A 144,179-nucleotide genomic window follows, 5' to 3' on the forward strand; every position below is an offset into this window, starting at 1 on the left:
TCCATCAAAAGGGAAGCAACTTGGCCAAGGCAAAGGGACCTCATTTTTACTGTCATCAAAAAATAATAACAGCAGCATTTTTACCACAAAGAGCCTTCACTCATATTTTTCCAACCACAAACCCTTGGCAAATGCTAAAACCACACCATGCCATGTACTATGCAGCAGAATTGAGGCCATTCTTTCTGTCATGACAGTAGTAGCAAGGACAGTAGGACAAGACCTTTTTCTTTGGCCAAGGCAATTGGTGGAGACATGCTGATTTCAAGGAATCTTGCCTTGCCTTCACAATCCTGCCACCATACTGCAGCAGAAGGAAAAAGCATGGCCTTTTTGATAACACATCCATATTCATCATTGTGGAACAACATAGCAAAACCAACTATTCTCACATTTTCATTCAGCATTTTTTGAATCAACAACAGTAGCCTAACAACCTTCATCTGAAAAAGCATTGTCAAACCCTGCTGTGCAATTAAAAAAGGGACCATACCATGCCATGTACCAAGCAGCAGAACTCATGCTATTTTTCTGTCATGGGAGAGTAGCAGTTGCTGCAGGACAAAACCACTTGGCCTTGGCATTCTTAAAACTGGCTGTCAACAAAAGCTTGGCTAGGACCTAACATGAGGCCATGCCTAGTACTGCACATAGCAGCCATGCCCTCTTCCTGTCATGAGTAACAGCCAAGCCAACAGGACCAACACACACACCCTTAGCCATCCCTCAAGGAAAAAACCTGCTAACTGCCCTTGCACTCCCCTTTTCCTGTCCAAACATAACAAAACCTTACAGCAGCAGACCAAGAAAAAATCCCACCCGCTTGCAAGACTCACCATGAACCAAACATGACTTGGCCTTGGCATCTCATTTCTTCTGCAACCAACCAGCACCTAACACTGCAGCAGCAATTGGCATCACACAAAAACGGTTTGGCCAAAGCAAATCAAAAGGAGGGATTCTCATTTTTTAAGACAGGAAACACTGGTGGTAGCAGTAACAGCAAGGGGGCATCACAAGATTGTTGGCCAAGATAGAAAGAAGCTCATCCAAAAAAACCAACTCACTCACTTTGGCATGATCAAAATGGATTCTGCTCAGATCCATTCAAAAGGAACCTTGCTATTTTGCCTTTGAGATCTTCTGTCCAAAACAAAAGCTCCAAACCAAACCCAACCTTGCCTTGCACATTATTCTTCACCATTTCCCTGCCATGACAAACCAGTAGCATAGCCAACCCTGACCTTGCTATTTTACATCTCCTTCACTCTGTCCAAACTCAAGCATCTCAAAAAACCTGTCTGCAGCAGGAAAATCCATAGCAGCCACAAGCACAGAACTCCCTCTACTCTCAAACCATCATTTTTCACCAATTTGATTTCCTGCACAAGACCTTGAAGAAACTCGAGCAAACCTTCATTCCTTCATCATCCAAGCACCATTTCTTTCTGTTTCAGCTTCAAACCAAGTAAGTTTTTCGACCCTATATTTTCTCTTATCCATGCTATGACATGTGTACCATTACCATGTTGTTAATACCATGAAGATTCCATGGCCATGCTGAAACCCTAGTGTTTGTTCCAGCAAATCTGCCCTGCTCACATATTGCTAAGTGTTGCCTGCTATTGTTGTCTGTATTGGTTGCTATGCTGTTGGTCATGCTGTAGACTGACATTGAGTTTTATGCTGCTGCTGTGCAAATTTATGACCTGTCCAGAATTTCCATGAGTAATGTTGGTTTGGTCGTTGGTTAATGTTGTTTGATGCTCATTATGCCATGTTATTATGTGATTTTGCTTGAAGTTTGTTTACAATGTTGAACACACAATGCCATGTTGTTGCTGCTGTTTGTTTTTGATTGGTGCTGCATGATGAAGTTCTTGCTATACTGTTGTGAGGTTTGGTCGAATCATGTTTTGTTGGATATGGTTGAACATGAGCAAATGCCCTGCTATTAAACATTAGGAAACCATGCCTAGAGAATCCATGAGAATCATGTTTGAATGCTGTTTGATTGGTTGCTTGTTTGTTGGAATTTCAATTGATAATGATTGATGAATACATGATGCCATGCTAAGACCTTGCTGCAGTTTTGAAACTCTTTGATCATTTGTCCTAAAAATCCATGAGACCATGTGGTATGCTGTTGATTGCTCGATGAGTGAACATTGCCCAACTGCCATGCTTTTGTGTGGTTGATGATTGAACTTGTTTGGATGTTGATTTAAATGTGCATGAAGCTTGCCATGGCTGTTGTAAACCCTAAGGGTTCATGTGAAACTCAGAATTTTCAACTTGTTGGCCGTGTTACTGTTCCATTGGCTGGGAGCCAATAGGAACATTTTATTTGCCTTGCCAAAACGCAGTAGTTTTGATTAATGAGCCCAGAATTACACTTCTGCCATTCGTTGACTCATTGTTGACCATTTGCCATGCTATGTGTTTCATACTTTGTTCAATTATCCATCCAACTTCAACAATTCATTTTAAATTCATTTTAACCCCAAAAATTGTGGGACTTTTTGCATTAAACTCATGAATGTGTCCTTCATTTTATTGTGAATTTTAATTAATTTTTCAGTGGCTGGATTTTAAATGATAAATGATTTCCCAACATGTATGCTAAAATGATACATGGAGCCATTCCTTTTGTGAAATTGTCATGTTGTATCCAATGAGCTTGAAATTTTTTGTGGTGAAACTAGACACATTGACCTTCATTTCCATATAAAGTTTGTGCATTTATCATTTGTGGATTGAGAGTTATGATTTTTTGAAGTCATGTGTTACATTTGTTGCTACATGGATAACATACACTTTCACAATTTTTGTTCGCATACTTCCTTACATCCAAATGACCCCAAATTTTGCATGAGCCTACTCTTGTATGTCTATTTGACTTGTGAATTTTCTTGGATTTATTTGAACTATTTTCCATTTGTTTGAGATTTTTCCTCCCTGCCTAGTCAAATGTTGACTTTGTGTGACACATGTTCCCATTTCATTTGTGAAATTCTCATACTTTATTGGATGGACATGAAATTTTGCATGAGATAACTAGACATCCTCATCTTTTCCATGGTTTTGATCCCATTCATTTATCATATGCCATCTCTGATTTATGAATTTTCTAAGTTGATACATGTTTGGTTGACCTCATTGAGCATGTTCCAAAATTACTTTGACTTTCTGATTTTCATTGACTGCCTTCCACTTGTCCAAATGAGATGAAATTTGACATGCTTACCATGCTGTGGGTTATGATTGATCATGATTTATTTAGTGATTTTTGGAAATGTCTAAGTTTGCTTTTGATGCAAGTCTTGCTGTTGACTTCTATGAGCTTCTGTTTGCCATGTTTTGACCTAAATGGTTCATGAAATGATGATAGTGATTGATATGGATGTGAACCCAATTGGTTGTGTTTCTTAATGGCTTGAACATGATTTTGGATATTCATCCCTTGCTGTTTGGACTTTCTCATTCACTTTTGACCCTAGGCTTGCCCTAGTGGTCCTGTTACTCACCTTTGAGCTTGTGTTTTCAGGTTGACCATCAAATGGCCATTGAGACCAATTCTTTTGATTGAGCTTGCTTAAAAATCATTGTCTAACTTGTGTGTTTTGTAGGTGGCTTGGCTCACATGCCCTAAGCCTTGTGCCTTGCACATTCATTTACTCCTGATTGACTGGTTGACATCTGTTTCATTTTGATTTAACTTTGACTTGTATACTAACATCTGCTTGACTGTTTCAGGTGTTTTAGTTGCTTAGTTCCTTGTGAACTTTTTGCTTTGCTTTGCTTGTATAAGCAATTTGCATTGAGGTATGTCTCTTTGTCTTCATGTAGTCTGGAAGACCTGGCCTGTTACTTGGCCAGGCAACTGTCTGAAGTCCTCCTTAAGAGGCAATGTTTGTGATTGTTTACCTTTGTCCTTGCATAGAGTCAAAGTCCTCTTAAGTGAAGAGGCAATTGGTGGAAGGTAGGGATATGCAATCTATCCCCCACTATTCAGTGTGTCATCTGCTTTGCTCACACCACTGTGTTGATGCATTGCAGATACAAACCCAAGATCTTGTACAAACTGTACAGTTGAGTCAGTTTTAAATGTGTAGAAGGGTTCCCACTTTCTGAACCCACACATTCTTGTCTTGAGCTCTCCCAGGCCAGGGATAAGAGCTGTGAGGTCTCATCCTCACTTCATCCTTTCATCTGCTTCACCTTAGCCCCTCAATGGCAAGGTTAAGAGCACATTCACCCAGTTCCAGAGGTTTGTTTGTTGAGGTTGATATGACCCCTTGACTAAAACCTAACCCTTGTTTGAGCCACTTGTTTGTGTATAGCGTGTGCTATCTGTGCTTGTAGGATTGTTTGACTTGCTTCCCGTGCAAGTTAGGATAGTTTGACTTGCTTCCTGTGCAAGTTAGGATAGTTTGACTTGCTTCCTGTGCAAGTTAGGTTAGTTTGACTTGCTTCCTGTGCAAGTTAGGATAGTTTGACTTGCTCCCTGTGCAAGTTAAGTGTGTGTGGCTTGCTTCCTGTGTGAGCCATACTTAGGATAGGTTGGCCCTTGTGCCATTTAGCTAGAAACCTTTAACTTAGGGATGATTTGCATGATAACATCTAGGCTCGAGTCGTAGTCTCCCTAGTGTTGTGTCTCCCTCTGTTATCTGGTTAGGCTAGATCCTTTATCCCTGCGTAGGGGAACTACATCGCCCTGATCTTCATACCAGATGAAGTATGTAGGCAGGAGATTGAGCTGATCTCTCCGGGCGCCCTTTTCTTTTGTGTGTGTTGTTTGACCTTTGCTAGGCTCGAGTCCCCGTACTCCTTAGCATTTGCTGTCTGTTTGTGTGCGTTTGACAGTTATAGGCTGAGTCCCCGACTCCCTATCTATCTGTTGTGTTGTTTAGGTTCGGATGTCAATGTAAGTCCAGTGATTGGCATTTGGGCTCCACGTTCGCCTCTTTGCGTGTGTTTAGGTTCGGATGCTGACATAAGTCCAGCGATTGGCAGTCGGGCTCCACGTTTGCCTTTGTCTTGTTTTGTTTGTGTGCGTGTCAGTCGAGCTACGAATGCTCTGATTCTTCTCCCGTCCGAGAAGATACGTATGCATAGGATGCGACATCCTAGCGAGCATGTGTCGTTTCCCCAGTCCGAACTACTTCGACTCTGATGTCTATGCCTGATAGACTAAGTAGGCCCAGGATGCGACATCCTGCCGAGTTCAGTTTCAGTCAGTCTCCTTCGTTTCTTTCAGCCAGTGTGTGTGAATATTTGAGCAGTGTTTAGCAACCAATTTCCTTCCTTTTGTGCGTGGATCCCGTAGAGTACTACGGATGCGTAGGGGTGCTAATACCTTCCCTTCGCATAACCGACTCCCGAACCCATTCTCTTTGGTCGCGAGACCATGTTCTTTCCTAGGTTTACTCTGAGCGTTTCCTTTCCCTCTTTTGGGATAAATAACGCACGGTGGCGGCTCTGTTGTTCTTCTTTTCCCGCCGGTTTTTCGCGCGATGCGACAGCTGGCGACTCTGCTGGGGAAATAGAGAAGTTGACCTATGCTGGTCCATCTTCCCTGAGCGAGTCTCTCCTAGCGCTCTTTAGGTTAGGGTTTTGGTTGCTTTATGCTGTGTTTATTTATTGCATTCATTATTTACTGTTTGCATTCATTGTCTATTGTTTGCATTTATGTTTGCATTAATGTTTGCATTTATTCATCTGTTCACCTGGCTGGTTGTTTGTTTCTCTCTGTGTGGGGGGAAGAGTCAGTTGAGGTAAAAGGTCCAATACCCAGACCATGAGTGCAATCTAGGATACCTAGGAATAGAGTGATTCATGGGAAGCGGGTGGTATGGCGCCACTTAGCGGAACATTGATATCACGAGCAGTTCAGACCCTGGTGGGATGCTGTCGTTACATACTTCGGGTGTGTATATGACAGTATTCTGCGAAAGGTTATTTATGCTGCGTTTCTCTCAGCCTTACCCTGGCCTAGACTACACCCGTGAGTGGGGAGGGAATGATCATTATTACAGGTACCGTTGGTGACTCGGTTCTGTTGGTGACTTGATTCTGATGGTGACTTTGTGTTCAGACAGTGTTCAGTTAACCTTAAGTGGGATTTATGTTCCGATCTTGACTGAAGCTTCGACCTAGTGATCAGAGATTGCACAAACAGCCAGTCCAGTCTGCATCATTTGCATCATAGCATATTTATTTTTCAAAAGAAACGCATTGAGAAAAAAATATATATAAAAAAAAAATCAAAAGAAAAAAAAAAGAGGAAAAAAAACTAATCCCTGCATGCATATCATTTCTCAGGTACATTCCAGAGCTTGTTCACTGATAGAGATGGCAACAGTCCCAGAGCCAAAGCGAAAGACCTGTTCCTACAGTTTCCACCGTGAGCCGTTGACTCCGCTATTTGAGTTGGGTAGCCTCGTGACAGACGATCGACTGAAGAGTTTTGTTGGGCGGTACGGAGATATCTTGACAGTATTGAAGACAGTAGTGGATCCAGTGCCTCTGCAGACACTACTTCAGTTTTATGACCCAGAGCTCAGATGCTTCACTTTCCAAGATTACCAGTTAGCACCTACTCTCGAGGAGTATTCTATCCTGTTGAGTATCCCTATTCAGCATCAGACTCCCTTCTTGGACGTTCCAAAGGAGGTCGACTTCAGATTGATTGCCAGAGCTCTCCGTTTGAGTGTTGAGGAGGTTAGTAAGAGTTGGAAGTCCAGTGGGGAAGTTGTGGGTCTGCCATTGAAGTTCCTGTTGAGAGTAGCCAGAGTTGAAGCAGAAAAGGGGAATTGGGAAGTTTTTCACGCACAGTTAGCTGCCATGATCTATGGTATCATCCTATTTCCCAGTATGCCAAACTTTATTGACTTCACTGCTATCAGCATTTTCATCAGAGGGAATCCAATTCCTACTCTTCTAGCAGATACTTACTATGCCATTCACAGCAGGCATGGTAAGGGAGGAGCCATCAGGTGTTGCCTACCTCTTCTGTTCAAATGGTTCATGTCTCTTCTGCCAGCCAGTGGACCATTTGTGGATACCCAGAGCACTCTTAAGTGGACTCAGAGGGTCATGTCGCTTACTTCCTACGACATCAGGTGGCAGTCGTACCGGATGGATGTGAAGGATGTCATCATAAGTTGTGGTGAATTCCGGGGCGTGCCACTCATAGGGACCAAAGGTTGCATCAATTACAACCCAGTTCTTTCTCTTCGCCAGCTAGGATTTGTTATGAGCGAAAGACCGCTCGAAGCAGAGATAGCTGAGAGTTTTTGTTTTGAGAAGAAGGATGACCCTGTTAGGTTGGAGCGGATAGGGAGAGCCTGGAGAGATGTGGGAGTGAAGGATGGATCCGTCTTAGGGAAGAAGTTTGCCATTGCAATGCCCGATTACACCGATTGGGTAAAGAAGAGAGTAGAAATTTTGTTGTTACCCTATGATAGGATGGAGCCGTTGCAAGAGCAACCACCTTTGATCCTTGCTGAGAATGTGCCTGCTGAGCACTATAAGCAAGCTCTGATGGAGAGTCGTCGGTTGAGGGAGAAGGAGCAAGACACCCATATGGAGTTGTACAAGGCTAAAGCTGATAGGTTGCACATGGCCCATCAACTCAGGGAAGTGCAAGGGGAAGATGCTAGCAGAGCAAGGAGCAAGAAGAGATCATATGAGGAGATAGAGTCTATGTTGGATGAGGAGCATAGGGAGCGCTTGAGACTGCAGAGGGTCGAGGCCAGCTATCAGAAGAAAATCAGAGACTTGGAGAAGCAACTCAGAGATAAAGACATCCAGTTGAAGAAGGAAGTAGACTTGAGACAGGCATCAGAGGACCACCTTGGAGGAGAAGTCTTGGAGCTGAGAAGACAGTTGAAGGAGAAGATTACCCCTCTACCAGAATGCTCAGAATGCTCACTGTTGATCGACCAGTGTCATTACCTGAGGACCCTCATTCCGGAAGACCGTCTGTCTTAGTTTGTATCTCCGATTGTATTTTGTTGAGAATCACCTCCAGGCTTGTTGGATGGGATTCATTTGCGTGTAAGCCATCTCTTGGATCTTTTGTTGAGAATCACCTCCAGGCTTGTTGGATGGGATTCTTTTTCTTTGTACGTTGTTTATTCAGATATTCTGTTGACATTGGTTGTATGCCTTTTACCCTTATGTATGTATAAGGATGTCAGCATTCCCTTGTATCTGTTTTGCTCTCTTGTTGCTGCAAGTCGCCATCTTTTCAGAATGGGTCAGGCTCTTTGAATGCCTGAGAAATGAGCATATCATGTGCATCATGCATATCATTAGCATCATACTCATATCATTTTGCATAACAGGTGCTCTTGATCGTGACTTCTCACTCTTGGTTCCTGTTCAGGCAGGATAGCTGATCAACGTCCGCACCGCTACTCAACAAGACTGAATCAACAGAGAAGTATGGATCAATTTCAAGCTGAGTTGGCTGAGATGAAGGCTAGCATGGCCCAGTTTATGAATATGATGCAAGGGGTTGTGCAAGGTCAAGAAGAACTTCGAGCTATGGTTCAGAGACAAGAGGCTGCAAATCCACCGATCAACCATGGTCCGCCAGAGGGAGGCCCAGTCGATGATAATAATGTTGCTGCTGCTGTACCCGTCAACAACTATGCTGTAGGTGATGAGTTGGGGGGTATTCGAATCAACGGTCAACCTATTGTTCCAGATGCCGCTAATGCCAGAGTAGTCCGTGCTCCGGCCCGTAATCCTGTTCCGATTGTTGACAGACAAGAGGATTTGTTCTCTCTGCTCAGTGAAGACGAAGACGTTCTGGGAAGGGTTAATGAGAGAGACCGCAAAGTTGAGGCTCTTGCTGAAAAGATCCGTGCTATGGAAAGTCAGAATTCTCTTGGTTTTGATGTTACTAATATGGGATTGGTTGAAGGTTTGAGAATCCCTCACAAGTTCAAAGCACCGTCCTTCGACAAATACAACGGTACTTCTTGCCCTCGCACCCATGTGCAGGCTTATTATCGAAAGATCTCTGCGTATACTGATGATGAAAAGATGTGGATGTATTTTTTCCAAGACAGTCTATCTGGGGCTTCTTTGGACTGGTACATGGAATTAAAGAGAGATTCTATCCGCTGTTGGAGGGATCTGGGTGAGGCCTTCTTGAGGCAGTATAAACACAACATGGACATGGCACCGAGCCGGACTCAGCTGCAGAGTCTATGTCAGAAATCCAATGAAAGCTTCAAGGAGTACGCTCAGAGGTGGCGTGAACTGGCTGCTAGAGTTCAACCCCCTATGCTGGAGAGGGAGTTGACAGACATGTTTATTGGTACTCTTCAAGGTGTGTTTATGGACCGGATGGGGAGTTGCCCGTTCAGTAGTTTTTCTGATGTTGTCATTTGTGGAGAAAGGACTGAGAGTCTAATCAAAGCTGGTAGGATCCATGATGCTGGTTCCTCGTCTTCATTAAAGAAACCCTTCTCCGGGGCACCTCGCCGTAGAGAAGGAGAGACCAATGCTGTACAGCACAGAGGGGGTGTGTACAGAACAGATGCTAACAGAGATCAATATCGTCCAGTGGCCGCAGTAACCATTCCGGCACCTCAACCTCGTCAGCAACAACAACAAAGAGTTCAACAACCGCAACAACAACAACAACAGCAACGTCCTTATCAGCCCAGACAGAAATTGCAGGCTGATAGAAGATTTGATCCTCTGCCCATGTCTTACACAGAGTTATTACCCGAATTACTCAAGTTGGGGATGATTGAGTTGCGTACAATGGCTCCGCCTACAGTGCTGCCTCCTGGCTATGATGCTAATGTTAGATGTGACTTTCATTCTGGGGCACCAGGCCACCATACTGAGAAGTGTCGAGCTCTCCAGCACAAGGTTCAAGATTTGATTGATGCCAAGGCGATCAACTTCGCTCCTGTGCCTAACGTCGTAAACAACCCTATGCCTCAGCATGGTGGGCATAGAGTGAACAATATTGAAGAGAAAGAAGCTGAAGATCTGGTTGTTAATGTTGATGATGTTCAGACTTCTCTGCTAGTTGTGAAGGATCGTCTGCTGAAGGGGGGTGTCTACCCGGGCTGTGATGAAGATTGTTTGGGCTGTGCAGAATCTGAGAATGGCTGCGACCAGTTGAGGACCGGTATCCAGGGTATGATGGATGAGGGTTGTTTGCAATTCAGTAGGACTGTAAAAGATCGTGGAACAGCGTCAACTATCACCATTTACTTTAAACCGTCTGAAGAACGTGGGCAAAGGGTCGTCAGTGCACCTGCAACGAATGGTACCCCAGTTACCATTCCCGTGCCTGTAACCATCAGTGTTCCAACTACTATCGTTGCGCCTGGAAAAAGGAATGTTGAGAATAGTAGAGCTGTGCCATGGAAGTATGATAATGCTCACCGCAGTTACAGAAGGGCTGAAAGTCAGACAAGACCAGTGAATCAAACTCCAGTGACAATTGGTTTACCGAATAGAATTCCTGCAACAGTTGGTCCGGCTGTGGATAATGTGGGGGGTCCAGGAGGTTTTACCAGAAGCGGTCGTCTGTTCGCACCGCAACCTTTGAGGGACAATAATGCTGAAGCTCTCGCCAAAGCAAAGGGTAAGCAAGCTGTGGTTGAGGAAGAACCTGTTCAGAAAGAAGCGCCCGAGGGGTCATTTGAGAAGGACGTGGAGGAGTTTATGAAGATAATCAAGAAGAGTGACTACAAGATTGTAGACCAGTTGAATCAAACTCCGTCCAAGATTTCTATACTTTCACTGTTGATGTGCTCTGAAGCACACCGTAATGCCTTGCTGAAGATGTTGAATCTGGCTTACGTGCCTCAAGAGATTTCTGTCAATCAACTGGAGGGTGTGATGGCCAATGTGAGCACCAGGCATGGTGTAGGTTTCACCAACTTGGACTTACCGCCTGAAGGGAGAAACCATAACAAAGCCTTGCACATCACCATGGAGTGCAAGGGGGCAGTGTTGTCTCATGTATTGGTAGACACCGGGTCGTCGCTGAATGTGTTGCCTAAGCAGATTCTAAGGAAGATTGATGCGGAAGGGTTTGTGCTTAATCCCAGTGACCTGATTGTTCGTGCTTTCGACGGCTCCAAACGTTCTGTGTGTGGGGAAGTTACCTTGCCTGTGAAGATAGGTCCTGAGGTTTTTGATATCATCTTCTATGTTATGGACATCCAGCCCGCCTACAGTTGTCTATTGGGGCGTCCGTGGATTCATGCAGCAGGGGCAGTCTCGTCGACTCTCCATCAAAAGCTCAAGTATGTCTGGAACGGTCAGATTGTGACTGTGTGCGGTGAAGAAGAGATTCTGGTGAGTCATCTATCCTCGTTCAAATATGTTGAGGTGGATGGCGAGATCCACGAAACCTTATGCCAGGCGTTTGAGACTGTGGCACTTGAGAAAGTGGCGTACGCTGAGCAGAGGAAGCCGGGTGTTTCAATTACTTCTTACAAGCAGGCTAAGGAGGTTGTTGATTCTGGAAAAGCTGAAGGCTGGGGCAAGATGGTGGATTTGCCGGTTAAAGAAGACAAATTTGGTGTTGGTTATGAGCCTCTCCGAGCAGAGCAGAATGGTCAAGCGGGTCCGAGTACCTTTACCAGCGCTGGGCTGATGAATCATGGCGACGTCTCTGCAACCAGTGGTGAAGACTGTGACAGTGACTGTGATTTGGACAACTGGGTTCGCCCGTGTGCACCAGGGGGGTCTATCAACAACTGGACGGCTGAAGAAGTGGTTCAAGTTACTCTTCTGACAGAGTAATTTTCTGTTGTTTCGTCATTTTGCATGAAAATCCTACGTCCTGCCCAAGGCGTAGTGATTCATTTTTGTAGGGCCTCATCATGTTTGAATGATTATCATTAATGAAGGACATTTTTTGAACAAAACTTGTGATCCCTGTTTTTCTAAGTTTTCTGTTTTCACTTGTTTTTTCAGAACAATAAAAATGGCAATGTTTTTTGTTTTTGTGACTTTATTGAACTCTTTTTCTAAAACAAAGCATCAAACATGCAGAAGCGATCTTATGGCATTCACTATGAACAGTCCTGTTATGGCTCAGTATGATTTCGATAATCCCATCTACCAAGCTGAAGAAGAGAGTGAGGAAGACTGTGAACTCCCTGCAGGATTGGCCAGATTACTGAAGCAGGAGGAAAGGGTCATCCAACCTCATCAGGAGGAGTTGGAAACTATTAATTTGGGTACTGAGGACGACAAAAAGGAAATCAAGATTGGGGCTGCTTTAGAGGACTCTGTCAAGAGGAGGCTGATTGAGATGCTGAGAGAATATGTGGAAGTGTTCGCCTGGTCGTATCAAGATATGCCTGGTTTAGATACAGACATTGTGATGCATCGATTACCTCTTAGGGAAGGATGTCCTTCGGTCAAGCAGAAGCTTCGTAGAACGAGTCCTGACATGGCAACTAAGATCAAGGAAGAGGTTCAGAAGCAGTGGGATGCAGGTTTTCTGGCTGTTACCAGTTATCCACCGTGGGTGGCCAACATCGTTCCTGTGCCGAAGAAGGATGGTAAAGTCAGAATGTGTGTCGATTACCGGGATTTGAATAGAGCGAGTTCGAAAGATGATTTCCCATTACCTCACATTGATGTATTGGTTGATAATACGGCTCAATCCTCGGTATTCTCTTTCATGGATGGTTTCTCCGGATATAATCAGATCAAGATGGCGCCAGAGGACATGGAAAAGACGACATTCATCACACCTTGGGGCACGTTCTGCTATAAGGTGATGCCATTTGGGCTGAAGAATGCTGGTGCTACCTATCAGAGGGCAATGACGACTCTCTTTCATGACATGATGCACAAAGAAATTGAAGTGTACGTAGATGATATGATTGCGAAGTCGCAGACAGAAGAGGAGCACTTGGTTAATTTGCAGAAGCTGTTTGATCGGTTGAGAAAGTTCAAGCTGAGGTTGAATCCGAACAAGTGTACATTTGGGGTGAGATCAGGGAAGCTGTTAGGCTTCATTGTCAGTGAGAAAGGGATTGAGGTTGATCCAGCTAAAGTCAAAGCTATTCAAGAGATGCCTGAACCAAAAACGGAGAAGCAAGTCCGTGGGTTTTTAGGGAGGTTGAACTACATTGCAAGGTTCATATCTCACCTAACTGCCACATGTGAACCAATTTTCAAACTGCTCAGAAAGAATCAAGCAATCAAGTGGAACGATGACTGTCAGAAAGCTTTTGACAAAATCAAGGAGTACTTGCAGAAACCTCCAATCCTGATTCCTCCAGTTCCAGGGAGACCACTGATAATGTACCTTTCAGTCACCGAGACTTCGATGGGGTGTGTATTGGGACAGCATGACGAGTCTGGTCGAAAAGAGCATGCCATATACTACCTTAGCAAAAAGTTTACCGACTGTGAAACAAGATATTCACTGCTCGAGAAAACTTGCTGTGCTTTGGCCTGGGCTGCTCGCCGACTGAGACAGTATATGTTGAACCATACTACTCTATTGATTTCTAAGATGGATCCAGTAAAGTACATCTTTGAGAAACCAGCTCTCACCGGACGTGTTGCCCGTTGGCAGATGATTTTAACAGAATACGACATTCAGTACACGTCCCAGAAGGCCATCAAAGGTAGTATTCTGTCAGACTACCTCGCCGAGCAACCGATCGAAGATTATCAGCCTATGATGTTTGAATTTCCTGATGAAGACATCATGTATCTGAAGATGAAAGATTGCGAAGAGCCTCTTGTCGAGGAAGGACCGGATCCGGATGACAAGTGGACACTGATGTTTGATGGGGCTGTGAATATGAATGGTAACGGTGTTGGGGCAGTATTGATCAATCCTAAAGGTGCTCATATACCTTTTTCTGCCAGATTGACGTTTGACGTCACCAACAACGAAGCTGAGTATGAGGCTTGTATCATGGGGATAGAAGAAGCCATTGATCTGAGGATCAAAACACTTGACATTTATGGAGATTCCGCTCTAGTGGTCAATCAAGTCAATGGAGATTGGAATACGAATCAGCCGCATCTGATTCCGTATAGAGATTACACCAGAAGAATACTGACGTTCTTCAAGAAGGTGAAGTTGTATCATGTCCCCCGAGATGAGAATCAAATGGCCGATGCCTTGGCTACTTTGTCGTCTATGATCAAAGTTCATTGGTGGAATCATGTGCCACATGTTGCGGTGAATCGACTTGAGAGGCCTGCGTATGTGTTTGCAGCCGAGTCTGTTGAGATTGATGAGAAGCCGTGGTATTATGACATCAAGAATTTCCTCAAGACTCAAGAGTATCCTGAAGGTGCGTCGAAGAATGACAAGAAAACCCTGAGAAGGCTAGCTGGAAGCTTCTATTTGAATCAGGATGATGTGTTGTATAAGAGAAACTTTGACATGGTCTTGCTCAGATGCGTGGACAGACCCGAGGCAGACATGTTAATGCAGGAAGTTCATGAAGGTTCCTTCGGTACTCATGCCGGCGGACATGCAATGGCTAAGAAATTGTTGAGAGCGGGTTATTACTGGATGACTATGGAATCCGATTGTTTCAAGTATGCTCGGAAGTGCCATAAGTGTCAAATCTATGCTGATAAGGTGCATGTACCACCAAGCCCTCTGAATATCATGAATTCGCCGTGGCCGTTTGCTATGTGGGGCATTGATATGATTGGGAAGATTGAGCCTACTGCTTCAAATGGACATCGCTTCATCTTGGTTGCGATTGATTATTTCACCAAGTGGGTGGAAGCAGCGTCCTATGCTAACGTTACCAAACAAGTGGTTACCCGGTTCATCAAGAAAGAAATCATCTGTCGTTATGGAGTTCCTGAGAGAATCATCACTGACAATGGTTCGAATCTCAATAACAAGATGATGAAAGAGCTTTGTAAAGATTTCAAGATTGAACATCACAATTCTTCTCCTTACAGACCGAAGATGAATGGTGCTGTAGAAGCGGCGAACAAGAATATCAAGAAGATTGTGCAGAAGATGGTCGTTACGTACAAGGATTGGCATGAGATGCTGCCTTTCGCTTTGCATGGGTACCGTACCTCAGTACGTACGTCGACCGGGGCAACCCCTTACTCCCTTGTGTATGGTATGGAAGCTGTCCTACCTGTTGAAGTGGAGATTCCTTCTCTGAGAGTTTTATTGGATGTCAAGCTGGACGAAGCCGAGTGGATTCGAACAAGGTTTAACGAGTTGAGCCTTATTGAGGAGAGACGGTTAGCAGCTATATGCCATGGACAGTTGTATCAGAGAAGGATGAAGCGAGCCTTTGATCAGAAAGTGCGTCCTCGGACATTTCAGATCGGTGATTTAGTTTTGAAGAGGATCCTTCCTCCCGGTGCAGACAACAGGGGCAAGTGGACTCCTAACTATGAAGGTCCGTATGTTGTGAAGAAGGTCTTTTCCGGTGGAGCCTTGATGCTTACAACTATGGATGGTGAAGATTTCCCGTCTCCTGTCAACTCAGATGTAGTCAAAAAATACTTCGCATAAATCGACCCGCTGGACAAAAAGAATAAAAGAGTCCAGGCAAAAAAAGGGCATCCCGGCGAACCAAAAAACAGAAAGAAAAGGTTCGGGCAAAAATTAGGGATAAAAATGAAAAAATTCGTACACCCGGTAAGTCGAAAACCCGCAAGGGCGGCTTAGGCAAAAATGGGTATCCCGGTGGATTGAAAACCCGAAAGGGCGATCCAGGCAAAAGTTAGGGATTAAAGCGAAGACTACAGTCTGAGTTGTCTGTACTTCATCGAGCTTTGTCGTCTGCCATCTCGAAAGATGTGATCTGTCCAGTCATTCTTCTCAGAAAGCAAGGAGTTGGGAGGAAAACTGATGATCTGCGAGTTATAACAGAATTGGGAAATAGTGGATGCTGTGTTCACGTTGCCATTAGGATAGAATTTTCCTTTTGTACGCAATTACCTCTTTCTAGGAATTGCTTCCTAATGTATTTGCCTCTTCAGGCACATTTTCAATCAATAAAAGTCGTTATTCAGATAAATAGCTTTTCTGTTTTTGTTTTTACTGTTTTGTTTGCAAAAATGTCCGAATTTTTGATAAGCATTGCATATAAGAACATGAAGGCCACACAATAATGTGCAGAAAGATGAAACATTTGAAAATCATTTTGAATGTTGAGGACACTTGAGCGTATCTTGTCCATGTATCCCTTGGGGGCATTTTGTTGTGCTGTTTTTCAGATTAGCGTCTGTGAGGACGTTTCCTCAACAGATATTTCCCCCAAGCAAGTTTGGAAGCTATCATAGCTGTGTTCCCCCGCGAAGACGTCTGTGGATAGTATTTTCTATTCCCCAACAGATCTAAGGACTGCCTATCCCCAGCAGGCCTGTATTTGCCGATTTCCTCCCCGAGTGGGGCAGGCTCACTGAACTTTATCTCCAACATTTATTCTACCCGTGGACTGAAAGATATCCCCAGCGGCGTTTATCTTTTCCCAGCAGCAGTACTGTTCTTCAAACATGAGTGTGAAGTCACTTTACCATTCCTCAAGCAGAGTTCCCCGCAGAGTAGTTCCCCAAGAGGAGTCTCCCCACAGAGTCAGAGTATCTGATCATTTCGGCTCCCTAGCCAGGGTTCATTTGCATTTTGCATGTAGTAATCATTGCATCCTCAAAACTGCGTAGCATTTCCATTCATAAATGGAGCATTACGCCATAAAAAATTCAAACATATGCATTCGTGTGTTAATTTCACCAGACCGTATCCCCGGCAGAGGCGGATCATTTCATTCAACATCAGCACCAAGTCTGCTACAGTTGCTTCGACAGCATTCAGATTTGTTTATTCCCCACAGAGGTTTATTTCCTCACCCGATGGTGACAGAGGTTTATTTCCTCACCCGATAGTGACAGAAAGTTTGTTTCTCTCCAGTGAGACCCCCAGCAAGTGTTCAGCCTTGCCTTGACATATCTAAGATGTCGTTCTTGTGATACCAGTAAGTGTCATGCTAGCACCCGCGTGTGTTTCTTTGTTTGGTGTCGGTAAGCACCATTGTTTCGGTGTCTGTAAACATCGAGTTTTCTCTCCAGTCATCAGTAAATGTCTGGTCATCATTTTTGGTGTCGGTAAACACCATTGTTTCGGTGTCTGTAAGCATCGAGTATTTTCTCCAGTCATCGGTAAATGTCTGGTCATTTTTGATGTCGGTAAACATCATCTTTCGATGTCAGTAAACATCGAGTCTTTTCCTCAGTCATCGGTAAATGTCTGATAATCCCCAGCTAGAAATCCCCAGTAGAGTCATCTGTAAATGTCCTATCTGGTTTCCGGTTGCGAATATTTGTTTGTATCTCCCCAATTAATTTCTCATTCCCAGTCATCGGTAAATGTCTGGTCATTTCTTTTGATGTCGGTAAACATCATCTTTCGATGTCGGTAAACGTCGAGTCTCATCCCAGTCAGCGGTAAATGTCTGGTCAATGAAATCAAGATCCCCAGAAGTCGTCGGTAAACGTCTTGTCTGGTATCACCACAAAGAGTTTATTCCTCCCCAAGTGGAGATGCCATCGGTAAATGGCCCCGTTTTCTTCGATATCGGTAAATATTGGATCCCCAGTTACAGTAGCCATCGGTAAATGGCCAGTTTGAAGTTGACATCGGTAAATGTCAAGTTTCTTTGAAGCCACCATCGGTAAATGGTCTTGCTTCCTTATTACATCAATTCGTTTTTCCCAGCAGCCATCGGTAAATGGTCGTGCTGAAGTTGATATCGGTAAATATCAAGATCTAACCATCGGTAAATGGTTGTTGTTTTTCAGAAGTTTATTTTCCCCAGACGCCATCGGTAAATGGTCTTGCTGACGTTGATATCGGTAAATATCAAAGTTTCCAATTTTAACCATCGGTAAATGGTTTTGTTTTCCAGAAGTTTGTTTTCCCCAGCCGTCGTCGGTAAATGGTCGTGCTGAAGTTGATATCAGTAAATATCAAGTTCCAGTTCTTCAACCATCGGTAAATGGTTTCACTTTTCTGAAGTTGTCAATTGCAGTCGTCATCGGTAAATGACGTGGTTCTTCTTGTATTATATCCAGTTAGTGCAAATTCTACGGTTCTTTGGTATTCAATCCCTGTTTACCCTGAAAGTCTGACAGCCATCGCTATCATCCATTCGGGTTCCCAGCTGATTGAATAGGGGCAGCTGTAGCACCTCAAATTTGCACCTATCATTATACATACATTTTCATATTAGGTCATAGCATGTCATGATCCATTGCATAGCATTTGCATTGTTCCTCAGTTGCCTCAAGTGCAAGCAGTCAAGAATTAGGTCAAACTAATCTCCTGATCAGTCAACCAAGCAAGCAAAGGAATTTCTCATTGAATCAAGGCCTTGGGGTTTGTCCAACAAGTTCACATGACTTGGAGGTCTATTTGAAGAGTTCATGTCAAGGGTTGAAGGCTCAGAGGTCATCAGTTCATGCACAGACAGTCAAAAAACCTGAAAAAAGTCAACTGCCAGTCAAGGCAATGGTTGGTGGTCATTCTTGTGGAATTTAGGCACCATGGTCAATAATCAAGAGTTCAAACAACTTGGGACATCATTTGAAGTCAAGTTCTCAAGGAATCAGGGTTTGGAATTCATCAGTCAATGCATAATCAGACAGAAACCCTAAAAGTCAACTGTTGGTCAACTGTCCATTTAATCAGTGATTTGATGATGGGATTTGGTTTGTGAGAGTTCATTCATGTCCAAATAGTCATCATATATCATGCAAAACACCATCATGGAGGAATTTGAAGCCAGATCAGAAATTTCCCAAAACGGAAACTGGGCCTGTAACTGAAACTTGCCATAAATGGAAAGTTTTGATCCTCAAACTTACATCATGATACAAGCCTCAAATGAATTTTTGCCCAACATGAAAGTTGAAGATCTTGTTCTCCCATTTCCAAAAAGTCCTAGAACTCTCAATTCCCATGTGTGTTTGGCAAGTTATGATCGAATCGATTTCAGAAAATCTTGAACTTCAGAAGGCCATATCTCCCAAACCGTTTGGCCAATTTTGGTGGGGTTTTTTCCTACAAGTCACATTTGATCCCCTCTTTCCAAAAATATAAGTTTCATGAGCCAAAACTTCACCAATCAAAATGGCATATTTTGACCTTTTTCATTTAAATGAAAGTTTGACCAAGAGTTGACTTTTTGATTTAAACATTTTTTCAACATTTGGCCAATTGGGACAGCTCATAAATGTCATTTAGGAGGTGTTTGCAAAGTCAAAATATGCAGCACATGTGAATATTGCTTGGTTGCTTGGATTGTAAGAAAAGTACCATTTAACCATACTTGCACCATACTTGTCCATGCCTTGCCTTGTACCTCAAAAGGACAGCAATTATGCAGCATTTCTTCTGTCCTTAGAGCCTCATTATGCAGCAAAATAAACAATTGTACAAGAAGCCATTCCTTGCTTGCTTAAATTTTGAAAAGGACACTTCCGCTCCTTGCTTCCAACAATACCTTGTACTATCCAAGCAAAGCTTATGCAGGATTTTTTTCTGTCCTTTTGGACACAAATGCTGCAGCCAGCACAAATAGAAACCAATTCACTAATGCAAAAGGGCTGACCATCTCAATTGGCAAGAATAGCAAAATTCCATCAAAAGGGAAGCAACTTGGCCAAGGCAAAGGGACCTCATTTTTACTGTCATCAAAAAATAATAACAGCAGCATTTTTACCACAAAGAGCCTTCACTCATATTTTTCCAACCACAAACCCTTGGCAAATGCTAAAACCACACCATGCCATGTACTATGCAGCAGAATTGAGGCCATTCTTTCTGTCATGACAGTAGTAGCAAGGACAGTAGGACAAGACCTTTTTCTTTGGCCAAGGCAATTGGTGGAGACATGCTGATTTCAAGGAATCTTGCCTTGCCTTCACAATCCTGCCACCATACTGCAGCAGAAGGAAAAAGCATGGCCTTTTTGATAACACATCCATATTCATCATTGTGGAACAACATAGCAAAACCAACTATTCTCACATTTTCATTCAGCATTTTTTGAATCAACAACAGTAGCCTAACAACCTTCATCTGAAAAAGCATTGTCAAACCCTGCTGTGCAATTAAAAAAGGGACCATACCATGCCATGTACCAAGCAGCAGAACTCATGCTATTTTTCTGTCATGGGAGAGTAGCAGTTGCTGCAGGACAAAACCACTTGGCCTTGGCATTCTTAAAACTGGCTGTCAACAAAAGCTTGGCTAGGACCTAACATGAGGCCATGCCTAGTACTGCACATAGCAGCCATGCCCTCTTCCTGTCATGAGTAACAGCCAAGCCAACAGGACCAACACACACACCCTTAGCCATCCCTCAAGGAAAAAACCTGCTAACTGCCCTTGCACTCCCCTTTTCCTGTCCAAACATAACAAAACCTTACAACAGCAGACCAAGAAAAAATCCCACCCGCTTGCAAGACTCACCATGAACCAAACATGACTTGGCCTTGGCATCTCATTTCTTCTGCAACCAACCAGCACCTAACACTGCAGCAGCAATTGGCATCACACAAAAACGGTTTGGCCAAAGCAAATCAAAAGGAGGGATTCTCATTTTTTAAGACAGGAAACACTGGTGGTAGCAGTAACAGCAAGGGGGCATCACAAGATTGTTGGCCAAGATAGAAAGAAGCTCATCCAAAAAAACCAACTCACTCACTTTGGCATGATCAAAATGGATTCTGCTCAGATCCATTCAAAAGGAACCTTGCTATTTTGCCTTTGAGATCTTCTGTCCAAAACAAAAGCTCCAAACCAAACCCAACCTTGCCTTGCACATTATTCTTCACCATTTCCCTGCCATGACAAACCAGTAGCATAGCCAACCCTGACCTTGCTATTTTACATCTCCTTCACTCTGTCCAAACTCAAGCATCTCAAAAAACCTGTCTGCAGCAGGAAAATCCATAGCAGCCACAAGCACAGAACTCCCTCTACTCTCAAACCATCATTTTTCACCAATTTGATTTCCTGCACAAGACCTTGAAGAAACTCGAGCAAACCTTCATTCCTTCATCATCCAAGCACCATTTCTTTCTGTTTCAGCTTCAAACCAAGTAAGTTTTTCGACCCTATATTTTCTCTTATCCATGCTATGACATGTGTACCATTACCATGTTGTTAATACCATGAAGATTCCATGGCCATGCTGAAACCCTAGTGTTTGTTCCAGCAAATCTGCCCTGCTCACATATTGCTAAGTGTTGCCTGCTATTGTTGTCTGTATTGGTTGCTATGCTGTTGGTCATGCTGTAGACTGACATTGAGTTTTATGCTGCTGCTGTGCAAATTTATGACCTGTCCAGAATTTCCATGAGTAATGTTGGTTTGGTCGTTGGTTAATGTTGTTTGATGCTCATTATGCCATGTTATTATGTGATTTTGCTTGAAGTTTGTTTACAATGTTGAACACACAATGCCATGTTGTTGCTGCTGTTTGTTTTTGATTGGTGCTGCATGATGAAGTTCTTGCTATACTGTTGTGAGGTTTGGTCGAATCATGTTTTGTTGGATATGGTTGAACATGAGCAAATGCCCTGCTATTAAACATTAGGAAACCATGCCTAGAGAATCCATGAGAATCATGTTTGAATGCTGTTTGATTGGTTGCTTGTTTGTTGGAATTTCAATTGATAATGATTGATGAATACATGATGCCATGCTAAGACCTTGCTGCAGTTTTGAAACTCTTTGATCATTTGTCCTAAAAATCCATGAGACCATGTGGTATGCTGTTGATTGCTCGATGAGTGAACATTGCCCAACTGCCATGCTTTTGTGTGGTTGATGATTGAACTTGTTTGGATGTTGATTTAAATGTGCATGAAGCTTGCCATGGCTGTTGTAAACCCTAAGGGTTCATGTGAAACTCAGAATTTTCAACTTGTTGGCCGTGTTACTGTTCCATTGGCTGGGAGCCAATAGGAACATTTTATTTGCCTTGCCAAAACGCAGTAGTTTTGATTAATGAGCCCAGAATTACACTTCTGCCATTCGTTGACTCATTGTTGACCATTTGCCATGCTATGTGTTTCATACTTTGTTCAATTATCCATCCAACTTCAACAATTCATTTTAAATTCATTTTAACCCCAAAATTGTGGGACTTTTTGCATTAAACTCATGAATGTGTCCTTCATTTTATTGTGAATTTTAATTAATTTTTCAGTGGCTGGATTTTAAATGATAAATGATTTCCCAACATGTATGCTAAAATGATACATGGAGCCATTCCTTTTGTGAAATTGTCATGTTGTATCCAATGAGCTTGAAATTTTTTGTGGTGAAACTAGACACATTGACCTTCATTTCCATATAAAGTTTGTGCATTTATCATTTGTGGATTGAGAGTTATGATTTTTTGAAGTCATGTGTTACATTTGTTGCTACATGGATAACATACACTTTCACAATTTTTGTTCACATACTTCCTTACATCCAAATGACCCCAAATTTTGCATGAGCCTACTCTTGTATGTCTATTTGACTTGTGAATTTTCTTGGATTTATTTGAACTATTTTCCATTTGTTTGAGATTTTTCCTCCCTGCCTAGTCAAATGTTGACTTTGTGTGACACATGTTCCCATTTCATTTGTGAAATTCTCATACTTTATTGGATGGACATGAAATTTTGCATGAGATAACTAGACATCCTCATCTTTTCCATGGTTTTGATCCCATTCATTTATCATATGCCATCTCTGATTTATGAATTTTCTAAGTTGATACATGTTTGGTTGACCTCATTGAGCATGTTCCAAAATTACTTTGACTTTCTGATTTTCATTGACTGCCTTCCACTTGTCCAAATGAGATGAAATTTGACATGCTTACCATGCTGTGGGTTATGATTGATCATGATTTATTTAGTGATTTTTGGAAATGTCTAAGTTTGCTTTTGATGCAAGTCTTGCTGTTGACTTCTATGAGCTTCTGTTTGCCATGTTTTGACCTAAATGGTTCATGAAATGATGATAGTGATTGATATGGATGTGAACCCAATTGGTTGTGTTTCTTAATGGCTTGAACATGATTTTGGATATTCATCCCTTGCTGTTTGGACTTTCTCATTCACTTTTGACCCTAGGCTTGCCCTAGTGGTCCTGTTACTCACCTTTGAGCTTGTGTTTTCAGGTTGACCATCAAATGGCCATTGAGACCAATTCTTTTGATTGAGCTTGCTTAAAAATCATTGTCTAACTTGTGTGTTTTGTAGGTGGCTTGGCTCACATGCCCTAAGCCTTGTGCCTTGCACATTCATTTACTCCTGATTGACTGGTTGACATCTGTTTCATTTTGATTTAACTTTGACTTGTATACTAACATCTGCTTGACTGTTTCAGGTGTTTTAGTTGCTTAGTTCCTTGTGAACTTTTTGCTTTGCTTTGCTTGTATAAGCAATTTGCATTGAGGTATGTCTCTTTGTCTTCATGTAGTCTGGAAGACCTGGCCTGTTACTTGGCCAGGCAACTGTCTGAAGTCCTCCTTAAGAGGCAATGTTTGTGATTGTTTACCTTTGTCCTTGCATAGAGTCAAAGTCCTCTTAAGTGAAGAGGCAATTGGTGGAAGGTAGGGATATGCAATCTATCCCCCACTATTCAGTGTGTCATCTGCTTTGCTCACACCACTGTGTTGATGCATTGCAGATACAAACCCAAGATCTTGTACAAACTGTACAGTTGAGTCAGTTTTAAATGTGTAGAAGGGTTCCCACTTTCTGAACCCACACATTCTTGTCTTGAGCTCTCCCAGGCCAGGGATAAGAGCTGTGAGGTCTCATCCTCACTTCATCCTTTCATCTGCTTCACCTTAGCCCCTCAATGGCAAGGTTAAGAGCACATTCACCCAGTTCCAGAGGTTTGTTTGTTGAGGTTGATATGACCCCTTGACTAAAACCTAACCCTTGTTTGAGCCACTTGTTTGTGTATAGCGTGTGCTATCTGTGCTTGTAGGATTGTTTGACTTGCTTCCCGTGCAAGTTAGGATAGTTTGACTTGCTTCCTGTGCAAGTTAGGATAGTTTGACTTGCTTCCTGTGCAAGTTAGGTTAGTTTGACTTGCTTCCTGTGCAAGTTAGGATAGTTTGACTTGCTCCCTGTGCAAGTTAAGTGTGTGTGGCTTGCTTCCTGTGTGAGCCATACTTAGGATAGGTTGGCCCTTGTGCCATTTAGCTAGAAACCTTTAACTTAGGGATGATTTGCATGATAACATCTAGGCTCGAGTCGTAGTCTCCCTAGTGTTGTGTCTCCCTCTGTTATCTGGTTAGGCTAGATCCTTTATCCCTGCGTAGGGGAACTACATCGCCCTGATCTTCATACCAGATGAAGTATGTAGGCAGGAGATTGAGCTGATCTCTCCGGGCGCCCTTTTCTTTTGTGTGTGTTGTTTGACCATTGCTAGGCTCGAGTCCCCGTACTCCTTAGCATTTGCTGTCTGTTTGTGTGCGTTTGACAGTTATAGGCTGAGTCCCCGACTCCCTATCTATCTGTTGTGTTGTTTAGGTTCGGATGTCAATGTAAGTCCAGTGATTGGCATTTGGGCTCCACGTTCGCCTCTTTGCGTGTGTTTAGGTTCGGATGCTGACATAAGTCCAGCGATTGGCAGTCGGGCTCCACGTTTGCCTTTGTCTTGTTTTGTTTGTGTGCGTGTCAGTCGAGCTACGAATGCTCTGATTCTTCTCCCGTCCGAGAAGATACGTATGCATAGGATGCGACATCCTAGCGAGCATGTGTCGTTTCCCCAGTCCGAACTACTTCGACTCTGATGTCTATGCCTGATAGACTAAGTAGGCCCAGGATGCGACATCCTGCCGAGTTCAGTTTCAGTCAGTCTCCTTCGTTTCTTTCAGCCAGTGTGTGTGAATATTTGAGCAGTGTTTAGCAACCAATTTCCTTCCTTTTGTGCGTGGATCCCGTAGAGTACTACGGATGCGTAGGGGTGCTAATACCTTCCCTTCGCATAACCGACTCCCGAACCCATTCTCTTTGGTCGCGAGACCATGTTCTTTCCTAGGTTTACTCTGAGCGTTTCCTTTCCCTCTTTTGGGATAAATAACGCACGGTGGCGGCTCTGTTGTTCTTCTTTTCCCGCCGGTTTTTCGCGCGATGCGACACCATGATGCAGAAGTAGATAAATTAATTTCAATAACAAAAATACCTGAAGTTGGAGTCTCTACTCCATTCTTCCTATCTTCCAGGTACTTTGGGCAGTTCCTCTTCCAGTGTCCGGTCTTACAGCAATGGAAGGAGGTGCCTTCTTTTGCTATGCCTCCACTAGGCTTTAAAGCAGCAATAGTGGGTTTGTGTTTGGCAACTTCCTTGCCTTTCCCTTTATCATGTTTGAGGACAATCCTCAGGTTTCGGTGCCAATCTAGAAAATTTGTCCCAGATAATTTTTCCTTGTCAAGGATTGATCGCAAGATGTTGTTAGAGGTGTTTGTTGTCATGGTAATCTACATAAGGATTAATGAAAATATAAGTATCATTGACATATTTAATTAGGCCTTTAATTAAATATGCTCCCACTATTTTACTCAAAACAAATGACCCTCAACATTTGATTCGGAAAATCCCGTTGGAAGATTTTCTAGTGGGTCGAGATCCATATTTCACTTCGTTCTAAGTCCGCGTAGGCGGATTACACAAAACTAGGTTATTTAGGTAGGAACTCCTTCCAATTGTATCTCATACAACTCTCGAAAATTTCAGTTGGGTGAATAACTCCTTATTCCAATCCACCATATGGATCATTCCCAACTCTTGCTTCTAAACATATATAATATTATTATAATTATGTTTGACTCATCATTTTAGCAGTTGGATATTACAATTATCCCATCACACCTTAACTAATACACAGCATGCACCTCGCGTAGGCGAAACCTACATTATTCGATACTAGTCTTGATGAGTGCTAAAACTTGGAAAGCAAACATATATAATATCCTTATAATTTGTTTAGTTAAGTTTGACCCATTGTTTTAACAGTTGGATATTACAATTATCCCATAGCACCTTACTAATATAGAACATGCACCTCGCGTAGGCGAAACCTACATTATCTGATACTAGTCTTGATGAGTGTTAAAACTTGGAAAGCATAAACTTAATATTTAATTTGAGGGAATTGCAATTTTTCTGATCTCACCGGCTTGTTTATCATATAAACCGTCTCTCACATGCATCAACATACATTCACATGCATCAACATACATACATAATTTATGAAACAGTTATGGCCCCTAGCGCAATTGTTCTCCCAAGCCAATGAGAGAACCTAAGCTAACCTAATAACGATCTAAGCTTCTCCAAGCAAGATCTTCAAGGTTGTCCTCCTTTGGCATTGACTTCTTTGCTTTCTTCATATCATCACATTACATAAAAGAAACTCGTTTTACATACGAGGGAGTGAGATGAGAAAAGAAGTTACATTGAGAGATTAAAAGAGAGGCACCACACGTAGGTCGTATTTTAAAACCCAAAACAAAATAAAGGAAAACTAAGGCCATAACCGATCACCACAAGACAATAATAAACACATTATTATTATTATTATTATCAATTTTAATTCTTTTAATCAATTAAAACCAAATTAAATCTCGACGATCGATCACATTACGCAGAGTTAGCCGAACGGGTGAATTTTGCCTTGCGTTAACCGGTTAACCATATGCGTTAACCGGTTAACACTGTTTGAAATCTGTTCAAAATTTGCTTTCTGTCTTGCGTTAACCGGTTAACCAAATGCGTTAACCGGTTAACACTGTTTGAAAAACTTAAAAAAATTTATTTCGTATTGCGTTAACTGGTTAACCGTATGCGTTAATCGGTTAACACTGTTTGAAAACCAGTTAGAAAGTTGTATTCCGTTTCGCGTTAATCGGTTAACCATATGTGTTAACCGGTTAACACTGTTCGAAAAAGTGTTTAGAAAGCACAACTCTTATGCAGTCACAACCCCAATCGCATAACTCTCTGACAACACAACCCTTGTGTCGTCACTAACCCTGATGCACCAATTTCAGTCCGTCAAACACATCTCGATTGTTGATTCAGTATGATTGATCAACACGTCATTGCTTCACCATACTAATGTCGGATCAAGAAGCAAACGACCATTGATCGCTCAAAGGAAAACAACCATTGAGTGTTTGAATGAACGAAACAAGAACACTATATCATATATAATGTATTTTGCATCAGGATTACTTATATCATATATATAACTTGATCGATCTCAATTTAATATTTTATTCATTCTATCTTTAATCGTATTAATACAGAAAATAAACAATTATCAGATTCATGGTTTCGTAAGTGGCTCTGATACCACTGAAGGAGAATTGCCATCCAAGGCGCAACGGAATTTAAAAATTTCTCCATTTAGTGATCCTTACGAATGGGCATGATCAGTGATAGAATCGTTACCTCTTGTGGCGATCACGAACGTTGAACGATGACAACGTCTCTACTCAGTCCACACGAACAGATTCCTTCAATCTCAGTGCTAGCTGCTACGAATGAAGGCTTTGAGTGTGAGAGAGAGAAACGAAATTGCAAGCAAGAGTTGACAATGCTTCTACCCAAGGGTTCTATTTATAGAACCACTTGTGTGGGCTGCAAGCTAAAAAGCCCACTCAAGTGAATATGGTCCATATCTCATAATATGCCAAAATCACTTAAGTGTGTGGTACATTACCATATTTCATATTCTTCTTAAGTACACCGTACCTTACGATGTTCTATAATTCACTTAAGGAAACCATACATTACAGTATTCCTTAATTACTCTATCTCTCATCAATCCGTCCTTTGTGTGTGACCCTATAGGTTTTCGCGGCGTTGACAATTATATCAAATCACATATTTAATATAATAAATAGTGAGCGGTATCTAGAAACACATCACTGCTACCCAAGACAAAAAAATGTCATGTGATCTGACAAGTCCTCCTGTGATAATAATTATGTGTATAATTATCCTTTTGCCCTTATGTTTATATTGAACACAAGGCATAGACCGTGTCATCCTTGTCCAGTTCAATATTGGGCCCATAGACATTTATCCTGTTATGCAGGATGGGCAAATTCCATCTAGGTCACTCATGTCCCTCAACATGCTTCGTGGAGTACCCATCAACTGTCTTTATGGTTATCCAGTTACGGATAACGTTGGATCAACAATAAAGCACTCGACTCCACATCTAGGGTCCATAGTGGTTTCAGGTCGAAGAGTGGTATACACCATTATCACCATGAGAATAACTTATGACACTTTGCATAACTTTCTATATAGCATTCTCATAGCGGGTCAATCCGGTATAAATATTACTCTTAATATTCATACCTATGCTTAATACTTGATAACTCCTTATCCATGATCCATGAGATGCGATCATTAGTCTACAAACATAATAGTCTTCATGCTTTAATGTTATCCCACTTCACAATAAAGCTCGACTACGGATACTTTAAGAATAGTGTCCTTATGTTTAATGTGACCTCATGACCAAGTCACACTTGATACATTAAACGGACTAGCTATTCTAGGGGCTTTATTAAACAAACGTAATAAAGAAAAAGCCTTTTATTATTAATAAATAATTCGATACAAGTACCAAAAGTATTGGCCTCTAGGGCTTACACCAACAATAATGTCTATTTTTGCTATGGTACTGACGGTATGATTTTCTCTTTACATGCAAACAGTTAGAAATTAATGTCAGTAGTCACAAAGCATGCATTCAATTTTTCCATTTTTCCTAGGAAAAAATATGACTGTTGCATATTAGAAAAAAAAGTTTGTGCATGTGACGCTCGTCACATGAACGTCACGACCGTTACGCGTCTTACGACCGTAACAGGTACGTGACGCTTGTCATGCCTCCAGAATGCGTGTTCTCTGTTTTAATTAAAATAGAGGCGCACTGTCCTTTTCTTCTTCCTCATCTACTTATTTCTGTTTGCTTAACCGTCCACCCACACCATAACCGTCCCACTCACACCCATTTATTTCTCCATTAACCCCAAATTATTCACTCAATTACCCCTTCCATTACTTCCTATTTAAACAGAAACAAGTGAGTTTTCTATAACTCACGAAACCTAAATCTCAAACAAAATCCACTTCTTCTATTCCTAATCTCAATTTGCATACACCACGGCCCGTCAAGAGAGACCTTCTCCCGACCTTTCAACTATCATATTCAGAGAGGGAGAGGCCGATGAACGACAAAGAGACAACAACCTCGAGTACTATCAACGTTCAGTTCAACCCACGAGGTACGTTGATAATGATTGTCTGAAGGAGTTAGGGCTTTTAGATGGCGTGGGATGGATGCTGAACAACTCTGGTTTAACGCAGCTCTGCACCAACCCACAACCAACATATGAAGCTTTGACTCTGGAATTTTTGAGTTCATTCTCCTACATAACACCTCCCGGTGCAACTCAGTTTCTCACCGGGCTCGCCTGTAAGACCCTAATTTTGACCCAAAGATCCCTAATGGCATCATAACATTGCATTTACATTGCCTCAAGGATCATAAGCATCTTGGCTCCTTACCTTTGGGTGGGATCTCTTGTGAGTGGTTTGAGATCACCAAGCATGCTTGAATTATATATTATTGCCTTTCTCATTTTTATTTACTAACCAAAAGCACAAAAATATGTCATTAGCATCTTTTGTTTGTAGCTTGAGTAGTCACAAGGTCAAAGGCTTCAAGGAGATCCTATGTGCATTGATATGGCCAAGAGAAGATGAAAGCAAGCATGGCTATGGTTCCCTAAGATATCATACATCAAATATGTATCCCAAGTATCTTGATTCATCATTTTGATCAAATCAAACCAAGGGGCTTGAGGCTTGTTTCCCAAGGAAACCTTAATTCATCTGTTCATCAACTGTGCCTTGCTCATGAAGCAATCTCAACCCATGGTCAGATGCAATCAAGGGAAGTTCTTTAATTCATCATTTCATGCATATTTTAACTAATTTGAGTGCCTTCAATCATCAATTCATCAAGATATCAGGTATGGGCTTGGGAAGTTGATCGGTCAATTCATATGACTATTTGGAAATGCACTGAGACCTAACTTTTTATGTGTTTGTCAAATGGAGATGACCCCAAGATAAACCATGTTCTTAAGAACCATATGAACAACTTTCATGTTCATCAAAATTTTATTTGAAGCTTGGAAGGTCATCATCCATTCTAAGACATTATAGATCATTTTGACTGAAACCCTAATTTTGGGTCAACTTCCCAAGGACATAACTCCTTCATTTTTCATGATTTTTAGGTGAGACTTAATGAATTGGAAATATTAGGATGTCTAATTCAAATTTTATGTTTAGCAAAATTTAAAAATCTCAAAAAAAATACATGTGATAATGCAAAACATTATAGGTCACTTTGGACCAAATGCATTGAAATGTGAAAAAGTCTAACTTCAAGTGCCCATAACTTCTTCATCAAAAATTCAAATGATGCAACATCTAAGTCCAAATTGATTGTCTTGAAAATATATACAACTTTCATTTTGAATATTTTATCATTTGGAGCTTGCATCATTGAAACAGAAGGGCTTGAACTTTGGCTAATTTTGAAAATTCCACAAATGCATGTTTTGCACACTACACTTCAAGCTCAATTTTCATTAATTTACAAGGTCCAAATAGAGTTTTGATCAACATGACATTTGTTCCTTATGCAACAAGCTTTCCAACCATTACTCATAAGGTTGCATTTTGATTTTGGACATGGCATTTTCGAAGGCTTCAATGTAATAGTGCATTTTGTGAAAATCATTTCAATTGCCATGCATGATCTATTAATACACAATCTGCACGTCCAATTTGTACATGATGATGATCAGCTGCCAAAACCAAGTGGAATTGGGCCCTCCATGCGCCTGTACAGGCCCATGCATGGAGGCCCTTTCCATTCATGCAAGTTTGAGATCATGCATTCAACATTGCCTTGCCTATAAATACATTGCATATGAGCTTCATTTCACTAACCTGAAGGCGCCCTAAATGCTGTGCAATTGAATCCTCACCCTCACACCAAAGGAACTCACCAATTTTTCTCTCAATTTTCAGATCTAGAATCCAGTTTCCTCGACTGTTTTCTTAGATCTAAAGTTCCTTAGCCTCCTTCCCTCTGATCCAAGGAACAAACTACAAGCATCCATAGCAAGGAATTATGACTCCAAGCTCTGCAAATCAGAGGTTCACTTCACATTTTAATTTCTTCGAATCTGCTCATATATTGGTTGTTTCTTGCTGTTGTTGTGTGATATGAAGTCCTCTGTATAGAGGCAACATTCTTGAGCTTTTAATTTTCAAAATCCAACAAGTTTCAGTTGAATTCCATGAAATTCAACCTCGGATTTCTCTCTCAATATGAATCTAGAGTGGATTTGGTTGGTAAAGGGGTGATGTACATCACCCACCTTTCGTTTGACACCTGGGTCGTGCATTTTGGTTAACATTTTCTCCTCTGCAAATTTGGACATTCGCCGGAGCTAGCCGGAGAAGACGGTGGCGCTGGCCACCGCTCGTTTGCCAGTTTTGATCCAGGCCGTTGATGATGATTCCCAGATTGAATTAGGGCTCTTGGATCTTATGACTTTTTTTAAATGTTTATGTTGCTCAGTTGACTTAGGTCCATGATGCGTGCGCATGCCACAACCGTCTGATGCGCCAGCTCAATTAATGAGCTTGGATCCAACGCCTGTGGATTTTTCTGATTTTTATTTCTGATTTTTAATTTCCATTTTATTTCTTTTATTCTATTTCATTTCAAAAATTCATCTCTCTCTCATTATTGGTCCAAAAAATATGGGACCAATTGTATTATTTCTCTTTTAATTTCTATTTTCTAAAAATTATTTTTAATATTTTTTATTTTATCATTTGATTTTTTTCATGAATTTTCTCTTTTCTGGTTATTTTTAATTCATTTTAAATAGTTTTTAATATCCAAAAAATACAAAAATATTTTTCCAACCTCTTTGAATGATGATAGATCTATGAAAAATATTCTCATCAATTTATTAATTGATTTGAGATTTATTTGAGATTTTAGTTCAATTAGGCTACTTTTATGCATTTTTAATTGATTTAAAATAGTTTCTGACTTCTAAAAATGCTGAATTTTTTTGTCAAACTTTGTTTGTCCTTGTTGAACTTGGGATAATTCACTTGGACTTTTCAAAGTTGATTTGAAGTGAATTTGAAGTTTCACCTTTCTTTATTATTTTAATTCAAGTTTTATTTTAATATTAAAAAATGCCAAAAATATTTGACTTGTTTCTTGACTTCTAATCTTCATCTTGCTTTTGTTTTCTATTGTTTGACCTTGATCTTCCCTATCTTTGGTCAACATTTGTTGATTAATACATACCATTTCCATTAATGCACTTTAATTTCTTCATCTTCTTCTTCTCCTTCTTTTTCTTTTTTGATCTATGAGTTAAAGATTGGTGGTTAGTATTGATACATGGAGGTTTAATCTTCCTTGATTCAAATCTAATTCATCTTGATCATGGATCAAGTGAATGGCTTTGCATTAAGGATAGGTTGCTTCCTAAATCATGCAAAGAACCTAAATCAATACAAGATCATTTCTCACCTTCTTTTTGGCATGGCAAGTTGTTGGAGTTTGATTCACTAATCAAGACCTCTAACTTGTGTTGTTGCCTACATTATTATTGACCGACCTCAGATAGTTGTGACTTCTACATAAGTCCAATTACGATTGCTTAACATAGCACTAAATTTGTCTTATGGCACACTAACTATTAACATTAAACATTAACCATTAACATTTACCTCTTGTACTTTACATTTATGCAATTTACTATTCTTGTACATATTATTCATTTGCTTTTTCCTTTGCTCATTTGAGTACATGTTTATGTTAATGCAATTTGCCTTTTGCTCACTTGAGCACATAATTGTGTATATATCATTGTGCTTGTGTTTTGTTTTGATTGTTGTGGACCAAATACAAAAGAAATGGACAAATGGACTTAGACTTTAGGACTTTCCCTATGCAAATTTGGAGTCAAAGAGCAACTAGGAATTGAGCCTTTAGAGTGCTATAAAAGTCAAAGAGCAACTAGGCATTGGGCCTTTAGAATGCTATAAATGCTAAAGAGAACTTTGAAGAGACCACATTCTAAACTCCTTCTTGTTCATTCTTGATTTGTTTGATAGAACTTTTTAATGTGTGTGTTCTTGTGCTAGGGATTCCAACATTGAGCCTAAGTGAGGAACCATTGCCATGGGCTTCTAAGAGAGAGAGATCTAAGAGCCATTGAGGAACTTTCCAAGAGCTTTGTTGATTGATTGATTGCTTGAGTTTGTGCTTTTTGTGATTGCTTATTCCAAAGGATGAGAGCTACTTGGATCATCAATATGATCTCAAGAGAGGAACTCCATTTGTGGTCTTGTTTCTTATCCCTCATCTCTTGTATGTTTAGGAATTTAGCCATTCTTCTTCTTCCCTCCACTCTAACCCAAGCCAAAACTTTTCAAACATTAGAAACCTAAGCCTTATGCTTTTGATTTTTCAAACTCTTTTTCATAACACTTATTTTGAATTGAATCTTTAAATCAACTTTGACCATATTTTGTAAATACTTTTCATTGGTAAATATAACTCATTCAAATACTTTTGTGGTTTCAATGGCCACTTTATTAATCAAAACTTTTCATAACCTTTAGCTATTAGGTTTGAGTTATCCTTGAGGTAGATGTAATACTCACCTATATCCTTAGTGATGGACAATGAGTCTTCCATGCTTATTATAGGGTTAACCCCTCACTAGCATATTGAAGCTATCCTCACATGGTGGATTTGTGGTTTTAGGTTGGGTTTTCTCCCTTGGATAACAAAAGACCTTAAGGCTTTTGGACCAATCAATTCACCAACTCATTTTGAGATTTTTACCCCAAACTACGAGGTTTTGATCCTAATCTTTTTTTTAAGATGGTACGTAAGTAATGGGTTTATCCATCCAAACATAAATTGTAAATAACTTGTATATTCTCTTCTCATCTCTTCAATCATGTTTGCACAAACAAATTTTCACAAAATACCAACCTTACAACAAAAGTGAAAAGGGCTCCCTAGGAGTACCTAGGATGTTTTGGGTGCTTAAAACCTTCCCATTGCATAACCAACCCCCTTACCCCGATCTCTGACATTTTTACTAGATTTTGATTCGATAAAACTTTTAGGTTTTTATTCGCTTTCTAACCATTCCTTTGGATAAATAGAAGTGCGATGGAGACTCGACTTGTATGATTTACCTTAGATTTAGTCAATATCTCTAATGGTAACGAATACCCGCTACAGAATAGTGGCGACTCTACTAGGGAGATTTGCCTAGTGGATTTTGGCTACTTTTCATTTTTGTTGTATAGTATTGTATATTATTTTGTGACATATTTTTGTGCAATTTGGGATTACTGTATTGTATGTAATGATTGAATTTCTTGAATATTAATTCCTTGTATGCTTGGTGATCTTTGTGAGATGAGTTTTATACCCGAACTCGAGTTCACTTAGGATAGGAGAATGGCACAGTCTTGTTGACTTGTGTGGAGTTATTCCTTAGCAAGTTGACTTGCAAGTCCATTCACTTGGTGGAGGTCATGTTGGGATCAATAATGTCACACAAGTAGTTGTGGTTAGGCATTACTCTTTCAAATATAGACCTTAGAAGCCAAGGACCTTAGTTTACCAAGCCCATCCTGGCCTATTCTTAAGATGTGGTGCGAAATTCGTTCAAGTGTAAGATTTGATACGATTGTTACGCGATACTACACTCATAAGAGTCTCTCTTGAGAATATTTTTGGAATACGAGTAGTCGTTTATCCGATAATATCCGAAAGATGGGATGATGACTATGGGAACCTCTTGTAGAACATGTTTGGCATGTTTTAACCCTAGTACACTCCCTTTGGGTGGTTCTTAACCGAGACTCCATGCTCGTGACTTGCAACAAACCCTTGATTCATGGTTGATCTGTTCTTGTATCCTTTATATCAATGGAACTTGGGTGTTGATAAGGTGTAAACCATAATCCACCAAAATGGATGATTGATATTAAGGATGACATGATCCATCCTATGACCTTTGTTTGGTGTGCTTTGTTTGATCCTTGAGTGTGATTGTTGCATTCATGCATTCATGCACCCATTTGCATCCATATCATCAATAATGAGAAAATTTTCAAGGAACTTAAGAGGTCTATTTGCCAATTTTCAGACATGGAAAGACAAAGAAGGAATACAAAGAAGTATAGTTTCAGACAACCCGATTTGAAAGAGCTAAGGAATTTGACATCCTATGTATTAGATCCCTTGGGTTTCAAGGCTCGTTTTGGGAAGCTTCTATATGTTCTGACTACTCAAGTAGACGAAGGATTGATGAGTGTATTGGTGCAGTTCTATGATCCCTTGTACCGTTGCTTCACATTTCCGGATTTCCAGCTTTTGCCCATGCTTGAGGAGTATGCCTATCTTGTGGGTATACCTATTCTAGACCAGTTGCCGTTCAGTGGCTTGAAGAGTGTTCATACTTCTCAAGAGATAGCTGATATGTTGCATATAGATGAATCTCTGGTTGGTGCTCATATGACTACCAAAGGTGGAATTCAAGGTCTCCCTTCTGAGTTCCTCATTGCTCAAGCTACTATGTGTGGGAAGGCCATGAGTGAGGACGCCTTTGAGGCCGTATTTGTACTTCTCATCTATGGGCTAGTGTTATTCCCCAACATCGACAAGTTTGTGGATGTGAACGCCATTAGGATTTTCTCTACTCTTAATCCCGTTCCAACTATGTTGGGTGATACTTACTTTTCTTTGCATATGAGGAATGCAAAGGGTGGAGATACCATTGTGTGCTGTTTGCCTCTGTTGTACAAGTGGTTTATTTCACACTTGCCTCAGACGATCGCCTTCAAGGAGAACAAAGGATGTCTACGGTGGTCCACGAGACTCATGTCTCTCACCAATGATGATATCTTTTGGTACAACCGTGTGTATGATGGTGTGCAGATTATTGACTCTTGTGGTGAATTCTCCAATGTGCCTCTTCTTGGCACATGTGGTGGGATTAACTACAACCCTATTTTGGCACGTTGTCAGCTTGGGTTCTCCCTAAAGGATAAACCCAATAACATTCTGTTAGAGGGTGTGTTCTTTCAGGAGGGTAAGGATCCCCAAGGCTTGAAGGGCAGGATGGTCCACGCTTGGCGCAAGATTCATAGGAAAGGAAGAAAGGAGCTAGGTCCGAAGAACTGTATCGCTTTGGAACCCTATACCTCTTGGGTTAGGAGGACAGCTTCCGAGTACCTCATGCCGTACGAGTTTCTAAGACCTACACCTTTGGTTGTGGCTGGGCCTTCAACCCTCCCTGACCAAGGAGTAGAGGAGTTGAGAGACGAAGATTGTTCGCGTGCTTGGATCCGTGAACGAGAAGAGTTACTTCAGCAGATCAAGGAGAAGGATGCTTTGATAGAGTTCCTCGAGCACCAGGTTATAGATGATCCTGATGATGCATGGACTTCTCTACTTCCTCAGTCTTCCAAGTTTTAGAAGAGAAAGTACGATCGACTCGCCAAAGAGAAGGCAGACGTGGAGGCAACCTATGAGAGGGAAATGAAGAGGCTTCGTGCATCTTATCTTCCAGTCTCCAAAGCTTTATATGATTGTTTCTAGGGATCCATAGGATGATCATTTTCCTTCTCTCTTGTATTGTATTTGGTTACCAATACTGTACTTCTTTGGTGTAAAAATATTTCCAGATATTATTAATATAATACTTCCATATGTGATAAATGATTAATGTTTTCAAAATTTGCAAATAGGACTCTAAAGTTCCTCTGATAAATAAAAAACAAATCATATGCACAAGCATTGCATGCATCATGTGCATAAGCAGGTTTTGCTCCAGGCTTCTTGATTCTATGGTCTAACTCTATGTTCTTCATTTATTTTGAAGACAAGCTGACTCACCGGTACTACACCCGAGCCAACGTATCAAGACTGCTGGATCATTTGGAACAAGAGAACCGTGAGCTTAAGGAGGAAGTAGCCAGATTGTCTGCCCTGATGGAGTCATTCATGGTTGCCCAGAGCCAGTCGTCTCTGACGCCTTCAACTCCTCCCCAGAGGATAGTCATCTATGAGATTGTCTCTTCAACTGTGCCTGCGGCCAGCGCCCACTTCTCACCAACAGCCATGCCATCCGGGTTTCCATGTGGGATGCCTCCCAACTTCATGCCTGAGGATCCTGCACCCACCTTTGCTTCTCTGCCGGCATCTAGCCCGGTCCCCGTTGTTCCTCCTCACCATCTATAATTCTGAGCCGTCTGAGGGCCCAGATGTCTATGAAAAGATGGATGCTATGAACGATCAGTTTCTTGAGCTCCGCAAGGAAGTGAAGACTCTTCGAGGAAAAGATCTTTTCGGCAAGTCTGCTGCTAAACTCTGTTTGGTCCCTAATGTGAAGATTCCTGTAAAGTTCAAGGTACCTGACTTTAAAAAGTACAAAGGAAATACTTGCCCTCTCAGCCACCTGGTCATGTATGCCAGGAAAATGTCGACTCATACCGACAATGACCAACTTCTCATCCACTACTTCCAGGACAGTTTGTCCGGTGCTGCCCTAAGATGGTACATGGGCTTGGACAGTGCGAACATCCGATCCTTCAATGACCTTGGCGAGGCCTTCGTCAAGCAATACAAATACAACATGGATATGGCTCCCGATAGGGATCAATTGAGAGCCATGTCCCAGAAGGACAAGGAAACTTTCAAAGAGTACGCCCAGAGGTGGCGAGAGCTAGCAACGCAGATTGTGCCCCCGCTGGAGGAGAAAGAGATGACCAAGATCTTTCTGAAGACCTTGAGTTCTTTTTACTACGAGCGGATGATTGTCAGTGCTCCTTCTGACTTCACCGAGATGGTGAACATGGGGATGCGACTGGAAGAAGGAGTCAGGGAAGGGCGCCTGACCAGAGAAGAAGGCTCTTATACCAAACGGTACGAGACGTTTGGAAAGAAGAAAGATGGCGAGGCACATGCTGTAACCTCCCATGCTAAACCTAGAAGACCCTCAGTAAGGAGGAAGACCGTGCGTCCTGCCGGTAACCAGCATCAGGTGGCTCACATAACACCTGTTTTCAGAGATAATCAACAATTTCAGCATCACAACAATAATCAGCAACAACATCCTCAATATCAACAACAACAGCACCGTCCTCAACAGCAGGCCTACCAGCCTCAAAACAGTAATCAAGCCAGTACAAGCTATGAGAGGAAGAGGGTCACCTTCGATCCTATTCCTATGACATATGCAGAATTATATCCCTCTTTGATAGAGAGGAAATTGATTACTGCACGAGACCCACTGGCTATACCTACCAACCCTCAGTGGTGCTATAAGCCCGAGTTACATTGTGTTTATCATTACGGTGCTCCCGGACATGACGTGGAAAATTGCTACCCACTAAAGACCAAGGTTCAAGACCTTGTGAGATGTGGTATTTTGTGTTTCGAGGACGTAGGTCCTAATGTGAAGAAGAACTCATTGCCCGAGCATGGAAAATCTGTCAACATGGTCCAGGGCTGCCCTGGTAAATACAAAGTCAAATATGTCAGCCATATTCGACAATCTCTGGTCGAGATGCATAGACTGCTGTATGAGTACAGTCATTACGAGCACGACCATGATAGATGCCGAGTTTGCACTGTCAATCGAAGAGGATGTCGCCAAGTCCACAAAGATGTTCAAGAAATGCTGGATGAAGGAGTTATAGAGATACTTCAAAACATAAATGTTGATGAAGACGCTGATGAAGTCAATGTAATTTCTTCGGTATTTTGGATCCCCGAGCATGTTATTATCAAGAACGATGGTAGCAAGCAAAAGGCTTATCCTTTTTTGATCATCAAACCAGCTGGCCCTGTGCCATACTCTTCCGAGAAGGTGGTTCCCTATCGCTACAATGCTGTAGCATTAGAGGATGGGAAAGAGGTGCCCCTACCTTCTTCATCTGTTTTTAATATTTCCGACGTCAACGGCCTGACCCGTAGCGGTCGTGTTTTCTCGGCTCTGCCGAAACCCCAAATTGATGTTCGAAGAACTGATGCTACTGATTATGCTGAACACCCGGTTGGGATTGCTGTTAATGCTCCGAATCTGGCACTTGTTGCCAAACCTACCTCCGCTGTAAGAGCTTCCATCTCTGCTAGCCAGAGTGGCAATTCGAAAGAAGACTGTGATGAGATGCTGAGGCTCATCAAGAGAAGTGAGTACAACGTGGTAAATCAGCTTCTACAGACGCCATCAAAGATCTCCATACTATCATTGCTGATGAATTCAGAACCACACCGAGAAGCTTTGCAGAAGGTGTTGGATGTGGCATATGTGGATCATGATGTCACAATAGAACAATTTGACAATATTGCTGCAAACATCACTGCTTGTAACAATTTGAGTTTTTGTGATGCTGATCTCCCCGAGGAGGGAAGAGGCCACAACTTGGCATTACACATTTCTATGAGCTGTAAAGATGATGCCATGTCCAATGTGCTGGTGGACACTGGGTCATCATTAAATGTGTTGCCAAAGTCCACTCTTGCTAAATTGTCATATCAGGGGCCTCCCATGAGGCAGAGTGGAGTGCTGGTGAAAGCTTTCGATGGGTCTCGTAAAATTGTGATTGGAGAGGTTGAACTCCCAGTCAAAATTGGACCAAGTGATTTCCTGATCACCTTCCAGGTCATGGACATTCACCCATCGTATAGCTGTCTCTTGGGTAGACCATGGATTCACGAGGCAGGCGCCGTGACATCCACCCTACACCAGAAATTGAAGTTTGTGAAAAACAAGAAGTTGGTGGTGGTAGGGGGAGAGAAGGCTCTCCTAGTTAGCCATTTGTCTTCTTTTTCTTACATTAATGTTGAAGATGAAGTTGGAACGTCGTTCCAAGCTTTATCTATTGCTGAGCCTATTAAGAAAGGAACTTCTTCATTTGCGTCCTATGAAGATGCTAAGTTGGCCATTGAGCATAATGCAACTGCTGGATTGGGGCAAATGATTAAGCTGGAAGACAACAAATCCCGGGCTGGCATAGGGTATTCTTCTGGTGTCTTCAACAAGCAAGGGCTGTTCAAGAGTGGTGGATTCATCCATACCGGTCAAGAAGAGGAAGCCTCTACTATTTTGGAAGAGGATGCAGAGGATTCTGGCAACTTCGTCATCCCTGGAGGGATCTGCAATAATTGGGTCGTTGTTGATGTTCCAACAATTATCCATAAGTCAAAGTAATGTTCATTGTGTTTAAAAACCCTTCTCCCATGCCAAAAGGAGAAGTGATGACATTGTTGGCGCATAAATACAATGATATTTTCATTCAATAAATTCATGTTAAATGTTTGTTTTCCCAATTATTTTCCCTTCTCGCTTTTGCATGAAATTGGTGATCACATAAAACCCTAAATAAAAAGAATAAAAATCAATCTTTTCATTTGCATAATGATTTGCCTTGTTTGAATTCTAAAATCTATTTATATTCAAAATCATTATGCAGGTTGATCAAACCCATTGAACATAATGATCCAACACCATCTCCCAACTTTGAATTCCCTGTATTGAGGCGGAAGAAGATGATGTTGAAGAGATTCCTGATGAGATTACCCGTCTACTTGAGCATGAAGAGAAGACCATTCAGCCACATCTTGAGAATCTGGAAACAATCAACTTGGGGTCTGAAGATTGTGTTAAAGAAGTAAAGAGTGGGGCACTTCTGGAGGAATCTGTTAAGAAGGGGTTGATTGAGTTGCTACGAGAATACGTCGACGTCTTTTGTAACACCCCGATAAAAATAAGATAATTATTTAATTTAAGTTAATATTATATTTATTAATTTAATTAAGTAATTGGAATTATTGGATTATTATTATTATTATTATTGGAATAATAATTATTGGAAAGTATATAAGTGGGAAATAAGAAAGAGTTTCATTTTTTGGTAAAAAGGGTTTTTACGTGAAAGCAGAGAAGCGGCTGAAAGTGGAGAAAGGGCAAAGAGGAAGAGCAAGAGAAGAAGGTTGGAGAAGAAAAGAGCTTGAAGCTGAAGGATTGCCGGATTAACTCAGGTAAGGGGGGTTTATCGTCGTTTAATGGGTATTATGGGTTAACATGTAATGGGTAGTGATAAGCCGTTGATTTGACCCTAATTGGGATTGTTGAATGCTGAAAAATTGTGTTGGATAAGTTGTGTTAAAGCTGTAATTGAATCTGTATTTGAGTGTGTTGTGATTTTCCGAACGTATAGCTCTTTACGGAATTGGAATCGGAGGTCCGGAAGTCCTCCAACGGCGGAAAATGCAGAGAATTCTGCATTCTGCTTCGTGTTAGCGCAGGAACAGCTTTCTGTCTTGCGTTAACCGGTTAACCCAGGGTGTTAACCGGTTAACACTGTTTTGAATTGTGAAAAATTGCTGTTTGTCTTGCGTTAACCGGTTAACCCAGGGTGTTAACCGGTTAACACTGTTGAGAGTGTGAAAATATTACTGTTCTGTTTGCGTTAACCGGTTAACCCAGGGTGTTAACCGGTTAACACTGTTGTGAATTGCCAGGAAGCGTGTTTTGTGTTGCGTTAACCGGTTAACCCAGGGCGTTAACCGGTTAACACTGTTGAAAAGTGGGAAAATTGGTATTTAAATGTGGTGTACATATTTGATGGTTGGCCTATATCGGTGTGTGATATAGTAGGGATCATTTCCCGTTGTTTTGAGCAGTAGGGGTATTAGTAGAGTGTGCTAATACTGTGATTGATTATGTGGCATGATATGATATGATTATGTGATAAATATGTTGATGATGTATGATTGTATGCATAATGTTGTGAATGTATATATTATGTATGCAATTGTGAATGGACTGTTTATGGCTTAGAGCGTGAGCATATGTCCATTGTGGATGATTGTTGATGTTGCATTGCTAGGTGATTTAGCATGCATAGTGTGGCCTTTATGGTGGTAGCTAATTCCCATGGTGAGGAATTAGTGAGTTAGTCATTGTGGACTGTTGTTGATGTTTGCATGCTAGGTGATTAGCGTGCATAACATAGCCCTTGGGGTGGTAGCTAATTCCCATGGTGAGGAATTAGTGAGTGAGTCACTAGGTCTCAAATGAGTGGGACTAGTGGGCTTGGTAGCCGTATCTGGATTTGATCGGTGAGGTTGAACTATATGTTCACGAATAGTCGGTACGCATGCATGGAGTCTCATTGCATAAATTATGTACGGCGTATAATATGAATGGATGTATTCCAGTATTATACGTGTGTTGTGTGTTGTGTGTTGTGTTGATGTTGAGTATGATGGAGTTGATATTGCCGTTGCTGAATGTGTAATCTGACTTGGGTGATGAAATGTGTTAAATTACTTAACATTGCATGATATTTTATAATGCTTATTATATCGATTGAGGAACTCACCCTTACAACTATTTTTCAGGTAACGAGCAGTGATTGAGTAGAAGCTAGTGCTTGGAGTCTAGTGTAGTCTCCTTAGTGGGTCGTGCTCTGATAGATGTAACATCGGGACGGGATGTTTTACCTTGTTGAATAATTTTATATGTAATGTGTTACATGTTTTACATGATTGATGAGATTTCTATCCGCTGCGTATTATGCAAATGCTTATGTTTTGAATTAATAAAAGAGCATGACAGTTATTATGGTGACTGGTGTGAAATAATTGTGTGACACCCTTAATTGCATAGTTACTCTGATTGACATATTGTTATTTTAATTTAATATTTGGGGTATTTAGAAGGGTGTTACATTAGTGGTATCAGAGCATAGTCGGTCGAGTCGAGTCGTAATTATTCTGTTTCCCCTGTACGTGATAGGTGTTGTGTAACCCTATCAGTACTTATTGTTTTAGCTTGTTGGGTTTTCAGAATAGAGATGGCTGGAAGAGGTAGAGACGATGCTGCGATTGCTAAGGCTCTGGGTATGCTAGCTGGAGTACTTGGGGGAAATCCGAATGTTGTGGGAATGGGAGCTGCTCGTCAACTGAGTGAGTTCCTGAAGAACAATCCTCCAATGTTCAAGGGAGCATACGATCCAGATGGTGCTCAGAAGTGGTTGAAGGAGATCGAAAGGATCTTCCGAGTGACTGAGTGTGCCGATAACCATAAGGTCAGGTTCGGTACGCATATGCTGTCAGAGGAAGCAGATGATTGGTGGGTTGCTACCCGCACTGAGTTGGAATCTGCTGGGAATGCTGAGATCACTTGGGCTGTGTTCAGAGAGAGATTCCTGAGGAAGTACTTTCCAGAGGATGTCAGAGGAAAGAAAGAGATAGAGTTCTTAGAATTGAAGCAGGGCAACCGGTCTGTTACTGAGTATGCTGCTAAGTTCACAGAGCTGTCGAAGTACTACACTCCCTATGATGAGGCTACTGGGGAATTTTCGAAATGTGTGAAGTTTGAGAACGGGTTACGTCCCGAGATCAAGCAGGCTATTGGGTATCAGCGGATTAGAGTGTTTTCTGATTTGGTTGACTGTTGCAGGATTTTTGAACAGGATACCAAGGCCAGAGCGGAGAGCTATCAGCAGAGGGTTGATAGGAAGGGCAAGAATCAGAATGATCGTGGGAAACCGTATGCAGTTGGCAAGGGTTTCCAGAGACAGAGTGGGATGAAGAGGCCTAGTGGGGGAGACTCTAGTGCCCCTGCTAAGTGTTACAGATGTGGTCAGGCTGGACATCGTGTCCATGAGTGTACCAGTGCTGAGAGGAAGTGTTTCAAGTGTGGAAAAGGTGGTCATTTGGCTGCAGAGTGCCGGTCGAAGACTGTGACTTGCTTCAACTGTGGAGAGGTGGGTCATATCAGTCCACAGTGTCCTAAGCCGAAGAAAGAGAACCAGTCGGGAGGCAAGGTCTTTGCTTTATCGGGTTCTGAGACTTTTGCAGATGATCGTTTGATCCGAGGTACGTGTTATATTAATGGCTTTCCTCTTGTAGCTATTATTGACACAGGTGCGACTCATTCCTTTATATCTTTGGATTGTGCTGTGAGACTTAAATTAGAAATATCTGAGATGCATGGAAGTATGGTGATTGATACTCCTGCGAAGGGTTCAGTGACTACTACTTCAGTTTGTTTAAATTGTCCTTTGAGTATTTTTGGTAGAGACTTTGGGATGGACCTAGTGTGTCTTCCACTAGTGCAGATTGATGTTATTCTGGGTATGAACTGGTTGGTGTGTAACCGAGTTTATATCAACTGTTTTGATAAGACTGTGATCTTTCCTGAGATTGAGGAAGGAAAGGATTTGTTTTTATCAGCGAGGCAGGTGAATGAGGCAGTAGCAGATGAGGCAGAGTTGTTTATGCTGTTAGCGACTTTGGAGGCTAAAGATAAACTGGGGAATTGCGATCTAGCCGTGGTGTGTGATTTTCCTGATGTGTTTCCTGAAGAAGTGAATGAATTACCACCAGAGCGTGAAGTTGAGTTCTCGATTGATTTGGTACCTGGTACTAGGCCGATATCGATGACTCCGTATCGTATGTCTGCTGTTGAGTTAACTGAATTGAAGAGTCAGTTGGAAGATCTGTTGGATAAGAAATTTATTCGTCCGAGTGTGTCACCATGGGGTGCACCAGTGTTATTGGTTAAGAAGAAAGAAGGTACTATGAGGTTGTGTGTGGACTACAGGCAACTGAATAAAGTGACGATCAAAAATCGGTATCCTTTGCCGAGGATTGATGATTTGATGGATCAGTTGGTTGGTGCGAGTGTGTTCAGCAAAATAGATTTGAGATCTGGGTATCATCAGATACGTGTGAAAACTGAGGATATTCAGAAGACTGCTTTCAGAACAAGGTATGGACATTATGAGTATTCCGTAATGCCTTTTGGTGTGACTAATGCGCCTGGAGTATTTATGGAGTATATGAATAGGATTTTCCATCCGTACCTAGATCAGTTTGTTGTGGTGTTTATTGACGATATTTTGGTGTATTCGAAATCTGAAGAAGAGCATGCTAAGCATTTGAGAGTGGTTTTAGGAGTTCTACGAGAAAAGAAGTTATTTGCTAAACTGTCAAAGTGTGAATTTTGGTTAGAAGAGGTTAGTTTTCTTGGTCATGTGATTTCAAGAGATGGTGTTACTGTTGATCCTTCTATGATAGAAGCGGTATCCAAGTGGGAAGCTCCAAAGTCAGTTTCTGAGATAAGGAGTTTTCTTGGACTTGCAGGTTATTATAGGAAATTCATTGAGGGATTTTCTAAGTTGGCGTTACCGTTGACGATGTTGACTAGAAAGGGGCAAGCGTTTGTTTGGGACTCAAAATGTGAAGAAGGTTTCCAAGAGTTAAAGAGAAGGTTGACTACTGCTCCTATTCTGATATTACCGAGTTCGTCGGAATCATTTGAGGTTTACTGTGATGCTTCATTGTTGGGTTTGGGTGGTGTGTTGATGCAGAATAAGCAGGTTATAGCTTATGCTTCGAGACAACTGAGGGTTCATGAGAGGAACTATCCGACACACGATTTAGAGTTGGCAGTCGTGGTATTTGTTCTGAAGTTATGGAGGCATTACTTGTACGGGTCAAGATTTGAGGTTTTCAGTGACCATAAAAGTTTAAAGTATTTGTTTGACCAGAAAGAGCTGAATATGAGACAGAGGAGATGGTTAGAGTTTCTGAAGGATTATGACTTTGGGTTGAATTACCATCCGGGTAAAGCAAACGTAGTGGCTGATGCATTGAGTCGGAAATCATTGCATATGTCTATGTTAATGGTTAAGGAATTGGATTTAATTGAGCAGTTTAGAGACTTGAGTTTGGTGTGTGAGAGTACTCACAATAGTGTTAAATTGGGAATGTTGAAGTTAACGAGTAGTATTCTGGATGAGATTAGAGAGGGTCAGAAATCCGATGTGCTTTTGGTTGATAAGATGACTCTAGTGAATCAAGGTCAAGGTGGTGAATTCAGAGTTGATGAGAATGGTGTTTTGAAATTTGGTAATCGGGTGTGTATTTCGGATGTTACCGAACTTAAGAAGAGTATTCTTGAGGAAGGACATCGTAGTGGTCTGAGTATTCATCCTGGAGCTACGAAGATGTATCATGATTTGAAAAAGTTATTTTGGTGGCCGGGAATGAAAAGAGAAATTGCGAGTTTTGTTTATTCTTGTTTGACTTGTCAGAAGTCAAAGATTGAGCATCAGAAGCCGTTTGGGCTAATGCAACCGTTGGCTATTCCAGAGTGGAAGTGGGATAGTATCAGTATGGATTTTGTTTCTGGTTTACCGAGGACAAGTAAGAATTTTGAAGCTATTTGGGTGATTGTTGATAGATTGACGAAATCGGCTCATTTCATTCCTATCAGAATGAATTATCCGTTAGAGAGATTAGCTGAGTTGTATATTGAGAAAATTGTAAGTTTGCATGGTATTCCGTCGAGTATTGTTTCGGACAGAGATCCTAGATTTACATCGAAGTTCTGGGAAGGTTTGCAGAGGGCTTTGGGAACTAAGCTGAGATTGAGTTCTGCATATCATCCGCAGACTGATGGTCAGACTGAGAGGACGATTCAGTCACTAGAGGATCTTTTGAGTGCTTGTGTTTTGGAAAAGGGAGGTGCTTGGGATTGTTATTTGCCTTTGATTGAGTTTACCTACAACAATAGTTTTCATTCGAGCATTGGTATGGCACCGTTTGAAGCTTTGTATGGTAGGAGATGTCGGACACCTTTATGTTGGCATGAGTCCGGTGAGAGTGCTGTGGTTGGACCGGAGATTGTTCAACAAACTACGGAAAAGATTAAGATGGTTCAGGAGAAGATGAGAATTGCTCAAAGTCGTCAGAAGAGTTATCATGACAAGAGGAGGAAGTCACTTGAGTTTCAAGAGGGAGATCATGTGTTTCTTCGTGTCACTCCGATAACTGGGGTTGGTCGAGCGTTGAAGTCAAAGAAGTTGACACCTCGATTTATTGGTCCTTATCAGATTTTGGAGAGGATAGGGGAGGTAGCCTATCGTATCGCTTTACCGCCGTCACTTGCGAATTTGCATGAGGTTTTCCATGTGTCTCAGTTGAGGAGGTACATTCCTGATCCGTCGCATGTGGTCCAAGTGGATGATGTACAGGTGAGAGATAACCTGACTGTTGAAACATCACCTATGAGGATCGAGGATCGAGAGTTGAAGCAGTTGCGGGGTAAAGAGATTGCCTTGGTGAAGGTAGCTTGGGGAGGACCAGCAGGTGGCAATGTGACTTGGGAACTTGAGAGTCAGATGAAGGAGTCTTATCCGGAGTTATTCGCTTGAGGTATGTTTTCGAGGACGAAAACTCTTTTAGTGGGGGAGAGTTGTAACACCCCGATAAAAATAAGATAATTATTTAATTTAAGTTAATATAATATTTATTAATTTAATTAAGTAATTGGAATTATTGGATTATTATTATTATTATTATTATTGGAATAATAATTATTGGAAAGTATATAAGTGGGAAATAAGAAAGAGTTTCATTTTTTGGTAAAAAGGGTTTTTACGTGAAAGCAGAGAAGCGGCTGAAAGTGGAGAAAGGGCAAAGAGGAAGAGCAAGAGAAGAAGGTTGGAGAAGAAAAGAGCTTGAAGCTGAAGGATTGCCGGATTAACTCAGGTAAGGGGGGTTTATCGTCGTTTAATGGGTATTATGGGTTAACATGTAATGGGTAGTGATAAGCCGTTGATTTGACCCTAATTGGGATTGTTGAATGCTGAAAAATTGTGTTGGATAAGTTGTGTTAAAGCTGTAATTGAATCTGTATTTGAGTGTGTTGTGATTTTCCGAACGTATAGCTTTTTACGGAATTGGAATCGGAGGTCCGGAAGTCCTCCAACGGCGGAAAATGCGGAGAATTCTGCATTCTGCTTCGTGTTAGCGCAGGAACAACTTTCTGTCTTGCGTTAACCGGTTAACCCAGGGTGTTAACCGGTTAACACTGTTTTGAATTGTGAAAAATTGCTGTTTGTCTTGCGTTAACCGGTTAACCCAGGGTGTTAACCGGTTAACACTGTTGAGAGTGTGAAAATATTGCTGTTCTGTTTGTGTTAACCGGTTAACCCAGGGTGTTAACCGGTTAACACTGTTGTGAATTGCCAGGAAGTGTGTTCTGTGTTGCGTTAACCGGTTAACCCAGGGCGTTAACCGGTTAACACTGTTGAAAAGTGGGAAAATTGGTATTTAAATGTGGTGTACATATTTGATGGTTGACCTATATCGGTGTGTGATATAGTAGGGATCATTTCCCGTTGTTTTGAGCAGTAGGGGTATTAGTAGAGTGTGCTAATACTGTGATTGATTATGTGGCATGATATGATATGATTATGTGATAAATATGTTGATGATGTATGATTGTATGCATAATGCTGTGAATGTATATATTATATATGCAATTGTGAATGGACTGTTTATGGCTTAGAGTGTGAGCATATGTCCATTGTGGATGATTGTTGATGTTGCATTGCTAGGTGATTTAGCATGCATAGTGTGGCCTTTATGGTGGTAGCTAATTCCCATGGTGAGGAATTAGTGAGTTAGTCATTATGGACTGTTGTTGATGTTTGCATGCTAGGTGATTAGCGTGCATAGCATAGCCCTTGGGGTGGTAGCTAATTCCCATGGTGAGGAATTAGTGAGTGAGTCACTAGGTCTCAAATGAGTGGGACTAGTGGGCTTGGTAGCCGTATCTGGATTTGATCGGTGAGGTTGAACTATATGTTCACGAATAGTCGGTACCGCATGCATGGAGTCTCATTGCATAAATTATGTACGGCGTATAATATGAATGGATGTATTCCAGTATTATACGTGTGTTGTGTGTTGTGTGTTGTGTTGATGTTGAGTATGATGGAGTTGATATTGCCGTTGCTGAATGTGTAATCTGATTTGGGTGATGAAATGTGTTAAATTACTTAACATTGCATGATATTTTATAATGCTTATTATATCGATTGAGGAACTCACCCTTACAACTATTTTTCAGGTAACGAGCAGTGATTGAGTAGAAGCTAGTGCTTGGAGTCTAGTGTAGTCTCCTTAGTGGGTCGTGCTCTGATAGATGTAACATCGGGATGGGATGTTTTACCTTGTTGAATAATTTTATATGTAATGTGTTACATGTTTTACATGATTGATGAGATTTCTATCCGCTGCGTATTATGAAAATGCTTATGTTTTGAATTAATAAAAGAGCATGACAGTTATTATGGTGACTGGTGTGAAATAATTGTGTGACACCCTTAATTGCATAGTTACTCTGATTGACATATTGTTATTTTAATTTAATATTTGGGGTATTTAGAAGGGTGTTACATATTTGCCTGGTCATATGAAGACATGCCTGGTCTAGATACTGATATCGTGCAACATTTCCTGCCTTTGAAGCCTGAGTGCGTGCCGGTGAAGTAGAAACTCAGAAGAACTCATCCTGATATGGCAGTGAAAATCAAAGAAGAAGTTCTGAAGCAAATTGATGCGGGGTTTCTGGTGACTTCTACATATCCTCAATGGGTGGCCAATATCGTGTCCGTGCCTAAGAAAGATGGAAAAGTCCGAATGTGTGTGGACTATAGAGACTTGAATAAAGCTAGTCCAAAAGATGATTTCCCTCTACCACATATTGATATGTTGGTAGATAATACAACAAAATTCAATGTCTTCTCATTTATGGACGGATTTTCCGGATATAATCAGATTAAAATGGCACCCGAGGATATGGAGAAGACAACATTCATCACACCTTGGGGAACATTCTGTTATCGAGTGATTCCCTTCGGTTTGAAGAACTCCGGAGCCACGTATCAACGAGCAATGACTACCTTGTTTCATGATATGGTGCACAAGGAGATCAAGGTATATGTTGATGATATGATTGCAAAGTCAAGAACGGAAGTTGAACATGTAGAGCACTTGTTAAAGCTTTTTTAGCGTTTGAGGAAGTATAAGCTTCGTCTGAATCCGAACAAGTGTACATTTGGGGTCCGTTCCGGCCAGTTATTGGGCTTTATTGTCAGCGAGAGAGGTATTGAGGTTGACCCTGCAAAGGTCAAAGCAATACAAGAGATGCCTGCGCCCAAAATTGAGAAGCAAGTCTGAGGTTTTCTTGGCCGCTTGAATTACATTTCTAGATTCATATCCCACATGACTGCCACATGTGCACCAATATTCAAGCTCCTCCAGAAAGATCAGTCTCATGATTGGACCAAGGACTTCCAAAAGGCCTTCGACAGTATTAAAGAGTATTTGTCCGAGCCTCCGATTCTGTCTCCACCTGTGGAAGGGAGACCATTGATTATGTATCTGACAGTTCTTGAAGACTCAATGGGTTGTGTCCTTGGTTAGCAAGACGAGTCAGGGAAGAAAGAGTATGTTATATACTACATGAGTAAGAAGTTCACTGATTATGAGTCTCGGTACTCAATGCTTGAGAAAACATGTTGTGTTTTGGCTTGGGCAGCTAAGCGCTTACGCCGGTATATGTTGAATCATACAACTTGGTTGATATCCAAAATGGATCCAATCAAGTATATCTTTGAGAAGCCTGCTTTAACCGGGAGGATTGCCCGTTGGCATATGTTGTTGTCTGAGTATGATATTGAGTATCGAGCTCAGAAGGCTATTAAAGGTAGTATCTTGGCTGACCACTTGGCACATCAACCAATTGAGGATTATCAGTCAGTTCAGTATGACTTCCCAGATGAGGAAATTCTGTATTTGAAAATGAAATATTGTGATGAGCCTACGCTCGATGAAGGGCCAGAGCCTGGTTCCAGATGGATCATGGTGTTTAATGGCGCTGTGAATCAATATGGAAATGGTATTGGGGCAGTGATTATTACTCCTCAGGGCACACATTTTCCTTTTACAGCAAGGATAACTTTCAAATGCACGAATAATATGGCTGAGTATGAGGCCTGTATTATGGGATTGGAAGAGTGTATTGATCTTAGGATCAAGAATCTTGATGTTTATGGTGATTCGACCCTAGTTGTTAATCAGATTAAGGGTGAACGGGAAACGAATCAGCCTGGCCTCATCCCATACAGAGATTATGCGAGGAGGATTTCAACATTCTTTACTGAGATTGACTTCCACCATATTCCTCGAGATGAGAATCGGATGGCAGATGCACTTGCTACACTTGCTTCAATGATTGTGGTTAGACTTTGGAATGAAGTTCACAATATCACTATGACGCGCTTGGACAAACCAGCTCATGTATTTGCAGTGGAGGAGGTGCAAGATGATAAGCCATGGTATTATGATATCAAGTGTTTTCTTCAGGGCCAGATTTACCCGCCTGGGGAATCTGGGAAAGATAGAAAGACTTTGAGGAGATTATCTGGCAGTTTCTACCTCAATGGCGATGTGCTTTATAAGAGGAATTTTGACATGGTTCTGCTCAGATGCGTGGATAGACACGAAGCAGACCTGTTGATGACCGAGGTCCATGAGGGTTCATTTGGTACTCATTCTAATGGACATGCGATGGCTAGAAAGATGTTGAGAGCAGGCTACTATTGGCTGACAATGGAGTCTGACTGCTGTAAATATGTGAAGAAATGCCATAAGTGTCAGATTTATGCGGATAAGATTCATATTCCCCCGACACTTATGAATGTGATTTCATCACCATGGCCTTTCTCCATGTGGGGAATTGACATGATTGGCATAATAGAACCGAAAGCGTCTGACGGTCACAGATTTATTCTCGTAGCAATTGATTACTTCACCAAATGGGTTGAAGCGACATCATACGCAAACGTGACCAGGCAATTGGTTGTGAAGTTTATCAAGAATCAACTCATATGCCATTATGGTGTGACGGATAAGATCATTACTAATAATGGATCTAACTTGAACAAGAAAATGATGAAAGAGCTGTGTAACGAGTTCAAGATAGCACATCATAATTCTTCTCCTTACATACCTAAGATGAATGAGGCTGTTGAAGCTGCTAATAGGAATATCAAGAAGATTATCCAGAAGATGGTTGTTACGTACAAAGATTGGAATGAGATGCTGCCATTTGCTTTGCATGGATATCGTACATTTGTCCGCACTTCAACAGGGGCAACCCCTTTCTCTCTTGTTTATGGCATGAGGGTCGTGCTCCCAGTAGAGGTGGAGATCCCATCAATGAGAGTCTTGATGGAAGCCAAGTTGACTGATGCTGAATGGGTTCAGAGTCGTTATGACCAACTGAATTTGATAGAAGAGAAGAGATTGACTGCCATGTGCCATGGTTAGTTATATCAGCAAAGGATGAAGAAAGCCTTTGATAAGAAGGTCAAGCCTCGTGTGTTTCGAGAAGGTGACCTTGTGCTCAAGAAAGTTTTGTCTTTCGCGCCCGATTCCAGGGGCAAGTGGACTCCAAACTATGAAGGTCCATATATTGTTAAGAGAGCCTTTTCAAGCGGTGCTTTGATACTTACAACTATGGTTAGGGAGGATTTCACTCGTCCTGTGAATTCAGATGCAGTCAAGAAATACTTCGCCTAAAATAAAAACAGAATAGCTCGCTAAGTTGAAAACCTGAAAGGGCGGCTTAGGCAAAATATGAGCGTCTCGGTGGATTGAAAACCCGAAAGGGCGATCCAGGAAAAAGTTAGAGACATAAAAATAAAATGAATATATATCCCGCTAGATTGAGTACCTCACCCTGGGGCAATCTAGGCAAAAATTAGGGATTTGGCAAGTAACTGCATCCTGACAAGACTTTGTTCTACAAATTGTCATCTGTCAGAGATTCTCGCTCATTCATCATCAACTGAAGCGTCAAATACATCGGATTCAGAGTTGGTGGAGAAATGGTCATTATGTTCAATGTAGCCCTTTTCCAATATATCTCACCAATTTCAAATTTATAAAAATCTATGGAGTCTCTCCATTTGAAGACTACCATTCCATCAAATAAATTTGAGCCTTTATCCAATTATTTTGCACTCTTATTTGTTTTTATTCAGCAAATGTTTTGCATGTTTTAATGAAGAAGTATCATTGTTTTAAATAAATAATTTGTTTTTCATAAATAGTTGTTAAACAAAGTGAACATTCACGATGACAAAAGAATACTTGGGGTATCTTCAGTGCTCTCCCAAAGATGGCATGATTCCCAACAGGGTAGGACCTTTATTCATATCCTCAGCATGTTTGTATCCATTTTTCTTCAGAGCCTTTGTGGTTTTCTCCCAAGCAGAGTGGTTGGTGAAGAGATTTGTCCGTCCCTCAGCAGAGTAATGCCCCTTCCTTCTCGGCAGATGTGATTTCGTCAGTAGTACGATATAATGGTGACCCTGGAGACTTCTGATTGGGGGTTGTTCCCTACAAAGTCCATTATCCCCTCTGATAATTTCCCCAGTAGAGGTGCTTCCGCAGCGGATTTTATTTGTATGTTGATCTTGTCCCCGGCTGGGATGACAGATGCTCATTCCTCTGCAGAGATCTTTGTTTCCTGGTATCTCTGGTTCCCATCAGATAGGATGTTCCCTAGTGGACCTGGCTCTCTCTCTCTCTCTCTCGAGATGTAGTACCAGATGTTTGTCCATCGATCTTTGGACTTGGTTGTGTTAGATATGTTTGTTTTGTTAAAATTCATCATACATAAACCACGCATATAATTTCAACATTCAAATATTCATGTCGCATTATTTGCCATAATCACCTTTGTTTTGTTGTCCCCTGCTATTCGGTGATGCATTTTTCACCAAGCAGTCGTTGGTATCTGATCTCCCCATGTAGAGTCAGCCCCATAAGCAGAAAGCATCTATCCTTTCTTCCGTATTCGCCATTGAGTTATGTCCTCGTGGATGATTGTTGTTTTTGTTTCCTCCCAACACATATATTGGGATGGAGTTTCCCCTGAGTTATACCCTCGTAGGGATGAAGTTTTGTTTCATTGTGCCTATCTAGTTTGTTCCTAGATTGGTTTCTTGAGGTTTTCCCTGCACTTCCCCGTAGTTTAGATGAATGATTGCTCAATAACCAGTAATTGTCCATCTTCTCCCCGACAAAGTCTATGGTTTTCTACCCTCATACCGGTAGTTGTAAATCCTATTTTATCCTTTTGCAGAGTCAAACTTATTTTTTGTTCATCCTAACTGATGACGGTTACTCTTCTGTGGTTTTCTACCCAGTATCCGATAGATGTAATCCCCTCTTTGGCGGTTATCTTTATCCAACATTCGGTATTGATAGCCCTTCCCTTTTTGAGTATGTCTCCCAGTATTCGGTGACATATCTCCCAGATCATTGCCTTTGTCAATGTATCCCCCAGCGAGTCGTCTTTCATTTTCCGATTATCGGTAATGATTGTTTCTCCCTTTGTTTGGTCATCATTTTTATACCTAGTATTTGATATCCCGATGCCCTTTTCGTTCGGTCGATTTATCCTTTATTAACCCAGTAACCGATTATGGATAATCTTCCATGCGACTATATTATCTATGTTCTGACGGTAATAGATAATTGTAACACCTCAAATTTGCCCTCCTCTTCTTTAAAAAAAAAAAAAAAAAAAAAAAAAATTGCAGGCTATGAGTCGACCATAAGGGTCAGCGCATAGCATGTTTGAGTCGACCATAAGGGTCAGCGCATAGACCTCGGGTCGACGCATAGCAGGCTATGAGTCGACGCATAGCAGGCTATGAGTCGACCGCTCACGCGAAAACTCAGTTTTCTGGGTATTTTCCACTGTGTGAAGCTGTTTTTTGGTTGTTAAGTTACTTATTTTCCAAATTTTGTTCACACAACTCATTTTTCACTAATTTCACTTCATTTTTGCTAATTGTGATTAAGTGGTGATTAAGCAATCATATATATTCATAATCATCATCTAATCATAACAGAATTACACACATCCCAAAATCAGATCTGAAATTCATCCAATTCTCTCAAATTCCTCAAGAACACCAAAACCAAAATTGGCAAGAACTCTCTCATTTCTTGATCAATCTTCGAAATTCTTTTTGCATCAATCTTCAATCATCATCCTCTCCATCTGTTTGTGAAGTTTGGAAGGGAAGGAGCTCTGATTCGCAGCTGCACATGCAAGCTCCATCAATGGTGAGTCAAAGTTTCGGGCATTAGAAGCAACATCAATTGAATCCAAGCACATCATTCACCTTCCTGAGGTTTCTACTACATCTGTTTGTGGAGAAAGCGTGCAAAGAACATCAACACGACACTGCAATTTCCAGGTTTTCGATTTTTTCGAATCTCATGATTTGTTTAATGCTTATATGCGTTCTATAGTTCGTGGATTGTAGATCGTAGTGATAAGATTGGTTTGTGAAATGGATAACCGTAGGTGAAGTAATCTTGATTTGAAGTTTTGAGAACAAACCCTAGGTCGATCGATTTGAGAGATTCAGGAACAATTAGGTCGAATTAGGTTCGTATTCGTGATCCACGTGTTAAGACGGTTCTAACCGTATGCCACATGTTGATTTTGGTATTGGTTCGTTGTTCATCAAGTTCATGAGTTTCTGGATTTTTTCTGGATGAAAACGATGATGATAGGAGTGTTAGATCTTCATTTCCATTTGAATTTTCAAATATGCTGTTTACCGCCCCCGCGCTGGCTTATTTACAGTAATGCCACTGTTAATTCACTTAATTTATATTAATTCCAAAAAATTGTTAAAAATTCATTAACACCTTAGGAAATTCATAAAAAATTCATAAAAAATCAGAAAAAATATGAGGATTTTTGTGTTGACTTCCTTTTTGAATGTAGAATTTATTTGACCTATTGATTGAAGTTGTGCATGGTGGAAATTGTGTTTGACCTAGGGTTCTTTAATATGTGCATTTTTGATACATTGTGCCAATTCCATTGTGAAATGCTCATGGTTACAAAGAAATTCTTGAAATTTTTTGTGATGATTGTGGACTGGTTGATGTTTATTTCCATGTAAATTTCATGAATTTTTGATACCTGGTCATTGAGATATGAATTTTTGAACTTAGGTGTGACAATTTGTGTCACACCTCATTGTGTCAACTTGCTGGATTTATTTGAATGGCTTAGGCTTGTTAGAATGATATGAAATTTTGCATGGATGTTCATTAACATGTTAAGATGCTATGTGAATTTTTGTGGAATTTTATGTGGCATTTTCAAATTGATTGCTATTTTCCATCTCTGTTGGTCAAATGTGCAAGTTCATGTGATACATGTTGGTAGATTTAATGTGAAATGCTCATATGGTATTGAATGATCATGAAATTTGGTAGGAATGTTATAGACACATTGTATGACATCCCTGTTTTGGTCTCATCCATTTCTTTATTGTCTTCATTGACTTATGAATTTTTGAAGTGGCTGCATGTGTTGATGTTGTGATTTGGAGCATGTAATTGTGTCTGTTTTTGTTGATTTTCATTGACATGGTTCCATTTGTCCAATTCAGCTAAAATTGGGTGTGCCATACCTTGATTAGGTCCTGTTTAGGTGTAAATTATTTGAGGATTTTTGGAATTATTTTGATATGGAATTGGATGCAATAGTTCTGTTTGGATGTTTGGTGTTACATTTGACATAAGTTAACATGTTTTGGTCATGAAATGAATGTAGTGAATGATATGGACATGGGACTAATTGTGTTGGCTTTTGTTTGACATTAATTTGAGTTTGGTTGAGAATACCTTGCTGTTTAGGAATTTTTCTTGCTTTTGGACCCTAGGCTTGGCCTAGTGGTCTTGTTGCTAATATTTGCTTGATTTTTCAGGATGAATAGCACTATGCTCATGAAGAATGATCCAAGTTAATTGAAATGATGTTGTTTGATGTTTGTACACTAACATAACTTTGTTTTGTAGGTTGTGAAGCTTGGGCTTGAGCTCATAGCTTGCCTTTGTGTGCCTTGGCTTGTATAGTCTGACTGATTAACATTTGTTGTTTTCTGATTGGTTGTCTGAGGTACTAACTGGTTAGCTTTTGTACAGGTACATTTAGCCGCTTCTAGTTCTTTTAAGAACTTGCTTGGTAGCCGCTGCTTGGTTGTGTAAACCGCTTGAGGTAGGTCCTCTTGACTTCATGTAGTCTGGGAGACCCGGCCTGTTATTTGGCCGGGCAAATGTCTGAAGTCCTCCTTAAGAGGCAATGATTGTGGTTGTTTATTTTCCGTGCCAAGCAGGTGAAAGTCCTCTAAAGAGGCAATTGGTGGAAGTTAGGGATAAGCAATCTATCCCCCACTATTCTTTGTGTCGTCCCTCTGCTCACACGGCTGTGTGTTGATGCATTGGGACACAAGCCCAAGATCTGTGCTGTCGCACAATCGAGTCGGAGTCATTGAGCGTAGAAGGGTCCCTCCATTCTGGACCCATGCTCATTTGTCAGAAGCTCTCCCTGGTCAGGGATAAGAGCTGTGAGGTCTGATCCTCACTTCACCTTTCATCTGCTTCACCTTAGCCTCGTAATGGCAAGGTTAAGAGCAAACACAGCCCGTACAGATGACTTGCTGAGGCAGTCAAACCTATTGTGTGAGCCCCTTGTTTGGTTATAGTGCGTGCTATGTGGATATCTGTTTGAGATGCTTGTTCTCATTTGATGTATGCTCGAATTATTCTGTATGCTTGTGTGCTTGCTTCTTTCCTGGATAGGAGTAGTTTGCTTATGCAAGTAGGATAGAAAACTGAACTTAGGGTAACGATGCATGACAACACTAGGCTCGAGTCCAGCTCCCTAGTAGTGTGTCTTTCCCTGGTTTCTGGTTAGTAATTCAGTCCCTTTCAGGGGAACTACATCGCCCTGATCCTCGTTCCAGACGAGGTATGTAGGCAGGGGGTCGTGCGAGACCTCTCCGGGCAAATTTTTTTTCTTTTGTGTGTGTTTGCTTTTTATCTGATTGTGTGTTTTGGTTCAGATGCCGACGTAAGTCCATTGATTGGCAGTCGGGCTCCACGTTTGCCCTTTTGATTGTGTTTTGGTTCGGATGCCGACGTAATTCCATCCAGTGGTTGTCGGGCTCCATGTTTGCCATCTGTTTGTGTGTTTTGTGTTGTTTGGCGTGCGTAAGCCGAACTACAGTGGCTCTGATTCTTGTTCCAGACAAGATATGTAGGCATAAGGTGCGATACCTTATCGAGCTCGTTCCTCTTAACCCCACCTGCGTTCCCCGTGTGTGTGTGTGATGCTTTAGCAACCTATTCTTTATTCTACGACGTGGATCCCGTCGAGTACGACGGACGTGAGGGGTGCTAATACCTTCCCCTTGCGTAACCGAATCCCTTACCCTTTCTCTTTGGTCGCAAGACCATTTCCTTTCCAGGTTTCTCTGAGCGTTTCCTTTCCCTATTTTGGGATAAATAACGCGCAATGGCGGCTCTGTGTGTGTTTTGTTTTTAGCTCGCCGGTTGATTTTTCGCAGGATGCGACAGCTGGCGACTCTGCTGGGGACATTGAATGATGTTGACCTGTGCTGGTCCATCGTCCATAAGCGAGTCCTTCCTAGCGTTTTAGGATTGGTTTGGGTTGCTTATTGTGTGTTATTTATTGCATTTATTATTCTAACCAGTGTGTATCTATATTTGCATTAATGTCTGCATGCATCATACTATCATGTTGTTGCCGTCCTCTATGCAGGTGGTTCCTCTGTTTGGGGTGGGTGTTCTGAGTGGGGCTAAAACCCAGGCCCGAGTATACACCTAGGATTAGTGTGGGTCTCACGTTCCTCATTTGCTAAATCAGCATGATGTTGTAACGTGACATACCACAAGCCGGACGAGGTTCATTTGATAGTGCTTTCCATTGTGGAATATCCACTTTGGCTTAGTTACTTCATCTGAGCTGTTGACTCTGGCGACCGATCATTTCCCGGATCTTTGGTTTAGACGATCTTAAGGGAGCTGCAATGGCACACCCGAAAGGGCAAACCCATTGAGTATCTCCGCCCGATTGTCGAGACTATTATCCGCCTTAGGATGACCTGTTTAGAATTTACCCGTGAGGGGAGGGTGATTATTTCAGATGCATTGCTCAGATGGTGACTTTTTGTTTCGTGGGTCATATTTATAAGTCGGATTTATGGTCATTTATTGCCGAGACGCCGGAATGCTGTCCGAGTTATTTATCAGTGGGGATCCGTTTATTTCAGGATTCCCCGGGCCGAGATATTTATCAGTGGGGATCCGTTTATTTCAGGATTCCCCGGGCCGATTCAGATGGTTGTGAGTGTCTGCTCAGAGACTGATGATGATGATGATGTATCTTTCTTCCGTTTATTTCTGAACCCGTGGGTCTGATTGATGATTGTACACTCCTCAGATGGTTACGATCAGCTCAGAAACCAGGCTTTAGTGCAGAGGATCGGATGACTTGGAGGATGGCAACGCATTGCATGTATTCATCAGCATCATTACATCTCGCATTAATTGCATCTAACACATGTTTATCCATATGCAGGGACATTTTTGATCGAGATCCTGGTTGAGAGACTTCCTGTTCAGATATGAGGACCGGTCTGAAAGACAACATTGCCTACAGTTTCTTCGATCCTGAGATTGGTGTGCTGAAGGATATGATAGCATTGATTACACCCGACCATGTGGGGATGTTCAGAGAGGCATACGGTAGTATCCTGAAGATGGTTTTCAGACTCACTGATAGTGACAGAAGTGCCATTCATACTCTTCTCCAGTTCTATGACCCGGGTCTGAGATGCTTCGTGTTTCCAGATTATTTGTTGGGACCTCTGATGGAGGACTATGCTGGTATGTTGGGTATGCAGGTCCGAGATCAGATTCCTTTTTGTGCTATTAGGAGAGAGCCTGATGTCCTTGGGATTTCACGTGCTCTTTATTTGAGTCCGGAAATGGTCAAGGAAGGTTTGAAGGAGAAGGGAAAGTTACCCGGTTTTCATTTGAGTTTCTTGGAGGCTAATGCCAAGGAACATGCTGCTATGGGTAACTGGAAGACGGTGTGCGCATTGATTGCTGTGAGCATTTATGGGATTGTTCTGTTTCCTAATCAGAAGAATTTTGTGGACCATAATGCTATCAGATTGTTCATACAGGGAAACCCTATTCCTACTCTGATCGGAGATGTTTACTACTCGGTGCATAATAGAAATGAGAAGAGGCGTGGTGGTTTGATCAGATGCTGTTCTCAGTTGCTCTTCAAATGGTTCATGGGGTATTTGCCTTCTCGAGGTGCCTTCGTTCAGATTGATCCCAGTGTTAAGTGGTCCTTCAGGTTGATGGGTTTGCGGGCTGATGACATAGCATGGACTCATAACGGTATGGCTGGCCGGGATTTCATATATAGCTGCGGGAGATTCCCTAATGTGCCTCTCATAGGTGTTCAGGGTTGCGTTAATTACAACCCGACGTTGCTCAGGAGGCAGATGGGGTTTGCCCTGGAGGTTCCTCCTCTCGAGCGGGAGATTCAGGAGTCCTTTTACTTCTCAGCTGAGGGCGATCAGGCCAAGCTGGTGCAGGTGTCTGGGGCATGGCGTAATATTCAGAGGAAAGGGAAGGTCCCGTTTGATAAGGTCAACAGTCGGTATTTTCCTCTATTCGATGATTGGCTTCGGAAGAGAATTGAGATTACACATCTACCATTTCCTGGAGGTGATCTTGGGTGTCCTATGATTGAGGGTCCAAGTTCTTCTGTCAGTATGGAAGAATTCCTTGAGATGAAGAGAGCCAGAGATCAGTTGCTTGCAGAGAAAGCGGAATTGGAGATGACTGTTGTTCGGTTTCAGACGACTAATTAGGAGATCAAGGTGAAAATGGAAGATCAAGATAAGCGACATGCCTTGGAAGCAAAGCGCTTTGAGATGGATACTGCATACTATGGGAAGATCAGCCAAGCCTTAGCATCGTCCAACAGGGAGCATGACATCACCAAAGAGAGATTGGCTAGAGCTTCAAAGGTCATTGAAGATGAGAAGCGGAGGCAAATCTTGGTGAAAGATCAGAGGGATGACCGAGTCCGAGTCCTCATTGCTGAGTGGGAAGCCAAGCTGAAGGTTAAGGAATCAGAGAACATGAAGATCACTGCTGAGAGAGATCATTACATGACTGAGAGAGATCATTACTTCAGGCAGATGAAGATTCATCAGAAGGAGGTGGGGAGATTACAGCAGGAGAACACCGAACTCAGGTTCGCCGTAGAGTTCGCGAAGATGGTTGATGATGTAGGGCCGTCTGTGGGACCTTCATCGGGATAGCCTTTCTTGTTGTGGACTACCGTCAGGCTTGTTGACGGAATCCGCTTTCTTGTATTTCTTGCCCTGATTCTGGAGGATTGTATCTGATTTTATCTGATTTGATGTATGACTATGGCACTTATTGTGCACTTTGCTATGTGATGGTTATTTTCATTCAGTGATTGATCTTCAAGCTTTATTTGCTTTACCGTATGCACTCACGCAAACACACACATGGTTGGGGGTATTTTGCTGAATCATATATCACTGATCTGTATGACGAAATCAAATGATAAATGTCAGAATATTGCTGCCGGGTTATTATATGTCTCAATGAAGCCAGGATCGAGAGACAAAGTGTTCCTCATGTGGATAGACAGTGCATTCATGCATAATAATTTGTTTTCTGTTTTGCAGGTGTCAGTTTCTAACCTGTTTGATTGACACAGGAATGATGAATCCGTCCAACGCTGACATTCTCGAGCTGAAAGAGAAGATGGGAGAGCTGATTAATGTCATGCAAGAGTTCGCCTTGGGGCAGAAAGTAATTGCCGAAAAGGTGGGGAGGATTGAAGACTGGCTGAAGATGGGGAACATGCCAGGAAACGCTTCGTTGTCTGGACCGAAGAAATCCTTTGGTAATGACCAGCGCAAGGATGAGGGTGAACCGAGTGCTGGGCATGCCCAGAGAGGACACGGTAGAGGTCGTTACTACCAGCACACTGCTGCAGCAACCATCCCTGCTGGTAATCAGTCAATCCGACAGCAACCTCAGCCAACTCCACAGAAGATACAGGGAGCTGGGAGTCAAGTGAAAGGAAAAGGGGTTGATCGTCATTTTGACAAGCCCCCCATGCCATATGCTGCTCTGTTTAAAAAGTTGATGGATCTTGGGATGGTTCAGCCGAGGATGTTAGCTCCAGTGAGATCAGATCAGAGGCCACCTAACTATAATGAGAATGCCAGGTGTGAATTTCATTCTGGTGCGCCTGGACATAACATTGAGGGTTGTAGAGCCTTTAGGCATACTGTCCAAGACCTGGTGGAGTCCAAGGCCCTCCATTTTTCATTATTGTCAGATGTCAATGCTAATCCCATGCCGGCGCATGGTCAGGCGATGGTGAATGCAATTGCTGAAGATTCAGATCACGCCTATACGGTGGGGGAAGAGACTGACAGTGACTGTGAACTTGAGTCCTGGATAAAATCGTGCGTGGCAGGGAACTGGAAGGCTTAAAAAGATCAGCACTGTCATTCATCCTGAAGAGTAATAATTTCTTGTTTTCAGTTTTAGCTGCATGAAAGCCATGCGTGTTGCCCGACACGTAATGGTTCATTGTAAGGGCCACCTCATGTTTAAATTTGCATTTCTGCATCATTAATAAATGGATGTTTTTCAGTCAAAAAGCGGTGTTCCCTGTTTTTCATTTATTTTTGCAGTTTTAAAAAAAACAAATAAAAATGGCAATGCTTATTTTCATTTTTCCTTTTTTTTTGATTTGTCTCGTCCCAACTTCAAAAATAATTCTCCGGATCTCGTTGATAACAATTTGGTTACACCTCATATGACTTCGACAATCCGATCTATCTTGCCGAAGAAGAAGACGAAGAAGATTGTGATCTGCTGGAATTAGCCAGGTTGTCAAAACAAGAGGAGAAGGTGATTCAGCCGCATGAAGAGCGGATTGAGATTGTTATTCCGAGCACCGCCGAGGTCAGGAAGGAAGTGAAATTGAGGCCGCTTCAGAGGCGAATCGAGAGCAGAATGGTAGCCTTGATGAAAGAGCATGTGGATGCCTTCACTTGGTCATGTCAGGATATGCCAGGGTCGGATACCGGTGTCGTTGCGCACAAGCTACCATGGAAAGGAGACTGTCCTCCAAAGAAGTAGAACGCCGATGCTACTTAGCAGAGAGCCATGGTGACTTTGTTTCATGATATGATTCATCATGAAATCGAATGCTATGACATGATAGCAAAGTCCCAAACAGGAGAGGGGCATCTGGCAGATCTGACCAAGCTGAGTAAACCAGTGAAGATAATTCGAACTGAGGTTGAATTCAGATCAGTGCGCTATCAGAGTGCGATCCAGTAAGATGTTGGGGTTCATTGTCAGAGAGGAATCGAGGTTGCTCCTGCTTAAAAAAAATGCCTGAACCGAGAACAGAAAAAGAGGTTCGTGGTCTTAGGTGAATTGAACTACCTGTCATGGTTCACGTCTCATCTAACAGCCACGTGGGAACCCATTCAAGAAAAAAAAAGATCAAACGGTCAGGTGAAATAATGATTGCCAAGGGGCATTGAAAAAATAAAGGAAGAGTTGCAGGAACCTCTGATTCTGATGCCTCCTGTGGAGGGAGCAATTGTCATTCTGTACTTGACGGCCTTCGAAGGGTCTACGAGGTGCGTACTGGGGCAGCATGACGGGTCTTGTCGAAAAGAGCATGCAATTTACCTAAGCAAAAAGTTTACCGACTGTGAAACAATACATTCACTGTTCGAGAAAACTTGATGTACTTTGGCATAGGCTGCTCGCCGACTGAGACAGTATATGCTGGTTCATACCACTTTGTGGATTTCCGAGATGGATCCGATCAGGTATGGGTTTGAGAAGCCAGCATTGACCGGACGGGTTGCGAGAAGAGCAAAAGAATGTTGACTGATTTGTGATGCTCTCAGAAAGCAATCAAGAGGTATTGTCTGATTACATCGCTCTGCAACCCATGGAAGATTGTCAACCTGTGAAGTTCGAGTTCCCTGATGAGGGCATCTTGAGGTACTCTAATCGAAAGATTGAGAGTGACCGATCCCGGAGGAGGGGCCTGACCCTGAATCCGAACGGGTTCTGATGTCTGATGGGGTTGATGTGAATGAGCTAGTGCTGCTTTGGTTATGCCGAAAGGATCTCGCATTCCTTTTGTTGCCCGAATGACATTTGAATGCACCGACGATGGTGGCTGAATATGAAGTTTGTATTCTGAGTATCGAACTCGGTGCGTACATCTACTGGGGCAACTCCTTACTCATTGGTATATGGAATGGAGGCTGTATTACCAGTTGAGGTTCAGATTCCCTCTTTGAGAGTCCTGATGGACGTGAAGCTGCAAGAGGCTGAATGGGTAAAGACCCGGTACGGAGAGTTGAGCCTGATTGAGAAAAAAAGGCTGGCAGCCATCTGTCATGGGCAGTTGTACCGGCAAAGGATGAAGCGTGCTTTTGACAAGAAGGTGTGACCTCGGGTATATCACGTAGGTGATATGGTGCTGAAAAGGATCCTTCCTCCTCAAAACGATCGAAGGGGCAAATGGACACCGAATTATGAAGGTCCATTCGTGGTCAAGAAGGTTTTCTCTGGTGGAGCCTTGTTGTTAACGACCATGGATGGCGAAGATTTTCCATCCCCTATGAATGCGGACGCAGTTAAAAAATACTTCGTATAAATTGACCCGCTGGACGAAAAGAACAAAATAGTCCAGGCAAAAATGGGCATCCCGGCGAACCAAAAACAGAAAGAAAGGTTCGGGCAAAAATTAGGGATATAGATGAAAAATTGTACACCCGGCAAGTCGAAAACCTGAAAAGGCGACTTGGGCAAAAATGGGTATCCCGGTGGACTGAAAACCCGAAAGGGCGGTCCAGGCAAAAGAGGGATTGAAACGAACAACTGCGTCTAGCATGGTCGTTTGCGCTTTAGTTAAAGCATCATGGATAATACCCGGTAGGGATCAGTTGGAATCGTCTTGTTCAGAAGGCAGAAAACACGGAGAGTCTGAGGACATATGGGGTGTAACCGAGTTGGAACTCGATGAGATCACGGGTTTCACATTGCCATTAGGATAGATTTTTTCCTTTTGTGCGCAATTACCTCTTTTCAGGAATTGCTTCCTTTGTATTGCTCATTTGAGCCACACTTTTCCAATCAATAAAATGCATATTCAGTCAAATAATTTTGTTTTTGTTTTTCATTACCGCTTTGATTGCAAAAACATCCGATTATTTTGATAAAGAATCTTGCATTTTAAGACATATGGGTCCCTTCCAATGCATGTTTATAAGATTGAAAGCTTGAAATCTTATTTGGAAGGATTGAGTGGCCCAAGTGTTGAAATCTTGACGCGCCTGGGGCACGGTTTTATCTAACGGTCTGTTTTGCAGGTACTGTTAGATATTCTTCACTCACTTGCAGGTTGTGATGTGGAAGCTTTGTAACAGATCCCCGCAGAGTCCGATCCGGGACGAATGAATGGAGGGCGACGAAGAGACGACGAGAGACGTCCGACGACCCTTGAAATTAATCAAGAAGACTCTTCAAAGTCGGAAAATCGAATTTCTGTATTAATCCCAAGAGTACATCTCTCGTCGAGTGTAGAGCGACTTGGAATATAAGATGAGGGAGCAGAAAAGGTCCAGACGAGTCTGGGAGTTCTCAAAAGTGGAAAGCTGATACGAGACTGGAAGGTAGATACCGTGGTTCGACGAGTCGACGGGTGTTGTACCAAATTCTCTCATTTCCCCAGCATTCCCCGAGTGGAGCGGGTTTCAATGAAGTATATCTCCAGCAGTGTTCATCCTACCAGTGGATTGGACGAGTTTCCGTAGCGGGCTGGTATCTGCATCCCCAGCGGTGTATCCTACCTGTGGATTGCATGGGTTGTCCCCAGCGGAGTGGCATTCGTTTCCCCTAGCAGGGTCAGGGTGGTTATCCCTAGTAGGTATCAGATCGATGCTTCCCCAATTGTCAGGCCTGGAGGTGGCTGTTTCCCAGCAGAGTATCTGTGAGCATTTCCCCAGTAAAGTCAGCAGGTATCTGTGAGGGTTTTCCTGGAGCAGAATCAGGATTGATATCCCTAGCAAGTCAAGACTGTTGTATCCCCACAGAGTGTTGGTGGTGCTTATCCCCAGCAGTTTCTTGAGTGGATTGGGTGCAAAGGAGGTTCTTCCCCCAGCAAGGGTTGCCTTTTCCCAGCAGCAGTGCTTATTCCCCAGCAGGGTGGAGTTGGAGTAGTGACGAGTTCCTCAGCAGAGTGTCTCGTATTCCCCAGAGGAGTCCCTTGAGGGGGATGTTTTTTATGCATTCATCATGTAGAATAGCATAGCATATTGCATAGAAAAAATAAATAATCGCGTAGCATTTCCATGATCATGGAGCATTACGCAGAAAAATCAATCATGCATCATTGCAAGCATCAGCTAGTCTCAAGCCGTGGTTACCGTTTGAGGAGTGGTTTTTGCCAGACAGCGAAGGTGTTATTCAGAGGAGTTTTAGCCTCAGGATCAGATCAGCAATGTTCCCCAGTAGTGCGATACTGGAGGGTACTTTTTCCGTCGGGCAGAGATGGAAAGGTTACGAGATCAGCGCGATTCAAGCCGTGGTTACCGCTTGGAGGTTTGGTTTCATCAGACAGCGAAGGTGTTACTCCGAGGAGTTTAGCATCACGACGTCAGATCAGCAATGTTCCCTAGTAGTGCGATATTGGAGGAAATGTTTCCGTCGGACAGAGATGGAAATAAAATCAGAGGACGTTACGCGATCAGCGCGATTCGAGCCGTGGTTACCGTTTGAGGAGTGGTTTTTGCCAGACAGCGAAGGTGTTATTCAGAGGAGTTTTAGCCTCAGGATCAGATCAGCAATGTTCCCCAGTAGTGCGATACTGGAGGGTACTTTTTCCGTCGGGCAGAGATGGAAAGGTTACGCGATCAGCGCGATTCAAGCCGTGGTTACCGCATGGAGGTTTGGTTTCATCAGACAGCGAAGGTGTTACTCCGAGGAGTTTAGCATCACGACGTCAGATCAGCAATGTTCCCCAGTAGTGCGATATTGGAGGAAATGTTTCCGTCGGACAGAGATGGAAATAAAATCAGAGGACGTTACGCGATCAGCGTGATTCGAGCCGTGGTTACCGCTTGAGGATTGGTTTTGCCGGACAGTGAAGACGATACTCCGAGGAGTTCAGGATTGTGAGTTTGGAACAACAGTATTTCCCAGTCATCAGTAAGTGTCTGGTCGAGCTTGATTGGTGTCCTGTAAAACATCATGATTCGATGTTCAGTAAACGTCGAGTTTCTTCCCAGACATCAGTAAGTGTTTGGTCGATCATTGTTTGATGCCTGTAAACATCATTGTCTGATGCCTGTAAACATCATTGTTTGATGCCTGTAAACATCATTGTTTGATGCCTGTAAACATCATTGTCTGATGCCTGTAAACATCATTGTTTGATGCCTGTAAACATCATTGTTTGATGCCTGTAAACATCATTGTCCGATGCCTGTAAACATCGAGTTTTCTCCCAGTCATTGTTTAATGTTTGGTCGAGTTTTCTTTGATGTCCTGTAAAACATCATCATTCGATGTCCAGTAAACGTCGAGTTTCTTCCCGGTCATCAGTCAGTGTCTGGTTGAAGGTGTACCCTTTGATATGTCGCCATCAGAGTGGTGATTGGCGTTATTTCCGACGATTGCCAGCGGAGTTATCACAAGGAAAGAAAATGTTGGGGTTCATTATTTTGGCAAAAAGGAGTGCTGAGGCATTTTCTGGGGTTCAAATGCAGAGATCTGAGGATCGTTTGCGCAGAGAAAATTTCGGGGTTCAAGAAAAGCTTAAAAAGGGAGAGTGATAATCCCGAGCGGATGAGTGGTGTTCAAGCCATGGTTATCCCCGTGTTACCATTTATTTTGGTATCCGGGTCGACTTTTTTCGGTATTCAGGCCGACTTTCAGACGGATTTTTGGTCAGAGGTTGTTTCTTCGCCGATTCTAACAGGCGTTGTTAATTATTTTCCCATCAGAGTGCAAATTGTTCGTCTGTTCTTGGTATTCAATCACTCTTCATCCTGATCATCTGAAAGCCGAGGCTGTTCATATCGACAGGTTCACAGTGGATTGAATAGGGGCAGCTGTAACACCTCAAATTTGCCCTCCTCTTCTTTAAAAATAAAAAAAAATAAAAAAAAATAAAATAAAATTTGCAGGCTATGAGTCGACCATAAGGGTCAGCGCATAGCATGTTTGAGTCGACCATAAGGGTCAGCGCATAGACCTCGGGTCGACGCATAGCAGGCTATGAGTCGACGCATAGCAGGCTATGAGTCGACGCATAGCAGGCTATGAGTCGACCGCTCGCGCGAAAACTCAGTTTTCTGGGTATTTTCCACTGTGTGAAGCTGTTTTTTGGTTGTTAAGTTACTTATTTTCCAAATTTTGTTCACACAACTCATTTTTCACTAATTTCACTTCATTTTTGCTAATTGTGATTAAGTGGTGATTAAGAAATCATATATATTCATAATCATCATCTAATCATAACAGAATTACACACATCCCAAAATCAGATCTGAAATTCATCCAATTCTCTCAAATTCCTCAAGAACACCAAAACCAAAATTGGCAAGAACTCTCTCATTTCTTGATCAATCTTCAAAATTCTTTTTGCATCAATCTTCAATCATCATCCTCTCCATCTGTTTGTGAAGTTTGGAAGGGAAGGAGCTCTGATTCGCAGCTGCACATGCAAGCTCCATCAATGGTGAGTCAAAGTTTCGGGCATTAGAAGCAACATCAATTGAATCCAAGCACATCATTCACCTTCCTGAGGTTTCTACTACATCTGTTTGTGGAGAAAGCGTGCAAAGAACATCAACACGACACTGCAATTTCCAGGTTTTCGATTTTTTCGAATCTCATGATTTGTTTAATGCTTATATGCGTTCTATAGTTCGTGGATTGTAGATCGTAGTGATAGGATTGGTTTGTGAAATGGATAGCCGTAGGTGAAGTAATCTTGATTTGAAGTTTTGAGAACAAACCCTAGGTCGATCGATTTGAGAGATTCAGGAACAATTAGGTCGAATTAGGTTCGTATTCGTGATCCACGTGTTAAGACGGTTCTAACCGTATGCCACATGTTGATTTTGGTATTGGTTCGTTGTTCATCAAGTTCATGAGTTTCTGGATTTTTTCTGGATGAAAACGATGATGATAGGAGTGTTAGATCTTCATTTCCATTTGAATTTTCAAATATGCTGTTTACCGCCCCCGCGCTGGCTTATTTACAGTAATGCCACTGTTAATTCACTTAATTTATATTAATTCCAAAAAATTGTTAAAAATTCATTAACACCTTAGGAAATTCATAAAAAATTCATAAAAAATCAGAAAAAATATGAGGATTTTTGTGTTGACTTCCTTTTTGAATGTAGAATTTATTTGACCTATTGATTGAAGTTGTGCATGGTGGAAATTGTGTTTGACCTAGGGTTCTTTAATATGTGCATTTTTGATACATTGTGCCAATTCCATTGTGAAATGCTCATGGTTACAAAGAAATTCTTGAAATTTTTTGTGATGATTGTGGACTGGTTGATGTTTATTTCCATGTAAATTTCATGAATTTTTGGTACCTGGTCATTGAGATATGAATTTTTGAACTTAGGTGTGACAATTTGTGTCACACCTCATTGTGTCAACTTGCTGGATTTATTTGAATGGCTTAGGCTTGTTAGAATGATATGAAATTTTGCATGGATGTTCATTAACATGTTAAGATGCTATGTGAATTTTTGTGGAATTTTATGTGGCATTTTCAAATTGATTGCTATTTTCCATCTCTGTTGGTCAAATGTGCAAGTTCATCTGATACATGTTGGTAGATTTAATGTGAAATGCTCATATGGTATTGAATGATCATAAAATTTGGTAGGAATGTTATAGACACATTGTATGACATCCCTGTTTTGGACTCATCCATTTCTTTATTGTCTTCATTGACTTATGAATTTTTGAAGTGGCTGCATGTGTTGATGTTGTGATTTGGAGCATGTAATTGTGTCTGTTTTTGTTGATTTTCATTGACATGGTTCCATTTGTCCAATTCAGCTAAAATTGGGTGTGCCATACCTTGATTAGGTCCTGTTTAGGTGTAAATTATTTGAGGATTTTTGGAATTATTTTGATATGGAATTGGATGCAATAGTTCTGTTTGGATGTTTGGTGTTACATTTGACATAAGTTGACATGTTTTGGTCATGAAATGAATGTAGTGAATGATATGGACATGGGACTAATTGTGTTGGCTTTTGTTTGACATTAATTTGAGTTTGGTTGAGAATACCTTGCTGTTTAGGAATTTTTCTTGCTTTTGGACCCTAGGCTTGGCCTAGTGGTCTTGTTGCTAATATTTGCTTGATTTTTCAGGATGAATAGCACTATGCTCATGAAGAATGATCCAAGTTAATTGAAATGATGTTGTTTGATGTTTGTACACTAACATAACTTTGTTTTGTAGGTTGTGAAGCTTGGGCTTGAGCTCATAGCTTGCCTTTGTGTGCCTTGGCTTGTATAGTCTAACTGATTAACATTTGTTGTTTTCTGATTGGTTGTCTGAGGTACTAACTGGTTAGCTTTTGTACAGGTACATTTAGCCGCTTCTAGTTCTTTTAAGAACATGCTTGGTAGCCGCTGCTTGGTTGTGTAAACCGCTTGAGGTAGGTCCTCTTGACTTCATGTAGTCTGGGAGACCCGGCCTGTTATTTGGCCGGGCAAATGTCTGAAGTCCTCCTTAAGAGGCAATGATTGTGGTTGTTTATTTTCCGTGCCAAGCAGGTGAAAGTCCTCTAAAGAGGCAATTGGTGGAAGTTAGGGATAAGCAATCTATCCCCCACTATTCTTTGTGTCGTCCCTCTGCTCACACGGCTGTGTGTTGATGCATTGGGACACAAGCCCAAGATCTGTGCTGTCGCACAATCGAGTCGGAGTCATTGAGCGTAGAAGGGTCCCTCCATTCTGGACCCATGCTCATTTGTCAGAAGCTCTCCCTGGTCAGGGATAAGAGCTGTGAGGTCTGATCCTCACTTCACCTTTCATCTGCTTCACCTTAGCCTCGTAATGGCAAGGTTAAGAGCAAACACAGGCCGTACAGATGACTTGCTAAGGCAGTCAAACCTATTGTGTGAGCCCCTTGTTTGGTTATAGTGCGTGCTATGTGGATATCTGTTTGAGATGCTTGTTCTCATTTGATGTATGCTCGAATTATTCTGTATGCTTGTGTGCTTGCTTCTTTCCTGGATAGGAGTAGTTTGCTTATGCAAGTAGGATAGAAAACTGAACTTAGGGTAACGATGCATGACAACACTAGGCTCGAGTCCAGCTCCCTAGTAGTGTGTCTTTCCCTGGTTTCTGGTTAGTAATTCAGTCCCTTTCAGGGGAACTACATCGCCCTGATCCTCGTTCCAGACGAGGTATGTAGGCAGGGGGTCGTGCGAGACCTCTCCGGGCAATTTTTTTTTCTTTTGTGTGTGTTTGCTTGTTATCTGATTGTGTGTTTTGGTTCGGATGCCGACGTAAGTCCATTGATTGGCAGTCGGGCTCCACGTTTGCCCTTTTGATTGTGTTTTGGTTCGGATGCCGACGTAATTCCATCCAGTGGTTGTCGGGATCCATGTTTGCCATCTGTTTGTGTGTTTTGTGTTGTTTGGCGTGCGTAAGCCGAACTACAGTGGCTCTGATTCTTGTTCCAGACAAGATATGTAGGCATAAGGTGCGATACCTTATCGAGCTCGTTCCTCTTAACCCCACCTGCGTTCCCCGTGTGTGTGTGTGATGCTTTAGCAACCTATTCTTTATTCTAGGACGTGGATCTCGTCGAGTACGACGGACGTGAGGGGTGCTAATACCTTCCCCTTGCGTAACCGACTCCCTTACCCTTTCTCTTTGGTCGCAAGACCATTTCCTTTCCAGGTTTCTCTGAGCGTTTCCTTTCCCTATTTGGGGATAAATAACGCGCAGTGGGGGCTCTGTGTGTGTTTTGTTTTTAGCTCGCCGGTTGATTTTTCGCAGGATGCGACAATAATATATCTCATGCGCTCTTTGGTCGAAGTCTTCTGTGCTTCCCCAGTCGAGTAAGGTTCGTATTCCCGTTTGTGGAGTCGAATGCCCATCCCGTAATTGAGTTTGCATTTTAGCCCTCCTTTCGGATGATGAGTGTCTTGGAAATATTCCCCAATTCACGCCTTGGTTGGTCACCTATTATATGCCCAGTAACCGGTATCCCTGGTGTTCCTTCCCTTCTGCTCCCTATTATGACTTTTTGTCCCATGCGGATTCAGATTTCCTGAGTCGAGACATACCTTTTTAGGTCCTCCTCAGATGATTTTTTTTATGTTTGATATCTATCACCCTTATACTGGTCTTAGATATTCATTCTCCCCGAGCATGTTGTTCTCTCACCCTCATACCGGTGTTTTAATCACATGTCTCCTTGAGCTTATTACCTAGTAACTGGTAATACCTCGTCCTGATGTTTCCTCAGATGAGCCTTGTTTGGATATTCCCCAGCGAAGTCCCTTAGTGGATTTTCCCCATCTGAGTCCGGATTTTCATTCGAAGTATCCTTTGTGGATAGTGTTGCTGTGTTGGCATATTCCCCAGTACACGCGCCTTTGAGTCAGCTCGAGTCTTTCCATTGACTTATTTTTCATGGAATTCTGCTCGTGTCTTTCACCAAGTTTTAGGTCGTGACCTGCTCACGCAATTTATTCCATTTTTCTTATTCCCATTAGAGTCCTCAGAGTCTCTATCCCATTGAGTGTATTACTCATATGGATTTTCAGTCTCTTCAGATTTCTTTTATTCTTTGTGGACACATATCTCCATAGAGTATTACCTTTTGCATGCATACATTTACATCATGGGGTCTCTTAGGGACCAAAATTCGTCTCTTTGTTATTATTTAAGCCCATTCTACCTCATCGAGACGAATATTTTAACCTTCACTTCTCCGGCTAGAATGACCTTAAATAGGGGCATCTGTAAGACCCTAATTTGACCCTAAGATCCCTCATGGCATCATAACATTGCATTTACATTGCCTCAAGGATCATAAGCATCTTGGCTCCTTACCTTTGGGTGGGATCTCTTGTGAGTGGTTTGAGATCACCAAGCATGCTTGAATTATATATTATTGCCTTTCTCATTTTTATTTACTAACCAAAAGCACAAAAATATGTCATTAGCATCTTTTGTTTGTAGCTTGAGCAGTTACAAGGTCAAAGGCTTCAAGGAGATCCTATGTGCATAGATATGGCCAAGAGAAGATGAAAGCAAGCATGGCTATGGTTCCCAAAGCTCTCATCCATCCAATATGTCTCCCAAGTATCTTGATTCATCATTTTGATCAAAGTAAACCAAGGGCTTGAGGCTTGTTTCCCAAGGAAACCCTAATTCATCTGTTCATCAACTGTGCCTTACTCATGAAGCAATCTCAACCCATGGTCATATGTGTAAGACCCCAATTTTGTCCCTAAGATCCCTCATGGCATCATAACATTGCATTGCATAGCCTCAAGGATCATTAAGCATCTTGGTTCCCTTTACCTTTGGGTGGGACTCCTTGTGAGTGGTTTGAGATCACCAAGCACGCTTGAATTGTATATCATTGCTTTTCTCATTTTGTTTATTAACCAAAAGCACAAAAATATGTCACTAACATCTGTTGTTTATAGCTTGAGCAATCACAAGGTCAAAAGCTTCAAGGAGGTCATTGGTACAAAGACATGATCAATAGGAGATGAAAGCAAGCATGGCAATGGTTCCCAAAGATCTCACCCATCAAATATTCCTCCCTAGTATCTCAATACATCATTTTTGATCAAATCAAGTCAAAGGGTTTGAGGTTTGTTCCCCAGAGAAGCCCTAATTTATCTGTGCACCACAATGCCTTGCTCATGAAGCAACCTCAGCCCATGGTCAAATATAATCAAGGGAAGTTCTTTAATTCATCATTTCATGCATATTTGAACTTATTTGAGTATCCTCAATCATCAATTCATCAAGGTATGAGTCATGAACTTGAGAAGTTGATCAGTCAATTCATCTGACTATTTGGAAATGCACTGAGACCTAACATTTTATGTGTTGGTCAAATGGAGATGGTTTCAAAAGCAAAAATGTTCTTAAGGGCAATATGAACAACTTTCATGTTCATCAAAAATTGATTTGAAGCTTGGAAGACCATCTTCCATTCCAATACATTATAGGTCATTTTGACTGAAACCCTAATTTTGGGTCAACTTTCCAAGGACGTAACTCACTCATTTGTTATGATTTTGAGGTGGTATCAAATGCATTGGAAATATTAAGATGTCTACTTCAAACGTTATGTTGAACAAAATTTCAAAATCTCAAAGGAAATACATGTGATAATGCAAGACATTATAGGTCCTTTTGGATCAAAGGCATTAAAAGTCAAAAAAGTCCAACTTAAAGTGCCCGTAACTCATTCATAAAAAATTCAAATGATGCAAAATGTAAGTCCAGTTTGATTGTCTTGAGAAGATCTACAACTTTTATGTTGGAGATGTTTCCATTTGGAGCTTGCATCCTCAAAACAGAAGGGCTTGAAAGTTGGCCAATTTTAGAAACCTTGCCTTGACATGTTTTGCACATCACACTTTAAATTCAAATTTCATAAATTTCCACATTCCAAATGGATTTTTGACCAACATAACATTTGTTCCTCATACAAAGACCTTTCCAACCATTACCCATATTCCTATGCTTGGATTTTCTAATTGGTATTTTCGAAGAGGTGAATGATTAGGTTCAATTGTGGAATTCATGTTGAAATCTTGTTGCACAAGCCAATTCAGAGCAAATTACACGTCCAAACCCTTGGCATTTGAACTCAGCTTGCATTTGGCATTGCTTTTGGGCCTTGTGCATGATCATGCAAGCCCATGCAAGTGGTATCCAAGTTCATACACACGGATCATCTCACACTTCCCTTTGCCAATTTCTCTATAAATAGAGGCTTCATTCCCTCCATTTCACACCCAATTTCAACCTGAAATGCTGCTGAAATCGTTCCCTAACCATCACTAAAGAAGCAATTGCATTTTCTTCAAAAAATTTCAGATCTAGAATTCAACTTCATCTGGTTGTTTTCTTAGATCTAGTGCTTCTAGACCTTCACCATACACTTCATTGAACTTCTGTTTTGATAAAGTAAGCAAGGTTTCAAGCTCAAATCACCAGAACTCAAGCTTGCACTCCAACTGGTATTTGCTTCGATTCTCTTAATCCTTTGACCTACTGGCTGTGATTTTGTGTTGGCTGAAGTCCTCTCAATAGAGGCATCATGTTTATGCTTTTAATTTTTGAAATTCATTGAGTTCATGATGAACACCAGAATTTTCAACTTCTGGTTTCTCAAATCATAGAGATCTAGAATGAAAATGGATGGTATAAGGATGATGTACATCATCCCAGCTTTCTATTGATGTATAAATCGCACGTTTTGGTTGCCTTTTGAAGTTCTGCATCTTGGCCGGAATCTGGAAGCTCACTGGAGAAGACGGTGGCTCCGGTGGCTTCATCATGTCCAATTTAAATCTGGACCGTTTGATCTTGTTTCCAAATTGAATCGTGTCCTTTGGATCTTATGACTTTCAATAATGCTGGATGCTTCGCTGTTGACTCATGCCATTCATGCGCGCGCATCTCACATCCGTCTGATCAGCCACGTCAATTAATGAGGCTTGATCAGACGCTTGTGGTTTTTTTCCATTTTCTGAATTTCTGATTTAATTTCTTTAATTCCAATAATATTTCAAAAAATCACATCTCTTTCATTTTTTATCCAAAAAATATAGGACCAATTGCATTATTTCCCAAATAATTTCTAGTTTCTATTTCTGATTTTTAATATTTTTTATTTTGTCATTTGATATTTTTTGTGAATTTTCTCTTTTCTGGTTATTTTTAATTCATTTTAAATAGTTTTTGATATTCAAAAAATACAAAAATATTTTCCTAACCTATTTGAATGATGATGGATCTATGAAAAATATTCTCATCAATTTTTAAATTGATTTAAGATTTATTTGAGATTTTAGTTCAATTAGGTTATTTTTATTCATTTTTAATTGATTAAAAATAGTTTCTGACTTTTAAAAATGCTGAAATTTTTTGTCAAACTTTGTTTGACCTTGTTGAACTTAGGATAAATCACTTGGACTTTTCAAAGTTGATTTGAAGTGATTTTGAAGTTTGACCTTTCCATTTATTTTTAATTCAAGTTTATTTTAAATATTAAAAAATGCCAAAAATATGTTATTCCTTTCTTGACTTCCAATCTTCATCTCACTTCTGTTTTTGATTGTTTGACCTTGACTTTCAATGTTATTGGTCAACATATGAGGATTGATACATTTTATTCCATTTAATGCATTTTATTTTGTCATTTCCATTTTCTCTTATCCATCTTCTCCTTCTTCTCCTTCTACTTCTTTTCTTTTTGATCAATGAGTTGAAGGTTGATAAGTTAGCATTGATTAGGGAGATTTAACATTCCTTGATTCAAATCTAATTCATCTTGATCAATTGATCAAGTGAATGGCTTTGCATTAAGGATATGTTGTCTTTTAAATCATGCAAATGGCTTAAACCAATACAAGATCAATTCTCTTCTTCTTTTTGGCATGGCAAGTTGTTGGGACTTAGTTCACTAATCAAGACTCCTAACTTGTGTTTGTTGCCTACATTATTATTGACCGGCCTCAGATAGTTGTGACTTCTATATAAGTCCAATTACGATTGCTTAACATAGCGCTAAATTTGCCTTATGGCACACTAACTATTAACCACTAACAATTAACCTTTATTTTATGCAGCTTACTCTTATGCAATTTACTATTCTTGCACATATTATTCATTTGCTTTTTTCTTTGCTCATTGGAGCACATGTTTATGTTAATTCCATTTGCCTTTTGCCCACTTGGGTATATAATTGTGTATATATATCTCTTGTGCTTGTGTTTGTCTGTTTGTTGTGACCCAAATGCAAATGATTGGACAAAATGGACTTAGAGTTTAGGACCTTACCCAAGCAAATGGAATTTGAAGAGCAACTAGGCCTCATGCCTTTAGAGTGCTTAAATGTCAAAGAGCAACTAGGTCTCCTGCCTTTAGAATACTTAAAGCTTAAGGATGAACATTGAAAGGATCATATTCTAAACTCCCTCTTGTCCATTCTTTGATTGTATTATAGAACTTTTTGATGTGTGTTTTCTTTAGGGATTCCAACTTGAGCCTAAGTGAGGAACCATTACCATGAGCTTCTAAGAGAAAGATCCAAGAGACCTTGAGGAGCCTTATCCAAGAATTGATTGCTTGTTAATTGCTTGAAGTATTTGCTTGTGATTGCTTTATTCCAAAGGATGGGAGCTACTTGGATCATCAATATGATCTCAAGAGAGGAACTCCTAGTGTGGTTTCATTTCCTTATCCCTTCTCCTTTTGTTTCACTTAGGACCTAGTCCTTCTTCTTCTTCTCTCCACTCTAACCCAAGCCAAAACTTTTTGTGCAAACATTTCACTTGTTTTCAACATTAGAAACCCAAGCCATATGCTTTTGATTTTCAAACTTTCTTTTCATAATACTTATTTTGAATTGAATCTTTAAGTCAACTTTGACCATTTTGTAAATACTTCTAATTGGTAAAAATAACCCATTTAAATATCTTTTGTGGTTTCAATGGCCACTTTCTTAATCAAATTTTTTTATAACCTTTAGCTATTAGGTTTGAGTTATCTTTGTGGTAGATATAATACTCACCTTTATCCTTAGTGATGGACAATGAGTCTTCCATGCTTATTATAGGGTTAACCCCTCACTAGCATGTTGAAGCTATCCTCACATGGTGGATTTGTGGTTTGGTTGAGTTTTCTTCCTTTGATAACAAAAGACCTTAAGGCTTTTGGACCAATCAATTCACCAATTCATTTTTGAGATTTTTACCCCGAACTACGAGGTTTTGATCCTAATCTTTTTTAAGATGGTACGTAGGAAATGGGTTTATCCATCCAAACACAAAAATGTAAATAAACTTGTATATTCTCTTCTCATCTCTTCAATCATGTTTGCACAAACAAAATTTCACAAAACAACAACCTTTACAACAAGTATGAAAAGGGCTCCCTTGGAGTACCTAGGATGTTTTGGGTGCCTAACACCTTCCCATTACATAACCAACCCCCTTACCCAGATCTCTATTTCTTTTACTAGTTTTTGTTAAAACTTTTAGGTTTTTGTTCGCTTTCTAACCATTCCTTTGGATAAATAGAAATGCGGTGGCGACTCGACTTGTATGGTTTACCTTGGATTTAATCAATATCTCTAATGGTAACGAATACCCCGCTACAATATGCAATTAAGGGAAGTTATTTAATTCATAATTTCATGCATATTTTAACTAATTTGAGTGCCTTCAATCATCAATTCATCAAGATATGAGGTATGAGTTTGGTAGTTGATCAGTCAGTTCATCTGACTATTTGGAAATGCATTGAGACCTAACGTTTTATGTGTTTGTCAAATGGAGATGACCCCAAGAGAAAAAATGTTCTTAAGAACCATATGAACAACTTTCATGTTCATCAACTGGGATATATATAAAGGATTACCACACTCGTGTACCAGACCCCCTGCTAAAAAGGATCAAAGTCACTAACCGGCTACTTCACTAAGTGCATGTAAAGGCAAAGGGCTTAATGTGATTGCGCTAGAATGAAGCCGGGTGAAATAGAAACAAGAAGCATTAGGTTGAGCTATAATAGCATGATTCGAACTGGTTTGTATAGAGGAGAGATTTATGTTAATGCTTGTTTCTTGTGTCGTTACTGTATCTTTAGTGTTTTACTTGAGTATCTGTCATTCTAACGAAATACCTAACAACCACGTACGAATTGGAAATGTGTCATGTATTTGCATTTAACTAGTGTTTTAAATTTTATACTGATTATTTGCTTGAGGACAAGCAAATATTCAAGTATAGGGGAGTTTGATAATGCGAAAATGTATCGTATATTTGCCTTGATTTACATTCAAAAATCGTACCGTTTTCATTTATATTCCGATTATTCCGCAAGTGTTCAAGTTATTTTTGCAGGTATTTCAATTCCCATGCTTAAATGAGCAAAGTATAGAAAAGGAAGGAAAAGAAGAAGAAACGGAAGAGAAACAACAGAAAAATCAGAAAATATGAACTTTGTGAATGTGACGACCGTCACACACCATCACGATCGTCACGCTACCCTTAAGTGTGACGAACGCCATAAGTCCATCACGACCGTCACGTATGCAAAATCAGCATAATGGGTTTCAAACAGAAGTGGTCCACATCGCCCTCAACTCAACCCAATCTTCGCTCCTTAAACCACCTTCCCGTGAATCCCTCACTCAACTAAGTCCTCCTTACTTTTCTCAAGCACGAAGACCAAGAGGGATTATAGAAGAATGGAAGTTGGAAACTTCAAAAGCTCTCTCGTCTTATCTCTCTATTTTTTTTCTTTTCGCTTCTGCAATTTTGTTTTCACGTTATTTTTCTTCAGCAAGCATTATTTTCTTTTACTACAATTTGTTTACCTTTCCATTCAGAACTTTGATTTTTCCTTTTCCTTTCCGTTTTTCACTTAGCCAAAAGTAGTAGTTTCCTACATCGGGGAACTACTGCAAGTTAGTTAGTTTAGTTTAAGCATTTGTTTCGAAGAAGCAGAATCCTACCGACCTGTGGAGGACTGCTCAAGTACTTCAAGATTCAGCCTATTCAATTAATCAAAGTTCCAGGTTTTTTATTCAATTATTATTATTTCTTTATTATTAATTAATCATGTTTGCTTTATTGTTAAATTGTTTCTGTTCATCTGTGTTTGCATTATTTAACATGTCCAGCTAAACTACCGGTATCGGTATGTAAACAATTTAATTAGACGGGATTTAATAATAATCAGTGTAAACTTCTTTTCTCAAATAATCTTTCTGGATGTGGTTTTTAATTTGAATTTAATTAACTTTGTCACGAGAGTGAGAAGCTATTTAATACGGTTTTTCCACGAGAGTGGGAAATTAACTAAGGTTAGACCCGATAATCGCGAGAGCATGAGGGTCGAACTGGATAGTAAAAACTAGGCATTGATTTTAAAAATAGGGAGAGTACTTTTGTTAGTACCTTAAGATTGACATTAATTTTGTAAAACAAATAATGTACTCACCTCTGTTGTTTTAATATGTTGGGTTGAAGAAGTTCAACATCTGAACCAACATGTCATGTAAGATGTCACGACATCGGGACTGTGACATCTCACATGTGTATCAAACTGAATCAGTTAATTCTGGTTTGGTTCGTGATTAATTAGGAGATCTGGGGAATATCCTAACTCCTATGTGAAGATCTTGAAGATTCAATCAGAAGATTTAGAGAAGATATTTGATAAATATACAGTTTCTAAATATAAAGATATTTTAGGAACTAAAAGATTGATTGAAGATCTTGATTGTAGCAGAAGATTTCTGCCAGCTCTGTAACAGCAAAGAAGAAGATTTGCTGCGATTTTTGAAGGCCCAAATCCAGTTGGGTGGTTAGGTTATAAATAGGAGATTGTAACCTAGGTTTTGTAAGCCTCAAACAATGTAAAAATTAGGGGTATTTGTGAGGTAAACCTCCCAACCTGTGGGAAGGTTACCAAGTGTTTCTCAGTGCTTGAAAGCATGAGATTAGTTGTAACTCAAAGCCTGTAGGAAAGAGTGAATATGTTCTTGAACGAAGCTGTGAAGCATGTTCAAGATGTTTTGACATTACATGGTAATTGTAGTGATAGGAATGGAAACTGGAGGTTTCTATCTAGGAGTTCCTAGGTATAGATTGCATTGGGTAGGGATTAAGTGAGGAGTTGTAAACGGGGGAGTTTAACTCTAAATTAATACTTCTAATAGTGGATCTTCTTCCTGGCTTGGTATGCCCCCAGTGTAGGTAAAGTTATACCGAACTGGGTTAACAATTACTGGTGTTTTTACCTTCTGCACACTATATTTTGTCTGTTATAATTCAGTCTATTTCTAGTCTGTTCATGAAGGGAATAACAGACTTGACACATAGCCTGCAGTCTGATTACAAAACAGAATATTATGACATTCATTATTGACTGCTGTTATTGATAGACTGATTGATCTGCTACAGTTCACCCATCTGTAATATTGTGACAGATGATGTTCAAAACAATGTTGAGACATCATGCTGATAACTGGGCAGGATCAATAAACATAAGGGCTATGTTTGTTTTCTACTGTGTGTGTGCACTAGATGGACAAAATTGGATGTTCTTATTTCCATGTTGGTATATTATCAAATGTCTAGACATCTGTGACTGAGTGCACATCAGTACTGGATTTTAATTGTTATAACTGTCTTGCTGTATTATTAACAATGTTGGATCAGATGTCATGACTTCGTGTAGAACATCTGAACTCTGACTATACCAGAATTTCAATTGGTATCAGAGCAGGCATCATGTTTTGTCTCTGGATGAGATCCATGGGTGATACTTTCTGTTATCTTGCAAGGAGTTATGTCAGTACTGTTGATGGAACCTGTGGAAGGTTTTGTGATTCCCCTAAATGGTCCCTTGAAGTAGGTGGGTGGACTATTCATGACAGGAACTATGTGTACCTGTCTCTAGAGGTTGGCAATTGGCCTTTTTGTGGAACAGCTGTGCTAGTATTGAAACATTATCAAACTTGGTATGTTCTTGGAGGCTGATCTGGTGAAGTGTGTGGTCATAGGTTGAGTTGTATTATGATTTCCGCTGCATAATACCTGGAAAAACTCAAACTCTGATGTAGTTTCTCCTCATGTGGATGAAAGGCTGCTGTATTCAAGATTTCATCATAATCTACTGAAGATGTCAAAGATACTTTAGTTCCCTCAAGTCCACTCATGATGACGTTCTCACTTCAGGATTGTAAGAATCACCTGATCACTGATTCTTTTACTCTCTTGGGTAGTGTATATGAAGACCTTGAAGACTTTCAAGGAGGATTTGTTCCAAGGAGGCGGAACTAATGTTCTATGCGATGTTAGAACATGTTGTTCAACAAGTATGCAGCTACGGGTTGAAGAGCAGATGTTTTTAGGTGTCAAACAAAGGGATACTTGTGTTTGGAACCTACTCCTGACCTGGAAGAGGAGACATCTGTGGGAGCTAAGTTGACAAGGGTAGGGTCAACTATGAGTATGCTCAAGAAGGTCACTTTTAGAAGTTTGATCTCTAGAAGTGGAGCTGGTTGAAATGTGACATTATGCAACCTCATGTAGTCTGTCTTGGATAGTTGCTCCTGGAAGTACTATGTTGTGTTGGAAGACATGTCCCCTGGATGTTAGAAGTCAATAATGGGGCAACCTGATTGCTATGTCGTTTAGGAGGATTAGGACCATGAATCTTGTAATTCAAACACCACGCTCAGAAGTGGCAGTTCTGTCAAGGAGTGAGAATATGAAGATTCAGAGATTGGTTGAGGTAGTATGCTCTGGCAATGCATACCTACTATTGACGAGTGTTGTTGTCTTTCACCAGTACTTATGGTCAGCTGGAGTCTGATTGGTGTGATTGGAGTATGTAGAGGTTTAACTCAGAGGGTTAGTTGTCACCAATAAGGGTGATGTATGTCATGTTGAGACAGTTATGTACAATGCATGGATATTGGTGTGGAGTTTCCATGGTTGTTGATTTGAGGGGGAGTTTTGGTTAACCTCCTCACGTATTGGTCAGCCTAGGGTCTGGTTGGCTGTTGACCTGTGTCACATGGGTTCTGGTGGTTGTGTGACGCATTTGCAAGGAAGAATTCATCTCTCTCATTCCTAAGGGTGAATTTAATCTGGGAAGATTGTCAAAACTGTTGAGGTAATTGCAAGCAGAAGATGTTGACACTAGAAGAGTATGTTCAAAGTATTCTTATGGTAGAAGTATCTGAAAGGAATATTGGGAAAGGATTTAAGATCATTGTCTACTTGTGCCAAGTACAAGTATTTAATTGATTATCCTTGGAGCTCAAGATAACTGATGTTTTAAAAGATGTTGGAACATCTCATCTTCAAGATCCTGTGCAGAATCACAGGAAGGATAGTACACTGTTTTATGATCTATCACTTTGGTGGCAGCAAAAGCATATGATCTCTGAAAAGGTTTCCTGGCAAGAAACATGTTCAGCCTTGACGTGTACAAGAAGAAGAAAACATCAGAGTCCTGATGGTGGTTACTTGGATCAGTTTACTTCTGATATAGGTAAGGAAGTGCATTGGCTAATGCACACTGTGGAGTTAAGAATAAGTGGCAGCATTCTTAACATCATGGAAACAGCTTTGCCTTAGGAAGTGGAATCCTTGGTATAGCTGAAGGGACAGTTTCTAACTGATCCTTCATAAGACTCATGCATCAGAGTGTCTGAGGTCTTTGGAGAAGAAGCAGGGATTCATCTAAGTGTGAGCTTGGATGACTTAACTGCAAACTTGCAGGATGGAGGTTGTTTACTCAAACTTGGTTCCACAATCAAGTCTATGAGAACATTGAACTCGTGTTCTGTGAAGGGAGGAAGTTCTTTCAAGTGGCAGAAGAAGGAGCTGAATTCAACAGCTAGATGTCAAAACACAAGGTTATGACATTTGGTTCAACATCAGAATCTTAGTTGGTGAAGTGGCACATCAACTTGAGATAGAAGGGTCTACTGGGTTGTAGATTGGATACTTCAAGAAGCTTGAAGGTATAGTCTCACTTGGAAGGTCAGAATATCTTTGGGAGAAGTCTGATAAACGTGGAGAGGTCAAAGAATGGCATTTGACTTTTTCCTCACATGAGGATTCATGAAGGAGGTAATCAACCAGTGGCATTTGGTCTATCTCAGAAGTGAGTTCGAAGGTTCAAGACAATCAACTTATGGCAGCTGATTTTTCTTGAGGAAGGTTTGAGACAAATTACTTTGAGCAGAAAAGTAGTAAGTTGAAGACATAAGGAGGTGTTTCCTTTTCATCTCTTGGAGCTTGAGGAAGGAGTTTTGAGCTATCTATGGAAGATTATCTCTTGTAATGGGATGAGAATGTATATGTCCCAATTTTTGTCTGGGTTCAAGCCAATGACTCAGTGATTTCTGAAAATTTTCAGATGGTGTTGTTGGGAATTGGGTTTCTGTTCTGGTTAGAAGAGAGATTGACACAGAGTGTGGATGTGTTCAGCCAAGAGGGTTGAACAGAGGGTGTGCTCTTGAAGACATGAAGATGCGTCTTATGTTTTCCATTCATCAAGTGGTCTGAGTTCTCTTGAATCAGGAAGTCTGTAAAGGTCCAACATTGGAGTGTTGGATATGTTCATATGTGATCTCCATGTGTCAAGAGGAGAATTGGTTGTTCTTGACAGGGGGAGTTCTGTCTTTGCACTGCAAGTAATCATCAAGCTTGTGGTCTATGTTTTCTCAGTTAACAAGGTATGGAACCCTGTTAGTTAGTGAGATGTTGTGGTATGTGTCAAGGCAGAGTGAGCAGAAGAATGTCTGACCAGATGTCATGACATTGCCTTGGACAATATTGTTATTTCCTTCTGAAACCCACAGTCATAAGGGAATATGGAAGCAGATGTCAGTATGACATTCTGGCTGGTACAGGTGCTGGAGCTACAATAACTGTTAATTGATGTATGCACAAATTTAGGGGGAGAAGAAGTACCCTTGTGCATTGAGCAGTTTTGTGTGTCTTACTAGTTGCATCCTTAACTAGTAATTCTGGTGTTGTTGCACAAATTTAGGGGGAGGAGAAGTACCCTTGTGCACATGTGTATTACTAGTAGCCATAGCTAGTAATTGTTGTTTTGCTTCTGTTGATTAAACTACTGTTTAGTGGTTTAACTGCTGATAGTTTGCCTTGTGAACAAAAAGGACAGAGTGTTCACAAGATGTCAAAGGAGATGTCTTAACAGAAGATATCCTTTGTACCTGCTGGAAGTTGTATAAGGACATGTGGATGTGTGGTGCCAGATGTCAAGCTACCACTGGAGGTGAAAAAGTGGTTTTAAGAAATGGTGATAGGGAGAATACATGAAGTATGCAGACAAAAGCAGTATCAAATGTTAAGACATAGCTTGTAACGTGTCTGACTGCATTTATGGAATAGTCTTGGAACTGCTGTTTCTGGAAACAGTCAAGAGCTGTAAAAGGTATTCAAAGATTGTCTGGGATATTGGTGGTGATTCTCTGACTGATTCTCAACAAATATTTATGAATCTTGACCAAGCATTTACTCCTACCGTTAATTCCTAAGCATGGTCTGGCCTATTTAAAGGATGTTTCAACACTCCTCTTCTCACAAGAGCAACATTTCATTCACTCTAAACCATGGGGTTTGTTAAGATCTGGGCATACTGCTCCTGGATCTGGTTTTGTGAAGGTGATATATACAAATGTTTGGCTAAAAAGGGGGAGAGAAACATTGTCCTGAAGATGCACCAGAAGCAAGAAATATCTGGTAGCAAGGAGAAGATGGATTCAGACACAAAAATCACAAATTGGGTTCATCAGTTGTGTCTTGTGATCTGAGTTAAGAAGACAGTTGTGTCTTGTGATCTGAGTTACATTAGCTATGTACTCAGTATTACATATTCTTCAAGAAGCCCTACTGTTGAGGGGAAGGGTTGTAATGGAGCTGATCCTTGTACATCTTCTTCCTCATGTACACCAACAGTGGTGGTGGCAATGGGGGTGTCAAGGACAAAGAGGAAGTGCAGACCCATATTGGGTTATTTGTTCTAGCTAAAATTTGCCAAAGGGGGAGATTATTAGTACCTTAAGATTGGCATTAATTTTGTAAAACAAATAATGTACTCACCTCTGTTGTTTTAATATGTTGGGTTGAAGAAGTTCAACATATGGACCAACATGTCATGTAAGATGTCACGACATCGGGACTGTGACATCTCACATGTGTATCAAACTGAATCAGTTAATTCTGGTTTGGTTTGTGATTAATTAGGAGATCTGGGGAATATCCTAACTTCTATGTGAAGATCTTGAAGATTCAATCAGAAGATTTAGAGAAGATATTTGATAAATATACAGTTTCTAAATATAAAGATATTTTAGGAACTAAAAGATTGATTGAAGATCTTGATTGTAGCAGAAGATTTCTGCCAGCTCTGTAACAGCAAAGAAGAAGATTTACTGCGATTTTTGAAGGCCCAAATCCAGTTGGGTGGTTAGGTTATAAATAGGAGATTGTAACCTAGGTTTTGTAAGCCTTAAACAATGTAAAAATTAGGGGTATTTGTGAGGTAAACCTCCCAACCTGTGGGAAAGTTACCAAGTGTTTCTCAGTGCTTGAAAGCATGAGATTAGTTATAACTCAAAGCCTGTAGGCAAGAGTGATTATGTTCTTGAACGAAGCTGTGAAGCATGTTCAAGATGTTTTGACATTACATGGTAATTGTAGTGATAGGAATGGAAACTGGAGGTTTCTATCTAGGAGTTCCTAGGTATAGATTGCATTGGGTAGGGATTAAGTGAGGAGTTGTAAATGGGGGAGTTTAACTCTGAATTAATACTGCTAATAGTGGATCTTCTTCCTGGCTTGGTATGCCCCCAATGTAGGTAAAGTTATACCGAACTGGGTTAACAATTACTGGTGTTTTTACCTTCTGCACACTATATTTTGTCTGTTATAATTCAGTCTATTTCTAGTCTATTCATGAAGGGAATAACAGACTTGACACATAGCCTGCAGTCTGATTACAAAACAGAATGTTATGACATTCATTATTGACTGTTGTTACTGATAGACTGATTGATCTGCTACAGTTCACCCATCTGTAATATTGTGACAGATGATGTTCAAAACAATGTTGAGACATCATGCTGATAACTGGGCAGGATCAATAAACATAAGGGCTATGTTTGTTTTCTACTGTGTGTGTGCACTAGATGGACAAAACAGGATGTTCTCATTTCCATGTTGGTATATTATCAGATGTCTAGACATCTGTGACTGAGTGCACATCAGTACTGGATTTTAATTGTTATAACTGTCTTGCTGTATTATTAACAATGTTGGATCAGATGTCATGACTTCGTGTAGAACATCTGAACTCTGACTATACCAGAATTTCAACTTTAAAAGCATCTAGAACTTATTTATTTTCAAAAAGTATTTTTAAGTTCAAATGGGATAGCGAGAGCATACATTCTGACTTAAAATTATAGTCCGAGTCGACAATCACGAGAGTGTGAGATAAAGCCTTTTAAATGAGCATTTTCTACTGAAAGGTATTTGGTAATTAAAATATACACCAGTGACTTATCGAATCCCTGACAATTAATGCGTTGCATACTGATATCCTTTCATTAATATTTTCTTAAAAACTTAATTTTCTTTAGATTTAATATTTGTTGAACCGAACCTCTAAAAATCATCGCCTTAGCTAAACATAGTAACATCGATAGCATTAGTTTGACCATCGGTCCTTGTGGGTTCGATATCTTTTAAAACTAAATGACTAGACTGTGCACTTGCAGTCAAGTATCTGATAGACTATATTTTATATACAGTCACGACTCAGATCAACAAGCAAGGTCCAAAGGTTCGGAGTCATGAGCATGGAACCAAGGGTAAGAACCTTCCCATAATGTATGTACTAAGGCTAAAATCACATGTAGAACAAGGGTCTAAAAAGTTCCCAGAGTTATAATTCCATCTCTTAGATATTAACGGCTTGAATGACCACTCGTCAACCAATAATATCTCAAGAGAAACTCGTCTGAGTGTAGTATCGCATAACAACTAATTCAAGTTTACGCCATAATAGACACTACACCACATCCTAAAAGGTCAAGATGGGTTAAGGGTTCTAAGGTCCTCACCTTCTCGGACTCCCAGGTCGGAAAAAGTAATTTCAACTACGACTACTCGCGTGACATCAGTAATCCCAAAGGGGCCTCCACTGAGCGGGTGATCTCAAGTCAGTTTATTAAGGATTAATTCCACGTAAGCCAAACATGACTATACCATCCTCATATCATAAGATCTCTAAAGTTAGGGTATATGAATTATCTCACCATACAAGGATCACCAAGCACCATACAAAACAAACAATAATAAGCAACAACAAACATAATATATACACAACAACAAAGATGAGCTTAACTCACTAGGGACTACTGACCAGCAGAGTCACCACTTTTCTGTAGCGGTAATTTTTTTGAGATTAAGCTATTGATTAACTTAACTCATAAAGCAAGAGTCTCCACCGCACTTTTATTATTTCCAAAGAAAAAGGGAAAAGTACGAACAAAAACCGAAGAAGTTTCCAACCAACTCGCGGCAAACTTTGTGGGGGAAGAGAGCACTGATGAAGGATAAAGATTGATCTGCTGAGGATCCTAAAACGAGTCAGCATTATGGGGAATTTTTGGTCAACACCATATCAAATGGGAGACAACCTTGCAAGGAACTTAATTAATACTGCTCAAAACCGAACACTGTCGAGAATTAGGGAACTTTTGTCAAATGACGAAACTCCTCCGGGGATTCAACAGGTAAAACTCCAAATGAGGAACCGTGCAAATTGTTGGGGATACCATGACCTACCGGAACAAATCAAAGACCACTAAACTCTTCAATAATCATCAGATTCTTCTTGGCAATTGTGAAATAAACCAATTCAAAGGCAAAGATAACTGGATATGAATCGCACATGGGAGAAACTATCATGGTTATGCAACACAAACAAATGAAATTGGGGATCTAGAGACCAAATAAAGGTTCTAAGATATCCTAGGTTCAATCATCAAGTCACAAACTGAGGAATGTAGAAACACATGAATGCCTCAGTTGGGGAAAGATGAATTGCAAAGGGTATTAATCATCAGTTCAACTGGAGATAATAGGTTGTGGGGGGAGCAACTTATTAACCATGCTGGGAATGAATGACAAACTGTTGGGGAGGAAAAATTCATCAAACCAACTGCTTCACACTTCAAGACTTACTTGCTCTTAGATTGTTGTTGACATTCCTAGCTGAAATTGATTATTCTTAAAGTGAATGTTTTTATTATCTTAAGAAAAATAATTATTCATTGATTTATTTCAGAATTATCATCATAAAAATTCAATTTTAAAACAGAAAAAATAAGAATATCAAATAATTGGATAAAAGCTCAACTTTATTTAATAGAATGGTAGTTCGCGAATGGCGGGACTCCATGGATCTTTACAGAGTTTGAAAAATGGTAATTTACATGAAAAAGGGCTACATTGAATATAATGATTATTATTCTCCCTACCAACTTCAAAATCCATTGTGCTTGTCTTCGATTGAGAATGATGAGTCAGAACCAAATGATTGTTCAAAACAACTTCAAAGATTTGGACCAGCCGGATGCAGTTACTTGCCATAATCCCTAATTTTTGCCTAGATTGACCTAAGGTGGGATACTCAATCTACAGAGATAAATTTTCTATTTTATGTCTCTAATTTTTTCCTAGATCTCCCTTTCGGGTTTTCAATCCACCAAGACGCTCATTTTTTCCAAAGTCACCCTTTCGGGTTTTCAACTTAGCGATTTGTTCTTTTCTTTTTTAGGAGAAGTATTTCTTGACTGCATCGGCATTCACAGGACACGTGAACTCTTCACCATCCATAGTTGTAAGAATCAAAGCACTGCCTGAAAAGTCTCTCTTAACAACATATGGGCCTTCGTAATTAGGAGTCCACTTGCCCCTAACATCAAGTTTGAAATATAGAATATTCTTGAGCATGAGGTTACCTTCTCGGAACATACGAGGCTTGACCTTATGATCAAAAGCTTTCTTCATTGTCTGCTGATATAACTGACCATGACACATGGCAGTCTATCTTTTTTCTTCGATCAAATTCAGATGGTCATAACTAGTTTGACACCATTCAGCCTCTGTCAACTTGGCTTCCATCAAAACACACAATGACAGGATCTCAACCTCCACGGGGAGCATAACTTCCATACCATAAACAAGAGAGAAAAGGGGTTGCCCTTGTTGAAGTGCGAATGGATGTACGATACCCATGCAAAGAAAATGGGAGCATTTCATGCCAATCTTTATATGTTACAACAATCTTCTGAATGATCTTCTTAATATTCTTGTTTGTAGCTTCAACAACCTCATTCATCTTGGGTCTGTAGGGAGAAAAATTATGATGTGCAATCTTGAAATCTTTACAAAGAGCTTCCACCATATTATTATTCAAGTTCGACCCATTATCCGTAACGATCTTTCTCGGCACACCATAACAACATATAATATGATTATTAATAAACCTTACAACAACTTGCTTGGTCACATTCGCATACGATGCCGCTTGAACCCACTTTGTGAAGTAATCAATAGCCACCATAATAAAACGATGTCCGTTTGAAGATTTTGGCTCAATCATGCCAATCATATCATTTCCCCACATGGAGAAGGGCCATGGAGAGGAAATGACATTCAACGGTGTCAGAGGAACTTGAATATTATATGCATAATTTGACACTTGTGGAATTTATTCATAAACTTGAAACAGTCAGATTCCATTGTCAGCCAATAGTTACCTGCTCTCAACATTTTCTTCGTCGTAGCATGTCCGTTGGAATGAGTACCAAAGGAATCTTCATGGACTTCAGTCATTAATAGGTATGCTTCATGTCTATCCACACATATGAGAAAAACCATATCAAAATTTATTTTATAAAGCACATCACCATTTAGGTAGAAGTTGCCAGCTAATCTTCTCAAATTCTTCTTATCTTTCAAAGATACCCCAGACGGGTAAATCTGACTTTGGAGGAAACACTTGATATCAAAATACCATGGCCTTTCATATTTGACTTCTTCAACAACAAACATATGAGTTGGCCTATCAAGATGCATCATAGTCAAATTAGGAACTTCATTCCAAAAATTCACCACAATCGTGGAAGCCAATGTTGCAAGAGCATCTGCTATCCGATTTCCATCTCGAGGGATATGATGGAAATCAGATGATTCGTCTCCCATTCACCTTTGATTTTATTCACAACCAAAGTTGATCTCCATAGACGTCAAGATATTTAATTTTGATATCAATGGCCTCTTCAAGCCCCATAATGCAAGCTTCATACTCATCCATATTATTTGTACACTTGAAGGTCAATCTAGCTGTAAACAGAAAATGAGTGCCTTGAGGAGTAATAATCACTTCCCCAATTCCATTAACATATGAATTAACAGCTCCATAAAATACCATGCTCCAACGGGAATAAGGTTCTGGCCCTTCTTCAAGCAATGGTTCATCACAATCTTTCATCTTCAAGTACAAGATCTCTTCGTCAGGAAAATCATATTGCATTGACTGATAATCTTCAATAGTTTGGTGAGCCAAATGACTAGCCAAGGCACTACCTTTAATAGCTTTCTGAGATCAGTATTCAATATCATACTCAGATAACAACATCTGCCAATGGGAAATCCTCCAAGTTAAAGCAGGCTTCTAAAAAAATATACTGGTGCAGATGCTTAGTAGCCCAAGCCAATGTGCAACATGTTTTCTCAAGCATAGAATATTGAGTCTCACAGTTGGTGTACTTCTTACCGAGGTAGTAAATTACATATTCTTTCTTTCCAGACTCATCTTGTTGACCAGTAAAATACATGATCAAAGGTCTTCCTTCAACAGGCAGTGACAGAATCATAGGCTCAAGCAGATACTCTTTGATATTGTCAAAATATTTTTGGCAATCTTCGATCCAATCATAAGACTGATCTTTTTGAAGAAGCTTGAATAACGGCGCACATGTGGCAGTAATATGTGATATAAATCTTGAGATATAGTTCAAACGGCCGAGAAAACCTCTGACTTGCTTCTTAGTTTTGGGCGCATGCATCTCTTGTATTGCTTTGACCTTGGTAGGATTAACTTCAATACCCTTCTCGCTGACAATAAATCCCAACAACTTACCAGAACAATCACCAAAAGTACACTTATTAGGATTCAAGCGGAGTTTATATTTCCTCAAATGTTGGAATAACTTAAATAAATTCTCAACATGTTCCTCTTCATCACTTGATTTAGCAATCATATCATTAACATAAACCTCAATCTCTGTATGCATCATATCATGGAAAAAAGTGGTCATAGCTCTCTGGTATGTTGCACCAACATTCTTCAAACCGAAAGGCATCACTTGCTAACAGAATGTTCCCCAGGGTGTAATGAATATGGTCTTCTCCATATCTTCGAGTGCCATCTTGATCTGATTATAACCGGAAAATCCATCCATAAATGAAAAGACTTTCAATTTAGCTGTATTATCTACCAACATATCAATATGCGGCAGAGGAAAATCTTCTTTCAGACTGACTTTATTCAAATCTCTATAATCAACACACATACAGACTTTTCCATCTTTCTTAGGAACATGCACAATATTGGCCACCCACTGCGGATACTCGGAGGTAACAAGAAAACCAACATCAATCTGCTTTTGCGCTTCCTCTTTAATCTTCACTGCCATATCAGGATGAGTTCTTCTTAACTTCTGCTTGACTCGCGGGCATTCTGGCTTCAAAGGAAATCTATGTTCCATAATCTCAGAATCCAAACCAGACATACCTTGATAGGACCAAGCCAACACATCATAATATTCTCGAAGAAGATCAATTAACCCCTTCTTAGCTTCTAGACACAGTTGAGACCCAATCTTGACTTCCTTCACGTCATCATCAAAACCCAACCTGCATAATGATTTGATATTTTGATTTTAGAGAAGTGGAGTGCAAACAAATATTATGCATATGGAAAGATTATTATTTATTTATGTTTTTTATGATTACCATTTTCAGAAAAAGTAAAAAGTAAAAATAAAACATCATATATGTCGATGAATAAAATTGTACTTCATTGATGATAATAAGGAAAATGCCCGACAATGTTCATTCCTCCCTTAGGCATAGGAGAAGGATTGTTCTTAAAAATAATGAAAACAGATTACTTAGAATGGTGCATAATAACAGGAACACCAACAACAACCCAGTTGTTGCAAGTCTGGCCATGTGTCACAAAGTTGTCACAAGCCTCGTCTTTATCACTGTCTTCAATAATAGCAGCTGAGTGTTGATCATCCTCATGAATGAACCCTCCACTATGGAAAACTGATTGCATAACCTTGACATTGGCGTTCAATGGCTGTAACACCTCAAAATTTGCCCTCATCTCTTGGGACTAGCATTATCATTGTACATATCATTTTAGGTCATTAGGCATTGCATATTGCATATCGTATGGTTACATTGTGCAAGCTATCCTCTCAAGTCTTGATCAGAAGATGAGGAAGTCAAAGTGCAAGCCTAGGGTTTATTGACTGATCATGGGCAATCTGAGGATTGGGCTGTGAATTAGGGTTTCATGATTCCCAATGGATGTTGGGCTTCACCTTGATTGCAATGATACATCATCATCATCATGGTTTGATATCATTAGAAGAATCAGGAGATTGAAGAAGATTCCTTGAGATTAGGGTTTTGACCACTGGTCAACCCTAATCAGTTGCATTGGGCCAGTCAGGGCATGGTCAGGAGATGGGGTTTATGATGGTTATGGGGTTCATTTTATGGTTATATTATTCTTATTGAGGCTAGGGTGTCACCCTTGAGCCATTTCAGTTGAAGATTGGAGCTCATTTGATCTATGGATTGCCAATTTCATCTATTAGATGAAAAAGTCAACTGTGGTCAACTGTACATGATCTGATGGATTTGGAGGTGGAAATGAGTTGGATACACTTCATTCATGTTGGAACAAGTGATATTTGACGTCTCAGAGCTTAAGAATGAAGAAAATCAAGTCAGGACAAAAATTGCCAAAAATAGAAAGTGACTTGTAATTGAAGTTTCCAAAAATGGAAAGTTTTGGACCTCAAGGCCACGTGTCCAAGGAAGCTTCAAATGAAAAATTGTTCAACATGAAAGTTGTAGATCTTGTTCTCACCTTTCCAAAAAGTCCAAGAACTTGAAAATCCCATGTATGGTTGGAAAATTATGGCTCAGTGAATTTCAGAAATGACCCATGATCAGGAGGCCATAACTTCCACATGGTTTGTCCAAATTGCAAGTTCTTTATATGCACAAACTCCATTTGACATGTACTTTCATGGTGCATAATTGGATTTTCTCAAAAGTGGTCAATGCAAAAAGTCAAATTTCAACTGGACAGTTAAATGGACCAAGGGCAAAATTGTCCAACTTGTGAAATAATTGGAATTTTTGAGTGGGGGTTTTTGCAACACATCATAAATGGCATTTGAAATTTGTTGGAATCATCATAACATGGCCAAGGCTTATGGTTTGAAAATTGGCCATTGAAATGGAATTTGGAAAATGAACATAAGCTACCACATGGTGAAAATGAAGAATACACATCCAATGAGAGTGAGACAAGTTGCAACAGCTCACACATGTCATTTAGAGAGTGTGTGAGCTGTCAATGAGGTGGCAATGAGCTGGCTTTGGAAGTTACATTTTTGCCCTTACTTGAAAATGACATTTTCATTAATCAAATGCAAATTGGTTAATTAGCATGGTTAAGTGGTAATTAAGGTATCATATATATTTCTAATCACATTCTAATCATAACAGAATTGCACACTTTCCAAAATCAGATCAAAAAACTCTTCATTCTCTCAAATTGCTCAAGAACACAAAAACCTTCAAATCCATCAATCTTCTTCAATATTGGCTAAATCTTCGAAATTCTTCTTGCATTGATCTTGTATCATCATCCTCTCCATCTGTTTGTGAAGTTTGGAAGGAAAGAAGCACTGATTCGCAGCTGTCCAAAGTGCATTCATCAATGGCAAAACGAGTTTCCATGCAATAGGAGCAACATCAATTGAATTCAAGCACATCATTCATCTTCCTGAGGATTGTACTTCATCTGTTTCGTGGAATTGAGCTTCAAGAACAACAAATTCGGCGCTGCCATCTCCAGGTGAGTGAAAATCGAATCTCACGTTTTGCTTGATTGGTATATGCGTTTGGTAGAGCTTTCCACGTGGAATCCAATGATGCGAGTAGTTTAGCAAATGATGAACTGTAGGCTATGAAATCTGGATTTTAAGTTTAGAACCAAAACCCTAACTCGATCGATTTGAGAGATTTAGGAACTTTTAGGTTAAATTAGGTTGATATTTGAATTCCTCATGATGAGACGGTTCCATTGACTATTCGTTTGCTCATTTTGGTGTTAATTTGATGTTCGTCGTATTCTACGGATTTCTGGAAAATTCTGGGTTAGGGACGATGAAGTTCTGGAAAATTGACTTGTTCGATCCACAATTCCATTTGAAAATTTGAATATGAAGTTTCCCGCTCCCGCGCCTGGTATTTACAGGAATGCCATTGGTTAATTCAATTAATTATATTAATCATAAAAAATTCTAAAAAATTCATAAACATGTTAAAAAATTCATAAAAAATTGATAAAAAATCATAAAAATGTGAGAATTTTTGTGTTGAATTTCTTTTTGACTGTAGGATTTTTTTGACCTATTGGTTGAAGTTGTGCATGGTAATATTTGTGTTTGACTTAGGTTTCTTTAACATGTGCTATATTTTGATACATTGTGCCATTTTGTTCATGAAATCCTCATGCTTACAAATAAATGTCTGAAAATTTTTGTGGCAATTGTGGACTGGTTGATGCTTATTTACATGTAAATTTCATGAATTTTTGATACCTGGTCATTGAGATGCAAATTTTTGAACTTAGGTGTGACAATTTGTGTCACACCTCATTATGCCAACTTGCTGGATTTATTTGAGTGACCTATACTTGGTGAAATGATGTGAAATTTTGCATGGATGTTCCTTTACATGTTAAGATGCTATGTGAATTTTTGTGGAATTTTATGTGGCATTTTCAAATTGATTGCTATTTTTCATCTCTGGTGGTTGAATTTACAAGTTCATGTGACATAGGTTGGTAGAATCAATGTGAAATGCTCATATGGTATTGTGTGATCATGAGATTTGGTATGCTTGTAATGGACACATTGTGTGACATCCCTGCTTTGGTCCCGTCCATTTCTTTACTGTTTTCATTGAGTTATGAATTTTTGAAGTGGAAGCATGTGTTGATGTTGTGATTTGGAGCATGTAATTGTGTCTGTTTTTGTTGATTTTCATTGACATGGTTCCATTTGCCCAATTGAGCTAAAATTTGACATGATAGACCTTGAATATCCCCTGTTTAGGTGTAAATTATTTGAGAATTTTTGGAATTGTTTTGATGTGGATTTGAATGCAATAGTTCTGTTTGCATGTTTGGTGCTTCATTTGAACTAGTTTGCCTTATTTTGTGCCTAAAATGAATATGATGAATGATATAAACATGAGACCAATGGTGTTGGCTTTTGTTTGACATTAATTTGAGTTTGGTTAGAGATACCTTGCTGTTTAGGAATTTTTCTTGCCTTTGGACCCTAGGCTTGGCCTAGTGGTCTAGTTGCTAATATTTGCTTGATTTTTCAGGATGAAAGGTGCAATGTGTATGGAGAATGAACCAAGTTAAATGCAATTGATGTTGTTTGATGGTTGTACACTAACATAACTTTGTTTTGTAGGGTGTGAAGCTTGGGCTTGAGTTTTGAGCTTGCTTTGTTGTGCATTAGTTTGTATAGTCTGATTGGTTGAACACTTGTTGTTTTCTGATTGTTTGTCTGAGTTGCTAATTGGTTAGCTTTTGTACAGGTACCTTTAGTCGCTCTAGTTCTTTTAAGAACTTGCTTGGTAGCTGCTGCTCGGTTGTGTAAACCGCTTGAGGTATAATTTCCTAACTTCATGTAGTCTGGGAGACCCGGCTGTTACCGGGCCGGGCAAATGTCTGAAGTCCTCCTTAAGAGGCAATGATTGTGGTTGTTTATTTTTCGTGCCAAGCAGGTGAAAGTCCTTTAAATAAGGCAATTGGTGGAAGGTAGGGGTATGAAGTCTACCCCCCACTATTCTGTGAGTCTTCTCCTTGCTCCCATTACATGGTTGTAGCATTGAGATCATAAGCCCCAAGATCTTGTGCAGTGCACATTGTGTCAGAGTCTCCGAGTATAGAAGGGTCCCCCCATTCTGGACCCATGCTCATTTGTCAGAAGCTCTCCCTGGTTAGGGATAAGAGCTGTGAGGTCTGATCCTCACTTCACCCTTCATCTGCTTCACCTTAGCCTCGTAATGGCAAGGTTAAGAGCAAACACAGCCCGTACAGACGACTTGCTGAGGTAGTCAAACCTATTGTGTGAGCCCCCTTGTTTGGCTATAGTGGGTGCTATGTGGATATCTGATTGACATGCTTGTTTGAGATGCTTGTTCTCATTCGATTATTCTGTATGCTTGTATGTTTGCTTCTTTCCTGGATAGGAATAGTTTGCTTATGCAAGTAGGATAGAAAACTGAACTTAGGGACGACTTTGCATGACAACATCTAGGCTCGAGTCGTAGTCTCCCTAGTGTTGTGTCTCCTTCTGTTCTGGCTAGTAATTCAGTCCCTTTCAGGGGAACTACATCGCCCTGATCCTCGTTCCAGACGAGGTATGTAGGCAGGGGGTCGTGCGAGACCTCTCCGGGCAAACTTCACCCTTTTTCTTTTTGCGTGTGTTTGTTTGTTATCTGATTGTGTGTTTTGGGTTCGGATGCCGACATAAGCCCATTGATTGGCAGTCAGGCTCCACGTTTGCCGTTTTGTGCGTGTTTTGGTTCGGATGCTGACGTAATTCCATTAAGTGGTTGTTGGGCTCCATGTTTGCCATCTGTTTGTGTGTTTTGTGTTGTTTGGCGTGCGTAAGCCGAACTACAGTGGCTCTGATTCTTGTTCCAGACAAGATATGTAGGCCTAGGGTGCGATACCCTATCGAGCTCGTTCCTCTTAACCCCACCTGCGTTCCCCGTGTGTGTGTGTGTGATGTTTAGCAACCTATTCTTTATTCTAGGACGTGGATCCCGTCGAGTACGACGGACGTGAGGGGTGCTAATACCTTCCCCTTGCGTAACCGACTCCCTTACCCTGTCTCTTTGGTCGCGAGACCATTTCCTTTCCAGGTTTCTCTGAGCGTTTCCTTTCCCTATTTTGGGATAAATAACGCGCAGTGGCGGCTCTGTGTGTGTTTTGTTTTTAGCTCGCCGGTTGATTTTTCGCAGGATGCGACAGCTGGCGACTCTGCTGGGGAAATAGCGATGTAGACCTATGCTGGTCCATCGTCCCTAAGCGAGTCTCTCCTAGCGTTTTAGGATTAGTTTGGGTTGCTTATTATGTGTTATTTATTGCATTTATTATTCTAACCAGTGTGTATCTATATTTGCATTAATGTCTGCATGCATCATACTATCATGTTGTTGCCGTCCTCTGTGCAGGTGGTTCCTCTGTTTGGGGTGGGTGTTCTGAGTGGGGCTAAAACCCAGGCCCGAGTATACACCTAGGATTAGTGTGGTCTCATGTCGCCTCTTTCGTGTTAGGTTAACATGTGCCTGGCGGCGTGATGTACCACAAGCCGGACGAGGTTCATTTGATAGTGCTTTCCTCTGTGGAGTATCCACTTTGGCTTAGTTACTTCATCTGAGCTGTTGACTCTGGTGACCGATCATTTCCCGGATCTTTGGTGTAGACGGTCTTAAGAGAGCTACAATGGCACACCCGAAAGGGCAAACCTATTGAGTATCTCCGCCCGATTGTCGAGACTATTATCCGCCTTAGGATGACCTGTTTAGAATTTACCTGTGAGGGGAGGGTGATTCTTTCAGATGCGTGTTCAGATGGTGATTTTTTGATCTGTGGTTCAGAGGCACATTTATAAGTCGGATTTATGGTCATTTATCGCCGAGACGCCGGAGTGCTGTCCGAGATTTATCAGTGGGGATCCGTTTATTTCAGGATTCCCCGGGCCGAGATATTTATCAGTGGGGATCCGTTTATTTCGGGATTCCCCGGGCCGATTCAGATGATTGTGGGTGTCTGCTCAGAGACTGATGATGATGATGATGTATCTGTCTTCCGTTTATTTCGGAACCCGTGGGTCTGATTGATGATTGTACACTCCTCAGATGGTTATGATCAGTTCAGAGACCAGATTCAGTGCAGATGATCAGATGGCTTGGAGGATGGCAACGCATTGCATTCATTCATCAGCATCATTACATCTTGCATTAATTGCATCTAACACATGTTTACCCATATGCAGGGACATTTTTGATCGAGATCCTGGTTGAGAGATTTCTTTGCTCAGAGATGAGGACCGGTTTGAAGCCCGATGTTGTCTATAGTTTCTTCGATCCTGAGATTGGTGTGCTGAAGGAGATGATAGCATTGATTACTCCCGACCATGTGGGGATGTTCAGAGAGGCATACGGTAGTATCCTGAAGATGGTTTTCAGACTCACTGACAGTGATAGGAGTGCCATTCATACTCTTCTCCAGTTCTATGACCCGGGGCTGAGGTGCTTTGTGTTTCCAGACTATCTGTTGGGACCTCTGATGGAGGATTATGTCAGCATCCTGGGTATTCAGATCCGTGATCAGATTCCTTTCCATGTCACTAGGGCGGAGCCAGATGTCCTTGGGATTTCACGTGCTCTTTATTTGAGTCCGGAAATGGTCAAGGAAGGTTTGAAGGAGAAGGGAAAATTGCCTGGTTTTCATTTGAGTTTCTTGGAGGCTAATGCCAAGGAACATGCTGCTATGGGTAACTGGAAGACGGTTTGTGCTTTGATTGCTGTGAGCATTTATGGGATTGTTCTGTTTCCTAATCAGAAGAATTTTGTGGACCATAATGCTATCAGATTGTTCATGCAGAGAAACCCTATTCCTACTCTGGTCGGAGATGTCTACTACTCGGTGCATAATAGGAATGAGAAGAGGCGTGGGGGTCTGATCAGATGTTGTTCCCAGTTGCTCTTCCGATGGTTTATGGGATATTTGCCTTCCCGAGGTGCCTTTGTTCAGATTGATCCTAGTGTCAAGTGGTCCTTCAGGTTGATGGGTCTGCGGGCTGATGACATTTCTTGGACTCATAATGGTTTGGTTGGACGAGATTTTATATGCAGTTGCGGGAGTTTACCTAATGTGCCTTTGGTGGGAGTTCAGGGTTGCATCAATTACAACCCGACGCTTCTCAGGAGACAGATGGGGTTTGCTATAGAGGGTCCTCCTCTCGGGCGAGAGATTCAGGAGTCCTTTTATTTCCCGATTGATGGTAACCAGACCAAGCTGAGGCAGGTCTTGGATGAGTGGCGAGACATTCAGAGGAAGGGTAAGGTTTCGTTTGGCAAAGTCAACAGTCGGTGTTTTCCTTTGTTTGAAGATTGGTTGCGGAAGAGGATTGAAGCTACATTTCTACCCTTTCCTGGAGGTGATCCTGTGTGTCCTATGATTGAGGGTCCAAGTTCTTCTGTCAGCATGGAGGAATTCCTTGAGATGAAGAGGGCCAGAGATCAGTTACTTGCAGAGAAAGCTGAATTGGAGAGAAGTGTTGCTCGGTTTCAGGCAGCTAACCGGGAGATCAAAGTGAAGATGGAAGATCAAGACAAGCGACATGCCCTAGCAGCCAAGCGCTTTGAGATGGATACAGTCTACTATGGGAAGATTAGTCAGGCCTTGGCATCGTCCAACCGGGAGCACGACATCACTAAGGATAAGCTGTTCAGAGCGTCGAAAGTCATTGAAGATGAGAAGAGAAGGCAAATACTTGTCAGAGATCAGAAGGATGACCGAGTCAGAAGTCTTATTGCTGAGTGGGAGGCAAAGCTGAAGGTTAAGGAGTCAGAGAATCTGAAGATCGTTGCTGAGAGAGATCACTACATTGCTGAAAGAGACCAATACTTCAGGCAAATGAAGATTCATCAGAAAGAAGTGGGGAGACTGCAGCAGGAGAACACCGAGCTCAGGTTCGCCGCAGAGTTCGCGAGGATGGAAGATGAGATAGGGCCATCTGTGGGACCCTCATCTAGCTAGATCTTTCATTTGTGTTGGATTACCGTCAGGCCTGTTGACGGAATTCACTTGTCTGTATTTCTTTCCTATGCTGAAGGATTGTATTTGACTTTATTTGACTTGATGTATGACTATGGCACTGTTTGTGCACTTTTGGTTATGTGATGATGATTTTCAGTCAGTGATTGATCTTCGAGCTTTATTTGCTTTACCATATGCACTCACACAAGCACACACATGGTTGGGGGTATCATGCTAAATCACATATCTCCGATCTGCACGACAAAATCAAATGCTGAATATCAGAATATTGATGCCGGATTATTATCTGTCTCCATGATGCCAGGATCGAGAGACAAAGTGTCCTTCATATGGATAGACACTGCATCCATGCATTGATCATAATAACTGTGTTTTATTTTGCAGGTGTTTGTTACTAACGTGCTTGCTTGTGACAGGAATCATTGCTCGCGCTCGAAGAACCGTACCTTTGCACTCAACACGCCCTCACAGATATTACACCAGAAGGAACACTCCCAGACTCATGGAACTTCCCAGTGCAGATATGCTTGAACTGAAAGACAAGATGAATGAGCTGATCAATATAATGCAAGGCTTTGCAGTTGGTCAGAAGGCTCTGGCGGACAAGGTAGAAAAGCTCGAGCGGGTTTCTGCAGCAAATAGTGGAGTTAACCTGGATGGAGTCTCCAACCAGGGGCTGGGGTCCCGAGACGGTGGAAAGAGGACGACTGTGGGTCTCGTGAATAATGCTGGTGGTCTTGGTGGTGCTGGTGGCCAACCGGGTCAGAATCAGAAAGACAATTTTGTGCCTCCGTTTTATGGGTTCGACGAAGACCAGGAGGAAGATAGAGAGGCTGACCAGTTCTCGATGCAGAACGAGCTGTGTGTGCCTTATAATGCTCCACCTCAGAATAAGGAGATTCAGCTGCTGGCTGAGAAAATAAAGGTCTTGGAGAGTTATGCCACTCCTGGGGTGGTGAATATGTCAAACATGGGGCTGGTAGAGGGGATTGTGATCCCACAGAAGTTCAAGGCGCCGGCATTTGACAAATATAATGGGAGTTCCTGCCCAGAAACTCATCTCCAAGCATTCGTTCGCAAGATCTCTGCGTACACGGCAGATCAGAAACTGTGGGTGTACTTCTTCCAGGACAGCCTGTCTGGAGGATCCTTGGAATGGTACACCAAGTTGAAGTCTTCTGACATCAAGAGTTGGCAGGATCTTGGAGATGCCTTCTTCAAGCAGTACCAGTTTAACGCTGACATGGCTCCGAGTCGTACCCAGCTGCAGGGTATGTCTCAAAAGCATAATGAAGGATTCAAGGAGTATGCCCAGCGGTGGAGAGAACTGGCTGCGAGGGTGCAACCTCCTCTTGTGGATCGTGAAATGTCGGATTTGTTTATGGGGACCCTGCAGGGGCCGTTTGCAGAAAGAATGGTGGGTTGTCCTGTCACCAATTTCTCTGACATTGTGGTGGCAGGAGAAAGAATTGAAAGTTGGTTAAAGCTGGGTAAGATCCAGGGTACTGCTTCTGCATCTTCTTCCGGTTCGAAGAAGCCATTCGGTAATAATGGTGGGCAGAGGAAGAAGGAAGGAGACACAAGCGCCGTTTATACTCAACGTGGACCCAGTAGGGACCGTTACTTTCAGCACACTGCTGCGGTAACAATCCCTGCTGAGCCTCAACCTGCTCAGCAACAACAACAGCAACAAAGACAACCCTTTCAGCAGAGACAGCAAAGGGCTGGTTATCAGGTTAGGGGCAGAGCACAGGACCGTCAATTTGATAGGCCTCCGGTGACCTATGCTTTCTTGTTCAAGAAATTGGCGGATTTGGGCCTAGTGCAAACCAGAACTCTGGCACCTTTGAGACCTGATCAAAGGCCAGCCAGCTACGATGAGAATGCCAAGTGTGAATTCCACTCAGGTGCGCCTGGGTATAATATTGAGAACTGTAAAGCTTTTAAGCACACAGTTCAGGATTTAGTGGATTCCAAGGCTATTAATTTTGCTCCATCTCCCAATGTCAATGCAAATCCCATGCCCGCGCATGGTCAGAGGGGGGTGAACGCTATTTCGGTGGAGAATAGAGTTGGGTTGTCTGATGTTGATCAGCTGAAGACGCCTCTGGCTGAGGTCAAGAGGCAGTTGTTGAAAAATGGGATTTATCCGGGCTGCGGTCGTGTGTGTGCTGAGTGCACTGTTTCTGTGAATGGTTGTGAGCTTCTGAGGAAGCATGTCCAGGGTCTGATGGACAGCGGTGATATTGTAATGGAGAGGGCTGATGCAGGAAAGCAAGAGGTCTCCACCATAACCATTTATTACGATCCGGTGGATTTGTCAAACCTTAGTGAGGAGGCTCCAGTTACCATCACGGTACCTGGGCCGATTCCCTATGACAAAGATGATGCCGTGCCGTGGCATTATGGTGGGGAGGTGTACTGTAATGGTGAGAAGAGGGAGGAGCAATCTGCTAGTGAAACCACCGTGCTAAAGGTGGATAATGCCGGTCCCAGCGGGTTCACTCGCAGCGGCAGGTTATTTGCTCCTGATGCGTTGAGGAGAGGTGAAGGAGAAAAAGATAAAAAAGAAAAGGCCGAGGCTTTAGCCAGGGCAAAAGGGAAGGCTGTGGTGGATAGTGGTAATACTCCTGCGATGACACCGGCGCCTGCGGGGTCGGAAAACAAACTTGATGATGATGCCGAAGAGTTCTTGAGGATTATCAAAAAGTCGGAGTATAAACTGGTTGATCACTTGCAGCAAACTCCGTCCAAGATCTCAATTCTTTCATTGTTGCTGAGCTCAGAGGGGCATAGGGAGGCCTTATTGAAAATTTTGAAGAAGGCTTATGTTCCTCAAGAGATCACCATCAATCAGCTGGAGACGGTCGTATCCAATGTGCATGCTAGCCATGGGCTGGGCTTTACGGATATGGACCTGACGGTGGATGGAAGGAACCACAATAGGGCGCTACACATAGCGATGGAATGCAAAGGGGCCGTGCTTTCGCATGTGCTGGTTGATACCGGCTCCTCATTGAATGTGTTGCCCAAGAAAGCCTTGGCGAAGCTGAACTGTGATGGGCTGATTTTGACCCCGACTGATCTGATTGTGCGGGCGTTTGATGGGTCAAAAAGGGCCGTGTTTGGGGAGGTTGAATTGCCGGTAAAGATTGGACCCGAGGTGTTCAAGTCGACTTTCTATGTTATGGACATCCAGCCAGCTTACAGTTGCTTGTTGGGTAGGCCATGGATCCACGCTGCGGGAGCAGTTACATCGACTTTGCACCAGAAGTTAAAGTATATCTGGGAGGGCCAAGTCGTTACCGTCTGCGGAGAGGAGGACATTTTTGTCAGCCACCTGTCTTCGTTCAAATACGTGGAGATGGATGGTGAAATATGGGAGACGCCTAGCCAGGCTTTCGAAACCGTTAAGGTGGAGGATGCTCTGTTTGCGAAGCAGGAGGAAGAGAAACCATCCATCGCTTCATACAAGCAGGCTGCTGAGGTGGTCAAGAGTGGAGAAGCTCCTGGTTGGGGCAAAATGATGGAGGTCCCTGAGAAGAAGGACAGATTTGGGGTTGGATATCAACCGGGCCGAGGCTCAGGACGAGGAAGAGGACGTCGTGCGTCGGTAACCTTCACAAGCGCCGGAATGCTGGATCCGGATCATGTCTGTATGATGGGTGAAGATACTGATAGTGACTGCGACATCGACCAATGGATAAAGCCGTGCACACCAGGGATGGAAATCCAGAACTGGAAGGCCGAAGAGATCATCCGGGTCACTCTCCTTGAAGAGTAATATTTTTCTTGTTTTCATTCTTATTTGCATGAAAGCCATACGTGTTGCCCGACACGTAATGGTCCATTGTAAGGGCCACCTCATGTTTAAATTCGCAAGATTTTTGCATCATTAATAAAAGGATGTTTTTCAGTTAAAAGCGGTGTTCCCTGTTTTTCATTTAGTTTTGCAGTTTAAAAATAAAAACAAAATAAAAATGGCAATGTTTTCATTTTTCTTTTTTTTTTCTTACACCGGTTCTAAAGCAATGCATGAATCAACATTCATGCAGATGCGATTCCTCTCCAGATCTCATTGATAACAATCCTGTTACACCCTTGTATGACTTCGACAATCCGATCTATCTTGCTGAAGAAGAAGACGAAGAAGATTGTGAACTGCCAGGGGAATTAGCCAGGTTGTTAAAACAAGAGGAGAAGGTGATTCAGCCACATGAGGAACGGATTGAGATGGTGAATCTGGGTACCGACGAGATTAAGAAAGAGGTGAAAATCGGGGCTGCTTTGGAGGAAAGTGTAAAGAGCAGAATGGTGGCATTGTTGAAAGAATATGTCGACATCTTTGCCTGGTCTTATCAAGATATGCCAGGGTTGGATACCGATATTGTTGTGCATAAGCTACCGTTGAGAGCAGACTGTCCTCCAGTGAAGCAGAAATTGCGCAGAACTCGACCTGACATGGCGATGAAGATTAAGGAAGAAGTGCAGAAGCAGTGGGATGCTGGTTTCCTGGCTGTCACTAATTATCCGCCATGGGTTGGGAACATTGTGCCAGTCCCGAAGAAAGATGGGAAGGTGAGAATGTGTGTGGACTATCGAGATCTGAACAGAGCTAGTCCGAAGGATGATTTTCCGCTACCTCACATTGACGTGTTGGTAGATAATACAGCTCAATTCTCGGTGTTTTCCTTCATGGATGGCTTTTCTGGCTATAATCAAATCAAAATGTCGCCAGATGATATGGAGAAAACAACGTTCATCACACCATGGGGCACCTTTTGCTACAAGGTAATGCCATTTGGTCTCAAGAATGCCGGTGCTACTTATCAGAGAGCCATGGTGACTTTGTTTCATGATATGATTCATCATGAAATTGAATGCTATGCTGATGACATGATAGCAAAGTCCCAAACAGAAGAGGGGTATTTGGTAGATTTGGCTAAGTTGTTTGACCGGTTGAGACAGTTCAGACTGAGGTTGAATCCGAACAAGTGCACGTTCGGAGTGCGGTCCGGTAAATTGCTGGGGTTCATTGTAAGTGAGAAAGGAATCAAGGTTGATCCTGCAAAGGTAAAAGCAATAAAAGAAATGCCTGAACCGAGAACAGAGAAGGAGGTTCGTGGTTTCTTAGGTAGATTGAACTACATTTCACGGTTCATATCTCATCTAACAGCCACGTGTGAACCAATATTCAAATTGTTGAGAAAAGATCAAACGGTCAGGTGGAATGATGATTGCCAAGCGGCATTTGAAAAAATAAAAGAGTATTTGCAGGAGCCTCCGATTCTGATGCCTCCTGTGGAGGGAAGACCGTTAATTCTGTACCTGACAGTCCTCGAGGGGTCTATGGGGTGTGTATTGGGGCAGCATGACGAGTCTGGTCGAAAAGAGCATGCCATATACTACCTTAGCAAAAAGTTTACCGACTGTGAAACAAGATATTCACTGCTCGAGAAAACTTGTTGTGCTTTGGTCTGGGCCGCTCGCCGACTAAGGCAGTACATGCTGGTTCATACCACTTTGTTGATTTCCAAGATGGATCCGATCAAGTACATTTTCGAGAAGCCAGCATTGACCGGACGGGTTGCGAGGTGGCAAATGATTTTGACAGAATATGATATACAGTATACCTCTCAGAAAGCGATCAAGGGGAGTGTATTGTCTGATTACCTCGCCCAGCAACCTATTGATGATTATCAACCGATGAAGTTTGAATTCCCTGATGAGGACATCATGTTTCTCAAATCGAAAGATTGTGAGGAACCAATCCCGGAGGAGGGGCCTGACCCTGAATCCGAATGGATTCTGATGTTTGATGGGGCCGTTAACGTGAATGGAAGCGGTGTTGGTGCTGTTTTGGTTACGCCGAAAGGATCCCACATTCCTTTTGCTGCCCGGCTAACATTTGAATGTACCAACAACGTAGCTGAATATGAAGCTTGCATATTGGGGATTGAAGAGGAGATTGATTTGAGAATCAAGAACCTTGTCATATATGGAGATTCAGCTCTGGTGATAAATCAGGTTAACGGGAAATGGTATACGCATCAATCTCATTTGGTTCCGTATCGAGATTATACGAGGAGATTGTTGACGTTTTTCACCAAGGTGAAGATGCATCATGTGCCCAGAGAGGAGAATCCTTTGGCAGATGCTTTGGCTACTCTGGCTGCCTTGATTAAGGTGCAGAGGTGGAATCAGTTCCCCAGTGTGGAAGTTGGACGTCTGGATAGGCCGGCTTACGTGTTTGCTGTTGATACAGCGCCTGATGATGAGAAGCCGTGGTATTACGATATCAAGCGCTATCTTGAGACTCAAGAGTATCCTGAGGGGGCGTCGAAGAAGGACCGAAAGACTCTGCGGAGGTTAGCCATGGTGTTCTATCTGAATAAGGATGGGGTTCTGTATAAGAGAAATTTTGATTGGGTCTTGCTCAGATGTGTTGATGATAGTGAGGCAAGCCGATTGATGAAAGAGGTTCATGAGGGATCGTTCGGTACCCATGCCAGTGGGAATGCGATGGTGAAGAAGCTGCTGAGAGCAGGTTATTATTGGATGACCATGGAGGCCCAATGTTTTAATTTCGTGCGGAAGTGTCATAAATGCCAGATTTATGCTGACAAGGTGCACGTGCCTCCAAATCCGTTGAGCTTAATGTCGTCTCCGTGGCCGTTTGCTATGTGGGGCATTGATATGATTGGAAAGATTGAACCTACAGCTTCGAATGGGCACATATTCATATTAGTGGCTATTGATTACTTCACCAAGTGGGTTGAAGCAGCTTCTTATACGAATGTGACGAAGCAGGTTGTGGCCAGATTTCTCAAGAGAGACATCATTTGCAGGTATGGGGTTCCCGAGAGAATCATCACTGATAACGGTTCTAATTTGAATAATAAGATGATGGCAGAACTGTGCCGGGAATTCAAGATCGAGCATCACAATTCTTCTCCTTATCGTCCGAAGATGAATGGGGCGGTTGAGGCAACCAACAAGAATATTAAGAAGATTGTGCAGAAAATGGTGGTAACCTACAAAGACTGGCATGAGATGTTGCCGTTTGCATTGCATGGGTATCGAACGTCGGTACGCACATCTACTGGGGCAACTCCATTCTCGTTGGTATACGGGATGGAGGTTGTGTTACCCGTTGAGGTTCAGATTCCCTCGTTGAGAGTCCTGATGGACGTGAAGTTGCAAGAGGCTGAATGGGTAAGGACCCGGTATGAAGAGTTGAGCCTAATTGAGGAAAAGAGGCTAGCAGCCATTTGTCATGGGCAGTTATATCAGCAAAGGATGAAGCGTACTTTTGACAAGAAGGTACGACCTCGGGTATATCACGTAGGTGATATGGTGCTGAAAAGGATCCTTCCTCCTCAAAACGATCGAAGGGGCAAATGGACACCGAACTATGAAGGTCCGTTCGTGGTCAAGAAGGTTTTCTCTGGCGGAGCCTTGTTGTTAACGACCATGTATGGCGAAGATTTTCCATCCCCTGTGAATGCGGACGCAGTTAAAAAATACTTCGTATAAAGAGACCCGCTGGACGAAAAGAACAAAATAGTCCAGGCAAAAATGGGCATCCCGGCGGATCAAAAACAGAAGAAAGGTTCGGGCAAAAGTTAGGGATAAAGATGAAAAATGTACACCCGGCAAGTCGAAAACCTGAGAAGGCGACTTGGGCAAAAAAGGGTATCCCGGTGGACTGAAAACCCGAAAGGGCGGTCCAGGCAAAAGAGGGATTGAAACGAACAACTGCGTCTAGCATGATCGTTTGCGCTTTGGTTAAAGCATCATGGATAATACTCGGTGGGGATCAGTTGGAATCGTCTTGTTCAGAAGGCAGAAAGCCCGGAGAGTCTGAGGACATATGGGGTGTAACTGAGTTGGAACTCGACGAGATCACGGGTTTCACATTGCCATTAGGATAGATTTTTCCTTTTGAGAGCAATTACCTCTTTTCAGGAATTGCTTCCTTTTGTATTGCTCAATTTGAGCCACGCTTTTCCAATCAATAAAATGCATATTCAGTCAAATAATTTTGTTTTTGTTTTTCATTATCGCTTTGATTACAAAAACATCCAGATATTTTTGATAAAGAATCTTGCATTTTTAAGACATACAGGTTCCTTCCAATGCATGTTTATAAGATTGAAAGCTTGAAATCTTATTTGGAAGATTGAGTGACCCAAGGGTTGAAATCTTGACGCGCCTGGGGCACGGTTTTATCTAACGATCTGTTTTGCAGGAACTGTTGGATATTTTCACTCACTTGCAGGTTGTGATGTGGGAGCATTGACAAAGCAAATCCCCGGAGAGTTCGCTCAGGAACGAATGTGTGAAGAGAATGACGAAGACGTTGAGACGTACGACGATCCTTGATGGTAATCAAGAAGACTCTTCAAAGTCGGAATTGAAATTTCTGTGTACACCTCCCAGGAGTACGCTTTCCGTCGAGCGCGGAGTCATTTGGGATAATAAGATGATGGAGCAGAAAAGGTCCAGACGAGTCTGGGAATTCTCAAAAGTGGAGAGTTGATGCGAGATTGGAAGGTAGATACCGTGGTTCGACGAGTCGACGGGTGTTCTGTGCCAATTTTTCTCATTTCCCAGCTAAGTCCCCAAGCAGAGTCATAGGACTAGCTCCCCAGCAGATACAAGGTCTGTGGACTTCTCCAGCCGAGTCAGGATGGTTATCCCCGGCGGGTTTACGATGGTGTTTCCTCAGCGGCCAGGCCAGAAGGTTGCTGTTCCCCGAGTGGAGCGGGTTTCAATGAAATATATCTCCAGCAGTGTTCATCCTGCCTGTGGATTGAACAAGTTCCCGTAGCGGACGGATTTTTGCATCTCCAACTGAGTTGATTCTACCTATGGACTGCGCGGGTTGTCCCCAGCGGAGTAGTATTCGTTTCCCTAGCAAGGTCAGAATGGGTTGTCCCAGCGGAATAGTATGCAGTTCCCTAGCAGGGTCAAGGTGGTTATCTCCAGCAGGTGATGTATTGATGTTTCCCCAGTTGAGCCTGGAGGTTGCTATTCCCCTAGCAGAGTCTCTGTGAGTGTTTCCCCAGTGGAGTTAACAGGTATCTGTGAGGGTTTTCCCGAAGTGGAGTCAGGATTGATATCCTCAGCAAGTCAAGACTGTTGTATCCCCACAGAGTGTTGGTGGTGCTTATCCCCAGCAGTTTCTCGAGTGGATTGGGTGCAAAGGAGGTTCTTCCCCGGCAAGGGTTGCCTTTTTCCCAGCAGCAGTGTTATTCCCCAGCAGGGCGGAATCGGAGTGGTGATGAGTTCCTCAGCAGAGAGTCTCGTATTCCCCAGAGGAGTCTCTTGAGGGGGATATTTCTTTTTTTTATGCATTCATCATGAAAAAATAACATGGCATATTGCATAGAAAAATAAATAATAACGTAACATTTCCATAATTATGAAGCATTACGCAGAAAAAATCAATCATGCATCATTATGAGCATAAGCTAGTCTCAAGCCGTGGTTACCGTTTGAGAAGTGGTTTTGGTCAGACAGTGGAGGTGTTACTCCGAGGAGTTTAGCCTCATGATTTGGTCAAAGATATTTCCCCAGTAGTGCGATACTGGAGGAGGTTTCTGTCGTGCGAGACAGATGGTGAAGATGTTACTCTGAGGAGTTTAGCATCATAACGTCAGGTCAGCAATGTTCCCCAGTAGTGCGATATTGGAGGAAATGTTTTCATCGGACGGAGATGGAAATAAAGTCAGAAGACGTTACGCGATCAGCGCAATTTCAGGGTTCAAATGGAGAAAAGGAAATGCTGAGGCATTTTCTGGGGTTCAAATGGAGATGGAGTTGAAGATTTTATCCGGGATGAGGTCCACAGGATTATCTTCTGTTCATGTGTTACCTTAGACTCTGGCTGAGGCCAATGGAGGTCGTTATAGGTGTCTTCTGAGGAAGAGTTACACATGCTACCTTTTTTATGAAGGTTTACCCTCTGACATGTCGCCCTCAGAGTGGTTTGGTGTTATTTCCGACGTTGCCAGCGGAATTATCACGAGAGATTGGAGAAAAGGATATGCTGAGGCATTTTCCGGGGTTTAAACGGAGAAAAGAAATGCTGAGGCATTTTCTGGGGTTCAAATGGAGAAAAGGAGATGTTGCGACATTTTCTGGAGAACGGGGTTCATATTGGCGATCGCAAGTTATCGTCAGGCGACTGGGGTTCAAATTGGAGATCGGGGTTCATTATTTTGGCAAAAAGGAGTGCTGAGGCATTTTCTGGGGTTCAAATGCAGAGATCTGAGGATCGTTTGCGCAATAAGAAAAAATTTCGGGGTTCAAGAAAAGCTTAAAAAGAAGAGATGATAATCCCGAGTGGATGTGTGGTGATCAGGCCATGGTTGTCCCTGCGCTACCATTTATTTTGGTATCCAGGTCGATGTTTTTCCGAAACTGTTTCTTCGCCGATGCTGACTTGCGTTGTTAATTATTATCCCATCAGAGTGCAAATTGTTCGTCTGTTCTTGGTATTCAATCACTCTTCATCCTGATCATCCGAAAGCCGAGGCTATTTCGTATCGACAGGTTCACAGTGGATTGAATAGGGGCAGCTGTAACACCTCAAAATTTGCCCTCATCTCTTGGGACTAGCATTATCATTGTACATATCATTTTAGGTCATTAGGCATTGCATATTGCATATCATATGGTTACATTGTGCAAGCTATCCTCTCAAGTCTTGATCAGAAGATGAGGAAGTCAAAGTGCAAGCCTAGGGTTTATTGACTGATCATGGGCAATCTGAGGATTGGGCTGTGAATTAGGGTTTCATGATTCCCAATGGATGTTGGGCTTCACCTTGATTGCAATGATACATCATCATCATCATGGTTTGATATCATTAGAAGAATCAGGAGATTGAAGAAGATTCCTTGAGATTACGGTTTTGACCACTGGTCAACCCTAATCAGTTGCATTGGGCCAGTCAGGGCATGGTCAGGAGATGGGGTTTATGATGGTTATGGGGTTCATTTTATGGTTATATTATTCTTATTGAGGCTAGGGTGTCACCCTTGAGCCATTTCAGTTGAAGATTGGAGCTCATTTGATCTATGCATTGCCAATTTCATCTATCAGATGAAAAAGTCAACTGTGGTCAACTGTACATGATCTGATGGATTTGGAGGTGGAAATGAGTTGGATACACTTCATTCATGTTGGAACAAGTGATATTTGACGTCTCAGAGCTTAAGAATGAAGAAAATCAAGTCAGGACAAAAATTGCCAAAAATAGAAAGTGACTTGTAATTGAAGTTTCCAAAAATGGAAAGTTTTGGACCTCAAGGCCACGTGTCCAAGGAAGCTTCAAATGAAAAATTGTTCAACATGAAAGTTGTAGATCTTGTTCTCACCTTTCCAAAAAGTCCAAGAACTTGAAAATCCCATGTATGGTTGGAAAATTATGGCTCAGTGAATTTCAGAAATGACCCATGATCAGGAGGCCATAACTTCCACATGGTTTGTCCAAATTGCAAGTTCTTTATATGCACAAACTCCATTTGACATGTACTTTCATGGTGCATAATTGGATTTTCTCAAAAGTGGTCAATGCAAAAAGTCAAATTTCAACTGGACAGTTAAATGGACCAAGGGCAAAATTGTCCAACTTGTGAAATAATTGGAATTTTTGAGTGGGGGTTTTTGCAACACATCATAAATGGCATTTGAAATTTGTTGGAATCATCATAACATGGCCAAGGCTTATGGTTTGAAAATTGGCCATTGAAATGGAATTTGGAAAATGAACATAAGCTACCACATGGTGAAAATGAAGAATACACATCCAATGAGAGTGAGACAAGTTGCAACAGCTCACACATGTCATTTAGAGAGTGTGTGAGCTGTCAATGAGGTGGCAATGAGCTGGCTTTGGAAGTTACATTTTTGCCCTTACTTGAAAATGACATTTTCATTAATCAAATGCAAATTGGTTAATTAGCATGGTTAAGTGGTAATTAAGGTATCATATATATTTCTAATCACATTCTAATCATAACAGAATTGCACACTTTCCAAAATCAGATCAAAAAACTCTTCATTCTCTCAAATTGCTCAAGAACACAAAAACCTTCAAATCCATCAATCTTCTTCAATATTGGCTAAATCTTCGAAATTCTTCTTGCATTGATCTTGTATCATCATCCTCTCCATCTGTTTGTGAAGTTTGGAAGGAAAGAAGCACTGATTCGCAGCTGTCCAAAGTGCATTCATCAATGGCAAAACGAGTTTCCATGCAATAGGAGCAACATCAATTGAATTCAAGCACATCATTCATCTTCCTGAGGATTGTACTTCATCTGTTTCGTGGAATTGAGCTTCAAGAACAACAAATTCGGCGCTGCCATCTCCAGGTGAGTGAAAATCGAATCTCACGTTTTGCTTGATTGGTATATGCGTTTGGTAGAGCTTTCCACGTGGAATCCAATGATGCGAGTAGTTTAGCAAATGATGAACTGTAGGCTATGAAATCTGGATTTTAAGTTTAGAACCAAAACCCTAACTCGATCGATTTGAGAGATTTAGGAACTTTTAGGTTAAATTAGGTTGATATTTGAATTCCTCATGATGAGACGGTTCCATTGACTATTCGTTTGCTCATTTTGGTGTTAATTTGATGTTCGTCGTATTCTACGGATTTCTGGAAAATTCTGGGTTAGGGACGATGAAGTTCTGGAAAATTGACTTGTTCGATCCACAATTCCATTTGAAAATTTGAATATGAAGTTTCCCGCTCCCGCGCCTGGTATTTACAGGAATGCCATTGGTTAATTCAATTAATTATATTAATCATAAAAAATTCTAAAAAATTCATAAACATGTTAAAAAATTCATAAAAAATTGATAAAAAATCATAAAAATGTGAGAATTTTTGTGTTGAATTTCTTTTTGACTGTAGGATTTTTTTGACCTATTGGTTGAAGTTGTGCATGGTAATATTTGTGTTTGACTTAGGTTTCTTTAACATGTGCTATATTTTGATACATTGTGCCATTTTGTTCATGAAATCCTCATGCTTACAAATAAATGTCTGAAAAGTTTTGTGGCAATTGTGGACTGGTTGATGCTTATTTACATGTAAATTTCATGAATTTTTTATACCTGGTCATTGAGATGCAAATTTTTGAACTTAGGTGTGACAATTTGTGTCACACCTCATTATGCCAACTTGCTGGATTTATTTGAGTGACCTATACTTGGTGAAATGATGTGAAATTTTGCATGGATGTTCCTTTACATGTTAAGATGCTATGTGAATTTTTGTGGAATTTTATGTGGCATTTTCAAATTGATTTCTATTTTTCATCTCTGGTGGTTGAATTTACAAGTTCATGTGACATAGGTTGGTAGAATCAATGTGAAATGCTCATATGGTATTGTGTGATCATGAGATTTGGTATGCTTGTAATGGACACATTGTGTGACATCCCTGCTTTGGTCCCGTCCATTTCTTTACTGTTTTCATTGAGTTATGAATTTTTGAAGTGGAAGCATGTGTTGATGTTGTGATTTGGAGCATGTAATTGTGTCTGTTTTTGTTGATTTTCATTGACATGGTTCCATTTGCCCAATTGAGCTAAAATTTGACATGATAGACCTTGAATATCCCCTGTTTAGGTGTAAATTATTTGAGAATTTTTGGAATTGTTTTGATGTGGATTTGAATGCAATAGTTCTGTTTGCATGTTTGGTGCTTCATTTGAACTAGTTTGCCTTATTTTGTGCCTAAAATGAATATGATGAATGATATAAACATGAGACCAATGGTGTTGGCTTTTGTTTGACATTAATTTGAGTTTGGTTAGAGATACCTTGCTGTTTAGGAATTTTTCTTGCCTTTGGACCCTAGGCTTGGCCTAGTGGTCTAGTTGCTAATATTTGCTTGATTTTTCAGGATGAAAGGTGCAATGTGTATGGAGAATGAACCAAGTTAAATGCAATTGATGTTGTTTGATGGTTGTACACTAACATAACTTTGTTTTGTAGGGTGTGAAGCTTGGGCTTGAGTTTTGAGCTTGCTTTGTTGTGCATTAGTTTGTATAGTCTGATTGGTTGAACACTTGTTGTTTTCTGATTGTTTGTCTGAGTTGCTAATTGGTTAGCTTTTGTACAGGTACCTTTAGTCGCTCTAGTTCTTTTAAGAACTTGCTTGGTAGCTGCTGCTCGGTTGTGTAAACCGCTTGAGGTATAATTTCCTAACTTCATGTAGTCTGGGAGACCCGGCTGTTACCGGGCCGGGCAAATGTCTGAAGTCCTCCTTAAGAGGCAATGATTGTGGTTGTTTATTTTTCGTGCCAAGCAGGTGAAAGTCCTTTAAATAAGGCAATTGGTGGAAGGTAGGGGTATGAAGTCTACCCCCCACTATTCTGTGAGTCTTCTCCTTGCTCCCATTACATGGTTGTAGCATTGAGATCATAAGCCCCAAGATCTTGTGCAGTGCACATTGTGTCAGAGTCTCCGAGTATAGAAGGGTCCCCCCATTCTGGACCCATGCTCATTTGTCAGAAGCTCTCCCTGGTTAGGGATAAGAGCTGTGAGGTCTGATCCTCACTTCACCCTTCATCTGCTTCACCTTAGCCTCGTAATGGCAAGGTTAAGAGCAAACACAGCCCGTACAGACGACTTGCTGAGGCAGTCAAACCTATTGTGTGAGCCCCCTTGTTTGGCTATAGTGGGTGCTATGTGGATATCTGATTGACATGCTTGTTTGAGATGCTTGTTCTCATTCGATTATTCTGTATGCTTGTATGTTTGCTTCTTTCCTGGATAGGAATAGTTTGCTTATGCAAGTAGGATAGAAAACTGAACTTAGGGACGACTTTGCATGACAACATCTAGGCTCGAGTCGTAGTCTCCCTAGTGTTGTGTCTCCTTCTGTTCTGGCTAGTAATTCAGTCCCTTTCAGGGGAACTACATCGCCCTGATCCTCGTTCCAGACGAGGTATGTAGGCAGGGGGTCGTGCGAGACCTCTCCGGGCAAACTTCACCCTTTTTCTTTTTGCGTGTGTTTGTTTGTTATCTGATTGTGTATTTTGGGTTCGGATGCCGACATAAGCCCATTGATTGGCAGTCGGGCTCCACGTTTGCCGTTTTGTGCGTGTTTTGGTTCGGATGCTGACGTAATTCCATTAAGTGGTTGTTGGGCTCCATGTTTGCCATCTGTTTGTGTGTTTTGTGTTGTTTGGCGTGCGTAAGCCGAACTACAGTGGCTCTGATTCTTGTTCCAGACAAGATATGTAGGCCTAGGGTGCGATACCCTATCGAGCTCGTTCCTCTTAACCCCACCTACGTTCCCCGTGTGTGTGTGTGATGTTTAGCAACCTATTCTTTATTCTAGGACGTGGATCCCGTCGAGTACGACGGACGTGAGGGGTGCTAATACCTTCCCCTTGCGTAACCGACTCCCTTACCCTGTCTCTTTGGTCGCGAGACCATTTCCTTTCCAAGTTTCTCTGAGCGTTTCCTTTCCCTATTTTGGGATAAATAACGCGCAGTGGCGGCTCTGTGTGTGTTTTGTTTTTAGCTCGCCGGTTGATTTTTCGCAGGATGCGACAATGGCCCTTGCCGAAATCCTAGTCATGCTTTGTTCTTATTCTCAACGACTTCCACAATGCGACCCCACTTATCAGTGATGCCATCCTGAATAGCCTTTTGCGTATCTTTTAAAGCAGACATGGGGGGCCTAGTTTTCTTCAATTCATCAGCAATGGACAAAGCTTGGAATGACGTTCCAACTTCCTCATCAGCATCAACATAAGTAAAAGATGACAAATGACTCACCAACAATGCCTTCTCTCCACCAACAACGACAAGCTTTCCGTTCTTCACAAATTTCAGCTTTTGGCGTAGAGTAAACGTCACAGCTCCAGCTTCATGAATCCGTGGCCTTCCTAACAAGCAACTATAAGCCAGGTGGATATCCATCACTTGAAAAGTAATTTGGAAATCACTCGGACCTATCTTAACCGGAAGGCCCACTTCTCCAATGAAATTTTTATGAGAATTGTCGAATGCTTTAATAACTATGCCAGTAAATCTCATCGGGGAGCCTTGATAAGAGAGTCTTGATAGAGTTAATTTAGGTAACACATTCAACGACAAACCAGTGTCTACCAAAACATTGGAAAAAGCTTCCTCCTTGTAATTTATCGAAATATGGAGCACCAAATTGTGATTCCTGCCTTCCTCAGGAAGTTCTTCGTCACAAAAGCTTAAGTTGTTACAAGAAGTGATGTTGGCTACAATGTGGTCAAACTGATCCACAGTAACATCATGTTCCACATAAATTTGTTCCAACACTTTTTGAAATGCTTCCCTGTGTGCCTCAGAATTCATCAATAATGAAGCACATAATTTTTTGACGGTGTTTCGAATAGCTGCTCTACCACGTCGAATTCACTTCTATTTATTAGGCACAACACTTTATCATCATTGTAGCGGGGTATTCGTTACCATTAGAGATATTGACTAAATCCAAGGTAAATCATACAAGTCGAGTCGCCACCGCACTTCTATTTATCCAAAGGAATGGTTAGAAAGCGAACAAAAACCTAAAAGTTTTATCGAATCAAAAACTAGTAAAAATGTCAGAGATCTGGGTAAGGGGGTTGGTTATGCAATGGGAAGGTGTTAGGAACCCAAAGCATCCTAGGTACTCCTAGGGAGCCCTTTTCACATTTGTTGCAAAGGTTGTTGTTTTTTGTGAAATTTATTTGTGCAAACATGATTGAAGGGATAAGAAAAGCGTGTATGTTTATCTAATGTACTACTTACTAAAAGAAGGGTCAATAGAAAATGACTTGCACGGATATCGCATCCACTGCATATGTATCTCATATGAATCTGAGAATCAGAGTCTTCGTAGCTCGGCTACCTATGGGTTAAAGAGGAGTGTGCTCGTTAAGACATCGCGTCTTATGCCTACGTATCTCATCTGGGATGAAAATCAGAGCAAAACGTAGTTCGACCACCTATGGGGTAAGGGTTGTGTTTTGGGGTGAACGACGTTACTACGCAATCTACCGGATGCTCGACCTTTGGAGACTTACTCTCCTGTAGTAGAAGGAGATAACGTGTTCTTAGGAGAAGAAAAATCAATGAAAAAAGGGTAACGAGGATAAGACCTTATAGCTTTTAACCCTGGACAGGGTGAGCTCATGACAACAAGTGGGGATTCAGAAAGGTGGAACCCTCTCCACTGACCGACCAGACAAAAGTAACACACCAAAACATGGCCTCCTATCGAGGTCTTCCAGCTAAGAAAATAGAAAAATATGGGAAAGAGGTAAAAGTACCACACGAATAAAGATCCAAAGTAACAGCAATTAAAAGTACAGGAAACCCAGAGATCTCGAGCTGATATCATCAAGGAAAGCGAGTCAGTACACGTAATCGGAATAAACCTCCACGTGGTATCCCACAAATAAAGTGGAACACCAGGCAAGCCATCTCTGCAAGTGAAATTCTAGTTATCAGACTTTGGATGTCACACTGGTTGTTATGACATCCAATTCTGCACAGACAGGGATTATGCAGAACTTAATTGTAAGTGCAGTAAATATTACAAGTAATTGTTCACCCAGTTCAGTCCAACATGACCTACATCTGGGGGCTACCAAGCCAGGGAGGAAATCCACTATTAGTAGTATCAATTCAAAGCTAAACTCACCCGTTTACAACTTATCACTTAATCCCTACCCAATGCAATTTCAATCTTGATCTAAGATCAGAGTTCCTACTCACTCCCCCTCAATCACCTCAGTGATATTAAAAACACTTTGAAGTCACATTTCAAAAACAACTCTTGGTTATGCTTCACAGCTTAAACCAAGATACACAGCACTCACGCTTAAAAGCTTCGAGTGACACAACACTTACAACTCAATGAACACCCTATGCCAAAGCAATCATCTACTTGATAATGACTTGGCTTACAAGATACGTCTAATTCTAGACTCACAAAAATACAGCAGTGAAGTAAGATGGACACACTAAATCTTCACGCCTCAAAATCCCTGAAACTGAATGGAGGAATGCCTTCCTTTTTATATTGCAGCACCTGGGCTTTTGCACCTGTATTTTCCTGAATTTTAGGTCACATACGTTCCCTCAAATTCAATATTTAGGTTGCTAACAAATAGGCTATTTGTTAGGTTCATTGAATGTAGCTTGGTTGTTGATTTCCTGGATTTTCTCTAAGCTGTTGACTTCCTAAAGAATAGCCTGAGAAAGCTGTAACAGAAAACTGAACAACCTACAATTTAGCATATGCTGTCAGGAATGAATGTCACGACATTCTTCTTGACATCAAGGTCCATATGCTGAGTCTGTTTTCCCAGAAAACAGACTGTACAAATCTGCTGACCTGTACATGATCAATATGACCATATTACAGTACCAGCTTACATTAGTAAATGTCAAAGTGTCCAACTTAACATTTACACAATTGGCCTTAAGTTAGTTCTGTTATTCTCTTGAAGAACAAACTAAGTAAAATGCTGAAGTATAGCAGAACACCACTCTGCCCAATCTTCAGTAGCTGCTGTCAATGATGAATGTCACAACATTCAGTTTGACATTCAATCAGTAGGCCTTATGCCAGGTCTGGTTCTTCCTTGATAACCAGACTGCAAGTGAATACTAAGTTCTAACAGAACTCCTGATGTTCTATTCCTTAGTATCTGTTGACAGGTATGAATGTCACAACGTCCAGTTTGACATTCAATAAATCCTGTGTTAGCTAGTCCTGCAGTAACTACAATGTAGTTACATTTACATGTCATGACATCAGTCAAGACATTAGTGTTTTACCATACAATGCAGCCAATCAAACACCTACAAACTCCCCCTTTGGCAAATTTTTGGCTAAAACACTTTGATCCCCATAACAGAGTTCATAGCAGCGGAAACACTCACCTAGCAGGAAATAATACTAGCTGACAACACTCAGAGTGGCAGCACACTCACACACATGGAAGTTAAATAAAAACTTCACATAGCAGCACACACATGTTAGAAGTTGCACCTAAACTTCAACATCTGCTGCAGGGGAGGTTCTTCAGATCTGTCATGAGAGTCTGTTGTAGAGACCTACTCTGTTTGTAAGGGATTGGTGGTTATTACTCCCCCTTTTTGTCACAAATGTTGCCAAAGCCAACAACATAGTCAGAGCACAATGACAAAGTTCCAGACTTGGTTTTACTTCACAGTTTCAACCAAGTTAACATCCACTTGATCTTGATCAAGTGATCACCCACTTTTGCTTAACAGTAGGTACCACCATATCAGATGCCATGATTTTGTTTCTGACATCCAGAACCACTCCTGCATGAACAGCATCCTTGAACTCCTGCAGGTACAGTGGCCTTCTCTCTGTAGGGTGTCTCCTTACCCTCTTGTATCCACCCTTGTTGCAAGCAGCATAGCTATGATCTGTTGACCAATCATAGCCTAGTACAAATTGTTTAATAAGCAGAGATATTAAACAATTTATCCCAAACATCAGTGGTTGCTATAAGGTCTCAGAGAGACATATTCCCAGTTTGCTCCTTAAGTTTTCAAACTGAGTAGCATCCAAAGCCTTTGTAAATATGTCAGCCAGTTGAAGATCCGTGGCTACATGTTCCAAAGTGATCACCTTGTCTTCCACCAGATCTCTGATGAAGTGGTGCCTAATGTCAATATGTTTGGTCCTGCTGTGTTGGATGGGATTCTTGGAGATGTTGATGGCACTGAGATTATCACAGAACAATGTCATGACATTTTGAGTGACATTGTACTCAGTGAGCATTTGTTTCATCCAAACCAGTTGGGAGCAACTGCTTCCAGCAGCTATGTATTCAGCCTCTGCAGTGGACAGAGAGACACAGTTCTGCTTCTTGCTGAACCACGATATGAGGTTTTCTCCTAAGAAGAAACATCCACCTGATGTGCTTTTTCTGTCGTCAGCACTTCCAGCCCAATCAGCATCACAGTACCCAGATAGGACAGGCTCAGACCCATGTGAGTACAACATCCCATAGTCACATGTCCCATTGATGTACTTGAGAATCCTTTTGACTTGATTCAAGTGACTCACCTTGGGCTCTGCTTGGTATCTGGCACATACTCCAACTGCATAAGAAATGTCAGGTCTACTTGCAGTTAGATACAGCAGACTACCTATCATGCTCCTGTACAGGCATTGATCAACACTAGGCCCTCCATCATCTTTGGTTAACTTCAGATGAGTAGGAGCTGGAGTCCTCTTGTGCCTGGCATGATCCATACCAAACTTCTTAACTATGTTCTTGGCATACTTGCTTTGGGAGAGAAACATAGAGTCCTCCATTTGGTTTACTTGCATTCCAAGGAAATAGGTCAGTTCTCCCACTAGACTCATTTCAAACTCAGACTGCATCTGGTGAACAAATTTTTTAACCATTTGTTCTGACATTCCACCAAAGACTATATCATCAACATAGATTTGAGCTATCATGATTTTGCCTTCTTCATCCTTCACAAACAAGGTTTTATCTATGCCACCCTTTCTGTATCCATTTGAGGTCAGAAATTCGGTTAACCTTTCATACCAAGCTCTGGGTGCTTGCTTCAACCCATACAAGGCTTTCTTCAACTTGTATACATGCTCAGGTTGGTTAGGATCACAGAACCCTTTGGGTTGTTCCACATAAACTTCTTCATTCAGGTAGCCATTCAAGAATGCACTCTTCACATCCATTTGGAATAGCTTAAACTTTAGGATGCATGCTACCCCCAACAGCAATCTGATGGACTCAAGTCTAGCCACAGGAGCAAATGTCTCATCAAAGTCTACTCCTTCAACTTGAGTGTATCCTTGAGCTACTAGTCTTGCTTTATTTCTAGTAATTACTCCTTTCTCATCAGATTTGTTTTTGTAGATCCACTTGGTACCAATGATGTTGGACCCTTCAGGTCTGGGAACCAGCTCCCATACTTCATGCCTTGTGAACTGCTCGAGTTCCTCTTGCATGGCAATGATCCAGTATTCATCTGTCAGGGCTTTTTTCACATTCTTTGGTTCAACCTTGGAAACAAAGCAGGAATTTGAGTTTATTCCTCTTGACCTGGTGGTTACACCACTGGTGGGATCCCCTATGATAAGATCCTTAGGGTGGTCTTTCTGAATTCTGATAGATGGCACTTTGGTGGTTGCCTCTACTTCACATTCAGGAGGAGGTTCCTGTACTTCTTCAGACTTGACTGGACTGTCAGTTTGACTGTCGAGGAATGTTTCAACATCCTCCATGACATCGGTTCCTTCCTCTTTATCATCCACAATGACATTTATGGACTCCATCAGGACATTGGTCCTGTAGTTGAACACTCTATAGGCTCTGCTGTTAGTGGAGTATCCCAGAAATACGCCTTCATCACTTTTGGGATCTAGCTTCCTTCTCTGTTCACGATCTGTGAGGATGTAGCATTTACTTCCAAAAATATGAAAGTACTTCACAGTCGGTTTTCTACCCTTCCATATTTCATACAGAGTGGAGGAGGTTCCTTTTCTCAAGGTAACTCTGTTGTGAACATAGCACGCGGTATTCATTGCTTCAGCCCAAAAGTGCATAGGGAGCTTCTTTGCATGAATCATTGCTCTGGCAGATTCTTGAATAGTTCTATTTTTTCTTTCAACTATTCCATTCTGCTGAGGAGTTATAGGTGAGGAGAACTCATGGCTTATTCCTTCAGACGAGCAGAACTCATCAAACTTGGAATTCTTGAATTCAGTACCATGATCACTTCTAATCCGGACCACACTACTGTCCTTTTCCCTTTGAAGTCTTAGGCACAAATCTTTGAAGACATCAAATGCATCTGACTTCTCTTTGATGAAGCTTATCCACGTGTATCTGGAATGGTCATCAACCACCACGTAGGCATACTTCTTCCCACCAAGACTTTCAACCTGCATAGGTCCCATTAGGTCCATGTGCAGCAGTTCCAGAACTCTGGAGGTTGTGGAATGTCCCAGCTTTGGGTGTGACATCTTGGTTTGCTTGCCCACTTGGCATTCTCCACAGACTCTTCCTTCATCAATCAGAAGCTTTGGCATTCCTCTGACTGCTTCCTTGGATATAATCTTCTTCATTCCCCGTAAGTGGAGATGTCCAAGTCTTCTATGCCACAGCTTCACCTCCTGTTCTTCCTTTGCTGAGGAGCAGGTTGTGGAAAAGTTAGAGAGATCAGGTTCCCACAGGTAGCAGTTGTCTTTGGACCTGGTTCCTCTCATAACTTCCTGATTGTCACCATTTGTCACAATGCACAGCTCCTTAGTAAACTGAACACCAAAACCTTGATCACACAGCTGACTTATGCTGATAAGGTTTGCAGTTAGTCCTCTTACTAACAGCACATTGTTCAGTTTTGGCACTCCAGAACAGTCCAGTTTGCCCACACCTCTTATTTTTCCTTTGGCTCCATCACCAAAAGTCACATAGCTGGTGGTGTGAGGTTGAATGTCTACCAGTAGATTTTCCATACCAGTCATATGTCTTGAGCATCCACTGTCAAAGTACCAGTCTTCTCTGGAAGAAGCCCTTAGGGCAGTGTGTGCTATCCTAGCATACCATTGTTGCTTCTTAATGGGAACACATCGCTTACGTGTGTTATGCTTAGGTCTGACATGTGAGGCTTTGTTAGGGAAGCCATGAATCCAGTAGCAGAAGGCTTTTATATGCCCAAACCTGCCACAGTGGTGACACCTCCAATTCTGGTATATTCTCTTCTGATGATCATTCATCCTAGCTCCTCGATGTTGAGACATTGGCTTTGACATCTGCTTGAACTTCTGAACTCTAGCCTTTGGGCGTTTGTGTTCAGCTCTTTTTCCAAATCCTAGCCCAGATTTGGTTCCAGACTGCTGTCCCACCTTTAGTATTTCTTCCAGGGTGTCAGTTCCCTTATTCATCATTCTGATGGATTTGGTCATCTGGTTCAGCTTGGAGGTCAGCAGGGCTATCTCATCATTTAGCCCCTCTATGGCAGACAGTTGTTTCTGTCTCTCATCTTCCAGTTCCTTGATGAGTTTCTTCTGCTTTTCTCCTTGTGCACGCACCTCTGCACTGGTGGTACACAGCTTCTTGTATGCTGCAGAAAGTTCATCAAATGTCAGCTCATCTGCACTTGTGTCATCTTCAGAGACACACACACTGGTTAGTGCAGTGACATGTTTGGCAGATTCTCCTTCAGATTCACTTTCAGAATCTCCTTCAGACCATGTGATAGCTAACCCCTTACTTTGCAATTTGAGGTAAGTAGGGCATTCAGCTCTGACGTGTCCATACCCTTCACAGCCATGACACTGGATTCCCTTCCCATGGTTGAACTTCTCATCAGAAGTTGATCTTTTCCTAATGTCAGACGGGATGTTCTTGACATTAGGTCTACCTCTTTGATCAATCTTCTTCATGACCTTGTTGAATTGCCTCCCAAGCATGGCTAAGGCTTCTGATATACTTTCATCACCTCCTGTATATCCTTCTTCTGACTCCTCTTCAGCATTTGTTATAAAGGCTATGCTTTTCTTCTTCTCAGCATACTCACCTAAGCCCATTTCAAAGGTTTGGAGAGAACCAATGAGCTCATCTACCTTCATATTTCTGATGTCCTGAGCCTCCTCTATGGCAGTGACCTTCATAGCAAACCTCTTAGGCAAGGACCTGAGAATCTTTCTTACAAGTTTCTCTTCAGTCATTTTCTCACCTAGTCCACCAGAGGTGTTTGCAATTTCAAGAATATTCATGTGAAATTCATGAATAGTCTCTTCCTCTTTCATCCTCAGATTTTCAAACTTGGTTGTCAACATCTGAAGTTTGGACATCTTCACCTTGGAAGTACCTTCATGAGTTACCTTGAGGGTATCCCAAACTTCCTTAGCTAGTTCACAATGGTGTACTAGCCTGAAGATGTTCTTGCTGATTCCATTGAACAAAGCATTCAAGTCCTTGGAATTTCCAAGAGCTAGTGCCTCTTGCTCCTTGTCCCACTCTTCTTCAGGAATCTGCACACTGACTCCATCTTCACCTGTCCTCATTGGATGTTCCCATCCTTTGTTGACAGCTCTCCAGACTTTGCTGTCTAGAGACCTTAAGAAGGCTATCATACGAGGCTTCCAGTCATCATAATTAGAGCCATCCAACATGGGTGGTCTATTTGAGTGTCCTAAGTCCTTGTCCATGGTACTAGAAAGTAACTTCCCTAGATCTCACCCAGAACTTCACAGGCAGGGTGCCTGCTCTGATGCCAATTGAAATTCTAGTTATCAGACTTTGGATGTCACACTGGTTGTTATGACATCCAATTCTGCACAGACAGGGATTATGCAGAACTTAATTGTAAGTGCAGTAAATAACACAAGTAATTGTTCACCCAGTTCAGTCCAACATGACCTACATCTGGGGGCTACCAAGCCAGGGAGGAAATCCACTATTAGTAGTATCAATTCAAAGCTAAACTCACCCGTTTACAACTTATCACTTAATCCCTACCCAATGCAATTTCAATCTTGATCTAAGATCAGAGTTCCTACTCACTCCCCCTCAATCACCTCAGTGATATTAAAAACACTTTGAAGTCACACTTCAAAAACAACTCTTGGTTATGCTTCACAGCTTAAACCAAGATACACAGCACTCACGCTTAAAAGCTTCGAGTGACACAACACTTACAACTCAATGAACACCCTATGCCAAAGCAATCATCTACTTGATAATGACTTGGCTTACAAGATACGTCTAATTCTAGACTCACAAAAATACAGCAGTGAAGTAAGATGGACACACTAAATCTTCACGCCTCAAAATCCCTGAAACTGAATGGAGGAATGCCTTCCTTTTTATATTGCAGCACCTGGGCTTTTGCACCTGTATTTTCCTGAATTTTAGGTCACATACGTTCCCTCAAATTCAATATTTAGGTTGCTAACAAATAGGCTATTTGTTAGGTTCATTGAATGTAGCTTGGTTGTTGATTTCCTGGATTTTCTCTAAGCTGTTGACTTCCTAAAGAATAGCCTGAGAAAGCTGTAACAGAAAACTGAACAACCTACAATTTAGCATATGCTGTCAGGAATGAATGTCACGACATTCTTCTTGACATCAAGGTCCATATGCTGAGTCTGTTTTCCCAGAAAACAGACTGTACAAATCTGCTGACCTGTACATGATCAATATGACCATATTACAGTACCAGCTTACATTAGTAAATGTCAAAGTGTCCAACTTAACATTTACACAATTGGCCTTAAGTTAGTTCTGTTATTCTCTTGAAGAACAAACTAAGTAAAATGCTGAAGTATAGCAGAACACCACTCTGCCCAATCTTCAGTAGCTGCTGTCAATGATGAATGTCACAACATTCAGTTTGACATTCAATCAGTAGGCCTTATGCCAGGTCTGGTTCTTCCTTGATAACCAGACTGCAAGTGAATACTAAGTTCTAACAGAACTCCTGATGTTCTATTCCTTAGTATCTGTTGACAGGTATGAATGTCACAACGTCCAGTTTGACATTCAATAAATCCTGTGTTAGCTAGTCCTGCAGTAACTACAATGTAGTTACATTTACATGTCATGACATCAGTCAAGACATTAGTGTTTTACCATACAATGCAGCCAATCAAACACCTACAGCAAGAGTCATATGAGCTCTCACAAAACAAAACTCAACAAATAGGTTAGAGAAACAAGATAGGGTAACCAAGAGTTGCCCCCAAATCAAAATGTAACCACATGAATTATGCCATTAAAATTCACAAAAAGCTCACAAAAAGCAACCAAGGGTAGGAGGCTTAAACCTCTTGTCAAACACATGCATCAAAAGGGTATCAAATTCACCAATAATACCTCATACATTCAGAGCATTCAAATTAAAAGCATAAAGTAATGGGAATAAGGCAAACCTGATTGGAGAGACCGATGAAATTGAATGGCCCGGTTGGGTTTGCAAAGCAATCTGAGGGTTTATATGAGAGGGAATTGGTTCTTTGCCGATGAGTTCCCTTCAGTCTCTGGACGTTGCTCTGAACTCTGTTAGCTCTTCTCTCACTATCTTTTTCCTGGCCAGGGTAATAGGAATAGAATGAAATTTTTGTTTCACTGAAACTCTGAATTTATAACCTGATTTTTGTGGACATGTGGGCTCAAATGAGAGAGGCCCAAGGCCAAAAAATTTCTGTTATATTTTATTTATTTATTATTATTATTATTTTTATTTTTTTTTATTATTATTTTTTTTTCGTTTTTTTTTTCGTTCTATTTTTTTCGTTCTTTTTTTTTCGTTTTTTTTAAACACGTGGGCTTCGTCTAGCGAGCATGACAATTCAAGAAATTCCTCTGAGCGTAGGTGATTCTGGTGGCTTTTCTTGGGACTCGCTAGGCGACCCATTCTGCTCGTATAGCGAGCATGACAGCTCATGAACAAACTTTTGCTCCTTCGCGATTAACATTTTGACCGACGAATAAACCCCATTTGAACCTGTTGGAAGTATCTCAAGCCATTCCCTTTTGTTGACTGATCATCTAAATAGAACCCACAAAGTGTCTTGGATGATACTCAAGCTTCAAACAAAAGATGTTAGTGACACATTTTTGTGCTTTTGGTTAGTAAAAAAAAGTAAGAGAAACAATGATGTATAATTCAAGCATGCTTGGTGATCTCAAACCAATCACAAGGAGTCCCACCCAAAGGCAAAGGGAACCAAGATGCTAAAAATCCTTGAGGCAATGCAAATGCAATGTTATGGTGCCATGAGGGATCTTAGGGTCAAAATTGGGGTCTTACAGATGCCCCTATTTAAGGTCATTCTAGCCGGAGAAGTGAAGGTTAAAATCTTCGTCTTGACGGGGTAGAATGGGCTTAAATAATAACAAAGAGACGGATTTTGGTCCCTAAGAGACCTCATGATGCAAATGTAGGTATGAAAAATGGTAGCACTCTGTGGAGATATGTGTTCACAAAAGCAAAGAAATCAGAAGCCATTGATAATCCATATGAGCAATTCACTCCATGGGACCAAGATCCTGGGGACTCTTATGGGGATAAGACAGAAATGTGTGAGTAGGGCACGACTCAAAGCATGGGGAACAGAATTCCAAAGGGAAAAGATCCAATGGAAAGACTCGAGCTGGCTCGAAGATACGTGTATTGGGGAATATGCCAATACAGCAAAAGTTATCCACAACGGATACTTCGGATAAAATCCGGATGAAAACGATCCACTAAGGGACTTCGTTGGGGATGTCTAAAAAGACTCTCCTGGGGAAGCAGCGAGACGAGGTATTACCGGTTACTGGGTAATAAGCTCAATGAGACATGTGATCTGAACACCGGTATAAGGGTGAGAGATACAACATGCTCGGGAAGAAATGAATATCTAAGACCGGTATTAGGGTGAGAGATATCAAAACTTCAAAACATCTGAGGAAGACCTAAGAGGTATACTTCAACTCAGGGATACTGACTCCACAGGGGACAAAAAGTCATAATAGGGAGCAGAGAGGAAGGAACACCAGGGATACCAGTTACTGGGCATATAATAGGTGACCAACCAAGGCGTGAATTGGGGAATATTCCTAAAACACTCATCATCCAAAAGAGGGCTAAAAGCAAACTCGATTACAGGATGGATATTCGACTCCACAAAGGGGATACGAATCTTACTCAACTGGGGAAGAACAAAAGGCTTCAGACCCGAGAGTGCATGAGATATACTATCTATTACCGTCAGAACGTAGATAATATACTCGCATGGGCGATTATCCACAACTGGTTACTGGGTTAATAGAGGATAAATCGACCGAAAAGAAAAGGCATCGGGATACCGAAACTAGGTATATAATGATGACCAATTCAGGAGAGAAACAATCGTCACCAACAACAACAAGGTAGACGAGAGATGACCCGCTGGGGATAAATTGCGTAATCAGGGCAATTATCCAAGCAGATGAGGGGATATCATCACCGAATACTGGATGAAGATAACTGTCACCAATTAAAGATGAGCAAAAATAGTTACTCTGCAAAAAGGGAAGAAATAGGGTTTACAACTACCGGTATGAGGGTAGAGAAACACAGACTCCGCCGGGGATAATAATTACTAATTATTGAGCAATTATTCATTTACCACGGGGAAACAGGAAAAGAGTCTCAAGAGACCGATCTAGGATCAAACTAGATAGGCACACCAAATCAAGACTTGTCCCGGTGAGGATATAACTCAATGGGGAAAACCATCCCAGTATATGTGTTGGGAAGGAACAAAAACAATCAACATCCACGAGGATATAACCCGGTGGGGAATATGGAAGAAAGGATAGACACTTTCTGCTTATGGAGCTGACTCTATATGGAGAGATCAGACACACACATCTGCTCGGGGAAGTATATCACCAAATAGCAGGAGACAGCAAACAACGATATATGGCAAAGAATGCAACATGAATATCTGAATGTTATAATTATGCATGTATATGCATGGTTTATGTATGATGTATGCTGACAGACAGACATATCTAACACAACCAGGTCCAGGAATCAACCACCCGGTACTACATCTCAAGAGAGAAAGCCAAGTTCACCGGGGAGTATCCAATCTGCTGGGGATCAGAGATACCAGGAAGCAAAGAACGCTGCAAGGGATGAATCATCAATCATTCCAGCTGGGGACGAGAGTTATCACAGACAAGGTCCACCACACCAACAACTCTACTGGGGAATCTATCCGAGGAGATAAAGGATTTATCGGGATCAACCACCAAATACCGCTTTTTCCCAAAGAGATCCAAGCTGCTGAGGAAGAGAGATTGCTACTCTGCTGAAGGGAAGATAGGTGACTCTCAACAAGCAATCCACTTGGTAGGATAAACCACAAGGGGTTCCGGAGGGAGGAGATACAATCATGCCAGGAATATGAAGAAAAATCATACCCTGTTGGGGATCGTACCACCCTTGGGAGAGCACTGAGGATCTCCTAAGTATCCTTTCGTCATTGTGAATGTTCACTTTGTTTAAAAACAAATTATAAAAAAATTTGATCGTTTAAAACAATGATATTTTCTTAATCAAAACATGCAAAATATTTGTTGAATAGAAACAGATAAGAGTGCCAATAATTGGATAAAAGGCTCAAATTTATTTGATAGAATGGTAGTCTGCGAATGGCAAGACTCCATAGATCTTTACAAATTTGAAATTGGTGATATATATTGGAAAAGGGATACATTGAACATAATGACCATTTCTCCACCAATTCTGAATCCGATGTATTTGAAGCTTTGGTTGATAATAAGCGAGGATCTCTGACGCCCGACAGTTGTAGAACAAAGTCTTGCCAGGATGCAGTTACTTGCCAAATCCCTAATTTTTGCCTAGATTTCCCCAGGGTGAGGTACTCAGTCTGGCGGGATACATACATCATTATTATATTTTTTTTTGTGTCTCTAACTTTTGCCTGGATCGCCCTTTCGGGTTTTCAATCCACCGAGAAGCTCATTTTTGCCTAAGCCGCCCTTTCGGGTTTTCAACTTAGCGAGCTATTCATTTTTTATTATTTTAGGCGAAGTATTTCTTGACTGCATCTGAATTCACAGGACGAGTGAAATCCTCCCCATCCATAGTTGTAAGTATCAAAGCACCGCCTGAAAAGGCTCTCTTAACAACATACATACCCTCATAGTTTGGAGTCCACTTGCCCCTGGAATTGGGCGCGAAAGACAAGACTTTCTTGAGAACAAGGTCACCTTCTCGAAACACACGAGGCTTGACCTTCTTATCAAAAGCTTTCTTCATTCTCTGCTGATATAACTGACCGTGGCACATGGCAGTCAATCTCTTCTCTTCAATCAAATTCAGCTGGTCATAACGACTTTGAACCCATTCAGCATCAGTCAACTTGGCTTCCATCAAGACTCTCATTGATGGGATCTCCACCTCTACTGGGAGTACAATTTCCATGCCATAAACAAGAGAGAAAGGGGTTGCCCCTGTTGAAGTGCGGACAGACGTACGATATCCATGTAAAGCAAATGGTAGCATCTCATGCCAATCTTTGTACGTAACAACCATCTTCTGGACAATTTTCTTAATGTTCTTATTAGCAGCTTCAATGTCATGGAATAAGGTAGTCATAACTCGTTGATACGTGGCTCCGACGTTCTTCAAACCGAAGGGCATCACTCGATAACAGAATGTTCCCCAAGGTGTGATGAATGTTGTCTTCTCCATATCCTCGGGTGCCATTTTAATCTGATTATATCCGGAAAATCCATCCATAAACGAGAAGACTTTGAATATAGTTGTATTATCTACCAACATATCAATATGTGGTAGAGGGAAATCATCTTTCGGACTAGCTTTATTCAAGTCTCTATAGTCCACACACATCCGGACTTTTCCATCTTTCTTAGGCACGGGCACAATATTGGGCACCCATTGAGGATATGTAGAAGTCACCAGAAACCCCGCATCAATTTCCTCTGAACTTCCTCTTTGATCTTCACTGCCATATCAGGATGAGTTCTTCTGAGCTTCTGCTTCACAGGCACGTACTCAGGCTTCAAAGGCAAGAAATGTTGCACAATATCAGTATCTAGACCAGGCATGTCTTCATATGACCAGGCAAAGACGTCAACATATTCTCGTAGCAACTTAATCAACCCCTTCTTAACAGATTCTTCCAGAAGTGCCCAAATCTTTACCTCTCTCACACAATCTTTAGACCCCAAGTTGACTGTTTCCAGATTCTCAAGATGCGGTTGAATGATCTTCTCTTCATGCTCAAGTAGCCGGGTGATCTCATCAGGAATCTCTTCAACATCATCTTCCTCTGCCTCAAATACAGGGAATTCAAAATTGGGAGATGGTGTTGGATCATTATGTTCAATGGGTCTAGAAATCAACCTACATAATGATTTTGGATATGAAAAGCTTTAGAATTCAAACAAGGCAAATCATTATGCATATGAAAAGATTGATTTTATTCTATTTTTAGGGTTTTATGTGATCACCAATTTCATGCAAAAAGCAAAAAGGGAAAATAATTTGGAAAAACAAACATTTAACATGAATTTATTGAATGAAAATATCATTGTATTTATGTTGCCAACAATGTTATCACTCCTCCTTTTGGCATGGGAGAAGGGTTTTTAAACAAAGTGATCATTACATTGACTTATGGACAACTGTTGAAATATCCACAGCGACCCAATTGTTGCAGACCCCTCCAGGGATGATGAAATTGCCAGAATCCTTTGTATCTTCTTCTAAAATGGCAGCGGCCTCCTCATCTAGACCAGTGTGGATGAACCCTCCACTCTCTAGTGTAGTACCGGTGGGTCAGCTTGTCTTTAAAATAAATGAAGGACACAGAGTTAGACCACAGGGCAAGGGACCGGAAACAAAACCTGCTTATGCATATGATGCATGCAATGCTTGTGCATATTATTTGTTTTTTATTTCAAAGGAACTTTAGAGTTTTATTTGAAAATTTTGGAAATACTAAGCATTTTATCACATATGGAAATATCTCATCAAATAACATCAGGGAAAAGAAGTGCAGCATCGTCAATCATGTACAAGAGAAAAGGAAAATAATCATCCTATGGATCCCTAGAAACAATCATCTAAAGCTCGGGACACAGGAAGATAAGATGCGCGAAGCCTCTTCACCTCCCTCTCGTAGGCTGCCTCCATATCGGCCTTCTCTTTGGCGAGTCGATCATACCTCCTCTTCCAGAACTTAGAAGACTGAGGAAGTATAGAAGTCCATACATAATTAGGGTCATCAATAACCTGATGCTCAAGAAACTCAATCAACGCATCCTTCTCCTTAATCTGCTGAAGCAACTCCTCACGTTCACGGATCCAGGCACGTGAACGTTCTTCGTCTCTCAACTCCTCTACTCCTTGATTAGGGAGGATTGAAGGCCCATCCATAATCATAGGTGTAGGTCTCGGATACTCGTAAGGCATGAGATACTCAGACGCCCTCTTCCTAACCCAAATAGTGTAAGGCTCCAAAGCGATGCAATTCTTAGGACCCAACTCTTTCCTTCCTTTCCTATGAATCTTGCGCCAAGCGCGGACCATCTTAGCTTTCAATCCTTGGGGATCTTTACCATCCTGAAAGAATACACCCTCTAACAGAATGTTATTGGGTTTATCCTTTAGGGGGAACCCAAGCTGCCGACGTGCCAAAACAGGATTGTAGTTAATCCCACCACATGTACCAAGAAGAGGTACATTGGAGAATTCGCCACAAGAGTCAATAATCTGCACACCATCATACACACGGTTATACCAAGAGATATCATCATTAGTGAGAGACATGAGTCTCGTGGACCACCGTAGACATCCCTTGTTCTCCTTGAAAGCGACCGTCTGCGGTAAGTTAGAAATAAACCACTTATACAACAGTGGCAAACAGCACACAATGGCACCACCACCTTTTGCATTCCTCACATGCAAAGAAAAATAAGTGTCACCCAACAGAGTCGGAACGGGATTTAGAGTAGAGAAGATCCTAATAGCATTCACATCCACAAACTTGTCGATGTTGGGGAACAATACCAATCCATAGATGAGAAGTACAAATATGGCTTCAAAGGCATCCTCAGTCATGGCCTTCCCATATATAGTAGCTTGAGCAATGAGGAACTCAGAAGGGAGACCTTGAATTCCACCTTTGGTAGTCATATGAGCACCAATCAGAGATTCATCTATATGCAACATGTCTGCTATCTCTTGAGAAGTATGAACCCTTTCCAAGCCACTGAACGACAACTGATCCAGAACAGGTATACCCACGAGATAAGCATACTCCTCAAAGGTAGGCAAAAGTTGAATGTCCGGAAACGTGAAGCAACGATACAAAGGATCATAAAACTTCACCAATACACTCATCAATCCTTCATCCACCTGAGTGGTCAGAAGAGGAAGAAGCTTCCCAAAACGAGTTTTGAAACCCAAGGGATCTAATACATAGGATGTCAAATTCCTTAGCTCTTTTAAGTCTGGTTGTCTGAAACTATACTTCTTTGTATACCTTCTTTGTCTTTCCATGTCTGAAAATTTTGCAAATAAACCCCTTAAGTTCCTTAAAAATTTTCTTATTTATTGATGATATGAATGCAAATGGGTGCATGAATGCAACAATCACACTCAAGGATCAAGCAAAGCACACCAAACAAAGGTCATGGGATGGATCATGTTATCCTTAATATCAACCATCCATTTTGGTGGATTATGGTTTACACCTTATCAACACCCAAGTTCCATTGATATTAAGGATTCATGAACGGATCAACCATGAATCAAGGGTTTTTGTAAGTCACGAGCATGGAGTTAGGTTAAGAACCACCCAAAAGGGAGTGTACTAGGGTTTAAACCTTCCAAACATGTTCTACAAAAGGTTCCCATAGTCATCATCCCATCTTTTGGATATTATCGGAGGAATAACTACTCGTATTCCAAAAATATTCTCAAGAGAGACTCTTATGAGTGTAGTATCGCGTAACAATCGTACGAATAGGCCAAGATGGGCTTGGTAAACTAAGGTCCTTGGCTTCTAAGGTCCATATTGGAAAGAGTAATGTCTAACCACAACTTACTTGTGTGACATTATTGATCCCAACATGACCTCCACCAAGTGAATGGGCTTGCAAGTCAACTTGCTAAGGAATAACTCCACACAAGTCAACAAGACTATGCCGTTCTCCTATCCTAAGTGCACTCGAGTTCTGGTATAGAACTCATCTCACAAAGATCACCAAGCACACAAGGAACTAATATTCAAGCAATTCAATCATTACATACAATACAGTAATCCCAAATTGCACAAAAATATGTCACACAAAAAATATACAATACAATACAACAAATATGAAAAGTAGGCAAAACCCACTAGGATTCATTCTTCCCCAGCAGAGTCGCCACTTTTCTGTAGCGGGGTATTCGTTACCATTAGAGATATTGACTAAATCCAAGGTAAATCATACAAGTCGAGTCGCCACCGCACTTCTATTTATCCAAAGGAATGGTTAGAAAGCGAACAAAAACCTAAAAGTTTTATCGAATCAAAAACTAGTAAAAATGTCAGAGATCTGGGTAAGGGGGTTGGTTATGCAATGGGAAGGTGTTAGGCACCCAAAGCATCCTAGGTACTCCTAGGGATCCCTTTTTACATTTGTTGCAAAGGTTGTTGTTTTTTGTGAAATTTATTTGTGCAAACATGATTGAAGGGATGAGAAAAGCGTGTATGTTTATCTAATATACTACTTACTAAAAGAAGGGTCAATAGAAAATGACTCGCACGGATATCGCATCCACTGCATACGTATCTCATCTGAATCTGAGAATCAGAGTCTTCGTAGCTCGGCTACCTATGGGTTAAAGAGGAGTGTGCTCGCTAAGACATCGCGTCTTATGCCTACGTATCTCATCTGGGATGAAAATCAGAGCAAAACGTAGTTCGACCACCTATGGGGTAAGGGTTGTGTTTTGGGGTGAACGACGTTACTACGCAATCTACCGGATGCTCGACCTTTGGAGACTTACTCGCCTGTAGTAGAAGGAGATAACATGTTCTTAGGAGAAGAAAAATCAATGAAAAAAGGGTAACGAGGATAAGACCTCATAGCTTTTAACCTTGGATAGGGTGAGCTCATGACAACAAGTGGGGATTCAGAAAGGTGGAACCCTCTCCACTGACCGACCGGACAAAAGTAACACACCAAAACATGGCCTCCTATCGAGGTCTTCCAGCTAAGAAAACAGCAAAATATGGGAAAGAGGTAAAAGTACCACACGGATAAAGATCCGAAGTAACAGCAATTAAAGGTACAGGAAACCCAGAGATCTCGAGCTGATATCATCAAGGAAAGCGAGTTAGTACAGGTAATCGGAATAAACCTCCAGGTGGTATCCCACAAATAAAGTGGAACACCAGGCAAGCCATCTCTGCAAGAGTCATATGAGCCCTCACAAAACAAAACTCAACAAACAGGTTAGAGAAACAAGATAGGGTAACCAAGAGTTGCCCCCAAATCAAAATGTAACCACATGAATCATGCCATTAAAATTCACAAAAAGCAACCAAGGGTAGGAGGCCTAAACCTCTTGTCAAACACATGCATCAAAAGGGTATCAAATTCACCCATAATACCTCATACATTCAGAGCATTCAAATTAAAAGCATAAAGTAATGGGAATAAGGCAAACCTGATTGGAGAGACCGATGAAATTGAATGGCCCGGTTGGGTTTGCAAAGCAATCTGAGGGTTTATATGAGAGAGAATTGGTTCTTTGCCGATGAGTTCCCTTCAGTCTCTGGAGGTTTCTCTGAACTTTGTTAGCTCTTATCTCACTATCTTTTTCCTTGCCAGGGTAATAGGAATAGAATGAAAATTTTGTTTCACTGAAACTCTGAATTTATAACCTGATTTTTGTGGACCTGTGGCTCAAATGAGAGAGGCCCAAGTCCAAAATTTTTATGTTATATTTTATTTATTTATTTATTTATTTATTATTATTATTATTATTATTATTATTATTATTATTATTATTATTTTTCGTTTTCTTTTTTTCGTTTTTTTTAAACACGTGGGCTTCGCCTAGCGAGCATGACAGTTCAAGAAATTCCTCTGAGCGTAGGTGATTCTGGTGGCTTTTCTTGGGACTCGTTAGGCAACCCATTCTGCTCGCCTAGCGAGCATGACAGCTCATGAACAAACTTTTGCTCCTTCACGATTAACGTTTTGACCGACGAATAGACCCCATTTGAACCTGTTGGAAGTATCTCAAGCCATTCCCTTGTGTTGACTGATCATCTAAATAGAACCCACAAAGTGTCTTGGATGATACTCAAGCTTCAAACAAAAGATGTTAGTGACACATTTTTGTGCTTTTGGTTAGTAAACAAAAGTAAGAGAAACAATGATGTATAATTTAAGCATGCTTGGTGATCTCAAACCAATCACAAGGAGTCCCACCCAAAGGCAAAGGGAACCAAGATGCTAAAGATCCTTGAGGCAATGCAAATGCAATGTTATGATGCCATGAGGGATCTTAGGGTCAAAATTGGGGTCTTACAATCATCATTACTCTTCAATTTGCTAGATTCACCAGAATGACACGTTGGAGCACCAACTGGATCTACTGCAGGAATCTATGCCTTCTTACCCACGGAAACATCTTCCACAACTTTCGGAAATACTGGACTGAACACACGACCACTACGGGTCACCTTTGCTATATCTGTAATATTCACCACTAAGTATGCAACTGGAAGAGGAACCTATTGACCATTATCTATCATAGTGGCATTATACTAGTATGGCACAACTTTATTGGATGAATAAGGGACATGACTCGCTAACCATATAACCAACGGTGATACTGATCTGTTGACATTATTGTTGTTGTTGCTATCATACTGAATAACTACCCGCTCAGGGGTCTTGAATACTGGCACTATCACATTCACATTATTACCCATGTACTTTGACTGTTGAACCTAGATAACATTCTCATCCATCAATCTCTGAATATCTCTTTTGACAATTACACAACCACGAGGATTCACACTACAAATGGCACAACCATCATGGTCATGTTCACAATGGCTCACTTTGCACAAATCCTTGTGGATCTCCACCAAAGACCTACGAATATGGCGTACATCAAATACTCTAAAGTTCCCTGGATAACCATCCACCATGTTTACAGAAGCGTTACCATGAGCAGGCAATAGGTTGGCTTTCACATTCTGCACTCTGTCCTGAAAGAGCACCATACCACTCTTGATTAGCTTCTGAACTACATACCTTAACGGATAACAATTCTCAATATCATGTCCAGGGGCTCCCTGGTGAAAAGCATAATGTAAGTCTAGTTTGAACCACCATGGCAGTGGCTCAGGAATTTAAGGAGTGTTTCTCGACTGGATAAGATTTTTGATTACCAAGGATGGATACAACTCTGCATATGTCATAGGAATCGGGTCAAAAGAGACCTTCTTCGAAGTTGTGCTGATCATTGTTGTTGTTGTTATTGTTGTTGGTTCGTTATTGCGATTATTGTTGATGTTGTTGTTGAATTGGAACTGATTGATTGGTTGAATTGTTGGGAAAAACTAGAATAATTGATGATACTTGGTGTTGATACTGACAAGTTGGGAACTTTTCCTCACATGAGGCCTCCTCTTCCTCCCTGTTGATACTGCATTAGTTTCTCCTTCCTTATTCTTAGAGAAACTCCCACAATACTTCTTACTTATTGATGCTTCGTCTTTGGATAATCTCCCTTCCCAGACTCCTTCCTCTAATCTCATCCCCATGTTTACCATATCAATAAAATCATTAGGGGCACTTGCGATCATACATTCATAATAAAATGAACTCAGCATCTTCAAGAAAATCTTGTTCATCTCCTTTTCTCCCAAAGGTGGACTGTCTGAGCAGCTAACTCCCTTCATCTTTGGGAATATTCTTTAAATGTCTCCTTTTCCTTCTAAGACATCGACCTCGACTGATCTCTATCTAGATCCATATCAATGTTGTACTTGCACTACTTGACAAATGCCTCGCCTAAGTCATTGAAAGTACGAATGCTAGCACTGTCCAGGCCCATGTACCATCTAAGAGAAACTCCCGTCAGACTATCCTAGAAGTAGTGAATAAGCAGCTGGTCATTATCAGTTTGAGTAAACATCTTCCTGGAATGCATAACAAGATGGCTTAACAGACAAGTATTCCCTTTGTACTTTTCAAAGTTTGAGACCTTCAATTTCATCGGAATTTTGACATTGGGAACCAAACACAATTCAGCAACACTTTTGCCAAATAAATCCTTCCCTCTTATGGTCTTTAATTCCTTGCACAACTCAAGAAATTGATCATTTATTTCATCCATATTCTCATAAACATTTGGACCTTCAGACGACTCAGAGTGGTAAATGGTGTCCTTAACAAGAGGTAGAGTGTGAACAATAGGAGGAGGCACTGACAGGACCGGGCTAGGTGTTGGCACAGAAGCAAAAGTAGGTGCATACTCTTCAGGCATAAAATTAGGTTGCATACCCCATGGGAATCCATCTGGCATGGCAGGAACAGACTGGCTAGCAGCAGCAATAGGTACAGATGGTGGAGCAATCTCTGAAATAATAGTCCTATGAGGAGGAGGAGTTGTAGGAGGCGAAGACGGTTGGTTCTGAGCAGCTATCATAGACTCCATCAGGGCTGTAAGTCTGGAAATATCATCCTTCAACTCCCTGTTCTCTTGATCGAGGTGCTCCATTCTTCTCAGATGATTAGTTCGAGTGTTATAGTGGTGAGTCAGCTTGGCTGATATGCAGAAGAAGAATTGATAAGACACCCAGCAGAAGAAACCTGTTATGCAAATGATGCATGAAATGTAACGTTTTTTTTATTGTTTTTAATTTCAAGGAACATGTGAAGTCTCATTTTCAAATATAATAATAATAAACAATAATAATAATTCAATTGACCATAAAATTTCTTTTTATTCATAAAATTGGAAGGATTACATTGAGTACAAATTCAGAAACCAAAGATATAAATACAAGAGAAAGGGAAAATATAATCCTAAGGATCCTTAGCAAATGCAGCAGATGATCTGGCTATGGGAGTGTACTTCCTTCAGATGCGTCTAATCTCTGACTCAAAGGATGTCTTCATACGAGCCTTCTCGAGGACGAGCTGATCAACAATCTTCTTCTAAGCACATGAAGGCTGAGGCATGCTAGAGAAAGATAAATCGGAGGGTTCCCTCTGTCTCTTCACTACACGCTCCTCAAGAATCTCAATAAGCGCATCTTTTTCTTTTGACTCAAGCTGTAACTCTTCATGCTTTCGGTTCAAAGCAGAAATCGTTATTCCCATAAATCTCTCTCTTGCTTCATCTTGGCAAGTACGTCTTCCAACTCCTCTACATCTTGGTTAGGGAGAGTTAATGTCTCAGCCACAACCAAAGACATAGGTGTTTCACAAGCATATAACATCTTTAGATCCAAAGCTCTCTTTTTCACCCAAATAGTGTAAGCCTCCAAAGCCACACAGTTGCGTGAACCAAGCTTGGAACTTCCTTTCATATGCATATTATGCCAAGCATGTACTATCCTTTTCTTCAAAAGTTGGGGATTTTTACCCTCCATATATAATAAACCCTCTAACTGAACATTATTAGGCTTATCTCTCAAATGGAACCCAAGTTGACGACATGCCAATGATGGGTTATAGTTGATTCCTCCTTGTGTACCAATGAGATGCACATTAGAGAACTCACCATAAGTTTCAATAATGTTTGAGCTACTCAATGCAGAATCATACCAAACAATATCATCATTAGTGAGAGATATAAGTCTCTGAGACCACCGTAGAAATTGTTGGTTCTCTATGAAAGCATGTGTTTGAGGTAAGTGCGAAGTAAACCACTTGGACAGAAGAGGAACACACCATACAATAGTGCCACCACCTTTAGAATTTCTTAAATGCAAAGAGAAATACATGTCACCCAACATAGTCAGAATATGATTTAAATCAAGAAAATTCTAATGGCGTTAACATCAACAAAACCGTCAATGTTGGGGAACAAAGCTAGACCATAGATGAGCAATACCAAGATAGCTTCAAAATCATCCAGGCTACCGGCTTCAGAAAAGACAGTAGCTCTACCAATGAGAAACTCATAATTCAACCCCGTGATTCCTCCTTTCTTCACCAAATGAGCATCAATATCAGATTTCTTCAGATGAAGAGCTTCGGCTATGACGTGAGATCTAGGAATCTCCTCCAATCCATTGAAAGGTATTCTGTCAGATACGGGTATACCCAATATATGTGCATACTCCTCTAATATGGGCACAAACTGATAATTAGGAAAAGTGAAGCATCGATGAAGAGGGTCATAGAGCTGAACCAACACACTCAGAAGTCCTTCAACCACATCAGTAGATAGTATAGACAAGAGTTTTCCATGACGTTGCTTGAAGTCCATGGGATCCAATACAAAGGATGACAACTTCCTTAGCTCTTTCAAATCAGGACATCGAAAACTGAACTTTTTAGTGTTCCTTCATCCACAATCCATGGTCTGAAAATATTTGCAAATAAGACCTTAGTTTCCTTGAAATTTATTTTTCTGTGATGAATGTCATGATGCGCATGTATGCATGTGAAATTCTGGTATCAGATATAAGATGTCGAAGATAATGTCACGACACTATTATCTGTTAACACACAATGAATAAAGATACAGAATTGTAAAGCAAATCACACAAGAAATTGTTAACCCAGTTCGGTGCAACTCACCTACGTCTAGGGGCTACCAAGCCAGGAAGGAAATTCACTAAAATAGAATTAGTTCAAAGACTCTCCATACACTTCGACAAGTTACAGTCTTTCTCACCTAATCTCTACCCGTGCAATTTCTACCTAAGCACTCTTAGATGTGAGATCCCACTCACTTCGCTACAATCACACACCAGTGATTTTAAACAACAATCCCTTGAGAAAAGAAAATACTTTTCAATTACACACTCTTGATTTTACTTCACAGTTTCAATCAAGAAGACACACTCTTGATATTGCTTCACAACTTTGATCAAGAAGACACACTCTTGATCTTGCTTCACAGCTTTGATCAAGAAGACACACACTCTTGCTTAACAGCTTTAGAGTGACAAATTACAACCACAAATCAGTTCAATTCAATCATTAATGGATGACTTGAATGACCTACAAGCCTTACGACTAAACAGACACAAACCTTAGCTCTCTCTCTGTATTTCGCTCAGTCTTGGTTGTGTATACAAACAGGTTTTCTAAGTCCCTTTTTATAGAAGCATCCAGCTGGGCTTGGACATCTTGAAAACCCTAAATCTATTTTCCAATCAAATCTTTTTATAACAGTTGGTTAGATCTCCTTGGAAAATAAGTAAATCAGGTTGTAATCCATGATTGAATGCGCCAGCTAATTAGATCTTCAATCATTCAAAGATTGCCATTAATTGTGCAATCACAAAACACCAGACATTCCTACTGAATATTCTGTGTACAGGATGTCATGACATTGGGTCTGACATCCTGGAAAAATCCTGCATAGTCCAATAATTCCTTTTATAACTTCTATCAGGTACAACCATATCAGATGTCATGACCTTGTGTATGTCATCTGAAACAATCCTGCATGAACATGTCTTTCATTTAAGCTCCAACAGGTACATCCAATATCAGAAGCCATGGCATTGTATGTGGCATTCTGAAACAATCCTGCATGCACATGTTCTTGAACTCCAGCAGGTACATAGGATATCTCATGTTAAGACATCACACATGACATCTTGTTAACACTCTTTGTTTTACCAAAATTACTGCCAACACTTAGAATCAACAAACTCCCCCTTTGGCAAATTTTGGCTAAAACATATATCTGTCCTTTTTGTTCATAAGGTAAACTATCAGCAGTTAAACAACTTAACAGTAGTTTAAACAACAGCAGAAGCAAATACAATTACTAGTTATAGCTACTAGTAATACACACATGCACAAGGGTACTTCTCCTCCCCCTAGATTTGTGCAACAAAAATAGAATTACAAGTTATGGATGCAACTAGTAAGACACACAAATGCACAAGGCACAAGGGTACTCCTTCTCCCCCTAAATCTGTGCATTCATCAAATAATGGCTACTGTAACTCCAGCACTTGTACCAGCCAGAATGTCATTTTGACATCTGCTACAACATCAACAGCTGTACACCATATCAGACATCCCCTTTGACATCTGTAAACAGAATAACATTCTGTTTTAACACCTGTGCACTTCCTTCCATAATAGTTGTCCTCCAGTCCAGCTACATACATCTCACAACTCCAGCTCCCAGCTCCACATACTTCTCCCCCTTTTTAGTCAAAATTGACCAAAGGTGACAAATTCTCATAACATCTTCACACCCATCACATTCTTCACTACACCATACCTCACAAAACTGCATACTCTTTTTGTGAGGGCTATCCACAGAATCCTTTGATTGCTATAGATTCTCATACAAACATATCCCTAATTTTCCTCTTAAACATTCAAATTGATTGGCATCCAAAGCTTTTGTGAATATGTCAGCTAATTGCCTCTCTGTAGGTACATGCTCCAGTGCTATGATCTTCTCTTCCACAAGTTCTCTGATGAAGTGATGCCTAATATCAATGTGCTTTGTCCTGCTGTGCTGAATAGGATTCTTGGAGATATTTATAGCACTCAGGTTATCACAGTACAATGTCATGACGTCTTGTGTGACATTGCATTCAGACAATATTTATTTCATCCAGACCAGTTGAGAACAACTACTTCCAACTGCTATGTATTCAGCTTCAGCAGTGGATATAGATACACGGTTTTGTTTCTTGCTGAACCATGAAATCAGATTGTCCCCTAAGAAGAAACATCCTCCTGATATGCTCTTCCTATCATCAGCACTCCCAACCCAGTCAGCATCACAATATCCAGTCAACATAGATCCAGATCCATGAGTATATAACATCCCATAGTCACTGGTGCCATTGACATATTTCAGTATTCTCTTCACTTGGTTTATGTGACTGACTTTTGGTTCAGCTTGATATCTAGCACACACACCAACAACAAATGCAATGTCAGGTCTGCTTGCTGTGAGATATAGCAGGCGGCCTATCATGCTTCTGTATAGACTTTGATCTACACTGACACCATTTTCATCTTTGGAGATTTTTACATGTGTAGGAGCAGGTGTTCTTTTATGGCTTGCATTCTCCATGCCAAACTTCTTCACAATGTTCTTGGCATACTTGCTTTGAGATAAAAAGATAGAGTCTTCCATCTGTTTGACTTGTAGCCCAAGAAAGTAGGTCAGTTCTCCAACAAGGCTCATCTCAAACTCAGATTGCATTTGTCTAACAAAATTTTCAACCATCTGTTCT

Source organism: Lathyrus oleraceus, chromosome 4, assembly GCF_024323335.1.
Source record: "Lathyrus oleraceus cultivar Zhongwan6 chromosome 4, CAAS_Psat_ZW6_1.0, whole genome shotgun sequence".
NCBI lineage: Eukaryota > Viridiplantae > Streptophyta > Magnoliopsida > Fabales > Fabaceae > Lathyrus > Lathyrus oleraceus.